Source organism: Artemia sp. Qi Xiang Cuo, chromosome 11, assembly GCF_049724085.1.
Source record: "Artemia sp. Qi Xiang Cuo chromosome 11, ASM4972408v1, whole genome shotgun sequence".
Lineage (NCBI taxonomy): Eukaryota > Metazoa > Arthropoda > Branchiopoda > Anostraca > Artemiidae > Artemia > Artemia sp. Qi Xiang Cuo.
In genome coordinates this window covers 13,561,446-13,705,624 of record NC_142804.1, presented here as the reverse complement: position 1 = coordinate 13,705,624, position 144,179 = coordinate 13,561,446, and the positions used below count along the sequence as shown (strand labels likewise).

At 34.8% G+C, this 144,179-nt stretch overlaps 4 protein-coding genes across 5 annotated transcripts in view; 2 read left to right on the top strand and 2 right to left on the bottom strand.

Moving 5' to 3' along the window:
* Positions 1–997, top strand: part of LOC148946659 (carboxy-terminal domain RNA polymerase II polypeptide A small phosphatase 1-like) — a 46,547-nt gene extending 45,550 nt beyond the window's left edge. The window contains exon 7 of the mRNA XM_089097078.1: positions 661–997. The gene's annotated coding sequence lies outside the window, so the exon portion shown is untranslated. The remainder of the gene's footprint in view (positions 1–660) is intronic.
* Positions 998–20,386: 19,389 nt separating this feature from the next.
* LOC148946658 (uncharacterized) lies at positions 20,387–57,493 on the bottom strand. Of its 2 annotated transcripts, none has more exons than XM_089097077.1 (4): positions 57,464–57,487; positions 51,603–51,792; positions 27,888–28,262; positions 20,387–20,939 (listed from the first exon to the last, which is right to left on the bottom strand). In XM_089097077.1, exons 2-4 carry the CDS (start codon positions 51,778–51,780, stop codon positions 20,503–20,505), a joined length of 990 nt encoding a protein of 329 aa, XP_088953203.1. In that variant the 5' UTR covers positions 51,781–51,792; positions 57,464–57,487; the 3' UTR covers positions 20,387–20,502. The 2 variants fall into 2 exon arrangements, with proteins under 2 accessions (XP_088953203.1, XP_088953202.1); XM_089097076.1 differs by having other exon boundaries at positions 20,388–20,939; positions 57,406–57,493.
* Positions 57,494–67,673: 10,180 nt separating this feature from the next.
* Dsor1 (mitogen-activated protein kinase kinase 1) lies at positions 67,674–107,405 on the bottom strand. The gene is made up of 8 exons (XM_089096311.1): positions 107,182–107,405; positions 97,704–97,917; positions 95,100–95,212; positions 92,367–92,478; positions 90,641–90,817; positions 85,658–85,850; positions 76,555–76,736; positions 67,674–71,254 (listed from the first exon to the last, which is right to left on the bottom strand). The coding sequence occupies exons 1-8, from the start codon at positions 107,388–107,390 to the stop codon at positions 71,171–71,173; spliced, it is 1,284 nt and encodes a 427-aa protein (XP_088952437.1). The 5' UTR covers positions 107,391–107,405; the 3' UTR covers positions 67,674–71,170.
* Positions 107,406–109,192: 1,787 nt separating this feature from the next.
* Positions 109,193–133,420, top strand: RpL17 (ribosomal protein L17). Its single transcript, XM_089097075.1, has 5 exons — positions 109,193–109,228; positions 117,311–117,391; positions 121,802–121,936; positions 125,247–125,442; positions 133,231–133,420. Exons 2-5 carry the CDS (start codon positions 117,311–117,313, stop codon positions 133,374–133,376), a joined length of 558 nt encoding a protein of 185 aa, XP_088953201.1. The 5' UTR covers positions 109,193–109,228; the 3' UTR covers positions 133,377–133,420.
* The last annotated feature ends 10,759 nt before the right edge of the window (positions 133,421–144,179 follow it).

Below are 144,179 nucleotides of genomic sequence, written 5' to 3'. Positions count from 1 at the left end.
TCCATAAAACAGCTCAAAAACATTTAACTATATCTAATTATATAAAATAACTAAAATTATATATATATATATTTTTTTTTTTCCGAAAGAGGCTGATCTTCTTTCGTTGATTTTACGTCATATATTTCCATCTGCCCATTCTCCTAAGAAACAAAAATTGGTGGTTTACGCATTTATTTTACTGGCTTGTTTTACTAACTGGCTGAAAACATCGAGGGGCGTCCCCTACTCTAAACGTGACGCCCCTTCGTTGGATAGTTTTGGGACCATAAAAATGCGATGTGGCTATAGAAGTCTAAGAATGTAAACTTCAAAACAACTGGAAATTTAACCTCGTGATATTAAGCATATGAGAACCAGAGCCTCGAAGTCGTTATTTGTCACGCTTGGAGGACCGAGCTGCGATCCGCAGCAAATTAAGCGAGTGGATAGAGATAACAGATAGCTCACTCCGTGTGATGTTTTCCAAAGATAGACAATGCAACTGGTTCTTTTGACTGTATATATGTATTTGATAAATTGTTTAACAGTAAAAAAAAAACTGAATGAATGACTGAATGTGTGTGTGTAAAAAAAAATTCTCCGAAAACCCCCTCGGATTATCCGTTTTTGTTTTGTTTTTCCTTTCTCGTAAGCTAATTTATATTCTCTTTGTTTCAGGTTCCGCTATTCGTACCACTTACATATAAATATATGTAATATCGCGTACATCTGTTAACCTCAATATAGTGCATTAAGAATAAATTGGGAATCATTACCTGACCATGTTTCTCGAAATTGCCAGTGCCTGACTTCATATTCGACTTCGTTTAAGAATCCGGAATATCGATTAAGAAGGACCTATAAATTAAAGTTGTTCGACATTAATCTACCGCTAGACGGTGACTCGTGCCGAGAAACTCAAGTGCCTTGGTCAAATAGAATTTGTTTTTAATTGATTCTGTCTTGGTCCGTACATGTTCTCTGTGCCAATTTTATTCATTAATTGAAAGCCTTGAATGGAACATTTGTGTGTGTTTTTTTTTTTTTTTTTTTTTGTTTGTTTTTTTTTTTTTTGGGAAAATTTGAATTCAAAACTAATTCCCGTTGATGATCGGAGTAAATTCTGCATCAAGTTGAACTTGAAGTGAAGTTGCATGCCTTTGTAGTGACAATCACTTAACATTTATTAGTTTTTTGCATGTTGTTTTGATTTCTTTCTTTTTTCAGTTTTTTCTACTTTTTTGGATTGGTTGTGAGTATTGATTTTTAGGATGTTCCCAAGTCTTTTAATTACAGCCATTATTTTGTTGGTAAATTGTTGATTTTTTATGTGCAAACTAATTTTAGCTTTGGATTTGTTTTTTTTCTTTTATCACAGAACAGTTGCAGTTTTAACATTTTTAACAAAATTTTATTTTTTATAAATTTGTCTATGGCTTTTAGCATAGAGCTCTGTATAAGGTTAATGTATGTAGTTAATACATACATTAAAAAATTAGTGTATGTATATGAATTTTTGCTTACTCAGAACTGTTTTTCAGGTACATGTCTACGCATATATTTAATACAAGAACACTTTACTCCGCCTAAAAACCTTATATATGTAGGCATATACGTGTCATTCTTACTACTTTCTTTCAATTAATACCCGCGTTTACTTTGTCTCTGTCTTGGCTATTAAATACTAACTGAAGTGTCGCCATTTGTGATTTCGCTTTTGGCTATCTATCTTTATTTACTCCTGCGAGTCAGTGGCATCGATTCACGAAAATTTAGGGGGGAAGGGCAAAATGTATTTTTCAGAATCTAGGGCGAATGTGTCGCTTTTCATATTTTTCAATAAAGATAGAAAAACAATTATCAGGGGGAGGGGGAATATAGGGTCTACAGGCCCCTCCACTCCGTAATTGACGCCACTGCTTCCAGTACATTTTGGGCTAGATTAGTGGTATAGCGTAACATTGGGCCTCGAATTAATTTGCGAAATTGGCTGTCCCCTGCCTGAAATATTTTTGTCTTTATTACGTTCAAGGTCATTATTCAATAACATATTCAATTTCCTTATAATAATCAGTGATCAACTTCGCTATGTTGAAGTCAAATAAACGAGCCAGCCAAAATTAAAAGTAAAAAAAAAATAGATCTACAGAAGCCTATAAGTCCTAAGACAAATAAATACACTGGTTTGCCGAATTGAATTCGTTTCCTTTTATGCGAATTATACCAAAATATGGGTAGCTGCTGACCCCCCCCCCCCCGCCCTCCCCAATAAAAAAAACTTGCAGATGAACTATATGGAAAACAAAAGACTAAAGGACAAATTTTGACATTTTTGAGTGACTTAGGTGGTAGACTTTCCCGTCCCCCACTCCAAAAAATCTAATTATGTCGGAAACATTCACCACCCCAAATTAGTTTTAAAGATTCCTCGGATGAATACTCCACCCCGAAAAATCTCTCCATTTCTTTTTTATATCTGCTGAATTTTACTCCCCTCCTCTCGCGGAACAACACTTCGGACAATTGAGGATCTCTCTGAAGGGGGGGGGGTAAAAACAAAGAAACGAGGTTATTCTTATGTCACTAGATTTCATTCCAAATAGCATGATGATGGATGTTTTTTTTTAAATAGCTTACGTTTAACTTTAAACTGATTTCCGTTTTTGAATTGAACGCATTCATAAAAATCTAAAGTTGCTTAATGCCGCGACGAGGTGGTAGTAGTGGTATTAATATATTAACATTTATATGAATTATTATTATATTGACGTTAATATTAAATAAGTTGTGGATATAGGATCCACTGGAGTGATACATGACGCTGCATCTGAAGTGTAAAACTATTGAATTATAAAACTATTTTGGTATTTCAAAATAAATTGAATATTAAAAAAAAACCTTAAAGTTTTAAATATGAACATAATAAAAAAGCTAAAAGATATTGTGTTGGATCTACACAAACTACATGCCTCATGTGAATGAATAAATAAATGGGGCCGGGTACTTATCTCCTTGGTTTAATATTTGACATATTGTTTATGATATTAGAAGTTCCCAGTGAGCGTTGAGTCTTCAGAACTCTATAATTGAGGTTCTTTTTTTATGAGAGTTGCTTTATGGGTAAAGTGTTCTTGTCATTATCAGCTATCTAAAGTCACAACACACGATACAAAAAAAAATGTTTCGAGCATTTGTAGTTTTAAGTTGCTTGCTTATCGATGACAAAAATGATAATTTTGAGCTTGTACTCAAGACAAGTTGAAACTCGGATATCTATGGCAGGAATATACACAGGGTTTTTCTGGGGGGGGGGGGATAAGAAAGCAAGTTTATTTGATAATTTGAATAAGGAGTGCCCAGAAATTAGAGAAATTTTTGGATTTGGGAGGAGGCTTAGGCTCTGAGCCCCCCCCCCCTCCCACCACGCGTATTTTCCTGGTCTAATGTCTCAGATGTTTTGCCAATTTAAGACAGTTAATTTGTAGTGATATGCATTACACCTATATAATGTTTTGTTAATTGGATGATCCATTTTCTTTGACATACAGGTACAAAATTAGGCTATAGCATATCCAAGTTACAGTCACCCAGCTTATCAGTTGCCCTGGATCTCTAGAACCACAAAACTTGGCGAAAAAATGTTTTTATTCTCTTATTTCGTAATTATTACATGATGTGATCAGCACTTCCACTTCAATTTTTTTCACAATAGTAAAAGGTTAAGAAAATAATCTTTGCGTAAATTTTGGAGATAGTCCTATATGTCTTCCTCCCTCGCCTCCGATAGCAAACATTTTGCTGAGTCAAGATTTACAGTGATCTTTCCGTTTAAATCAAGACTTAATCTTGCCTCTCCTTATTATAAGCATATCTATGCCCTATGCGAGTACGAACTAAATTTTAAAGGCATTTGACTCTGTATCAGGACTTTGGCATACTGCCAGCTAACATTAGCACACTGAAGGGGGAATGTAAAGGTTTTCATATTCAAAAAGGAATTGATATAAACGATGTATAGAAGTTGGGCTAATGCTACAATAACATGTAGAAAACCTATTCATATGAGTGGAAAGGCATTACCACATATTCCCATATCGCATATATTTCCCCCAACCACGCATTGCACTCCCGGCCGAAGGCAGAAGATCAGGAGGTCGGTACCTGCCCTATGTGGACCATTTGTGTGCATGCGAAAAAGTTAAGCATATAATTCCATATCGTAAAACTATTTGTGTTACCCTCCATGAATTTGAGGTAAATGATGTGAATGACATGGTTTTTTTGAAGTGGTCAATATTCAGTGGCGTCAATTGAGGGGAGGCTGTACCCCCCTTGATTTTTAAAAATATGTTTTTGGGGGTTATTTTCATTGAAATTGCCCTTTTTGGTATTTTCATTGAAAAAAAAATAGAAAACGACAAGTTTGCCTCCGTCCCCCGTAAATTTTCGTGAATTGACGCCTCTGCCGGGATTATATGGCGACTTATTGTAGTTAAGGCCACTTACAAGTGGCTAATATTTTGAAACTGACAATTGAAGTGGAAGCACTGAGTTTCTTATTATATACTACTGAATTTAAATTTGTGTAAATATAAATTATGGAGTTGGAAAAGTGATATTAGTTGACTTGGCAGAATATGGATTTCTTACTTTGCAAAATTGTTTGAGTCCTCTGTAGCGGGAAAGATAACTAGACAATTTTTTCTTCAGTAAATATTTTTCGGTTATATTGGAATGTGAGGGTTTTTCTTCTTCTTTTTACCATTGGAAGAAAAAATCGTGCATTTAGAATGTCGCTAATAATTGCAGATCCCCCAAAAAAGTTTAGAAAGGAAAGTATTTTCTAAAAATTTAACGTTTGTACAAATGAAAGGCTGAATCACTTATTCCAACTCCATATCTCTGTTGACAGGTTAATAATTGCTTGCTTGCTCAGAGGATCCCGCAGTTTTTTTTTGTTTTTTACCCAGTGACATTTTTTACCAAGTGCCTAAAAACTGAGGACAGACGCAGCTATTTAATTTTGTTTTGTACGTTTGTTAATTACAAAACTTATACAGAACGTTAAGGAAACTTAGCGTTGTTTGGTCTGGCCTCAGTTTAAATATTGTCGATTTTCATCTTATATATGTATGTGCAACATTAACAATGATTTTCTGGTTTCTAATCGGACAATAATAGGGATTTAAGTTATTTATAGTATTGCTTGATTAATTTGATTGACGAATAAGAATAATGAATAGCATTAGTAGTTTCAATTTGAGACAAAATAAGAATCGGTATCTAAACAAAAACAAATTTAGCTAGGGGGGTGGGGTTTAGTTGTTTTTACTACTTCTACTACTGGAAGCGTTGCGGTCATTAAGCTAGTTAAAACCAGAGCCGTTACTATGGTTGGTGGTGCCTGGGGAAGAATTAACTACAGCCCCCCCCCCTCCCGACTTAGATATAAGCAAAAAGCCGAATCAAAGTGGGAAACCCCCCAGTCGTGGCTCCCCCAGCCACTGTGTCCGTGGCAGCTTTCCCCCGCCCCCTTTGACCGGATCTTATTAAAATCTTATCAATTCGTCCTACGAGAACTGGTTCTTTGGCAATAGTGTTCCGGATAGCACCTAATGAATACTCTTCATTCTTTCTTTTGACTTTCTTCTCTTTCTTTTTACTCTCTTTGAAAAAAGAGAGCTTTTTTTCTCTCTTTGTTTCGAATAACTTTGCTCTTTGTTTCGAATAACTTTGTCATATCATACAGTGAAATTCGATTTGCATATCTTTTATAATGGGTGTTTGGAAACCTAGATAAGTTTTTTTTTTTTTTTTTTTTTTTTTTTTTTTTTTTTTTTTTTTTTTTGATGAAAATAATCCCAGGTTTGACCATTATACTATATGACTATATGGCTTTAAAAAAAACGTAGGGCTATTTGCTTGTCTAAGAATAATATGATTGGCTTGCGGAAATTCGTCACATAAATAAGCCAATTGAATTAAAGCACACTTTTTTTACCCGGAAATATAGGGCAGTTATTTCTCTTTTTCTCTGTTAAAAGTTTCAGCAAGGATTCAGATTTTCACATAAATTTTTTTTATTTGTAGGCTTGGCTAAGTTTGGTTTTTTGTGTATGTTTTTGGGGGTAAACTTGGAAATAAGTGGTTTTTTCTGCCTCGATGTCCTTGAGGTCCCCCTCCGTGTACCTCCTTGTTACGAACAATTAGAATAATTGTGCTTTTTAAAGGGCAAGTTGACCAGTCTCGTACTTTGAATCCTTTAGTTTCACTTAAAGAATGTTTTTTACTCTTGATTTTATATATTCACAAGAAAATATCCTGAGAATAAGAATTACTAAGCCAAAATGATAAAACAAATATTGGCCTTTAAATATAAAAACTATTTTCAATATAAAAATAGTAAGATGGTGATGAAAATAAGAAATTTATTTGAACTCATCCGGAAGTGGCGTTGGTCTCGTCTAGGGTCAACAACTCATTTGGGTCTATTCGGTTGAATGGTTAGCACTAACGAATAAGTGCAAATAATTCTCTGTCGCGTTGTAACTCCTTTTCAAATTTTGTGGAATTGCTGACCCTGGCTCTTCAGGAAAAATATTATCTGTGTGTATCTATTTCTGCAGTATCATGAAAAAGCAGTCTAGGTCACTGGCCTAGGTATAACCTCTTGCACTTGAGACGTGACATTTTAAGACGTGAGACGTGATTAATTAATCACGTGAGACGTGATTAATTACTAATCGATTGACATTACCGTTTCCTTCGAAAACCAAAATATTATGTAATATAAAATTTTAAAAAAATTTTAAAAATATTTTAATGTAACATAAAATTCTAATTGAAATCACCTTCAAACAAATAAAAATAAGGTGACGTCATGCGAGCATACGAGCAGCCAGGGGTTTATTCTTCCTAATTGTCACTCAAATATCCTGTTTTAATAGAATTTTGACTAAATGTACTTTTAGATTTTCACTGTCATACCTAAAGGACGTATTTGACATTTTCATATAATTTCGATTCTGATACAATTGCCAAAAATCTTGTTTTAAGCTGTTCTCAAAGGGGGGGGTCATTATGGCACTGTATTTTCAATCACGCTTCGATCTTCTGATTTGCACCACCGATCGTTAGGTCGGGAACACCTAAGCAGACGATTTTGGAAATTATCTCATAAATGTGGAAATGTCGGGACAAGGCCTTTTGGCGGAACAGCAATGAAATGCTACGCCCCAGAAATAGAAGCCAATTACAGTGGCATTATTTTCTCCTCGTCTAACCTCAATGATAGCAGTTTTAACCCTGCATAGCTTCTTTGTTCAATAGCATTGTGTGTAAGGGCGTATCCAGGATTTTTTTTTTGGGGGGGGGGGTACAAAAAACGCATCAAAAACATGTTCACATGCGTTTTTGTTGCTTTTTTGCTAGTCGGACGACAATTTCGGGGGCCGGGGTCAAACTTGGTTACCACTCCTCCCTAGATACGGCCTTGATTGTGTGTAAATTGACGACAGTTCAGGCTTATTTATTGAGACTAGTCCAGATCCTCTTAGCTAAAATGAATTACACAACATCTTCTTTTTTTTCATAAGAGGAACCAAAATTATGCATAAAAAAAAATGTACCATAATCGTTCAATAGCTGATGACAGTCCAGGCTTATTTGGTGAGACTAATCCTAAGTCTCTAAACTAAAATTAATTACACAACATTTTTTTCTTCATAACAATGACCAAAATTTTCAATACGTCAGTAGGGGTATTTAAAGTAATTTTAATTAGAAATTTGAATAATGTGTAGAGATTTTGGGTTGATCAAACTCAGTGGCATAGCTAGGGACGCCTGTCCTTGGGCGCAGCCTCAGGGGGGGGGGGGTAGATTGAAGTTTTTTCGTCAGTACCATGATCTTACTTATATTATAGTAGTAGTGACTTATAGTAGTGATGGGGGAGGGGGCTGAAAACCCTTGCTATGCCTCAGGTCCAGCTAAGCACTGGTTACACTATCTTTGTGTCACTTCACTAACAAATACGCAAAAAAAAGGTTAATCTCAGGCACTAAACAAAGCCTTGTTTTTTTTTTACAAAAATATAAAAAAAAATTCTTTTTGAAAAAGAAAAAAAAAATCAATGGTGAAAATCCTTTTCCTATATCTTTGTAGATTTTCACTCACATTTTATCCATGCTAAAAAATTCACTTAGAAAAAAATGGTATTCTTTCCGCTGAAATTCCCACTTATTTCCTATTCTATTGTTTTTCACTGTGTCTGTAAATTTTGTTTAATGTATTGTTTTCACTCAGAGTTGTTCTATGGTTTATTTTTAATTTAGACTTCTTTGATTTGTGCCATACAACTATGTTATGATCAGTTGATAAGTTGGTTCAGTTGATAAGTACTTGACATCAGTTCAAACTTGATTGTTTCACACCTATTTAGTTAGTACAATAGTTACAAATCATAATGAACTTTCAAAAAGTTAAGAAAGACAATAGGGCTAATATTATTCCTGGTTGGCCAGTAATAACAAATTCAAAAATTTGATTAATGGAATTTGTGTTGATTTCTTTTTTGTCTGAAGACAAAGGGAAATAGAGAAACACTGTTCAGGCTGGTGCGCTTCGATTTTTTTAGGGTTGGGGGAGATCTAATATGAAAAAACATATTCATTGACAATTTGAATAAGAAGTGTCCTGGCGCAGCCTCTGAGGGGGGGGGGGCAACCCATTTTTTTTTTTGTCTATACCATGATATGGTGGGGGGTAAGAACTGACATCGTCTCCGGGTGCTGAAAACGTTGGCTGCGCCTCTGTTTCCTTTGTGTATATTGTTACTATTGTCATGTATTCTTTTAGACATGAGAGAAATTGAGGTTTTGTTTTGAAGATCAGGATGAACACTATTTTTAGCTGTATTTAAAGCACTTTAAAAGAAGAAGTTGGAGGCAACCCTGCTTCTGATTCTCAAATTCATACCATTTTTAAAGAAAATTGAATTATTACTAGATGACTCAAATACTGTTTTCTTTAAAGCAATCAGTAGAACTAATAAATGTAAAGGGGGCGCAGATATGGTTAATGTTTTTAAAATCGTGTTTATTTTATTCTTTTCTAACTTTGGCTTATGATTTCTCTTAATTATTGCGTTTTTTCTGTTAGTGAAGCATAGGATTAATGTTTTGTTGTTGATTTTGAGAGTCAAATAAATCCCTGTTATGTACACCATTCTACTCAATCAACTCTAAACACTATAGCTTTCTTTTTCTTTTTTGCAAAATTTGTAATACCATCAGTAAACGGATATACTCGGCTATTCTTAGAAATCATTGTTACAGCACTGAAGAAATTTTGTTTTATTAAATAATTTTGAAGAAATTATTCAAGAAATTTTGAATTTAACTGAAAACAGATTGTTGATCAGCATTTTTGATCGACAATTTTTTCGCCAGTAAAGACCCATATGTGCTGCTGTCCAGAGTATTCCCTCTCCGGTTGGTCCCATTTACCCGTGCAGCCATTTAAACATTTGTCTCTCAATTACTTGGACTATCTGTCTTGGCTTTTCTCTTTCCACAATTAGCCATGCCTTGATGCACACCACTGCCAAATGCTTGATTTACAAGTCAAAATCGAAACCCGTCTTGTATGTGCCTCAAGATGGCCACCTGAGACTTAATTCACCCTGTGAAACTCGCTATCTTACCTGCAAAAAAGTACTGCAAGACGTAAAACCACCTTGTCTTCAGAAATATTTCATTTGTGTGATATTAAACTGACTAAGGACCACTAAATAGAGGTACGGAAATTATAATTTTTCTTTTAAAGTTACCTTTTTTTCTAATCTACAAACCCTTTAATTTTTTGTTTACAACTTTCCATATGATCTTTTTTACAAGTATCAGGTATTGTCAACTAGGTGCTCCAATTAGGGGGGTGAGGGAGGGCCCTTGGCCCCTTAGACTTTGAGAAATACCTTTATTTGCAATTTTTATCAAAAATACCTATTTTTGTTATTTTCAGTGGAAAAAAATCGAAAGAACGGCAAAATAATCCCCCATTTAAATTTTGAAAAATGTATTTCCTATGTATTTTTGTGAATTGGTGGTACTGCTATCAACTGAAAGTCAGATAGAGTTTTCGGCAGTAAATTCTTTAAGAAGATCTAATGTAGGTATTTTCGGAGACCGCACTGCCTTTCCATGACGTATGACTTACGGTTCAATAGACGGATCTTTTGATTCGACAGTGAAACAATAAAAAATCTCTGGAAGTTTAGGTCGCATATACAGATAGAGTTTATCTTCTGAAGACGGCCACTGTATTTGTAACCGTAATATCCAGAGTTTTTTTTTTTTTTAAGGCGGGGGGGGGTTCACTGTCGAATAAAAGGATTTCCGCTATTGAACTATTATTTATAATATCTTTTTTTTTCAAAAACATCTTTTAAAAAAACCTAGACTTTTTTAATCCTGGGTTGTATAGATTATGAACAGGCATGCTATTCAGCTATTAAAGGAGCTTTATTTTATATATGCTATATCTGATAATTACATTGAAGTATTTTGTGCTATTTATGAAAGAAATTTAGCGACGGTTAAAGTGGGAAGCAGGATTAGCAGTTCGTCTAGTGTGGAGTTGAGTAAAGTAGGTTTTTTAGTTTAATTTCTGAGCTTTTTCAAATCACGCCATGAACCCTCCCCCCCCCCCCGTGTAAAAGTTCCTTCTGGAAACTTTCTTCCCCGTGGAGCCCCCTCTCCTTTTTTGGGTTATTTTGATATATTTCGGCCTAAGAAACACAGCAACGCCTAAGATCAAAGACTTAGATCATACCTTATGTTTTGAGTATTCTATGTGAAAATGATGAAATGGAGGGTCTACAGAGCTTTAATAACGTGGGGTTGGAGAGTAGTCACTTATCAAGGCTAAGTCGCTGAAAATAGGAATAAATGAGGATGAAAGAGAGTTAACAGCTTCACCTAACTAAGTGGCTTTATTAGTAAGGAAGGCGAACAAGGACGCCGGCAGAAAATGTTCCGGGGGGGGGGGGGCAAACCCTAAATTATCAAGGGGGGGTAGGTGACAGGAAATATATTTAGTTAATTTTTTTTCAAATGAATAAGTTTATTTTTTAAAACTTTTAGGAAAAACTCGAACAAAAAGAGCAATTAAATTGCATGCAAAATGAAATAAAATACTGTAAATTTTAAACGGCAAGAATTCCTGGCAAAGGAATCAATTTATTTAATCAATAATATATGTAATTATTATACATTTAATCTTAAAAGAAAATAAAACTCGAAACAAAATCACAGAAATAGTTTTTGCTACCGTGGATTATAACAGATGATAAAAAAAAAACTGGAAGAAAAAGTGACTTGATCAAACCGAAGGTCCAAGATAATTGGGAGCTCATCCAAACGTAAATTTTAAGTGACCATACAGATTGGACCGGGGGAAAGTCTTGTTTTCTTGCTATTTTACGGCACCAAAATACGACTTTACCCCAAAGAGGACGAATTTGCAACCAATTTAAAATTCTGAGAAGCTAATTGATTTTTTAGGCTACCCAGTTGCAAAAGTAGTAATGCCACACGGTGGCAGTACTGGGTTCAACCAAGTTGATTCGCTTTATTTGTAATGAAATTAGGCTACGTTTGGTGATCTGTAATTGCCTATCAGCTATATGAGTGGGCGGGGGGGGGTGAATCATTGTTTAGGTTGAGGTAGGATAGATTCCTAAAAAAGTACATTTTAATAGACAAACTGATTACCCTTTGTGATGCTTCAGATAAATCTTAAAAGAGGTAGGAGGGAGTAGGAATGAATTAAATTGTTTCTCTATACAGGTAAAATGTTACATTTCCATATCTACCAGGACAGAGGTGGAAAAAGCAAGGCATGTCATCATCCGCCTCGCCAGGAACTTTCCTTGGGATGGCAAATGCTGCCAGGAACTTAGTTTTCAGCAATTTTAAATGATAATCTTTTTTTTTTCTATTTATAGGAAGTACTTCAATGTATTTAAACAAATGTATGTAATATATTTAACGATAAGAAAATGCTATTGTAGAAGTTGCGATGGCTTCAGTTATGTAGAAGATCAAAAGTTTCACAGAACTTCCATCCATGCAAACAATAATACTGCTTTTCATCAAACGGAAATTCCTTAGTAGTAATATTAACAATGACTTTTTACCAAAATTACTATTCATCCCCAATTTTTTAAGTATATTCAAATTATCCAAAATCAAAATTGCAAATTTATACATAGGCCGGTACTAATCAACATGAAATTATTGATTTACACATTTTAAAAGCAATTAACCAGGAATTTAAGAGACCGGTACCTCAAATAATATCTTGGTTAGGCCTGAGTATGATTTGGAAAACAATCAGAAATTAAAAAAAAAGAGCTTTTCAACTGAAAGCAAGGAACAGATTTGAAGTCTATTTGAACAGATTATTCTTTATAAGAAGGGGGCTGTCTCCTCCTTAGCTCCTTACTCTTTACTGTGAAGTTTGGCTTTTTTCTCAATTTATACCAAAAATTTGCTATTGGAAAGATAAGATTTTTCAAAGCAATAAATACTTTTGTTAAATGAGCAAGGTGTTGAGAAGGGGGGCAGTTTATATACAGAGTAATTTATATTTGACTTAAGTTTTAAACATGCTCCTTACTTTAGTTGAAAACCCTTTTCTATTTGTTTAATTACATTTCACAAAACTGTAAAGTTTTATGCATATAATACTTTTGGAAACGCAAAAAAAACTATTTCAATGTTTGCTGTTTGGATTTTGATGGGTAATCAAACAGTTTCTGGTAACGAACTATTAGTAAGGAGCGACCCGGCTCAATAGCAATCGAAACTCTAAAAAACGAAATTTTGATACCAATGGATATATCAAAAGAATTGACTGATTATGCTGATTCCAAATATATCACAGGCAGCGCAATAGCGCTGCCTAAGCAAAGAACGATGTTGGCACAATGTATTATTATTTTTTTTTTATTATTTTTTTTCTTTAGACCAGGGCACTTCGTATCGAAGGAGTTGACGTAGAAACTTCGAAAAGGGCTTATTCGATTGGAAATTAGAATGGCTAGTGCCCTTTTCAATAGTCGAAAGTGATTAGAGGGCGATTAGCACCCCTTCCACGCCCACCATGTCCCCAAACACATCCAATCAAAATGCTTTTATTCAACGTAGTTGATTTCCAGCTAGAAATTATGTTTTTGAGGACAATTCCCCCATAGACCTAAAAGAAAGGGTCGAAAGTTATGTGTTGGGGGCATATAAACTTCGCATAGAGTAGTTTTTCGTAGAAGTCTCGAGAATAGCTTATTTGGCTAGAATCTGAATAAATCTTTTCCCTTTTTAATAGTCAGAAGTGATTGGAGGGCAAGCAGCCCTTTTGTCATGCCCACCTTTTCCTCAAACCTGTCCAGTCAAAACTTTGAGATGGGCGGTTTGTTCAACACAATTTAAAGTTCCGGAATTAGGTCTTTGAGGATGACAACCCCCCTCCACCCACATCCCTCAGGGCAAGGGTTGTAAGCTATGCCGTGGGGGCATATAAGGTTTTTATAGAAAGCGTTATCGTAGAAACTTCAAAAAGGGCTCATTCGATTGGAAATGGGAATGGCTAGTGCCCTTTATAATAGTTTAAAGTGATTCAAGGGCAACTAACCTCCTCTCACGCTCATCATTTCCCCAAACACAACCATTTTGTTCAACGCAGTTGAAAGTTCTGGAAATCGTATCTTTGAGCAGGACGCCCCCCCCCCCCCACACACACAGTCTTCAGGGCAAGGGTTATAAGCTATACCCTGGGGGCATATAAGGTTTTAATTGAAAGTTTTGTTGTAGAAACTTGAAAAAGGGCTTATTCGATTTGAAATTCAAAGGGCTAGTGCCTTTTTTAATAGTTGAAAGTAATTGAAGGGCAACTAACCCCCCTCTCACACCCACCTTTTCCCCAACCACATCCAATCAAAATTTTTAGATAGCCATTTTGTTCAACGTAGTTGAAAGTTTTGGAAATTAGGTCTTTGAGGATCACGCCCCCCCCCTCACAGCCCTCAGGGCAAGGGTTGTAAGTTATGCCGTTGGGGCATATAAGGTTTTTGTAAACAGCGTTGTCGTAGAAACTTCAAAAAGGGCCCGTTCGACTGGAAATTGAAATGGCTAGTGTCCTTTTTAATAGTTTAAAATGATTCGAGGGCAACTAACCCCCTCTTACGCTCATCATCTCCCTAAACATATACAATTAAAGTTTTGAGATAGCCATCTTGTTCAACGTAGTTGAAAATTCTGGAAATTATGTATTTGAGTATGAAAAACCCCCCAAAGCCCCCGGGGCTAAGGTCGTAAGTTATGCCCTGGGGGCATATAAGGTTTTTATAGATAGCGTTGCCATAGAAACTTCAAAAGGGGCTAATTCCATTAGAAATTGAAAGGGTTATTGCCATTTCTAATAGTCAAAAGTGATTGGAGGGTAACTAACCCCTCTCTCACACTCACCATTTCCCCAAACACATCCCATCAAAATTTTGAGATAGCCATTTTGTTGAACGTAGTTGAAAGTTCTGGGAATTAGGTCTGAGGATGACAACCCCTCCCCCACAGCCCTCAGGGCTAAGGTTCTAAGCTGTGCCCTGGGGAGGCTCTTATAGAAAGTTTTGTCTTAAAAATTTCAGAAAGGGCTCATTTGATTGGAGATTTAAAGGGCTACTGCCCTTTTTAATAGTCGAAAGTATTTGCAGGGAGAGTCCCCCCTCCCGTGCCCGTCATTTTCCCAAACATTTCATATCAACACTTTGATATGGCCATTTTGTTCAACGTAGCTGATAGGTCTGGAAATTATGTCTTTGAGAATGACAATCCTTCCCCCATAGCCGTCAGGACAAGGGTTGTAAGTTATGCCCTTGAGGCATATAAGGTTTTTATAGAAGGTTTTGTCTTAAAAGCATAAAAAAGGGCTCATTTGATTGGAAATTTAGAGGGCCAGTGCCTTTTTTATTAGTAGAAAGTGATTAAAGGATAAATGCCTCCCCATGCCCATAATTTCCCCAAACACTTCCAATCAAAATTTTGAGATAGCCATTTTGTTCAGCGCATCAGAACGGTCTGGAAATTATGTCTTTGAGGATAACAAAATCCCCAGCCCTCAGAGTAAGGGTTGTAAGTTATGCCTTGGGAACTTATAAGGTTTTTATAGAAAGCATGGTCATATAAAACTTTGGAGGGGGCTCAATGGATTGGTAATCAGACGCTCTAGTGTTCTTTTTAAGAGTCAAAGTGATCGGAGGGCAGCAACCCCCCCCCACACACACACACACGTCGTAGTGCCCCGAAATGCATCTAATATAAATTTTGAGATAGCTATTCTATTCAAAATGGTCTAAATATCATATAACAATGCCTTTGGGGTTGAAACAATCCCCAGAGATTAGGGCCAAGGGTTGTAAGCTATGCCCAGGGGGTATTTAAGTTTTTTATGGAAGGTATGATTGTGTAACTTTAGAAGAGGCTCAGTCTTTCTCCCTGAAAAAGACTAGGTCAATATAAAACGAACAGAAATTAATTTAAAAAAAACTTTTTCAACAATACAAGTTCTTAAAAAAAAAAAGAACTCCATTAAACCAAAATGAACAAAAATAGAATCAAATAATCTACCAAGAATAGAACTACCACAAATCAGTATCAATAAATAAATGAAAACCAAAACAAACAGAAATTAAAATAAGTCAAACTCAAAACGAGCAGAAATTAATATGAGTTTGGTTCTAAACCGCAAGCTTTCCAAAAGCCAGAATATATCATTTGTACTTTACTGAGAAAAATTTCTAAAGGTTTTCACTTTTCTAACTTTATGAAATCAAAAATCAATTAAGATTTTAAGGAATAAATATCAGCATATGTATATTAAATTGACAATGCAGATTTTTTACAGTAAATTCATTTGAATTTTTTCAAAGTAAACTAATTACTAATAATCAAATACATATTTAGGATCACCATAAGAAGCTGATTCTTTGATTGCTTATCAATAATGCGAACAGAAATTACCACGAATGAATAGGCGAAACCCAAAACGAACAGTAACCAATATGGTTAATCGCGGAAAATATAAAAACAACAAATATTACTATGAATGAATAGATGAATTCTAAAACGAGCAGAAATTAAAACGAATGATCAAGTCAAACGTGAAACGAACAGAATTTACCATAAATAAGAAATTACCACAAGCAAAGACAAAATATACTCCTATGGGTGACTAGATGAATTCTAAAGCGAACAGATATGAAAGTCAATTTAAACGAACAGAAATTAATAAAATATGAATAGGACTACTGCCACTCTAAAAAAGACTTAAGGGAAATACGAACTTGCTGGAATGGAGTAAAGAGGGAGGTTTTGAATAGATTGGGATGGAGGAGGAGCGTGGGTTGTTGTTGGCCTCAGGTGGCTTGGTGCTGTGGTGAGTTTTTAGTAGTAGTAGTAATATATATATATATATATATATATATATATATATATATATATATATATATATATATATATATATATATATATATATATATATATATATATATATATATAATATATATATATATATATATATATATATATATATATATATATATATATATATATATATATATATATATATATATATATACCTACGATAAATGAACGAGAATGAAAATGAATAATTACATAAAGCTTGATGTAATTTTGTCAAATAACAAAGCTAATTTATATAATTACAATGATAATAGCTTAGCTTGATGTAATTAGCCTTTTCATCTATTTCATTCACAGTAATATCTGTTCGTTTTGAGTTTGAATTATTATATGACTTCATTTCTGCATGTTTTAGAACCTAATATGGCTCTTTACTTTTCTTTGATTCTTTGGAAAATATTTTTAAGTTAATGTTTATTCGTTTTATAAAGATTGGTAAAGTGTAGAAACCTTTACCAACTTTCTTTTTAGTTTTTCCTCTTATGAACAAATAACATTGGATTGCGATTGGAATATTGGGCAAAATTTTAATATTCAGTCAAAATGGTCAATCAACCGTACAATCTCTTAAAAATGTGTTTTCCAAAAAATCTGGACTAAGGTCGATGGGTATTTTTATGCATATGGATTGAACTCTACATAACTTCGACCTTCTATTTGGCCATCTGTCCAGCATTGCCAGCACCGTGCAATTGTACCGTTTTGGTATAATATAGAGGTCGTGGCACAATGCGTTACCCTTTTAATTTTTTTGGTACAATACAAATTTTCGTGTACATTTTGGTTTTAATTGCTCCTTTCTTACTCAGATAGCTGTTCAAGTTTTAGTTTATCGAAATTTTTCTTCTTATTATGGCAAATTTTTAACCTGATGTTCAGATGGCACAAATTATCCTATGACGGTACAATTTTAATTGGAAAACTAGTACAGTCTACTTTAAAACGTTGGCAACGCTGCATCTGTTTGAGGCCAAACGAAAAGCAGGCTCTCCTGCGAAAATGTATTTAAACTAAATAAAAACTTTATGGGACAAGTTCAAGAGTAAATCTTGGGGCAGACTAGAGTGGACAAGGAGGCTGCTGTATTGGCCTCAGACTGCTTTGTGTGACAGTGGCTTGTTTGTAATTGCAGCATATACGCGTAGTTTTAGCTACTATCTTATTAAAAGATACTTTTCATGTTCTATTTTGTCGTAACTGCTTATGTCAAGTTCGTGTATAATAAAGACTCCTTTTTTGTTATCCTAAAAAAACGGTCGTCATCAACCAACACAACCAGATTTGTTTCCTTAATTTTTGTCTTAATGGAGGCTCACGTGGCCTTATCAACATGCCCTAATATTATCAAGCAGATCGGCAAAAATAATATCGAATTTTTCACAATGAGAATCGGTACGACCAAATTTTTTTTCCCCAAATTGATTGTCGTGAGTAAGGTCCACTTGGTCTCGTCTACTTCCAAGAGCTTCATTATGATCAGCGAAACAATGGGGAGCCCATTTTGGGGGCTTACTTGGGAGCCCATTTTTTAATTTGAGCTTACTCTGGGAGAAACTGATCGATACAACAAATTCTTTTTAAGTTTTATCTTCATTGAGATCCTTTTCCTCTTTTACATGACTTGTAGGTTTATGCCAACCGGAGGCATCCAAATTGTTCGGTCAACTTTCAGGTACCCCATATCAATACAATCTAACTTCAAAATGCTTTATCTTCATTAACGCCCTGACAGATTCAATCCTGTCAGAGACGAAATAAGTTTTTGACCTATTTTTGGGCGTCACAAATCGATAGAGCCAAAATTATTTTCAAATTGTTGGGGTAAAAATCCATACTTTTAGTTCTTGGAACAACCCAATTTTAATGAATAAGAAAAATCCATTTTGGAATTCGATCATTCACAGCAAAAACCTTCTACCGCTTAGCTCGATCAACCCACTTTACAAGTCTTGCATCAGACTCTTCGCCGAGTATGGGTGTCCCGTGTATGCTCTTGTTCCGAAAATCTTGTTGGCACCGCTCCAAAACATCCAGAATAGGGTAGATTCAGTAGTTCCCATGACTCTCTTCAGTCTGTTAGCTAGAGGTTTGATATAGCGTCAACAGCTGTTTTCTACAAGTACATAAATTCACACCTTCTCTAGAGCTTTCTCGTATTGCTTCCCCCCCTTCCAGCCGACAAGACAGACACAACGGCACACAGCTTGGTCCAATTATCTTAAGGTTCACACGCCAAGAATAAAGTATTTGAAGAACAGCTTAATTCGACCTCCCACTTCAATTTGGAACGATCCTCCTTAGAACTTTATCCCTAAACACTTCTCTTTCGACTCTTTCAAAAGAAGGTTCAACAGTCGTCTATAACCTCGCTAGAAAACTAGCGGCAAATTTAATATATAATCATAATCGGGGCCGCGAATTTAGGAATACAAAAAAAAGAAAATCTCGCTTAAATACTTAAACTAATTTTCAGGTATGCTCAATAGCAAAAGAATGTGAAACACTGTTGTCTTTACCAAAAACATCGGATGGATTAGAAAGGTAATCGGGATAATGTTTTGGCGTTAGAAAGTAGGACAGATTCTCACAAATAAAAGCATTTCTCTTGAAACTTCTTTTGTCTGATGAGCCTATAACCCTGTAAGAGATCACTCATGTTCGCGAATCGGTCTGAGCAGCTCCCCAACTTTCCTCCCATCATTGTTCCTTTTTGCAGGCCCCTACCCAAGATTTGGTTCGGGATAGTTAGGAAGGGGTCTAACTATAAAAAATTTAGAGTCCGTCAACGAAAAGCACTTTCTCCAGTATACAAACAAGTCCGCATTGTTATGCAATTTCCACATTTCTTGGTGGGGAATTGAAATCGAGTAAAACTCCCCGGTTAGGATTGGAGGATTTGTACATATTTTGAATCAGAGGAAACCGATAAGTCTATCAAAAACAGTTCGTGGCGTGACACTCATTGGATTCTATCTAATTCAGTTGATCATACTAAGGGTCCAATCCCGGGCTTTTTATAAAAAGAAAGACAACATCTCAGAAGGTTGCCAATTTCAATAATGAACATGAGGAAGAACAAACCAGTTCCAAGGATCTTCAAAAACACTTCAAACACTTCAAAAACACATCTTCAAAAACACTTTTCATCCCGACTTTTTATAAGCAAAATAATGTTTGTCATAAATACAAGTCATTCATTCAACACTTCTTTTGTCCAATGACCATATACAGAATTTTGTGAGAATAAAACGGATGCGTTTTTCAATGGTTCCGTTAAAATATCTTAACGCAAACGATGAACTGTCATGACGAAAAAGGAATGTGACACAAACCACAGAAAAGTCGATTTGAGTGCGAATGCGTACCTGTGTGACCTCAAGGCTAGAGAATAAGCGTCACGATACTTGTGGTATTTTCTTTTTTTTAAGGGACCAGATGAACCAAGGGTGATAAAACGATAAGGATTTTGAGGACGCTCTTAAGGGATGAACAGACATAGCATTTTTCAAGTTAAAAACGGCCATATTTATTCAATACGGGCGCATTTTACTTAAGGAATTCTTTCTAGATGATCGCTCATTTTAAGTTTTTTCTATACTATTGAAGTTTGATTCAATAAAACTGAAACGTTTCATTACTGCATTTGTCGAAATACTTACTATGCATAGTAAGTCGAAATACTGACTATAGAGTAATCAGTCACCCATTCTCACTTAATTTGCTGAATGATGGTTAGTCCAAACGAATTTCTTTCTCTGAATGTCGCTGTTTTCAAAAACTTAAAATATTTATCAAGAAAGCCTATCTTTTCTGTTAAAAAAAAACAGCCTATCTTTCGCACGTGTACACTCTTAAAGCGGCAGAATAAAAGATTACGCCTGTCTGATTTTTCAGCGTCGAATAGTATAAAATAAAAACAAATTATTCATTTTTTATAATAAAACAATACTGGTTAGAGCCACAATTTTTATACAAATATACATGGACTTCAGTTCTTGGCAGTAAAAACGGAGGAAATAAAATACTGTTCTTTTGGGTAGAACATGAAACCATCCTCGCCAAAAAACCGCAACCATCCATTAGAAAGTTCATAGGTAACCCAATTACAATTATTTTCCAAAGCATTCTGCTCGCAACTCACAAGTTCAGCAAGGTCAAAACCAGTTACAACAGGGGGTATATCTTGGGCACATCCAAGGGTAACATGTGCACGGCTTCCTTTACCCTTTAGAGGGGCAAAATTTCCCAGCATATCCTGATCTTGCGGTTGTATTTGAATATGTTCAATAAGTAACTCATCTTCTGGATCAGGGAAATCTTTATATCTATCAATATCTATCGTTTGACTGGATACTAGAATATCACTAGCAGCTGTTGTTGCATCCCCTCTTATTTCTGTCATCATAATCTCTTCCACAGCTGTTTCTGGAAATAAATTATTTCAAGTTAGTGTCTTCTAACGAAGGGTTGAATAAAAGCTGGCGTTCCATACGTAGTCCTGATCTCGATATATAATGTAAAAAAAAAAAAAAAAAAAAAAAACTACAATTCCTACCAGCGGGCTGACCTCCGTATCATTGCCCACCAGGAAGTGCAATGAGGAGTTGGGGGCCAACCATCCTGTGCTTTCACACACCTTTCCTGTTTACCTTCCCCAGATCTCTACCGGTGCGAAAAAACCAGCGACACAAGGACTCGAACCCCTGTCCTCACGGACAAGGGATTTCAAGTCTAGCGTGCCAATCCTTTGGCTAGGACGGCTCTATATATAATGTGTAGTTTCAAATTGGCACAAACGTTCAAAAACAGTATATTTCTTGTTTTTTCTTCTTAAAAAAAAAAAAAAAAAAGCCAGCCCCGGAAAACGTTTTAGAGGGCTCGAAAAATAGCAAGATTAAAGCGTAAATGATTCTGTTACCTATTTTTAGAAGATCTTTGTATTATATGCCCGATAAGCGCGTACATTTATTTTCCAGCAGAGAGCAGAGCTTGAGTGGTTGAGGAAAAAACGACACTGACAATAAATAAAATCATTCTGAATGATTAAACACCATCATAGACAAAGAAAACGGAAACAAAGGAAACTAGAGGCAAAAATAAACAAGATAAAATGCGAGAAAAGGGAAAAAGAATCAAAATACACAGAAAATTAAATATTTTCCAGCAGAGAGTAGAGCTTGAGAGGAAGGGGAAAAAACAAAACTGACAATAAATAGGATCATTCTGGACGATTGAACACCATTATTAATAAAGAAAAATGAAAACGAAGGAAACTAGAGACTAAAATAAATAATAGAAATTGCGAGAAAAGTGAAAAAGAATTAAAATACACAGAAAATCAAATATTCTCCCAGTATAGAGTAGAGCTTGAGAAGCTGAAAAAACACTGAATATAAACAAAACTACTCTCGAGGATTAAACACCAATATAAACAAAGAAATGAAAAAGAAGGAAACTAGAGACAAAAATAAACAAGAGAGTACAATGAAAGGTAAAAAAGAGAAATTAAACACCAAATTTTTGGAAATAAATTTTTTAGAAGTTTTTTTTTTTTTGAATTTAGAACCCTCGGCTCGAGAATGTCTCCATAAGCAAGAAAATTAATGTAAGGCTTCTTTCCCGCAGATGGTCAGGGTCTGTAAATGTCTGGGATAAAAAAATTAGTCAAATTTTAATTTGATTACTAAAAATATAGTCATAAGATATGTTGAGAGAAGTGTACAAAATACAGCTTTATTTCACAGTAAGATAAAGCAATTCTTACTTTCAAAGCAAAAAATATCTTTTCATCTATTAAATTATTAATTAAACAGAGTCAATATTTTTTTTCATATGGAATTTCAAAATATAAAATAATGAATATTATAAAAACAAAAATAATTAGGATATGTACTACAAAAAATCAATTATCGGATCGGATATTTTTAATCCTTTTTGTACGAGAGCAAAAATAAGGTTCGGCAGATAATTCACCGAAAAACTTTTTTAAGGGTTGAAAAAGAAAGAAAAAAGCAAAATTGTTGTGTTAATCCAAGTGATTTGGATTAACACAACAATTTGGATTAACTTGATGAATTGAATTTATCAAGTATTTTGGGCAATAGGTTGCATCAAGACTGGGCTGGCAATGCGTGTCGAACAGGGAATTTTCAGACATATCTTCAAAAAAGTAGTGAGAACTTCTCCAATGCGTGTCGAACAGGGAATTTTCAGACATATCTTCAAAAAAGTAGTGAGAACTGGTTCTTTATCTGGTTCTTTATCAAACAGACTTTGAACTAGAAACGTTAAAGCATTTTTGTTCACTCATCTCTTATGTTCCCTAGCTTTTATTTAGTTTCTAAATGGTCCCAGTGGAGGAGTGTAAGGAGCGCAATAGCCCATTTCAGGAAAGAGTTTATATAGGCAATAGCTCTGAAATGGGCAATAGCCCATTTCAGAGATACATTCTTAGGCTGAGGGCACGACGATGCTGTTACTTTTCAATACAGTAGTTACAAATAGAAATACTGATCAAATATAGAACTTTTATCGCACCTAAATTGCAATTTTGTGGCTGTGCTTGCTACAGGACCTGGCATTTTCCACCTCACCGGGCACCGGAAGTTCAGACGTTTTGTAGCCAAAAGGTAAGCGAGTATTTCTTATTGTAGAGATTTTATACAGTCAGTAAGTTTCTTTAAAAGGTGATAAATTTTATAAATGCTTTGGCACGTATACCCTGTTTTGTCCCTCGGCTGGGGGATTGAGTGACGACTTTTAGGAAAAGTTTTTCTTCATGAGAGGGGGATAAAGACTTACATGCCTGTCGCCAAAAACCTCTTGCTCTCTTCTTCTTCTTGTACTTGCTGCAGAACAAGGCATTTTCTGCCTCACCTGGCACCTGAAGTTCAGACGTTTTGTAGCCAAAAGGTAAGCGAGTATTTTTTATTGTAGAGATTTTATACAGTCAGCAAGTTTCCTTAAAAGGTGATAAATTTTATAAAATGCTTTGGCATGTATACCCTGTTTTGTCCCTCGGCTGGGGGATTGAGTGACGACTTTCAGGAAAAGTGTTTCTTCATGAGAGGGGGATAAAGACTTACATGTCTGTCGTCAAAAACTTCTTGCTCTCTTCTTCTTCTTGTACTTGCTGCAGAACAAGGCATTTCCTGCCTCACCTGGCACCGGAAGTTCAGACTTTTTGTAGCCAAAAGGTAAGCCAGTATTTCTTATTGTAGAGATTGTATAAAGTCAGTAAGTTTCCTTAAAGGTGATTACTTTTATAAATGCTTCGGTACGTATGTAATTTATTGTCTCTTGACAGAAGGACTGAGTTAAGACTTTCAGGAAAAGTTTTCTTCGGGAGGGGGGGGGGGGGAATAAAGAGACTTAAAATATTGTTTTTGGGAGAAGAAGAAATTTATTTTTCTTCGGTCACAGAAAAGAGCATACGCCACGTGTTTTCCTTTTTCATGCCCGGAAAGGTCGTTTTGGAAGGGCACCGTTGTCACCTTATGCACCAGCCAGTGCGGGAAGACCAGCCTAAGTCTAAGTCCATGCTTTTCGCCAAACAGCCTATTGTTCTCTTGTTCTTCTTGTGCTTGCAGCAAGACCGGGTGCTTTTCCGCCTCACCTGGCATCTGAAATTCAGATGTTACTTGGGAATTTGTTGAACCGTCAATTCCCAAGACTCACTAATTGTAATCAAACCTCTAATAGCGTTAGTAATCGCATGACAGGGATTTACAATTTTTTCTCATAAGTTTCGTTCATGTCCATATTTTTAGCGAGGACTGAGGCTTTCTCTTAAGGTGGGTTAAGACTTGTCTTCTCCGGTTCATTTAGCCTTATACGTAGCCATATTGAGCCCATTTCTACCAATTGGGCTAAGCAAATCCCAATTTAGTAACTACAATTTCCTAAATTCACTTGGCAGAAACGTTCTTTTATATTTGCAGCTTCAGCTAAGCCAATTTTTGAGAACTTTCGCGGCGTAAATAGAATTTTGCCCGCCAACTTAGCAGAAATTGGTCGATATACCATCAATGAAAGCAAACAAATTCTTTCCAATAAAACTACTAATAAATTCGAACCATTGATGCTTTATAGACAAAACAAGTGGGTGGGTTAATGTTATTGGAGGTTTTTGTTTGCAGCATTTGTTTTGTTTTTTTGTACATTCTTTTATTTTTGTTTTACCTCACGGTGCGTTATAATTATATGTTCTTCTTATGGGTCACAAATACATCAAATAATAGGGATTTTTACAGGGTGGAGACCCTCCCACCCTAGACAAGGACGATCTGCTTTCCGTTTAGCCCTAGACGGTTGGCCGAAAAGGACAATCTTCGGCAATCCGTCGTCCTTCATCTGTACAACGTGCCCTAGCCATCTCAACGTGTCTTCCATTATAGTCTAGAAAGCGGGATTCAACCACATTTTTCGTACAGCCTACTGTTTGAAATACAGTCAGTCAGCCGGGTACCCAGAACTATCCGTAGACAATTTCTCTGGAAAAGATCTAGTAAATCTTCACCCGCTTTTCGGAGCGCCCATGCTTCAGAGCCATATTTAACCACTGTCATCACTGTAGCTTCTAATATTCTAATCTTGGTTTGCAGACTTATCTTCCTTATTCTTCCAAACTTTTTTTAACTGTGAAAAAAATACCCTGAGCCTTGGCTATTCTACTCTTAACATCTTCACTACTCCCATCGTCTTTACTACTAACACTACCAAGGTGAGTGAAGTTGTCCACCTGATCAATCTTTTCGTTACCCAGCGTCACTTTTTCATATTTACTTAGTCTTCTTAGCATTAATTTTCAAACCTATTCTAGCACCCTGAACTCACAAAACCTCTAAAAATTCATTCATCTTGCTCACACTTTCATCTAAGATGCTTAAATCATCAGCATAATCAAAGTCCTGGAGACCATTACTAATTGGCCAAGGATTTGGCCAACAATAGCCCAAGGATTACTTATTCGGCTCCATTCGAGAATTGTTTATCCGAATAAGCACACATCAAAACAACAACAGAATACATTGTATTTTAGCAGCGACGCTCATGATAACCAACAGAATCACACAGAGGGACGCTGAGATTCTCCCATTTTCGAGGAAAATTGAAGTACCATGGACATCAGAATAAAAACAATTTTGCCTTCTGAACCCACCTCAAGTCAATTCGTACCTCAAAACAGCTATTTCCTAAGATTTTTCTTTCGGCTGTTTTAAAACTATGAAGTCTTTAGGTCAGTACCACATTTTCGTCATTGTTGCCACGTTCAACCATGAAAGCAAATAGGCAGAACTAATTAGTTAAATTTGACAACACTTTTTGTCCTTATAAACTCAATAGCAATAAGTTGATTCTTAAAAGACAACTACACCTTCACATGATAGCTACGCCTTCTTAAGCCGTTTGATGTCATATTTATTTATTTATTACCCGTCAAAAAAAGGTACAAAAGACGGAGTATCACTAAAAAAGAAAAAACACACACAAAAAACAAATTACAACACATTACACACAATCGAACAAATTACAAAGACGAGAAATAAAAACTCTATTATGCACTGCACTGCAGGTACGTAAGAAATTTTACTTTTTAAACTCCCAAGTACTAAAGAAACATAAGCAATATGATTGATAACTTCAATTCAACTAACCTATCCTACACCAAAATACTTGATAACTTCAATTCAAAATCAACGGACTCAATCAACTAGTCTAAATATGACAAGAGATGGTAAAAAGACTAAATATGACAAGATATGTGCAAATAAAATTAAATGGACAGCGATTTACTGCCTTAGCAAACGGTACCAAGGGTGGTAAGAGATTTTATTGTTCTACTGTTTAGTTTTTTCAGCTATAGCTTCTGTCGGGTCCACAATTTTTAAAGTATTAGCAAGGTGAACATGTTTTGTCTATGGTAGGAACCAAAGCAACGATTTTATATACTTAAAAAATATGGATCTGAGCTTCCTTTTCTCTGGCTCGGGAAAAATTATCCGAAACGGGCTTAAATACAGGAAATGGGGAAGGGATACTGCGTCATAAAGTTGAGCCAAAATTAAACGGTTGAAACGGATTTTAGATGTGACTACTCTACTGTAAGCAAAAGCCAGGCGTTTACACAGATGATCAATAAGAAGGGAGCGAGTAGTTTTTAGATCCTTTCCAATTGGTAAACCAAGGTAAATATTTTCCAAGACAGGGGCTACAGAAAGTTCTCCCAGCCTTAGAGACGAGACCTCTTCTTGGCGCCAGTTGAACAGAAGAATAAGAGAAGAATATGCTTATAATATAATTTTTGCCCATTTTTCTCCCACGTTTTTTTCTTTTTGAATTTGGCACCGGCTATAACCAAAAACTATAACTGCATACGGAGGTTTTTTTCCTTTAGAGATTGAATTTCCCAGTTTGTACAACTTTTTAAAGTATATAGGGCAGTGGCGTAATTTCACCAAATCCTGGGGGGTGGCAAAGTTGGACCCAATTTTCCCAAATCAAATGACAATGACAGTGAAAACTGAAAAATGAGTAATATATTACCATAAAGGCAAAGATATACAAAAGAAAACCGACCTGTTTCTCTGGATACTTGAGTTATGCAGGCTTGGCTTATCTCAGTTTTGACAAGATTTTTTGCAGACACTAAATTTCAGCTGGGGGGGGGCAAACTTGGGTCTGGAGGAGGCAGTTGCCCCCCTGCCCCATAAAAAATTACGCCCCTGATATAGGGTTGTGTAAGTTTCCACATAAAGCGACGTTCTTGGTAGCACCCCCCCCCCCTGAGAAATTTTTTAGCCTCGCTCATGATATCCCCCCCACCTCTCTACCTTTGTGCCTGTATGCATGTGAATGTAGTTTTTTATGTTAAATTGAAAAAGATTGCCTGTAATAGGAGAGGCGATAACGCCTCTTAGCACCAATATCACAGGCGTAGTCCAAAAATATTCCCGGAAATCAAGGGGGATTAGAGACTAATTCCAGTATTCCAATCCCCAGATTCTAATATTTTCTCAATTCAACTTCCTTGAAACATTAATGTCTTGTCACTAAAAAAAACTCACTTGAGGCCGGACTTATCTTCAGAAACACGTCCGAGTATATTGAGTGTGAACTCCTGTCATTTAGCTCAATTGCCTTTAACAGCCGCATACAGTAAAGCCACAAATTTTAAAACCTTAATAAACAATTATTAAAATCAAATAGATCTGGCTAACGTGTCTTATCAACTGCCATTTTAACATTTTTTTAGTATAAAGAGACTTTGAGCATACGCTCCAGATTAATCTCCATAGTTAGAGCAGTGAGAATGTGTACCTAGATAAGCTGGATAACTAGATAACTGGTTCTGAAAACGCAGTCTATATTTACCTTGCTTTAGACTTTGTTTGAATTTCTCCTCCAGCTTATCAAGAATAACCAGGAACGGATCTGCCTTGTTGTCTTTCTCTTCTTTCTTCTTCCGTCTATCTTGCCATCTTCCTGGGCTATCGTCCTGGTCATATATATTCAGCTGATTGTCTGTCAATCTAACTCTTGCACCAAAAGTACGGGAGGTAAAGAAGAAACCGATTACATTTATGATGGCAGCTTTACCTAGGCTTCCTTGAACATCTGGCCGATTATGGTAAGCTTTAGCGTCGTCTTCGTCTACTTTTTTCCCATTGTATTTAGCAGTTACATGCAACATTTCACGGTCTGGAAGTTGTGCATATGATCTGCTATACAAACTGTTAATGTCCAGTTCTAATAAAAGAGAAAAAAACTTGACAGAAAAAAAATTGATAGAAGATAGGACTACTCCTTTAATAATGTAACTCTGCAATCTATTCTTACCAAAGCTTACAAATTTTTGTTTATTGTCCAGACACTTGCTCCTCATCATTTCAGAGAAGTAGGGTTTATATTAGGTTATATTAGGTATTTGGGTTTATATTAGGTTTATTAGGTTCATATTATTTATTAGGTATATCAGGTTTATTAGGTATATTAGGTTTATTAGGTATATTAGGTATATTAGGTTTATTAGGTATATTCGGTATTAGGTTTATTAGGTATATTAGGTTCATATTAGGTTTATGAGTCGTAAACCAATTAAATTTAAATTTGAAAGCATTAGATTCTTCAGGCTGCTGAAATCTGAAGAACAAATACTTTAAATACTTTGACCGGGGCTATCCCAGTTGAAAAAAAATTCAAATGAATTTACTGAAAAAAATGTGCATTGTCAGTTTAATATAAATAATACTGATATTAATTCCTTAAAATATTAATTAATTTTTTATTTCTTAACGTTATAAAAGTGAAAACATTTAAAGGATTTTTTTAAAGTACAAATTTTATTCTGACTTTCAGAAAGCATAGGGTTTAGAATCCTACTCAGATTAATTTCTGCTCGTTTTGATTTTGACTTATTTTAATTTCTGTTTGTTTTAGGTTTCATCTATTTATTAATAATAATTTATGGTAGTTGTATGCTTGGTAGATTATTTGATTTTTTTTTTTTTTATTTTTGATTTAATGGAGTTCTTTAATTTTTTTTGAATAACTTATTTTGTGCAAAGTTTTGTTGATTAATTTCTGTTCGTTTTATATTGACATAGTCTTTTCAGGGAGAAAGACTGAGCCTCTCCTGAAGTTAAACAACCATCCCTTCCATAAAAACCTTTAATGCCCCCTGGGTATAACTTACAACCCTTGTCCATAGTCTCTGGGGTTTTTTCAACCCCAAAAGCCTTTTTATATGATATTTCGACTATTTTGAACAGAATGACTATCTCAAAATTTCTATTAGACTCATTTTGGGACAATAGGACGTGTGTGTTGGGGGGAGAGGGTAGCTGCCCTCTGATCACTTTGACTCTAATAAGGGCACTAGAACGTCTGATTACCAATCCAATGAGCCCCCTTTGAAGTTTATATGACCACACTTTCTGTAAAAAAAAATCTAAATGTCCCCAGGGCACAACTTATAACCCTTGCCCTGAGGGCTGGGGGGATATCTTATCCTCAAAGACACAATTTCCAGACCTTTCTGATAGGCTTAACAAAATGGCTATATTGAAATTTTGATTGGAAGTGTTTGAGGAAATGATAGGAGTGGAGGGAGACATTTTGTCCTCTGATCACTTTCGACTAATAAAAAAGGCAATAGTCCTCTCAATTTCCGATCAAATGAGCCCTTTTTGAAGCTTTTACGACCAAACTTTCTAAAAATAATGTTAAATGCCCCAAGGACATAACTTACGACCCTTGTCCTGGGGGCTATGGGGGGAGGGTTATCATCCTCAAAGACATAATTTCCAGACCTTTCAACTACATTGAACAAAATGGCCATATCAAAATTGGATCGGAAATGTTTGGGGAAGTGATGGGCGCTTGGGGGGGAGGATCTGATTACTTTCGACTATTAAAAAGGGCAATAGCCCTCTCAATTTCCAATCGAAAGAGCCCTTTTTAATTTTTTATGACCACACTTTCTATATGACATTAAATACCCCCAGGGCATAATTTACAACCTTAGCCCTGAGGGCTGTTGGGGGTTGTCATAATGAAAAACATAATTTTTGGACCCTTCAACTATGTTCAACAAAATTGCTAAATAAAATGTTGATCGGAAGTGTTTGGGGAAATGATGGGTATGGGGGGGGGGGGCATTCGCCTTCCGATCGCTTTTGACTATTAATAAGGACACTAGCCCTCTCAATTCCCAATAATAAAAACCTTATATGCCCCCAAGGCATAACTTACAACCCTTGCGCTGAAGGTTGTGGGGGGGGGGAGGGGTTGTCATTCTCAAAGACCTAATTTCCAGAACATGAAACTACGTTAAACAAAATGGCCATCTCAAAACTTTGATTTAATGTGTTTGGGGAAATGGTGGGTGTGAGAGGGGGATTAGTTGCCCTTCAACCATTTTCGACTATTGAAAAGGGTACTAGCCCTATCAATTTCCAATCGAATCAGCCCTTTTTGAAGTTTCTACAACAACTCTTTCTATAAAAACCGTATATGCCCCCATTGTCTAACTTACAACCCTTACCCTGAGGGCTGGGGGGGGGGGTTGTATTCTTCAAAGACCTAATTTCCAGAACTTTCAACTACGTTGAAAAAAATGGTTATCTCAAAATTTTGATTGGATGTGTTTGAGGAAATGGTGGGCGTGAGAGGGGGGTTAGTTGCCCTCCAATCACTTTCGACTATTTAAAAGAACACTGGCCCTTCGAATTTCCAATCAACTGATCCCTTTTTCAAGTTTCTATGACAAAGTTTTCAATAGAAACCTTATGTGCTGCCAGGGCATAACTTACAACCTTAGCTCTGAGGGGAGTGTCATCCTCAAAGACCTAATTTTCAGAACTGCAAACTACATTGAACAAAATGGCTATCTGAAAATGGATGTGTCTGGGGAAATGGTGAGCATGAGAGGGGGGTTATTTACTGTCCAATCGCTTTTGACTATTAAAAAGGGCACTACTCCTCTCAATATGCAATTGAATGAGTACCTATGGCAGTTTTAGAGACAGTGCTATCTATAAAAACCTTATTTACCACAAGGCCACGATTTACAATTAGTGCCACGACGCTTTTGGGGGGTTTTGTCATCCTTAGTATCCTAGAGTACGAAAGTTTCAACAATAGTAATTGTATTGCCCGTATCAAGGCTTTGATTGATTGTGTTAGAGAAAATGGTGGGCATGAGAGGGGCGTTAGTTGTCCTACATTCACTTTCGACTATTAAAAACAGCACTAGCCCTTTCAATTTCCTATCAAATGAGCTCTTTTGAAGTTTCTATGACAAAAATTTCTGTAAAACCTTATCTGCCCCCAGGGCAAAACGTAAAACCCTGTCCCTGAGGGTTGGGGGGGTCATCCTCAAAGACCGAATATCCAGAACTTTCAACTCCCTTGAACAAAATGGATATCTCAAAATTTTGATTGGATGTGTTTGTTGAAATGATGGGCGTGAGAGGGGGTTAGTTGTTCTTCAATCACTTTCGACTAATAAAAAGGGCCCTAGCCCTTTCAATTTTCAATCGAATGAGTCCTTTTTGAAGTTTCTACGACAACTCCTTCTATTCAATCACTTTCGACTATTAAAAAAGGCTCTAGCCCTTTCAATTTCCAATCGAATGAGCCCATTCAAATCTTTGAAATTGTTATGTGAATTCAACAATTATATTATTCGAAAAGAAAGTGTGTGTAGTCAAACACTCTACCTATTTCTTCAGATTTTAGGGGCATACCCGCCCTTCAAGGGGCGACAGAGGGGCTTCTTAAAAATATCAAATGACATCCCCAGTACCACGTTGCATACTTGGAATCTGCGAGTTGAAAAACAAGTTGTAGTTGAGACTTATTTCTTTTAAAAAATATCCCCCTAAAATTTACAAGGGCAAAGATAAAGGAGAAACAATATAACAGACTTCAAATGCCATGCCTATTTTTTCTCAAAAATTGAGTTATTTTTCACCTACCTACCCTAAAAACAAATCTATACTCAAAGACACCCACTCCCTCAAAATTGTTTTGTTACATTAGCTTTGGTGTATAACCCCCAGGAACATTATCAAAAGTCTGATTTGTACAGAGGTTAAGGAGCTTTATTAAGAAAAAAAAGTTAAAATAAACTTAACAAAAAGAATATCAAGGAGCCCAATAAATGCACGGCAACAGAACACATTAAATTCCTATTCGAATATTAAATTCATATGAATAACTAAATTCAGTTTCGAAATATTTCAACCCAAAAATGTCCTCAGAAGTTAAAGCTAGTTATAGCTTTTGACAAATGAAACAATCAAGCGACATTATGCCACCTAGAACAGAGTTTTCCTATATAGCCTGAGCATTTGTAAGTCAGTTCATTTTAACTCAAATGCCCACTAGCACAGGCATGCTGAGGCTTTTCCTGCGAAGACAAGTAAAACTATTATTCAATTTTAGATAGAGAAAGCAGATGTATAAGGAGGAGGACTCTTTGTATAAGCCAATAAAATCCATCAGTACAGATGTGTATGTATCAGATTAACGACACTTCTTGATTACAAAGGTTCTTCCGCCGGCCCTGCAGTGTACTGTTACAACCAGGACATCAATATATATAGTTTCAATATTCTAGGTGTTTTAAATCTTTTGCCTAGAATGGACTAGCCAATAATAACTATTTATGTGCTTGTACTACGTAAGACAGAGTGCACACCTGGCTATACAGGTCTGTTGAACGAAAAAAAGCCTTTAAAATTTAAGCCTCCGAATCTACCGAACAAAAGAAAGGAAGAAAAACAAGATAGAAATACCATCAAAATTCTAGCAAGCAAAGATTTTACAATTACAACATTTTTCTTTAGTCGCGGTTTACAGACAAATTGCTGAATGATTTCTTCTTCATTCTTCTTCTTCTTCTTCTATTTCAGCAGGCGGGATTTCCAGTCGAGACTATTCAGCCCTTTTCCTTTTGCTTCACTCTGTGAGCTGAACAGAGCTACTGACTTGGTTGCCTCTTATTTACTAGATATCCTCAGATATCTTTCAGTAAATCTTTTGACTCTAGGAGTTGAAATATAAGAAGATAGATATTGACTTCTATGCTCTGTGGGCAGGTATAGTCAGCCAGAGTCTTGGCTGATAGTGAGATATTGTGGTGTTTAAAGCACTGTAACAGTTTACAATGCAAGGGTATACTGTGCAGACGTCAGCATATTACATTCAAATAGGCAATGGTCAATTGTTTCATTATTAATATTGCAATACCTAAAAAGAGGGGAAGAGGGAACTGAGCCACTTGAATTAGGGAACTGATAAGAGAATGCCAGGAAATTTAGCCCGTTTGAGCCAGAACAAATTCTATGATAAATTTAAAAAAAATCCTTGTTGGGAAAGGGAGATAGAATTGGATTGTTCTTATTAAACGGAACATCTGATAGTCTCCAATAGTAGATATCTCTAATAGGGATTGGTCTCCCACTTGGCTGGTCAATATTTATAGCATTTTTTCTATTTCATTTGCCTGATGGTTACCACTCATACCTGAGTGGCTTGGAACATACTGAAGGTAAGTTCTTATGCCTTTTGTAGCTGAATTATCAATAATGCTAAGACAATGATAAGTGTCAATATCCAACCTATACTGAGGAGCTGATTTAGCATATGTGGCTACACAAATCTTCTTCTTCTTCTTTGGTTTGTATTGCGATATTTTTGGTTGAAGCTACTTAGTCCTCTTTTATTCCTGAAGTCTATAAATGGGTTAAGAAGTATGAAAATTGATAAGAGAGGAAGCTTTCGCACTTCTTCTTCTTCTTTGGTTTATTAAGATGTTTTATTTGAAACAATTCAGTCCTCTTCTTCTTTTTTCCTGATGTCAATAAGTGGGTTAAGCAGTATGAAAATTCATAATAGAGGAAAATTTTACACTTCTTCTTTGGTTTATATTACGATCTTCTGGTTAAAACTACTCCTTCTTCTTCTATTTAACAGCAGGCGGGCTTTTCAGTGATACTATTTAGCCCTTTTCCTTTTGCTTCACTCTGTGGGCTACAGAGCTACTGGCTTGATTGCCTCATGATTATTAGGTATTTTCAGATATCTTTCAGTAGATCTTTCGACTCTAGGAGTTCAATTATGAGTTGATAGATGTCGATTTCTATGCTCTGTGTGCAGGTATAGTTGGCTAGGCTCTTGGCTGATAGTGAGATTTTGTGGTATTTCAAGCATTTTAACCGTTTGCAAAGCAAGGTATGTTGTGCACACGTCAGTATATTACATTCAAATAGGTAATAGTCAATTGTTTCATTATTCATATTACAATGCCTGCAAAGAGGGGACAGGGGAATTGAACCACTTGAATTAGAAAACTTATACGAGAATGCAAGAAAATTTAGTCCATTTGTTCCAGAACGAATTCTATGATAAATTTTAAAAAGATACTTATTGGAAAAGGGGGAAAGGAAAGGATTAATCTTATTAAAATTAATATCTGATAGCCTCCATCGGTAAATATCTCTAATCGGGATTGGTCTCCCACTTGGCTGGTCAATATTTATAGCATTTTTTGCTATTTCATCAACCTAATGATTACCACTTATGCCAAAGTGGTTAGGAATATACTGAAAATAAGTTTATATGCCACTAGAAACAAGATTATCTATAATACTGAGACAATGATAATCGTCAATATCCAGCTTATACTGAGGAGCTGAGGCCAGCAACTCAAGGCTGGATAAAGATTCGGAATATACAATAATATTATTTGAATTTGCAACCAAAGGTTGGTTTTCCTTAATGTGTTCTAATACCATGATTATGGCATTTAACTCAGCAGACACTATAGATAAATTATTATATAATCTTTCGCCCATTGCAATTTTCAGGTGAGGAAGGAAAGCACCACTTGCTACCTTCTCATTCATTTTTGACCCATCAACAAATATTTGGAAGTGATTTTTATAGGTAGGCTAATTGTATTAAGTTCAGCAAATTTTTTATGGACAAAAGCGATGGAGGTTAAATCTTTAGTCCAATTTGAGAAATCAGTATTTATTATGGGACTTGACCAATTCCATGGAGGGGATTGGGGGAAAGTGGGTGCAATAGACTTTGCTGGTACAAGGAACTTCTTCTGAATGTTGGCATACTCATCTGCAATGTCTCTATACATGGCTGGATTTCTTAGCCAATTATGTAGGGTGTGTGAGCTCTTTAATACAATTTTTGTAAGATATTTTGTCAAGAGAAAACTACGTCTCTCCCTTATTGTTGTTAATCCACTCTCCATAAGCAGAAACTTGCTGCTTGTGGATTTCCTAAGACCAAATATGAGACGTATTTTATCATTTTGTGTTGTTTCAATTTTTTTCATCTGCGTCTTTGCACATGCAACATATACGATGAGCCCATAGTCAATATGGGGTCTTATTTGTGATTTATAAAACTGGAATAATTTTTTGTCTTGACAGCCCCCTGGTGTTGGAAGAAGTCTTTTTAGTATATTTGTTTTTCTATAGCATTTTTTTATTGTGTTTGAAATGTGGAGGTGGAAATTAAGTTTTTGGTCAAGCATGAGACCTAGGTAATTAATATGATTATCTTCTGGAATAGTTTTTTTATTTAGAGTTTGTTTTGAACTAACATTGTTTCGCTTCCGGTGAAATTGGATTATTTTTGACTTGGTAGGTGCAATGGGTAAATCTGAATGTTGAGAGAATTTTTCAAATTGGAAAAGTGACTTTTGCAGATTTGACTGTGCTATCTCAAAGGTGTTGCCAGATGACTATAGCACCAGATCGTCAGCATATTGTAGGTTCGTGTGGGGTAGGTTCATGTCCCAGAGATATAGGGCAAACAGGAGGCAACTGAGGACTGCTCCCTGAGGTAGGCCTTTGGTTGTTGTCTTTTGGGGTGAAGAGGCTGAACCAACACAAACAATGAAACTTCGCACCTGTATGAAGGATTTAATAAAAGATACTAGCTTGGGGGGTAGTCCAAGGTTTGCAAGTTTGTTTAAAAGGATTTGGTGGTTCACATTGTCATATGCCCCTTCAAAATCTAGGAAAGCTGCAACTAGGACATTATTTTCTGAGAATGATTCATTTATTGCATTTGTTAGCAAAATGAAAGCATCTGTTGAGGAGTGGTGTTTCCTGAATCCAGTTTGAGGGTGAGGGATCATATTGTTTTTTCAACAGAAAAGAAAGGTTTGTGATGGATCATTTCCCCCATTATTTTCCCCGTCAGAGGTGTAATCATTTCGGAACTTTAGGACTCTGGGTTACATGCTTATTAATTTTTCTTTAGAAGTAATGAGAGGGAGATAAACCAACACTGATCATTAACAATAAATTCTGCCCAAGTGGAAATAAAACAATTTAGCAGTTTTTGTTTGTGTGATGTTGTGAGATTCTTTATCCATGTAGGGTGTATATTGTCATGGCTGCAGCTGGTTTTGGTCCTAATATGATGTATTGCATTATTCATATCCTGTAGTGAAAATGGACTAATTACATCCGTGGATCCTGGGTGTAGCTGGTAACTTGGGTTCATAGGAATTGAAGACATTTTGCTTCAAATATTTGTTGTTATCTTATTAACAAAAAGAGTTGCAAATAGCTTAGCTTTTTCATTATCCTTGTCATAATGGGTATTATTATGTATAAGCTCATACTGGAGTGGGTTGGGGGAAATCTTTTTCCCAAAGATGTGGCTTATGACTTTATGTATGACTGGCTCATGTGTTTCTCTGGACAGATTATTTGCAAAGTTATTCCAGTAATTATATATAGCATCTATTATAGTCCTTTTTAGATTACACTCTGCTTGTAATTTTTTTAAATATGTAGTAGGTGATGTTTTTTTTTATGAATTCTGTCCTAACTACCTTTTTTATTCTCCATTCATTTTGGCACTCATTTGTCCACCATGCTTTAGGAATGTGTTTAGGGTAGGTTTTCTTAGGTGTTGTCCTGGGGATATCATGATTAGCTGTATTTATTAGTAAAGATGTCAATACTTCATCATGTGTGTCAACTGTTGTTTTTGTAATGTATGAATTTTGGGTGAAACTTGTGATTTCATCATTTAGCTTATTTTAGAACATAGACCAATTTGCTTTAGTGTTGATATATTTAGAGGTATGTGGTAGAGTTTCAGCAGGTTCATTTAGGGAGCACACTATAGCAAAGTGGTCAGTACATAGACTATCAATTTTATTTATATAAATTTTATTCAAAATATTTAATGACACAATTTGTAGGTCAGTTGTGGAGAATCTGCCACTAATAGGGTTGAAATAAGTATTCAGGTTTGGAGGGGTAGCAACAGCTAATTCATTATTATTTGAAGTCATATACTCAAACAATTTACCAGTTTTATTTGCTGGTTTATTCCCCCACAAAAGGCTGTGGGCATTGAAATCTCCACAAATAATGATATTTTTTAACATATTAGAATTATTTATATAATTAAAGAAATCCATGATGTATGTTCATGGCCTGAACTGCATTACTGTTTAGAATGAATAAGCATATATTTGGGGATTGCATGTTTGGTTGTGCATCCTGTTTGTCAGTTAAGGAAATAATTCCTGGTAGTGTTTCTGGTTTGTTTCTTCTTGGGAGGGGGGCCAGGCTGACCTCATCTCACCGGACAAGGAGGCTTGTTGACTTGGTGATTCCTTCTGATAGGGATGTGAGCTAGGGGGTTCAGAAGATGGTGTTTTATATGGGGTACTGGATGCATTGGGGGCAATTGACTTGGGGGTTTTTGTTGGTTTCATTACGGGCTTTATGTGGTATTGTTGGGCAACATTTGCTTCCATTGCTGCAAAGGGGTATAGGATGGCTTTCTCTGTTACTATTTGGAGTGTTAGAGCTCTTTTCTTATATGCAGGGCATAGTGATTTATTTCTAGATTCATGTGGGCCTTTGCAATTGATACATGTAGGCTGAGTGTTGTTGCAAGTTGTCAACTCTTTAAGATGGTATGCTTTACAATTACTACACTCTAGGAGAATTTCATTGCATTTGTTTGTTGTGTGTCCCAGTTTGAGACACTTCTGACAATGGATAGGCTTAGGTTTGTATTCCATGTGTGGTTTGATTTGCCCAAATAGGAATAACTTTTCTGGGATACTAATTTTTTCCTCCAGTGTGAATAAGAAGGATCTACTAGTTTTTAGGCCATTAAAGTTAGGTTTGCCGAGTTGGGTAACATCTTCAACTGGGATTGAGTTGCCAGCCCTATCTGAGAGCCCTTCTTTTTACTCCTGAATGGATATCTCTGGGGGAATATTATAAACTACTATTTTTGTTGGTGATTGTTTTGGGTTCCATTTAGATGCATTAATTGGGATATTCAGAAGGGATTTTAGGTTAATTATTCTGTCTGCTGATTTCTGATCTTGGACAGCTATTAACAGAGATCCATCACAGTTAATATTAAGAGAGAACATTGATTTTATCAATTTGAAAATTGCAACTCTTATTGCAGTAATCTTTTTTTATTTCAAAGGAGGTAGTAGGAGTAATGTTAAGGTAAATTCCTAAGTTTTTGGAGGGAGGATCTTGGGCATGGAGAGGGGAAATGCATTTGGTTAGGGATATTTTTTACCTTTTTTTAGAGCTTCTAGAAAGGACCTCTTGAGACCCATTATCATCATTTATGGTGACATTATTCCCTACACTTATCATTGTCCTATTCTCAGAATTGGAGCTATCATTTGAACTTTGAGATAGTGTGCTTCACCAGCCAAGATGGGTATCACTTTCACTGGTATTTGAGGTGGGATCTGGGGGGACTTTTTTTTGGGAGGACTTCTAATCATTGCCTATTGGAAAAAGCTTTAAACAAAAACAAAACTAAAACAAGAAGGGATATAGAATGATATCAAACCGTCTGCACTATACTATTGGGAGGAGAAACGATAATATTTCACAAAAAAATTTATTTTAAATTTCTTATAAAGTTGCGGCTGTTGTCTACTCTTCTTCTTCTTCTAATTCACAGCAGGCGGGCTATTCAGTTGGTACTATTTAGCCCTCTTCTTATTGCTTCACTCTGTGGGCTACAGAGCTACTGTCTTGGTTGTCTCATATTTATTAGATATTCTCAGATATCTTTCAGTAGATCTTTTGATTCAAGGAGTTCAAATATAAGATGATAGATATCGATTTCTGTGCTATGTTTGCAGGTATAGTTGGCTAGGCTATTGGCTGATAGTTAGATTTTGTGGTGTTTGAAGCATTTTAGCAGTTTGCAAAGCAAAGTATGTTGTACAGACGCCAGCATATTACATTCAAATAGGCAATGGTCAATTGTTTCATTATTCATATTACAATGCCTGCAAAGAGGGGACAGGGGAATTGAACCACTTGAATTAAAAAGCTTATATGAGAATGCAAGGAAATTTAGTCCATTTGTTCCAGAACGAATTCTATGATAAATTTTAGAAAGATACTTATTGGGAAAGGGGGAAAGAATAGGATTAATCTTATTAAAATTAATGTCTGATAGCCTCCATCCGTACATATCTCTAATTGGGATTGGTCTCCCACTTGGCTGGTCAATATTTATAGCATTTTTTGCTATTTCATCAACCTGATGATTACCACTTATGCCAGAGTGGCTAGGAATGTACTGAAAATAAGTTTTTATGCCACTTGAAGCAAGATTATCAATAATACTGAGACAATGATAAGTTTCAATGTCCAACTTATATTGAGGAGCTGAGGCCAGCAACTCAAGGCTTGATAGAGAGTCGGAATATATGATAATATTATTTGAATTTGCAATCAAAGATTGGTTTTGCTTAAGGTGATCTAATGCCATGATAATTGCATTAAACTCAGAAGACATTATAGATAAATTATTATATATTCTGTCACCCAGTGTAATGTTCAGGTGAGGAAGGAAAACACCACTTGCAACCTTCTCATTCATTTTTGACCAATCAACACATATTTCGAAGAGGTTTTTATTTGTAATTGTTTTAAGTTTACCACATTTTTTCTTGACAAAAGAAGTGGGGTTTAAATCTTTATTCCACTTTGATACTTCAATATTTATTATGGAACCTGCCAACTACCAGGGAGAGGGGCTCGGGGTAAAGTGGGTGTAATAGACTTTGCTGGTATGGGGAACTTCTTTTTAATATTGGCATACTCATCTGCAATGCCTCTATACATGGCTGGATTTCTTAACCAATTATGTAATGTGTGTGAGCTATTTGATTCAATTTTTGTAAGATGTTTCGTCAAGAGAAACCTACGTCTCTCCCTTATTGTTGTTAATCCACTCTCCCTAAGCAGAAAATAGGTGCTTGTGGTTTTCCTAAGACCAAACATGAGACATATTTCATCGTTTTGTGGCGTTTCAATTTTTTGCATCTACGTCTTTGCTCATGCACCATAGGTGATGAGCACATAGCCAAGATTGGGTCTTAGATGTGACTTATAAAACTGGAGTAAGGTTTTCTCCTTACAGCCCCACGGTGTGGAAAGAAGTCTTTTCAGTATATTTGTTTTTCTATAGCATTTTTTTATTGTGTTTGAAATGTGGAGGTGGAAATTAAGTTTTTGGTCAAGCATGAGACCTAGGTAATTAATATGATTATCTTCTGGAATAGTTGTTTTACTTAGAGTTAGTTTTGCATTAACATGGTTTCGCTTCCGGTGAAATTGGATTATTTTTGACTTGGTGGGTGCAATGGGTAAATCTGAATGTTGAGAGAATTTTTCAAACAGGAAAAGTGACTTTTGCAGATTTGACTGTGCTATCTGAAAGGTGTTGCCAGATGACCATAGCACCAGATCATCAGCATATTGTAGATTCGTGTGGGGTAGGTTCATGTCCAAGAGATATAGGGCAAATAGGAGGCAACTGAGGACTGCTCCCTGAGGTAGGCCTTTGGTTATTGTCTTTTGGGGTGAAGAGGCTGAACCAACACAAACGATGAAACTTCGCACTTCTATGAAGGATTTAATAAAAGATACTAGCTTAGGGGGTACTCCAAGGTTTGCAAGTTTGTTTAAAAGGATTTGGTGGTTCACATTGTCATATACCCCTTCAAAATCTAGGAAAGCTGCAACTAGGACATTATTTTTTTAGAAAGATTCATTTATTGCATTTGTTAACAAAATGAAAGCATCTGTTGAGGAGTGGTGTTTCCTGAATCCAGTTTGAGTGTGAGGGATCATATTATTTTTTTCAACAAACCAGAGGAGTCTGTGATAGATCATTTTCTCCATTATTTTCCTAATCACAGGTGTAATCATTATGGGCCTATAAGACTCAAGGTTATCTTTTGGTTTATTTTTCTTTAGGATTGGTAGGAGGGACGAACATTTCCATATATTGGGGAACCTAGAAGATGCTCAAGCGTGATTATAACAATTTAGCAGTTCTTGTTTGTATGAAGGTGTAAGATTCTTTATCCATGTAGGGTGCATATTGTCATAGCTGCAACTAGTTTTAAATCTAATATGATGTATAACATTATTAAATTCCTAGATTGAAAACGGATTAATTCCGTAATTGGCTCCTACCCACGGTTTAAAACGTTGACTAATAGGAGTGGGGGATAGTTTGCTTCGATTGATTGATATTCGCTTATTAAAGCAAAGATCTTAATATATCTTAACTTTTCCTATATCAATGTCATAACGGGTATTATTATGTATATGCTCATACAGGAGTGGGTGGGGGAAGTCTTTTTCCCACAGATGTGGCTTATGACTTTATGTATAATTGGCTCATGTGTTTCTCTGGAGAGATTATTTGCAAAATTATTCCAGTATTTATATTTACCATCTATTATAGTCCTTTTTAGATTAGATTCTGCTTGTAATTTTTTTAAATATGTAGTAGGTGATGTTTTTTTATGAATTCTGTCCTAGCTGTCTTTTTTATCCTCCATTTATTTAGGCACTCATTTGTCCACCATGCTTTAGGAATTTGTTTAGGGAATGTTTTCTTAGGTATTGTCCTGGGGATAGCATGATTAGCTGTATTTATTAGTAAAGAAGTCAAGGCTTCAGCATGTGTGTCAACTGTTGTGTTAGAAATGCATGAACTTTGGGTGAAACTTGTAATTTCATCATTTAGCTTATTTTGGAACATAGACCAATTTGCTTTAGTGTTGATATATTTGGAGGTATGAGATAAAGTTTCAGCAGGTTCATTTAGGGAGCAAACTATAACAAAGTGGTCAGTACATAGACTATCAATTTTATTTATGTAAATTCTGTTCAAAAAATTTAATGGCACAATTTGTAGGTCAATTGTGGAGAATCTGCCACTTTTGGGGTTGAAATATGTATTCAGGTTTGGAGGGGTAGCAACAGCTAATTCATTATTATTTGAAGTCATATGCTCAATGAATATACCAGCTTTATTTGCTGGTTTATTCCTCCACAAAGGGCTGTAGGAATTGAAATCTCCACAAATAATGATATTTTTTAACATATTAGAATTATTTATATAATAAAAGAAATCCTTGGCATCTGTAGTTTGGCCATTAGGGTTATAAAAGCTTATTATGTAGGTTTTTAAATTATTCAGCCAAACACTAATACCAATTACATCAACATCATTTGCAAAATCTGGAAAATTGATGCCACAAAATTTAATATTATTTTTAACTAATAAAGCTACACCACCTCCTTTTCTCTCTGAATATCTATCCTTTCTGAGGATAGTATATCCCAGAGACTTAATTTGTTGATTTTGGGTTAAATGAGTTTCCTGGAGGCAAGCAATATTCATGGGATTATTTTTCATAAAAGATATTAGTTCATTTAGCTTATTTTCTGTGAGTGATCTTACATTCCATTGGAGTATTGATATATGTTGTGTTGTTGATTTATTCTTCATATGACTGTGTATCGATATTCAGCTTTGTTAAAAGTAAAGCAAGATCTTTTTTTGCTTGAATGAGCATATCATCTGGGATGTAGATTTTTGCCAATTCTGCAATGATTTTTGTTTTCTGTAGTTGATGTATGTTCATGGCCTGAATTGCATTACAGTTTAGAATGAATAAGCATATATTTGGGGATTGCATTTTTAGTTGTGCATCCTGTTTGTCGGTTAGGGGATTGATTCCTGGTAGTGTTTCTGGTTTGTTTCTTCTTGGGAGGGGGGGCCAGGCTGATCTCATCTCACCGGACAAGGAGGCTTGTTGGGTTGGTGATTCCTTCTGATAGGGATTTGAGCTAGGGGGCTTAGAAGATGGTGTTTTATATGGGGTGCTTGATGCATTGGGGGTGTTTGACTTGGATGTTTTGGTTGGTTTCATTACAGGCTTTATTTGGTATTGTTGGGCAGCATTTGCTTCCATTGCTGCAAAGGGGTATGGTATGGCCTTCTCTGTTGATATTTGGAGTGTTAGAGCTCTTTTCTTGTATACAGGACATAATGATTAATTTGTAGATTAATGTGGGCCTATGCAATTGATGCATGTAGGCTGAGTGTTGTTGCAAGTTGTCAGCTCTTTAGGATGGAAAGCTTTACAATCACTACACTCTCGGAGAATTTTATTGCATTTGTTTGTCGTGTGTCCCAGTTTGTGACACTTCTGACATTGGATAGGCTTAGGATCGCACTCCTTTTGTGGTTTGATTTGCCCAAATAGGAATAATTTTTCTGGGATATTAATTTTTTCCTTCAGTTTGAATAAGAATGATCTACTAGTATTTAGGCCATTAGAGTTAGGTTTGCCAAGTTGAATAACATCCTCAACTGGGATTGTGTTTCCAGCCCTATCTGGAAGGCCTTCTTTTAACTCCTGAGTGGATATCTCTGGGGGAACATTATAAACTACAATTTTTATTGGTGATTGTTTGGAGTTCCAATTGTATGCAATAATTTGGGTATTCATAAAAGATTTTAGTCTAAGTATCTCATCTGCTTATTTCTGATCTTCTTCAGCTGTTAGCAGAGATACATCATGGTTAATATTATGAGAGAACAATCATTTAAGCACTTTAAAAATTGAAGCTCTTACTGTAGTGCTCATTTTTATTTCAAATGGGGTAGTAGGAGTGATTTTATGGTAAATTCCTAAGTTTTTGGAGGGAGGATCTTGGGCAGGGAGAGGGAAAATGCTTTTGATTGGGGAGATTTTTTTCCTTTTTTTAGAGCTTCTAGAGAGCACCTCTTGAAACCCATTATAATCATTTACGGTTACATTAGCCCCTACACTTATCATTGTCCTATTCTTCGAATTGGAGCTATCATTTGAACTTTGAGATAGTGTGCTTGACCAGCCAAGATGGGTATCTTTCACTATGGCACTTTCACTGGAACTTGATATGGGATCTGGGGGGACTTTTTTTTTGGAAGACTTCTAAACATTGTCTATTGGAAAAAGCTTTAAACAAAAAAAAACTAAAACAAGAAGGGAAGATAGAATGATATCAAACCGTCTGCACTATACTATGGGGAGGAGAAACATCACGTATAGCCCTGAGGATAAGTTGAGCAGGATTGGTTTGGTACAACTGCTGATTAGAAGCGATAATAATTCACAAGAAAATATATTTTAATTTTCTTATAAGGTTGCTGTTGTTGCCTCCCAAACAAATCTACTCTTTCTTCTTCTTCTATTTAACAGCAGGCGGGCTTTTCAGTAACACTATTTAGCCCTTTTCCTTTTGCTTCACTCTGTGGGCTACAGAGCTACTGGCTTGATTGCCTCATATTTATTATATATATTCAGATATCTTTCAGCAGATCTTTCGACTCTAGGAGTTCAAATATAAGATGATAGATGTCGATTTCTATACTCTGTGTGCAGGTATAGTTGGCTAGGCTCTTGACTGATAGTGGGATTTTGTGGTGTTTGAAGTATTTTAACAGTTTAGAAAGCAAGGTATGTTGTGCAGACGTCAGCATATTACATTCAAATAGGCAATTGTTTCATTATTCATATTACAATGCTTGCAAACAGGGGACAGGGGAATTGAACCACTTGAATTAGAAAACTTATATGAGAATGCAAGGAAATTTAGTCCATTTGTTCCAGAACGAATTCTATGATAAATTTTAGAAAGATACTTATTGGGAAAGGGGGAAAGGATAGGATTAATCTTATTAAAATTAATATGTGATAGTCTCCATCGGTAAATATCTCTAATTGGGATTGGTCTCCCACTTGGCTGGTCAATATTTATTGTATATTTGGCTATTTCATCAACCTGATGATTACCACTTATGCCAGAGTGGCTAGGAATGTACTGAAAGTAAGTTTTTACGCCACTTGAAGCAAGAGTATCAATAATACTGAGACAATGATAAGTGTCAATGTCCAACTTATATTGAGGAGCTGAGGCCAGCAACTCAAGGCTTGATAAAGAGTCGGAATAAATGATAATATTATTCGAATTTTCAATCAAAGATTGGTTTTGCTTAAGGTGTTCTAATGCCATGATTATGGCATTTAACTCAGCAGACATTATAGATAAATTATTAAATAATCTCTCGCCCATTGCAATTCTCAGGTGAGGAAGGAAAACACCACTTGCAACCTTCTCATTCGTTTTTGACCCATCAACAAATATTTGGAAGTGATTTTTATAGGTAATTGTATTAAGTTCTGCAAATTTTTTCTGAACAAAAGCAATGGGGATTAAATCTTTATTCCATTTTGAAAATTCAGTATTTATTATGGGAAATGACCAATTCCATGGAGGGGATTGGGGGAAAGTAGGTGCAATAGACTTTGCTGGTACAGGGAACGTCTTTTGAATATTGGCATACTCATCTGCAATACCTCTATACATGGCTGGATTTCTTAACCAATTATGTAATGTGTGTGAGCTATTTGATTCAATTTTTGTAAGATGTTTTATCAAGAGAAAGCTACGTCTCTCCCTTATTGTTGTTAATCCACTCTCCAGAAGCAGAAACTTGGTGCTTGTGGGTTTCCTAAGACCAACTATGAGACGTATTATATCATTTTGGGTTGTTTCAATTTTTTGCATCTGGCTCTTTGCACAAGCACCATAGACAAAGAGCCCTCAGTCAATATGGGGTCTTATATGGGATTTATAAAACTGGAGTAAGGTTTTCTCCTCACAACCCCAGGGTGTGGAAAGAAGTCTTTTTAGTATATTTGCTTTTCTATAACATTTTTTTATTGTGTTTGAAATGTGGAGGTGGAAATTAAGTTTTTGGTCAAGCATGAGACCTAGGTAATTAATATTATTATCTTCTGGAATAGTTGTTTTATTTAGAGTTAGTTTTGCATTAACATGGTTTCGCTTCCTGTGAAATTGGATTATTTTTGACTTGGTGGGTGCAATGGGTAAATCTGAATGTTGAGAGAATTTTTCAAACTGGAAAAGTGACTTTTGCAGATTTGACTGTGCTATCTGAAAGGTGTTGCCAGATGACCATAGCACCAGATCATCAGCATATTGTAGATTCGTGTGGGGTAGGTTCATGTCCCAGAGATATAGGGCAAATAGGAGGCAACTGAGGACTGCTCCCTGAGGTAGGCCTTTGGATATTGTCTTTTGGGGTGAAGAGGCTGAACCAACACAAACAATGAAACTTCGCACTTCTATGAAGGATTTAATAAAGGATACTAGCTTGGGAGGTACTCCAAGGTTTGCAAGTTTATTTAAAAGGATTTGGTGGTTCACATTGTCATATGCTCCTTCAAAATCAAGGAAAGCTGCCACTAGGATATTATTTTTTGAGAAAGATTCATTTATTGCATTTGTTAGCAAAATGAAAGCATCTGTTGAGGAGTGGTATTTCCTGAATCCAGTTTGAGTGTGTGGGATCATGTTATTTTTCTCAACAAACCAGAGGAGTCTGTGATAAATCATTTTCTCCATTATTTTCCCCATCACAGGTGTAATCATTATGGGCCTATAAGACTCAGGGTTATCTTTTGGTTTATTTTTCTTTAGGATTGGTAGGAGGGACGAACATTTCCATATATTGGGGAACCTAGAGGATGCCCAAGCGTGATTATAACAATTTAGCAGTTCTTGTTTGTATGAAGGTGTGAGATTCTTTATCCATGTAGGGTGTATATTGTCATAGCTGCTGCTAGTTTTGGACCTAATATGATGTATTGCATTATTCAATTCCTGGATTGACAATGGATTAGTTATTTACTCGGATCCGGGGCGTGGTTGGTAACTGGGGTTCATAGGAATTGTGGACAGATTGCTTTGATTGTTTGATGTTAGCTTATTAACAAAAAGAGTTGCAAATAGGTTAGCCTTTTCAATATCATTGTCATAATGGGTATTATTATGTATAAGCTCATACAGGAGTGGGTTGGGAGAAGTCTTTTTCCCACATATGTGGCTTATGACTTTATGTATAATTGGCTCATGCGTTTCTCTGGAGAGATTATTTGCAAAATTATTCCAGTATTTATATTTAGCATCTATTATAGTCCTTTTTAGATTAGATTCTGCTTGTAATTTTTTTAAATATGTAGTAGCTGCCTTTTTTATCTTCCATTTATTTAGGCACTCATTTGTCCACCATGCTTTAGGAATTTGTTTAGGGAATGTTTTCTTAAGTGTTGTCCTGGGGATAGTATGATTAGCTGTATTTATTAGTAAAGATGTCAAGGCTTCAGCATGTGTGTCAACTGTTGTGTTAGAAATGCATGAACTTTGGGTGAAACTTGTAATTTCATCATTTAGCTTATTTTGGAAAATAGACCAATTTACTTTAGTGTTGATATATTTGGAAGTATGAGAAGAAGTTTCAGCAGGTTCATTTAGGGAGCAAACTATAGCAAAGTGGTCTGTACACAGACTATCAGTTTTATTTATGTAAATTTTGTTCAAAAAATTTAAAGACACAATTTGTAGGTCAATTGTGGAGAATTTGGCACTTTTGGGGTTAAAATATATATTTAGGTTTGGAGGGGTAGCAACAGCTAATTCATTATTATTTGAAATCATATGCTCAATAAATTTACCAGCTTTATTTGCTGGTTTATTCCCCCACAAAAGGCTGTGGGCATTGAAATCACCACAAATAATGATGTTTTTTAACATATTAGAATTATTTATATAATTAAAGAAATCCTTGGCATCTGAAGTTTGGCCATTAGGGTTATAAAAGCTTATTATGTAGGTTTTTAAATTATTCAGCCAAACACTTATACCAATTACATCAACATCATTTTCAAAATCTGGAAAATTGATGCCACAAAATTTTATATTATTATTAACTAATAAAGCTACACCACCTCCTTTTCTCTCTGAAGATCTATCCTTTCTCAGGATAGTGTATCCCAGAGACTTAATTTGTTGATTTTGGGTTAAATGAGTTTCCTGGAGGCAAGCAATATTAATGGAATTATTATTCATAAATGATATTAGTTCATTTAGCTTATTTTCTGTGAGAGATCTTACATTCCATTGAAGTATTGATAAATGTTGTGTTGTTGATTTATTCTTCATATGACTGTGTATCAATGTTCAGCTTTGTTAAAAGTAAAGCAAGATCTTTCTTTGCTTGAATGAGCATATCATCTGGGATGTAGATTTTTGCCAATTCTGCAATAATTTTTGTTTTCTGTAGTTGATGTATGTTCATGGCCTGAACTACATTACAGTTTAGAATGAATAAGCATATATTTGGGGATTGCATTTTTGGTAGTGCATCCTGTGTGTTGGTTAAGGGATTGATTCCAGGTAGTGTTTCTGGTTTGTTTCTTCTTGGGAGGGAGGGCCAGGCTGGCCTCATCTCACCGGAAAACAAGTCTTGCTGGCTTGGTGATTCCTTCTGATAGGGATTTGAGCTAGGGGCTTAGAAGATGTTGTTTTATATGGGGTGCTTGATGCATTTGGGGCATTTGACTTGGGGGTTTTGGTTGGTTTCATTACAGGCTTTATTTGGTATTGTTGGGCAGCATTTGCTTCCATTGCTGCAAAGGGGATGGCCTTCTCTGTTGATATTTGGAGTGTTAGAGCTCTTTTCTTGTATGCAGGGCATAATGATTTATTTGTAGATTCATGTGGACCTTTGCAATTGATGCATGTAGGCTGGGTGTTTTTGCAAGTTGTCAGCTCTTTAGGATGGAAAGATTTACAATTACTACACTCTTGGAGAATTTCATTGCATTTGTTTGTCGTGTGTCCCAGTTTTAAACACTTCTGACACTGAATAGGCTTAGGTTTGTATTCCTTGTGTGGTTTGATTTGCCCAAATAGGAATAATTTTTCTGGGATATCAATTTTATCCTTAAGTGTGAATAAGAAGGATCTACTAGTTTTTAGGCCATTAGAGTTAGGTTTTCCAAGTTGGGTAACATCCTCAACTGGGATTGTGTTTCCAGCCCTATCTGAGAGGCCTTCTTTTAACTCCTGAGTAGATATCTCTGGGGGAACATTATAAACTACAATTTTTGTTGGTGATTGTTTTGGGTTCCAATTAGATGCAATAATTGGGATATTCAGAAGGGATTTAAGGTTAATTATTGTATCTGCTGATTTCTGATCTTCTACAGCTATAAGCAGAGATCCATCACGGTTAATGTTAAGAGAGAACATTGATTTTAGCAATTTAAAAATTGCAACTCTTATTGCAGTGATCAGTTTTATTTCAAAGGGGGTAGTGGGAGTAATTTTAAGGTAAATTCGTAAGTTTTTGGAGGGAGGATCTTGGGCAGGGAGAGGGGAAATGCTTTTAAATGGGGAGATTTTTTTCCTTTTTTTAGAGCTTCTAGAGAGGACCTCTTGAAACCCATTATCATCATTTATGGTTGCATTAGGACCTACAGTTATCATTGTCCTATTCTCCGAATCGGAGCCATCATTAGAACTTTCAGATAATGTGCTTGACCAGCCAGGATGGGTATCTTTCACTATGGAATTTGATTTGGGATCTGGGGGGACGTTTTTTTGGAGGACTTCTGAACATTGCCTATTGGAAAAAGCTTTAAACACAAATATAAAACTAAAATAAGAAGGGAAAATAGATGATATCAAACCGTCTGCACTATACTATGGGAAGGATAAACACCACAGTATAGCCCTGAGGATGACTTGAGCAGGATAGGTTTGGTACAACTACTGGTTAGAAGCGATAATAATCAAGAAAATATATTTCGATTTTCTTGTACGGTTGCTGTTGTTGTTGTGACTATCCTATCCTATCCTGTCTGTAGGACTATCCTATCTAGTCTCTGATTCTTCTCCCTAAGAAAGGAAACTTTTCGCTTCTTCTTCTTCTTTAGTCATAAACATATAAATGCTAGCCGCTTTAGGCCTTTTCTGGCTCCAAAAAAATGTACAAATGTAATTTGCGGCATCCTCGTCATGTTTCTCAGTATCACATCCACTTAGGGTAAGATAGTTACAGAAATAAGGGATAAAAGATTGGATGAATGACCAAAAAAAAAAAAATAAATAAAATCTAGATTTTGGTATTAATGATTGTCTTTGCCTTTAATTTTTTGCCTTTTACCTTTATTTTGTAAATTTTTTTGAATTGAAAATCAAGTATTTTGCAGTAGACATCAAGACATGGGTAATTGTAGAAAACACCAAGACAGATAGTCCGAGTAATTGAGAGGGAAATCTGGGATAAGCCCTTTTTAGGATTGTATAAAAACGATGCTATTTCATCACCCTAATTTAACTTAAAAAAATATATATATTTAGATTTTGGTATTAACGATTGTCTTTGCCTTTTGCCTTTAATTTGATTTTTTTTTTCTTTTTTTTTTATTTTTGTGTTTGGTTGATGGATTGAGAAGGACAAGGTTAAACATGATGAATGCTGAGAATTGATGAGTTGAAAACGAGTAGGGGTGGTATAGTCGCTTATTAGTGATTTTTATTATTAATTATTTTAGGTTTTGTAAATTTTTGTTGTTTCTTCCACCCTGGACTAAAAACTGGGTCTTATTAAGAAATTTCTTGTTCCTGATATTACTGTAAAACTGGAAGTACTACACAGAAAGCTTTCAAATACCACTTGTATCCGTTTTTCTCCACACCACCACCTTATCAGTTTTTTTTTTAGTTGTGTTATTTTTCCTTTATTTGTTTGTTTTTCTCTCTTTGGTTACTCCACACAGTATTGTAAAGAGTGAGTAAAAACCAATTAATGATAACAATAAAGACAGCTTGCATCCATATTTCTCTTGGTTACTGCTTTATTGACTGCAAGTTGTGAGTTTTTTTTCTCTTCTTCTTTTCCCCCTCCTTTTATGTTATTTTTCTTTTGTTTTAGTGTCTTTTATATTTTATGAGCTACTCTGTAACTGGTTCCCTTTGATTTCTATATTGATTTGCATTGTTTTTTATGTGTTTTTCTTTGTGTTACTCCATGTATTATACCTTTGTATAGTGTGGGTCAAAAATAAATAATAATAATAAAATAAGTATTTTCAATTTAAAATTAAGATGATTTTCTTAGATTCCATAAATGCAAAGCTATTGCTAGGAAAGTTCAAACAGAACACAAATATCCCAGCAAAACACCAAACAGGTGATAATGGAACAGGTTTTTGCTTAGAAATTTTCTCATAAAAAGTATAAATGGAAAACAGCTCAGATTGCCCCAAGTTAAAATTTAAGGTATTTTTGAGGTGATATATTTATTTACCTTCATCTCCATTGAATGTTTCTTTCAACCATGCAGCAAAATCAGAACATTCTTTCTTCAAACAAGAAAAGATGCAGCTAGCAAGCAAACACAAACTTGATGACTCCAATTGATGAATGTTCCACCAATATACATAAGGGATCTGTTCAACCAATGCAACAGTTTTGTCCTCTTCCATATTAATTTTGTTCTACACAGAAAACAAATTAGTAATAGGATTGCGTATTTGTTTCAATTTTATAATAAAACTGAACTAAAAAAAAGCCTGGACTTGACAATAGAAACTTATGAAAAAGCGGCAAGTCTTTATAAAGAAAATCAGCACAAACATACAAAGTACAGGTGATATTATCAAACAAAGCCAATTTTGTCTAGCAACAATACCTTGTTCACATTTAGCACTAGCCTTCATAAAGAAAAGAACAATATCTTTGAGAATGTTCACAAAACTTATTCTCTTTAATTCATTTCAGTGATCAGCTGCCTCTACAGCCATGCTTAGAAGAGAAAATGGGTTCAAAATAACCCCCTTCCAACTAAAGAAATCCTAAGAAAATCTTTGGTTTTAGTTCTTAAGCCCAGTGGCTTAACAATACATGCTCCAAACCAAAGGAAAAATACATCAGCCCATGTTTGGGTAGCTAAACTAATTTATTTCAACCTAATTTTCTGGCGCATTAGGGTTCTCTTGGTTTAGGCAGGGGCATCATGTACAAAGGAGAGGGGGAATAAACCCACCCTCAGTGATTTTAGCCAGTTGGTAAAATAGTGGTGCAAAGCATCACTATTTTACTGGCCTAATTGTTTTTATTAGGTAAATGGGCTGATGGAAATGCATGATCTAAAATCAATAAGAGAAGATCAGTCTCACCTGGTATAAAACAAAAAATCAAGTAATTTTAATAGCAATATTATTTAAATCAGTCAGTAAAATCCATTGCCCCCCCCTCCCCACCACTAATCATTTTGGTTAGTGACGCCTCTGGGTTCTGGACCTTTATAAGGAAATTTCAAGCCAAATGGCGACAAAAGTCTTCATCAGCTATTTTGGCTTTGCTAATGAGCATACCAATTTTTTTTTTTTGCTGCCTAGGAGTCTTCCTGGCTTCATGAACAATCTCTAGAACAGTAGACTTTGAGTTTTTTTTCTATTACTTGGCTAGTTAGAATGAGAACATGCAATTCAAAGCATGATTTCAAATCTGCCAGTGCCTTTTATTTGCAAATTTATTTTGAGACCTTAAAGTGGCAACTAATTCCTTATTATTTGCCAATAGAAAATAGTCAAATAGTAGTTTTCACCTGGAAACTACTTTAAAAAGTCATAAAAACTTACTTATATCAGGAATAAAAGGATATTGCTTCACTTAACCTCCACCCCCTTCCACCTAATGGATAAATATATAGCATACTATAAATGTTTACACTATTTTTTAGAATAGGGTAACTCTTCCTTTTTGTGGCTGATTGATTAGTGTTTGCATAAATAGAAAGAAGAGAAGAGTTATACTGCTGAAAAGCAAATTTTGAGTACATAGATTAGGTTGTGTGTTTATCCATCCGGGGGGGGGGGGTAAAGTGAAAAAAACAATTTTGGAAATAAAAAAGTACTTATGGTAAAATACTAGATTAGGGACTTTGGTTGATTATAGACAACAGTAAAGTTTGGTCAATGAAACTCTCAGGAATGGGTCCAGAGTTTTCAGGATTTCCCAAGAAGGTTTTTTAGGTGCCCTTGTCCACTTCTTTCCCCTCCAAGATGGCTGTGTATTTTTGTTGGCAATATTTTCAGCACTAAAGTATGCCACCAGGCAGGTGCGCTGTTTTGTGACATTTATTTATGTATGTGTTGTAAATAAAAATATTCTACTCTACTACTCTACTCTGTATTTTACAAACCAGAGCCAATCAAAAAGAGATTGAAAACCTAAAATTAACATAAAATGTTTCTTGTCAAAATTTAGATACATGTAGATTTATCATGTGTAGCCTACTATTTTCTAAGCCTAGAAATAAGGAAAGGGTAAAGATAGTAGCTTGGCAATACCTTCAGTGGTTATACTTTAGGCCCTGAATTCATTCCTGAAAGTTTCATTCACCCAACTGAACTACTTTCCAAGGTAGCAAGAAGTTCCCTTAACTATAACTTAACTGTATTTGTAATTGTTTGAAGATAGTTCTCAGAATTTCCAGTAACCATTTTCTAATAGAGAACAAGTTCTCACTCTAAGGGACCCTTTAAGCACCTAAATTAAGTTTAAAGTGAAGCAATTTGTATATTAAAAAAAACATACAAATATGCACTCAGTGGTGTGTTTGACTTCAACCTAGCTAAGTGATTAAAAAAAAAACTCCAAATTTACCCTAAAGCTTTCAAACCAATTGATGACCAGGCCTATTTCCAAGCTATTGATTTTTTTTTTTTTTTGTCCTTATTCTTATATGTATTACAGCAAATCAGTAGCTAAAAACTTTTGTTAGCTGACAGTTCTGCTAGCCTAACACTTTCCTAACCAAAACTATTGTCTAGAAGTTTGATGGCAGAAAATTCTTATATCTGGCCCATTAAGGGAGAGTCTGGTACAAAATTGCTATAGTAGAGAGTTACAGCTCTTCTTAAGGAAATGCTTTAATAAAATAAAAGTAGTACCACTAGATTCCTTATTTTACATTATTTCCCAACATCATGATTGCTGTTCTGACAATGCATGGTTCTGGTTTAGTGGTTGGTGTCCATCACTTTATTTTGTCACCTACCCCCTAACAATCAAACATATGGCCAAAATTATACATTGTGAATGAATTTTTCCATTGCTTGATGCAGTTGATGTTGATTATTTATTGTCAAATTAATTTGAAGTAAAGAGTCACTTATGGAAAATTTGTTGTAGCCTATATATACCATTCAGGGTGTATATTTAGCAATTAGAGGGAGGGGGTAAAATACAGGGATGTACTTTTTTACATGATCTAATTAAGCATTTTCTAATCTTCTAAAGTAGTTTTCTGTATTTTATAATATTTCCTTCAAAAGGGGCCAACATCTAAACTAGTACACAATATACAACACTGCTCCCCTGCCTCAATAGTTCCATATATAGCATTAGGATAATATCAAACTAAAAGAAAACACAAAAACAATGAAATCCTTACTTTATGATATGCAGCATATTCATAATAATCAGATTATCATGTCTTTTTCTTTTATTATTCATAACTTTAACTCCTTTGAGAACAGTATAGGCTTATAGGTTATATCTTTTTTTTTATCTAATGTTCAATCAGTCACTTAGGCTAAATTTGGGTAAATATCTAGGTGGTGCTATAATTTAGCTAGGGTGAAAGTAAAAACATCATTTGATACCACTTTTTATGCTCTTTCATAATTCAGTAATTGCTTCTGGGGCTAATTGCATTTTGAGTCCTTAAGGGGGCCCCAAAGGTATTTTATATGAATTATAAAAGAGCATAAAAAACACCAAATGATGTTTCCCTTTCATCCTAGCTAAGTTATATGGCCCACTGCAAATTTACCATGAACTTCACCCCCCCCCCCCTAACATGCAAATATATACCCTGAATTGGAACACACCTTGAACTGTTGATGACAAAGTTTCAAATTGCAAAGTTCAGTGTTATTTTTGTTAACACCTAATAAATGGGGTTTGAATTATTATAAATAAGTATTTCTGGAATATATTACTCTTGAACAACTTATTTATAAACTAGTGATATGTTTTTAAGGTATAAATTTAGGTCTGGTCCCCATCATAAAGAGACATGTTAAGAAAACAATTCTCACTTCATAGTATGCATAATAATCCTAGTTAACATATTTTCCCCTGGGAGCACCTTTATCATAGCTATTTTCACTGTTTTATAATTATTCTTAACAAAATTGTGAAAAACAAATATATTTCATTGCATTTTTCTGTTTTCAATTATTCTATATAGGGAACATAAACATCATCACTGACATCTACCAAAACAATACAAACAGGCTAATATTAATAAATATTAGAATAATTATTAGGTTAGGTTAGCTAGATGGCTCTTGGGTGTTTGTTTTATAAACAATTTTCAAGACTTGAAGAAAGGACAAAATATTGAAAAATGTAATTGAAAAAATGGAAAACCAAGGAAAATAGTGAGGATAAAGGTGCTCCTGCAGGAAAATATGTTAACTAGGATAATTTTGCACATTATGAAGTAAGAATTGTTCTTTTTAACATGTCTCCTTATAATGTGGACTGGACCTAAACTTATACCATTTTTAACCACTTTTCAATAACTTAACTAGTGTTCATAACTTCTTTGTATGGCTACAAAACTGAAATACCTTTGGGGCCCCTTTAAGGGCTCAAGATGCAGTTAGCCCCAGAAGCAATTATTGAATTATGAAAGAGCATGACAAAAGGCGGTAAATGACGTTTCTACTTTTATCTAAGCTAAATTATAGCACCACCTAGAAATTTACCTAAATTTGATTTTGTATAGTCTATACAACAGATGAGAACATGGAAACAACAGCAAAGATATATATTATTAGTGCTATGGGCCCATCAGGGGGGGGGGGTATTTTCAGGGTAATGATTATGATCTTGAAAAGAAGCATAAAGGAATCTAATGGTAATGTCTATTTTATTATGATAGTTCCTTCATAAGAGTCATAAGTCTTTATAATTAGGCCTATCAACTTCTAGTTGATGGACTTCTTGCTATCTTGGAATATAGCTTAGTTAGGTCTAGGAGAATGAAACTTATAAGAATGAATCTATGACCAAAATTACACCCAGGAAAGTTTTAGCAAGCTACTTCATCTGTTCTCTCAAATTTAGGGCTCAAAACATTGCATTGATGACTGGTTTATATTTAAATAAATTTGAACATGAAACACTTAACCTTAATTTTGGGTTTTCAGTCTCTTTTTCAGTAACTCTAGTTTTGAAATACAAATTTGATTGCTTCAACAGGATTTTAAACCATATCAATGCTTTTTCAGGTAAAATTCTACTTTAGCTACTTTTGGATATCTTGGAAAGGGGTTAGGTTAGGAAAATGAAACTTTCAAGGATGGGTCTACAGGCTAAAGTATGTCCCAAGAAGGTATTTTGAAGTACCTACCTCCACTCCTTCTTCCTCTAAAGGGTTCTGAAATTTGCCTGCATTATAGGTCTATTGCCTATTGAAATTTTGACAAAACAACATTTTACCTTAATTTTTAGTTATCACTTTCTTTTTCTCTGGTTTTAGTTCTGAAAATACAATTCCTGTTAGCCTATTTGAGTAGAATTTTAAGCCATGTCACATGTTTTTTTTCCAAACTTATGAAATGTATTTGAACATCTTTAAAATCTTATAAATTGGGATTGAGCAAAGTTGTGAAGCTGAAAACAATTTTGTTGTACTTCATTAAAGCAGATCTATTTTGCAAGGTTTCACTTTTATAAAATACATATTTTTAAAGGTCATCAAAGGTCAGGACCCTCTAGAAAGAGAAGGGGTGGAGGTGGGTACTTCAAAATACCTTCCCTGGACATACTTTAGCATAACCTGTAGACACATCCCTGAAAGTTTCATTTTCCTAACCCAACCCATTTTCAAGATAGACAAAAGTAGCTAAAGTAGAATTTTACCCTTTTTCCTTACATTTAAGCGACCAATTTAAAAATCTTTAAAACCAGGCCATTTAAATCAGGATTAAGCAAACGTATTTGGCTCAAAATACTTTCCCTCTGCCTCATTTGAGTAGAATTAATTTTCAATTTTATAATGCAAAGATTATAAAATTTTATTAAAATACCTTCCGAGAGGATCATTCAGGCTCTAGATTCATTCCTCTGAGTTTCTTTCTAGCCTACCTGTCCCTTGTCGTCTACTTTCAAATTTCGTCGCCATGATATTTGGAACCAAATCCTTGAATCGACACGGTAGAGCTTTTTCCGCTGTCCAATTGTAGCTAAGCAGTGTTCAAACCCAAAATGAACAGAACAAACATACAACAGGTACTAATATAAATGAATAAACAAATCTTAAAACGACTAAAACTTAATTTGAATATTCAAATCAAAGATGAAATGAACACAAATTGCTACAAACAAGAGTTTGGCTACTGTGCTCTTTCCTTCCCCTAAACGTAAAAGTCTAGAGCCTACTGTGTCTTTTGCGTTTTATCGAAAACTATATGTCTTGAAAAGTCCTAGGAAAGAACTAATAAAATTAGTCGTTTTAACATTTATTTATTGTTTTATATTAGTACTTGTTGTAAATTTGTTTGCTATGATTGTTTATTAAATTTCTGTTCGTTTTGGGTTTCATTTATTCTTTGATAGTAATTTCTGGTCGCTTTGATTTTGAATTATTATAATAATTTATTTCTGCTCGTCTTTAATTTAATATGGCTTTCTTTGAAAAACAGCTTTTTTGGAATTTATTTTAACTAGTTTCTGTTCATTTTTGATTGCCAAAGTTTTAAGTTTTTCAACACTCCCTATTTGAACTTCAATTTTTTTTTCAACATCAAAGTTTCATCAAAGTATCAAATCATCAAACTAATGTTTTTTTCAATATTAAAGCTTCAAAGTTACAAATCTCCCTCAAAATTCTCTGAAAATAATTACATGTGGATATAGTAGCAGTTCCAAGCAGTCGCAGTAACAGTTGCAAATTGTCGCAGTTGGATATAGTCACTTTTGCAATCGCTACCAGACTCGTTTTCAGCCCCGGTAGTAGCAGCAGTAGTAGTGATCCTGAAATTTTCAAGTTAATGCCCTTACCCGTTCCTAAAATATTGCAGATATGCCTTTTTGTATAATTTGGATATAGATAGTTTCTTTTGATTTAGCTGAAAATATCCTTTAATATATCTCGAATTTTGCCTTAATACCCATAGCTTTTTTGGAAGCGTCCCAGTTTAAACATTCCCCCTTTCTTAATGATAATCCTCTATGTAAAAATGGAACAATTCCACAATTGTATTCCTTGCCCCGGGGACTGTGAGTGCATGGCATCCCCAGGGGCATAGCTATCAGACTTTGTGTCTATTTTGAATAAAATGGCTTTTTAAATCTCAATCAGTGTTATGACGAGCATCTAAAAGGACAAGAGGAAGGGTTGCCCTTCGTTCCTCTTTTCAATATCCCTCTCGACATACCTTTAAAGTTCAACTCAAGTTTCAACTTTCAACTTAATACGTTTCATAGATAATGCTACTGTTTCCTTTTAAAAACTCTCCTGCACATAGTGCGCTTTGATTTTGTTTGACATCCCCCTCAAAATTATATAAAACTTTTACCTTAATAACCTGTCCCCTTTTCAAAATAACCAGTCTTGTATATAAATAATGGGCAATTTATATAACTTACAACACTTACCCCAGGGAATGTTTGGGTTAAGTCATCCCTGGAGGTATAGTAATTTGACTTTTCGATTATTTTGAACAAGACGGCTATTCCAAAATTTTGATCAGATATCTTTTGAGGGAGGGTAGCTAAAAAGGGAATAGGAGGGGGACTGGTTCCCCTCCGACTACTTTTTAACGTTTTCCTCAACATGCCTTGAGAGTTGAAACTTAGTACCCTCAGTTGTTCTTGTGATATTGTAAATACACCTTTTTGATAAACAGGATGCACATAGTACCTTAGATTTAGTTTGAAATGCCCCTCAACATTTCTTAAGGCATCATCTTAAAACCCCTTAGGTTTTTTGAACACACCTAGAATCAAACATCCCCCTTTTTCCTAATAATAAATCCTGCACGTAAAAAAAGCAAATTGTATAATTTACAATCCTTACCCTGGGGGCTGTGAGGGGCATTGTATACCCGGAGGCATAGCTACTAGACTTTTTGACTTTTTTGAACAAAATTACTTGTTGAAAATTTTGATCAGTGATGAGGGAAGGGAGCACCTACAAAAGGAAAGGTGGACTGTTTGCCCTCCGATAGCTCTCCTGAAGTTTTTTAATTGAATACCCTCAGCAGTTCTTTAAATATTGATGTTACGTGCTTCTGACAATCAGCACGCACAAAATTTGTTTCAATGTGTTTGGTATCCCTCTCCGAAGCTTTTTGGGGCTATGTCATTCCGATAGGTATAGTTATTTGAGCTTTCTACTATTTTGAACAAGATATCTATTTCAAAATTTTTATCAAATCTTTTTAAAGGGAGAACAACTAAAAAGGAAATGGAAGGGGCTGGCGGCCTTCCAAGCGCTTTTTGGCTTCCCCCTCAACATGTCCCGAAAGTTTCAACTGAATACCGTCAGCCGTTCTTAAAGAAAATTGCATACCGTCCTTTATGATGAACTGTATGCACATTGTGCCTTTTGATTCAGCTTAACATATCCCTCAACATTCTCCAATGTTTCACAGTAATGCCCCTTGTCTTTTCGGCTGCATACATAATCAAACGTTTCCCCTTTTCCTAATGATAAATCTTGCGTGTAAACAACAGGCAAATTGTATAATTTACAATCCATGCCCCGGGGCAATGGGGGCTTGGCATCCCTGGAAGTATAAGCATCAGACCTTTTGATTAGTTTGAACAAAATGACAACTCTAAAATTTTGATCAGTGTAGAGCAGAGAGGGCACATAAAGAGAGCAAAGAGGGGGAGGGGGGGGGTTGCCTTCAAATCTCTCTTCAATATCTCACCAACACACCTTGAAATTTTCAACTTAATACCCTCAGTCGTTCTTTAAATGTCACTGATGTTCCCTTTTAACAACCAGCAAGCACATGGTGCGCTTTGATTGTGTTCGGTATTCCTCTGAACATTTCCTTAAAGTTTCACCTTAATAACTTAAGTCTGTTTGAAGATCCAGGGTCTAACATGCCCTCTTTTCCAATAAAAATCCTTGTATATTAACAATGGGCAAAATACATAACTTATAGCCATTGCCCTGGAGGTGGGGGGGGAGTATGTCAACCCCAGAAGCATAATTATTTGACCTTTGAACGATTTTGAAAAAGATATCTGTCGCAAAATTTTACTCTGATACATTTAAGAAAAAAAAGGGCATGAGGGGGGGGGGGGCTGGTTGCCCTCCGATCACTTTTAACTCATAAAAACTGGGCACTTTCGACTTTTAATCGAGTGAGCCTCCGCCAAAGTTTCTCCAATAACCCTTTCCATAAAAAGCTTATATGTTAACAATAAGCAACTTCCACAATTTACAGCTTTTGTCTCAGGGGCTGAGTGGGGGGGGGGTTCACCCCAGAATCATAGTTATTTGACCTTATGAATATTTTGAAGAAAATTACTATCTCAATATTTTGATCATATGTATTTGAGGGGAAAAGGGCACAGAGAGGGGGGGGTGTGGCTGCCCTCTGATCACTATTGACTCTTAAAAAAGGAACTAGAACTTTTGTTTCCCAATTGAATGAGCCTCCTCCAAAGTTTATGCGACCACCCCTTCCATAAAACCTATGTGTTGACAATGGACGGCTTGAATAACGTAGAGCTGTTGCCCCGCGGGCTTAGGAGGGGCGTTGTCGAACCTGGAAGCATAATTATTAGACATTTGGACTATTTTGAACAGAATGATTATCTTAAAATTTTGAATGGATGTATTTAAGGAAAAGGGACGTGGGATGGGGGGTCGTTGCCCTTTGATCACTTTGGACTCTTAAAAAGTAACTTGAACTTTCTTTTTCCAATGGAATAAGTTTATACGACCACCCCTTCCTCAAAAACTTATATGTTAACAATAAGCAACTTGAATAATATACAGCCCTTACCTTGGGGGTTGTGGAAAGGCTTTGTCAACCCTGGCTATCTCAAAATTTTGATCCTATGCCTTTAGGAAAAAAGGACGTTAGGAGGGGGGGGCTGGTTGCCCTCTGATCACTTTTGACTTTTATAAAGGGCATTAGAATTACTGATTTCCAATAGAATGAGCTTCCTCCGAATTTTATGAGACCACCCCTTCCATAAAAACTTTATATGTTAACATTGAGCAACTTGAATAACTTACAGCCCCTGCCCCGGGAGCTGGAGGGAAGCTTTCAAGACCGGAACCATAGTTATTTGACCTTCAGACTATTTTGAACAAAATGGTTATCTCAAATTTTTATCGGAAGTATTTGTGAAAAAAAGGCGTGGGTGGGGCTGATTGCTGTCGGGTCACTTTTGACTCATAAAATACTCAAGATTGAGCAACATAAGTCTGACCTAGTTGCTCACTTGGAGTCTGATAATTGCTAGTTGCTCGCTAGTGGACTCTCTTAGTACGCTACCGGAGGTAAAAGTAAGCTACAGAAAAGAAAAATTCAGTGTGATTGCTAAATTCGTTCCTTTAAGAACTTCGGAGGACGAAAATAAAGCTGCTTGTAGCTAGATTGCGGAAGCTCAGCGTCAGGGTTCACCCGGAATAGTTAAATTTACTTTCAGCGATGCTGAGTCTTGCAATCGTGCCATCAAGAAAGGGCTTTCCGTAGGATATACTCATATCCGTATCGTAGAATTTAAACAAATACCCAAAAGATGTTTCAAATGTTAATCCTTTGAGCACCTCGCGAAAGATTGCCAGACTAATGCTAAATGTGCACGTTGTGCAGGCTGGCTATGATGGTCTCGGTCTTGGAGCGAATGCGTAAAAAACTGATATTTTAGTATATTACTGACAGACTTCATCTGACGTTGTTGTTGCGTTGTATTTTGATTGAGGAAACTAAGATTTACCCAGGTGCCTCATTAAATTATTCAGGTTTAGTATAGGGTTCGGACTTTAAAAAACATACGGGTATTCTTTACAGATCAAGTTGTGTGTAATCTACGTAAAGCGTATGCAAACCTTGTGGCACTAAAATAGAGTTATCACAGGGTGTACTGGCCAAACTATATACAGAAGTTGCTTTACCACATGTGCTCTACAAATCTCCCCGATGGTCCTGGTTGAGAGAGACAGATAAATAGAAAGTTAGATCGTTTTTTTTTGCAAATACCTAAAGTTTTTTTTTGTGTTTACCTCCGTATGACAGAAATACAGCACTTTTGTCTCAATTAGATCTCCCTGATCCTACAGATGCTGCACTTACGCAGGAATCATCTGCGCGAAAGAAATCGATTGAAAATTAGCTTCCTTCCTACACATTTTATATACGAGTGTTGAATGTTTTATTTGCGTGTAAGTCATTTAGTTGTTTATATATATATATATATATATATATATATATATATATATATATATATATATATATATATATATATATATATATATATATATATATATATATATATATATACCTAACCTGGTTAAATACAGTGCCGTTCGATTTACATTACTACTTCACTCTGAGCACATTCTAGTCCGATAGCGGCTTCAAAGGCCAAAACTTTTTAGCAGACTTAATATCAAGTGTGTTTAGTCCTTCTCTGCCTCCACCTTCAACTTAAAATTCGAGTTATAGATACTTCTCCCCCATTCATGGCGGTAATTCACGAAGATGTAGGAGGGGGGAGGAGCAAAATGTATTTTTCAAAATATAAGGGAGAGAGCAATTTTCCCATAAAAAGTAGCAAAATAAAGCATTTTGGAATATCCCCCCCCCCCTAAAGGTATTTTTTAATCTAGGAAGAGGGACAATACATATAGAAGGGGCACTCCTCATCCCCACCAAGAAAACTCCCTGAAACTTTCAACTTCATCTCCCAAGTCGTTCCCAAAGATAGTGTAGATATGTCCTTTTGATAGCCTGACATCCCATAGTGTCTTTTGATTTACCTTGCTACTTAGCTATGAACTGATTTTAAGTCCTATATCAACTTAAAATGCGAAAGCATTTAGATTGACTGGAGACAAAATACATATAACCGCTCCCCCCTCCCCCCCGTACAAAATTCGAAGTAATCCTGTCTTTTCTTAAACTATCTGAATGTTTCAACTGAAATCCCAACGCAAAATTGTGACTGATTTGGAGAACTTCTCTGTGATGTGGTAAAGGTAGGGAGAGGGGGAGGGGGTCAGATAGATATTCGACTTGACCCACACTGTATCTTTGCCCTCTGAATCTGGCCCATTTGAGCAAGTACATCGGACATGGCTCTGTCGGTAACGACCCCTGCATGATAAATAGGACCGTCTCGTCACTTCCTGTATCCCGGTATGGGTAATCTTACTGTCCAGTATTTCGTGTTTGAGATCAGTCTCTGTAAGGCATATCTCTGGTTGGCTCGATCGTATAAACCAAATGAAGGTACTATTCAAACTTGGAGCAGAGAAGTCAGTCCGATCCGATCCTTATTTATTTTTTATTTTGGAACTATATAAAAAGATAGTTTTGTATGGTGGTTCGTATAGAAAAGCTATTGACGAGGTAAACAGGTTGACTTTCACCGAGAGTGTAGAAGAGTATGAAACCTTTACCAATTAATTGAAGGACTTAGATTGGTTTTAGCTGGGACGCCACGAGCAGGTTGCCCACCCCCCTCGAATGGGCAGAAGACAAAAACTCATTTGACTCAAATAGAAAGACGTTTTTTGCGGTTTCACCTCTTTTTTGCTTAGCTTTCATAACAACCTGATTCTTAACAAATTTAAATTAAACCAAAAAGTAACAACAGCAAGAGTTAATCCTCCCTATCTTTGTAATATGGTCATTTACTAACCACAAATTTACCTTGCTTTTAATTTGTATTTACTAGAAAGATTTACAAGTAGCAAAAATATTCTGCTACCACAATTTATTTATAAACACTCAGTGACACAGACGCTACGACCACAACAACATTGCTCAAACCGAGTTAAATAAATTTTCTTATGGAAATGATTGCTAAAAGTCAAAGAGAATGATAATAACCATAGGGCGAGTCTTTCCAAACATTTTACATATCATGATCGTGGCAGCAATCGGAACCTAGGAAACTAGGCCCATAATAACCGAGAATAAAATAAGATTGAAAAAAGCAGTTTAGAGCCAGAAAAGTTGTCAATTAACATTGAATCGAAAGTAGTACCTATTACTCCAGTTCAAATTAATAATAACGAAAATAAAATTTTGACAAATTTTGAAAAAGAGCTTGAAGCCTCTTAAATCATGAGACATCAAATAAAAAGTACACCATAAGAATCGTTTTGGTCAAAACCCTTAACCGGAGGCTTGCGACCCCTAATTTTGAAAAACAAGGAAACTCATTTTTTTCTGGTAGCAGTAAAATATTCCTTTTTTTTCAAGGGGTGATCGTTTAGAGCGATTGGTCGTAGAGATATGGATAAGGAATCAATTGAATTGAAATTCGTGACATCTAGTATTTTGTATGTAGGAGAAGAGATTGCATAACACCGTTTTAATCATTTCGTGCAAATAAAATATTGCCCAATAAGGGCTATAATATTGTCGCGCAGGGCGCCGTATCAAGAGGGAATCACCCGGTCTGAAGGCCCCCCCCCCATCGAAATTTTTGTCTGACTTGTAAAAAATTAGCAAAAAGGCCTGTAAACAAATTTTTGTTGCGTTTTGTAAAGCTTTTTTGGTACCCCCCCCCCCCCCCAAAAAAAAAATCCTGGATCCGGCCCTGTTGTCAAGCAGACTTTCTGAGACAGCCAATAGACTGAACAATTATATGGACAGGTACCATCTAGAAAGAATTAAAATGCACAACTTTAAGATGATTCTCTAACAAAACCCCCTTATTTTTAAGTTTTGTCAACCAGGCAAACTTTCGTCAGGTGCTTCTGGCACGGTCATGCCTACACACTAGAACGATACCTCTGTAAGAAATCAACTCGAATCCATATATTTTAAACATATGATGTATACATTTATTCTCAAAATCTAAACAATCATTATAATTTAATATCAAATTGACACGATGTAATCAGTAGCACGAAAATTACATTTACAAACAATCGCCGTCATGCCTCAAAATGACACCTTTTACACTTCTCACAAAGTGTGACAATTTCACACTTACATTCCCCTACAGACCATCCCTTTGAGAACAGCTTAGCAAAGGGTTTTTGCCATTTTTTTCAGAAATGTGGGATGTCATATGCAATGTTTAGGCGTGACAGCGACATTATGCTGATTGGAATCCAAATAGCTATACGGCGATAAAATACACTACAAAATCACAGATAAAAAATTGAATACTCTGTTACGGTTAATCCATCTAAAACTTTATTCCACTAAAGCAAATGTTTCAAGGCAAATAGAAATGAAAATTTATATATAATTCTTTTACGGATTATGTATTTGACATAAGACACTATTTTCATAAAGCATTTGTGGAATGAAAAGCTAGCAAATCAGCCAATAAATGAAGTTTCGTGGAATTATGAGAAAACTAGTTTTCCTATTGGTCAATTTATTCAGTTGTTAGGTTACTTGAAGTATACTTGTTACTTGAGGCAACCAATGGAAACAGGTACCCATGGGCGCCCATATGGGGGCAGAGGGGGGCTCCAACCCCTCCTGGCTGAATGATGCTGCCTTATATTTTATATTTTTGTTTTGAGATTTCTTTTATACACCATTGGAAGTGCCGATAAGACCAGGTAACCCCCCCCCCTAAAAATTCTATTTATGGGCACCCATGCAGGTACCTCAGAAATTTGCATACAGAATGGACTCTACTGAATCGGTTCCAAGGAGCTCAAAATGATCTATTCTTAAAATTAAATTACGCAGAAAAAAGAAAAACATGACGTTAGAAATTTGAAAAAGTTCCCAAGAATTCTAGGAAATAAAGATTTCAGCACTATAACTATTAACTTACACCAGTATAATGCTTTTCTTTATAATAAAAGAGTATTGCGCTTTGTTATTAGGTTAGGTGAAATGCGGAAAACTTAAAAGTTGCAACTCTCATTACGATATATTAGTATAAAGATGCCGATATTCGACAACTATCAGCTAACCCCCCCCCCCCCCCTTACGCATAAAGGCTGGACTCTTTTGCACTTTTGTTACTTCTTTTGAGCCAGTTAGTACTCCTGAAGCTGTTCTTTCAAGACTGATTGCATAGTTGTCAAAGCTTTGGCTACCATCCAAAGAGGTATAAAGACAACTTCAAGCCTCACTGCCTTCCAGACGTGCTAAATAGAGAATATAATCTTGTGGGCTACAGAAACGCTATCCACGCAGCGATGAAGAAAACAGCCCATATCAAGGACACCCAAAACTTCAATGGAGCAAGTCAAGCCATTATTGTAGTGAACAGGATTAAGAATTAAATTAAGATATTTTCTTTAAAGCTTCAGCTTCAACGATTGAAAAACACCGAGAAAAGGTTTTCAATAAGCAACATTAATAGAGACACAACGACAAGATAAACTCAAAAAGAATTGATAAAGCAAAAAGCTTAAATGGGAAAATTGAAAACTAAAGTGAAAACTAAAAAGAAAGAGCCCTGTGAACAGCCAGGGAAAAATCATGAAATTCACTTCAACCTCGGTACTATTTTCAAAATGTTTTCGTTATTATTCAGTGGCGCAGCTAAGGAAAGGATCCACTAGAATGTCACCCCAATTTCTGATCTATAAACCTGATCATACTCTACAGAAATGGAGACAGTTGAAAGACTTGAGCTATTAAGTCACAAATTTCGACTATGTGAACAATAAACACAATTAGTCCACCATTTAAAAAGATTAAAAGAAATTTAAAAGAGAACTTCGAGTTGACTGCAACCACAGGGGGGGGGGGGGATCTGAGTTCCTCCTAAATGAACCACTGCGTCGCAGTGGCTAATTTTACATATTGTAGGGGAAACAAGTTTAATATTTTTATATCTGCTGCGATTCCTTCTCTTGTCAGAACAACTGAATGTGCTGTGATGAAATTCAACAGTTTATCGGATACAAATCAATTCAAATAGAGGAACAAAGTTCCCCTCAGCTAACTGGGTTTCTGGGTGTAACCTTAAAATATATATATATATATATATATATATATATATATATATATATATATATATATATATATATATATATATATATATATATATATATATATATATATATATATATATATATATATATATATATATATATATATATATATATATATATATATATATATATATATATACATATATATATATATAAAACGTAATATAATCACGTAGTGCATTTAATACTATTCATGCTAAATTGACGACTGAAGAAAGATCTGTCATTCACAGTTATTCAAACTGAGGGAACAGAAGATTATATCAGCATCAAAGTGTTGAACACAAAACATACACAGAAGATGGGTTTAGCCAGATAAAGAAGATCACCGTTCGCTACAAACTTAGAGCTTCATATAAGTGATTTCTTTTCTAATTTAGAAATTAACTCTATATATATATAGCAGTAAAGAAGGTACTGAAGGTTTATATCCTCTCTACAAGTTTTATATATATATATAACTAAATAATAATTGATACATTAACTATTCAATATAAATGATGCATTAAATAATCAAGGTTTGTGTCTCTGTGCAAATCATTTTTATCATTTCAACAATAATAATTTTGTTATCATTCCATAGATTCAGGTTTATGAATCTGAAATATCTTTGCCTGAAATTTTCCTTTTTTTTTTTTTTATTGTAAGATTTTGCAAGACCGACAAAATAGGACAATTTTCCTGCTTTTAAGCAAAGCAAGTTCAGATCATTCTCTAAGAAAGGATCTAAGTTTAACGTTGAAACGCTTTAACGTTTCAACGATAATACTTTTTCTATCATTCCATAAATTCAGCTTTAGGAATCTGAAATTTCCTTTGTCTGAAATTCCTCTTAAGATTTTTTTATTGTAAGATTTCGTAATATCGTGAAAATAGGACGAATTTCCTACTTTTAACCAAAGCAAGTTTAGACCATTCTCTAAGAAAGGATCTAACTTTTTTCGTCTTAATGTTTCAACGATAATAATTTTGCTATCATTCCATAAATTCAACTTTAGGAATCTGAAATTTCCTTTGCCTGAAATTCCTCTTAAAAGTTTTTTTATTATAAGAATTCACAATACCGAGAAATAGGACGATTTTCCTACTTTTAAGCAAAGCAAGTTTAGACCATTCTCTAAGAAAGTATTGAACGTTTAATGTTTCAACGTTTCAACGATAACAATTTTGCTATCATTCCATAAATCTCAATTAACTATAATAAGTCTGGTCCGGTGAATAGATTCAAGGAACAAATGAGTCCAATGATCAGAGACGTCAACGAAAGGGGGGAACTTACCCCCCCCTCACTCCCTAGATCTTGAAAAATATCATCATTGCATTTTCTTTAAGTGTTTTCGTTGGAAACTTGAAGAACAATACAATTACCCTCGTTTCTCCATATTTTGAAAAATACATTTTGCCTCCTCCCTATATGTTTGTGAATTGACGTCATTACCAATGATATAAGAATATTGTTCTTCGGTGCAAGTTACACCTGGAGGCTTGTCGCAAAATTGTATGTTTGCAAGGGAACATAAACATTAAGGCAATACGAACCACACTTGCTCTTCCTGCCTCATTGGAATTATTCTACTTTTATTAACAACAGTAATGGGAATCGATAAAAATTAGAATCATAATAATAAACAAAGCATGACTGATAAACGAATCTGACACTAATGAATCTAATCGTAATTTGGTACAAATTATAGTTGTGGAATTACTAGAAAATCACATATTTCAGGGTGAATGTAAATCTTAATAGTCAAAGTCATAGATAAAAATTAAGATGATGCTTTGATAATTTTTCACAAGGGCTGTGCTCAACGCTATCGTTATAGGAAAATTATTTCCAATTACTGATGTACTTATTTTATCATGTCGTTTAAGAAGCTATTTGATAAATTGTATAAATATGCCTGAATGGCAAAATTTGTTAAAATTTAGCCAAATATGACGTTATCGAAAGATATGACGCTAAATATAACGTTATCATAATAAGAAAATGATTGCCAATTGATCTACAGATATTATCATGTCGTATGAGAGGCTATTTGACAAACCAAGCAAATATGTCTTGACTGGCCAAATTTGTCCAAAAATAGCCAAACATGACGTTATTGTAAGATATAACTTCAAATATGACGTTGTCGTAATAGGGAAATTATTGACAATTACTCATCTACTGATATTAACATTATGTATGAAAATCTATTTAATAAACTATACAAATTTGTCTGACTGGCCAGATCTATCCATATTTAGTCAAATATGGCGAAAAACCGGCCAAAACTATTTCATAAACTGAAAAAATACGTCTGACTGGTAAATTTATCAAAAATTAGCCAAATATGACGCTATTGAACGATATTACGCCAAATATGAAGTTATCGTAATAGGAAAATTCCTGACAATTACTGATCTACTTATATTATAATTATGTATTTAGCCAAATTTGTCCGAATTTAGCCAAACATGGCCAGAACAGTACAAACGGCCTTTCTGCAGTCTAATCACACTTATTCCACAATGAAGCTTTTTTTTTCGTTTTGATTTTCCCTTCCCGTTTGTCTTTCTTTTTGCCGCCATTTTCGCAATGTTGCTTCTTTTGTTGATGCTGCTTTGCTGGTCTATTTGTTTCCTTTTTTCTTGATATTCCGCTATAGTAGGGTCCGCTATAGTTTGGTATAGTGGGTAAAAGAAAAGGTCCTGTTATAGTTAGCTCTTGGTTATTTTCAACTATTCCAGAAGCGCAAATGAATTCAAGAGATAAGAATTAGCACTTTACAACGAAAAAGGTAAGCAATCAAGTAAACTTACCAACTCTATTGTTTTAGGCATACAGCTAGAGTAAGTAGCTTATTGACATAGAATATTTTTCAAGCAGTCCACATCTACGAAGATTACTCGAAAATGACGCAAAGAAAGTGGGACACAGAGACGATGAATGTGACATATTAGTTTAAACATTATCTTTTATATTATCGTTACATTATCGCTTTGTATTTCTAATTCCACCAAAGGAATGTGTTGTCTCATTTCGATAGCAACTATTATTAGCAATCAAATAATTTACACTAAGTTTCATATATAGGACTCCGTGAACCCTCAGAGTATCAAAATTAAAGTATACCTTCTTCTTTTTGTTTGGAATAATATAATGATGCTTTCGCATTATCTCATCACCGGAATTAAATTCCAAACCCTCCAATGTGTTGTTACACCAAGGTTCGAACTCAAATCCAGATTTTCAGGCTGAGATCAAACACACTGCACCATTACAGGACTTAAAGCATGGCACCCAGCCTGCTTAAAATATTCTATGTCAATAAGTCACTTACTCTGACTAAATCTCTAAAAGAATTGAGTTGGTCAGTTAACATGATTACTTACCTTTTGTTGTACCCAAAGGAATTTTTGGTTGCTATCCAAAATTTCTTCCGCCGCCAAGCCAGATGGGAGACAATATTGCTTTTTGAACTGCTTAAAATCTTTGGTACCCAATAGGATAGTAAGACCCTTTTACGGGGATAACCAATTTTATTACACTTTTACGGGGATAAAGTTAAAGTAAATTGAAAGAAAAAAAAAACCAGACACCACAAATGATGTATATGCAAAAACCAGATTATTACCAGGTGAAAAGTGATAGGGATAGTTATAGTTATAGGATAGTAAGGGATAGTTATAAACTAATCTTGAAATTCAAGGGTTTTAGAAACCCATCCAGCAATATCGACTTGTTCACATTCAGATTTTGTAATCCATGGATGCACCTGAAAAAATTTAGAATTATATTTTACTATTTATTCAAAACTAATATCCAATAGCCAAAAAAGAAGAAGCAAAAAATAAAAGAAAAAAACATAATTTACATTTACAAAACAACGGCAACAATATTTACAACAGCAACAACAGTATGAGATCAAAAACAGTCTCCAACTTGTTCGACAAAAGACCTGCTGTTTTTTTTTTTGTCTTTTTTTTTTTACAAAGTTTTGAAACTGTGACTTTTTTTTCATCTATGTGGCATGTGGAGCAAATATCTGGCGAAATAGAAGAAAAAAATAGAACCGACTTTTGCTTTATCAGTTTCAGTGAATATATTCCAGAAATACAAAGCATAAAGAATATAAGCCAGTGCTGCAGCGTTGTAACATTTGCACGTTATATCTGGTGATATAACGTAGGGTAGCAAATACCTAGCGAAAAGAAAAAGATAGAACCGATTTTTGCTTTATCAGTTTCAGTGAATATTTTCCAGAGATACAAAGCATGAAGAATATGAGGCAGTGCCGCAGCGTTGTAACATTTGCGCTTTATATCTGGTGATATATCGTTGTGTAGCAAATACCTGGCGAAATAGAAGAAAAAAATAGAACCGATTTTGCTTTATCAGTTTCAGTGAATATTTTCCAGAAATACAAAGCATAAGGAACATGAGGCGGTGCCGCAGCGTTGTAACATTTGCGTGTTATATCTGGTGATATAACGTTGTGTAGCAAATACCTGGCGAAATGGAAGAAAAAACAAAATAGAACAGATTTTTGCTTTATCAGTTTCAGTGAATATTTTCCAGAAATACAAAGCATAAAGAATATGAGGCAGTACCGCAGTGTTGAAACATTTGCGCTTTATATCTGGTGATACAACGATGGTTAGCAAATATCTTGCAAAAAGAAAAAAATAGAACCGATTTTTTGCTTTATCAGTTTCAGTGAATATTTTCCAGAAATAAAAAGCATAAAGAATATGAGGCAGTGCCACAGCGTTGTAACATTTGCGCTTTATATCTGGTGATACAACGATGGTTAGCAAATATCTTGCAAAAAGAAAAAAATAGAACCGATTTTTTGCTTTATCAGTTTCAGTGAATATTTTCCAGAAATAAAAAGCATAAAGAATATGAGGCAGTGCCTCAGCGTTGTAACATTTGCGCTTTATATCTGGTGATACAACGATGGTTAGCAAATACCTTGCAAAAAGAAAAAAATAGAACCGATTTTTTGCTTTATCAGTTTCAGTGAATATTTTTCAGAAATAAAAAGCATAAAGAATATGAGGCAGTACCGCAGCGTTGTAACATTTGCGCTTTATATCTGGTGATATAACGATGGTTAGCAAATACCTTGCAAAAAGAAAAAAATAGAACCGATTTTTTGCTTTATCAGTTTCAGTGAATATTTTCCAGAAATAAGAAGCATAAAGAATATGTGGCAGTACCGCAGCGTTGTAACATTTGCACGTTATATCTGGTGATACAACGATGGCTAGCAAATACCTTGCAAAAAGAAAAAAATAGAACCGATTTTTTGCTTTATCAGTTTCAGGAAATATTTTCCAGAAATACAAAGCATAAAGAATATGAGGCAGTACCGCAGTGTTGTAATATTTGCGCGTTATATCTGGTGATATAACGTTGTGTAGCAAATATCTGGCGAAATAGAAGAAAAAATAGAACCAATTTTCGCTTTATCAGTTTCAGTGAATATTTTCCAGAAATACAAAGCATAAAGAACATGAGGCGATTCCGCAGCGTTGTAGCATTTGCGTGTTATATCTGGTGATATAACGTTGTGTAGCAAATACCTGGCGAAATAGAAGAAAAAAATAGAACCAATTTTCGCTTTATCAGTTTCAGTGAATATTTTTCAGAAATACAAAGCATAAAGAACATGAGGCGATGCCGCAGTGTTGTAATATTTGCGCGTTATATCTGGTGATATAACGATGTGTAGCAAATATCTGGCGAAATGGAAGAAAAAATAGAACCAATTTTCGCTTTATCAGTTTCAGTGAATATTTTCCAGAAATACAAAGCATAAAGAACATGAGGCGATGCCGCAGCGTTGTAGCATTTGCGTGTTATATCTGGTGATAGAACGTTGTGTAGCAAATACCTGGCGAAATAGAAGAAAAAAATAGAACCGACTTTTGCTTTATCAGTTTCAGTGAATATTTTCAAGAAATACAAAGCATAAAGAACATGAAGCGATTCCGCAGCGTTGTAACATTTGCGTGTTATATCTGGTGATATAACGTTGTGTAGCAAATACCTGGCGAAATAGAAGAAAAAAATAGAACCGACTTTTGCTTTATCAGTTTCAGTGAATATTTTTCATAAATACAAAGCATAAAGAACATGAGGCGATTCCGCAGCGTTGTAACATTTGCGTGTTATATCTGGTGATATAACGATGTGTAGGAAATATCTGGCGAAATCGAAGAAAAAAATAGAACCGACTTTTGCTTTATCAGTTTCAGTGAATATTTTCCAGAAATACAAAGCATAAAGAACATGAGGCGATGCCGCAGTGTTGTAATATTTGCGTGTTATATCTGGTGATATAACGTTGTGTAGCAAATATCTGGCGAAATAGAAGAAAAAAATAGAACCGACTTTTGCTTTATCAGTTTCAGTGAATATTTTCCAGAAATACAAAGCATAAAGAATATGAGGCAGTACCGCAGTGTTGTAATATTTGCGCGTTATATCTGGTGATATAACGTTGTGTAGCAAATATCTGGCGAAATAGAAGAAAAAATAGAACCGACTTTTGCTTTATCAGTTTCAGTGAATATTTTTCAGAAATACAAAGCATAAAGAACATTAGGCGATTCCGCAGCGTTGTAGCATTTGCGTGTTATATCTGGTGATATAACGTTGTGTAGCAAATACCTGGCGAAATAGAAGAAAAAAATAGAACCGACTTTTGCTTTATCAGTTTCAGTGAATATTTTCCAGAAATACAAAGCATAAAGAACATTAGGCGATGCCGCAGCGTTGTAGCATTTGCGTGTTATATCTGGTGATATAAAGTTGTGTAGGAAATACCTGGCGAAATAGAAGAAAAAAATAGAACCGACTTTTGCTTTATCAGTTTCAGTGAATATTTTCCAGAAATACAAAGCATAAAGAACATGAGGCGATTCCGCAGTGTTGTAACATTTGCGCGTTATATCTGGTGATAGAACGTTGTGTAGGAAATACCTGGCGAAATAGAATAAAAAAATAGAAACGACTTTTGCTTTATCAGTTTCAGTGAATATTTTCAAGAAATACAAAGAATAAAGAACATGAAGCGATTCCGCAGCGTTGTAACATTTGCGTGTTATATCTGGTGATATAACGTTGTGTAGCAAATATCTGGCGAAATGGAAGAAAAAATAGAACCAATTTTCGCTTTATCAGTTTCAGTGAATATTTTCCAGAAATACAAAGCATAAAGAACATGAGGCGATGCCGCAGCGTTGTAACATTTGCGTGTTATATCTGGTGATATAACGATGTGTAGCAAATACCTTGCAAAAAGAAAAAAATAGAACCGATTTTTTGCTTTATCAGTTTCAGTGAATATTTTCCAGAAATACAAAGCATAAAGAACATGAAGCGATGCCGCAGCGTTGTAGCATTTGCGTGTTATATCTGGTGATATAACGTTGTGTAGCAAATACCTGGCGAAATGGAAGAAAAAAAATAGAACGAATTTTTGCTTTTTCAGTTTTAGTGAATATCTTCCAGAAATACATAGCATAAAGCCTATGAGGCAGTGGGATAGCGTTGTAATATTTGCGCGTTCTCTTAATTCTTTATTAATTTCACAGAGTTTACAACGACTCACGTGAATTACGCTACTAACAATAAACTTTTCCACGAACCAAGTCCAAGAAATCATGGAGTCCATGGTTTGAGTCCAAAGAAGTCCACAAAACTAAGGACACTAAGGTAAAGCCTCCAGGAAATGTTGAGATGAGTGAACTAAATTAAAATACACTATGTGTACGAAGGTTGGAAAAAAAGCGTATCTCATGAACGGCTAAGGGTATCAAGTTGAAACTTTTAGGACATAATTAGGGGGATGTTCAATTGACCAAAAGGTAATATATGCACGCTACTACAACTACTACTATTCTTCAGGGAATGTTGAAGGCTAAGGACATAATGTGGAACTTTTAGCGAAAGTGGAACTAAACCAAAACACACTAATGTGTAAGTAGGCTGTCAAAAGGGCGCATCAGCAATCATGGCTGTGGCGGTAGCTGCAACCCAGCTAAGGACGAACCACAGCCCAAAATAACCAAAAATTAAAAAACGCGTTTTAGAAAAACTGGATAGTGAGAAAAAATTGCCATTTGTAGCTTATTCAGGAATTGTTTTCAGTAAATTGAACATTAAATTCTGGGTTTTTAGAAAGAACAGGTGGCGTCAGCCATACTCCTCTATGTGGTAGTTTCTACTCGTTTTAGGTTTCAGCTGGCTATTTATCTTAATTTCTGTTTGTTTTGGGTTTCATATATTTATTAGTAGTTCTTTATGGTCGTTTTAAACTTGAAAAACTATTTGAGTTTATTCCGCTCACCTTTGATTTAAATTAGCTCTTTACTTTTCTTTTTAAAACTTCGTTTGTGGAATTTTTTATTCTTTAACTAATCTAAAAAAGAAGAAAACTGTTTTTCTACTTAGGATGCGTTTTTGACATAATTTGACCTCAATAGTCTTTGAGACAGCAAAAGTATGAATTTTTATTTTACCACAAGAGCTCATACGGACGTACTTTTTTTCTTATTATAATTTTCACCCGTAGCGAGTGTAATGATTTATGCTCAAAATTAATTTTTGTTGCCTACTTGAATAACTGGACGATTTTTATTAGCCATGATCAGTAAAAATATTTACTAAGATGGAGTACCTATTAAAAAAAAGAAACACACGCAAAACAAGAAACACAGGCACAACCCCGGTATTAAAAGAAAAAAAACAACTCAAAAATCGTTTTAACTCCCCTATTGAAACACTATGGCGCATACTTGCCCACAGCAAAAATGACATATTTGACATACATAATAAAATGACATATACATATAAGTGTACACTCTTCCTGAGCAATGAAAAAATACTTCTGAAAACTTATCATTTGGAACTGTGAGGGGGGGGGAACCAAATTTTGTTAACAGAAGAGGTTATACAAACTTGTATACAGTCTTATAATTTGCCATAGAAATAACAACGTGCATTAGAGTTATTTTGAATTATTATTGACTAATATTCAAATAAAAATACCTAAATTGAACTTACCATCAACGACTTTAAATCCGCCCTTTCAGCTGGATTCTTCTTTAAACATCGGTCGACAAAATCTTTGAATTGACTGGTAAACACACCCGATGGTAATTTCGGAGGCGGTTCATTGACAATGTAATCGAGAAGCTCAAAAATGGCCATCGGACGAGGAGTACTTCCACCTGTTACATATTGACCTAAAAGTAAGATATGCAAATATATATATATATTTACGTAAATGTGGTAAACATATTACGTAAATTACGTAAATATATTACGTAAATTACGTAATATATTTACGTTGATATATTGTATGTAAATGTAGTAAACATTCAATTTTTATTCTTCCCCTCGTCAAGTACTTCTTATCGACATTACACATACTTCGCAACAAACTGTTGCGAGACGTTCCTTTACACTGTAATCGAGAAGGTCAAAAACAATGATTGGACGAAAAGTACTTGTTACATAGTGACCTAGAAATAATATTTGCAAAAATATTTTAATATATGTATTTGTTAGCGTGAATGTCCAAAATCTGGTTAATGTCAACATTTACTGGTGAATGTCCGAAATACCCTATTTCTCCTTGGATTTAGTCACCATTGCTAGTCAACTTTTTCAGTTTCATGCAAGATTTGATGATGACAAGTTAGATAATCGTAGGTTAGGTTTTTAACTCATTTCTGATATTTATAATCAAGTTTAACCTAACTTTTACAATCATAGCTTGCATAAGACTGAAAAAGCTAACTCGCAAAGCAAATTGAATCACAAAGCTACATATATATATATATATATATATATATATATATATATATATATATATATATATATATATATATATATATATATATATATATATATATATATATATATATATATATATATATATATATATATATATATATATATATATATATATATATATATATATATATATATATATATATATATATATATATATATATATATATATATATATATATATATATATATATATATGCACATGCACAATATGAAAACTGCACAATTGGAATAATCAGAGCCAAAAACCCCATCAAGAAGAATTACTGTCCCCCTTCTTGAGCACCGAGAAAAATCCCTTTTTTACTTGGGATGTAGTGATTTGTCTCCCTTTTTTCTGTCGCAGCTAATGGGATGCTGAAACATTATAGAGCTGTATTTGATAGGAAATTGCTATATCTACGTGCTTTTAGTAAGGAAAAAAACAACAACATAACTTGAATACTTTTTTTTATTTAAACGAGTTAACGAGTTGATTACAAACTCTTAACTCGTTAACGATTTTAAATTACTTGGCGCTAGTGTTATTATTGCTGTTAAAAGTAAAGATCACCGTCTAGGTCAATCTTAAACAGAAATGTAGGAAAGATAGCTACTATCCGGGAAGCTATAATAATAATAATAATTCAATTATTACCCGCTATGAACAAAAAGAAGTGGAGTACAACAAGAAAAGAAAAAAAAAAGCAAACTTGCACACTTAACAATTAATTACATAAAACGACGCAAATTATGGTCCGCACTAAGACCTGCAAATTCCGACAGCTTTCCCGCAAGCAGTCACTTTTTACCGTAAATGAGGGAGGCCGAATCGCGATATTAGATGCCGGTTCCGGAACCACGGAGGGAGGCACAAAAGGTACCGAGAAAATTTAAAATAATAAGTCCGCAGAGATTTGAGATCTTAAGGCTTCAGAATTGGAAGAAAACCAGATAAAAAGAGAATAGAATGATCACAAAATGAAGAATAAAATTTCCCAAGCGCTTTTCTATTGTGCCTCCCTCTATTTGCAACAATTTTTGAATATCCAATCTCAATTTTTTTGTTATTAGCATTAAAAACTGTCAGAGCCCGAAGTGTTTCGAGATTATTAGTAATGTGAAGACCAAGCCACCGAAAAGAAGAGACAAAGGGAATAGAGGAAAAACCACAATTAAGAGGGAGACTCGCACTCGAATTAGACGAAATATATTCGCACTTATCAACGTTCAGCATAAGCCCAATCTGTCTGAACTGGTCTGAGATCCAGCTGACAGAATGTGAGAACCCAGCCCTAGAACGACTAACAAGGAGAACATCGTCCGCATAAGCGAGATATGAGACATCAATTCCAGCAGAAATGAAAGTCGAAGGCAAAGATGAATGGATAGGAGCAATACATTAGACGGTTATAGCCATAGCCCTAGACGGTTGACCGATAAGGACAATCTTTGGCAATCTGTGATTCTCTCATTTGCTGAACGTGTCCTAGCCATTTCATCCTATCTTGCCATAATCCTTAGGTTGTTTCTCTGGAAAACATCTAATAACATCTAGTTCAGTACTGAACTAGCGCTCGTTAAGGCAAGACATAATTTTTACTTCGTGATAGTTCTCAACTGTGATATCCTGTTTTATTTCAATTATTGCACTGTTGATTCTGGGGCCCCTTCTATTTGGATTTTAGAAGAAAGGGGCCCACGCTCGTAAGTTTTCTTGAAATGTCATTTTGATGAGTTGAGGAAAGAAGCGAGCGTACTGTATATTTAGCGATATATTAATTACCGATACAATATAATTAGCGATGTCTCTCACGAAAAAGTATTTTGATGAACGTATGGACAACTTAAAACAACTGGTAGAAAATCTTCGTACGGAGAATGCAGCGTTGAAACAAGAGAACACTGGCTTGAAATCTGCTCTTGTGGCAGTTAAAAACCAGGTTTTAAGAACTGAATTGTATGTTAAACGCAAGAATCTTCTTATCCATGGAATTCCTAACAAGGAAAATGAAAACATTGAAGAAACCGTTAATGATTTTTTGTCAGAAATGTCGGTACGGAACTACAGGGATATTAAGTTCACGGCCATATATAGACTTAGAAGCAAGGCTAAAAGTCCCAGGAAACAAAAGTCACATCCGGCATCGGACCCTACTTTTGTATCGGTTCTAAATCTTCAACGTAAGGAAAATATTATGGCTTGGGTCGGTAATCTAAGAAATACGGGGAAAAGTGTCAGTATTGACCTTCTATTCGAGCTTGCTGAACGTCGGAAAAAACTTTTGAGTACGGCTTATAATTTAAGAAATTGTAAAGTTGCCTCCGATAAAGTGTCTCATACCAAAGTGGTTCAAAAGGGGACTAGGTTGTGGCTAGAATCTAAAAAGACTTCTAGTTCTAACTGGATCAAGGTTGATGACGCATGCTACGACCCGCTTACCCTAGTTTTCCCCTCGGCCAATTCTGATTTCGATTCTGACGCATGATTATTAGTGAGTGCTCGCTTCCGCTCAATATATTATATCTTAAAAAAATGTGCTGTTAGTTAATGTTATTTGTCTTTTTGTATTTTTCCCTTTTATTTTTGTTTCTTTACCCTCAGTATTTACACCTTCCTGTGCGATTTTACTCGTTATTTTTTTTTTTTTCAGAGCAAAATAATCAAGTTCATGTAATAGCCATTTTAATTCAGATTAAAAGGTTGACGTCACTGGTGTTCACGCGACTACAGCATGGGTCTCTGTCACCTGCATTGGTAAGTAATTATGGTTGAAACTAATTCTCTATTGGGGATTAACGCTAACATAACACTAGGGAAATTAAATGATTATGAATGTGGGAGAGTTAATTTTAATGAAATTATAAATAATCCGGTTGGTAAAGCCCCCAATATGAATTTTTATGAAAATTTTGAGAATATTATTGATAGTGTGTTTGTGGAGGAGCTGAGATTTTGGGACTCCGGAGCTCGGTGGGTTGATGCACTCCCGGTTGTGCATCTAAACGTTCAGGGCCTAAATTGCTCGTTTGATGATATTCAATTATTATGTAGGAATTCGTGCCCTGCAATTATCGGTCTCTGTGAAACATTTTTGAGCGAAAAAAATCAGGTGCTTTTGGATATTCCCGGTTATATGTCGATATTTCTTAACCGCAAGACGGCCCAAAAAGGTGGACTCGGATTTTACATCCGAAATAATTTTCATGCTGTACTAAGACAGGATTTATGTACAAATAATGAAAAGGTATTTGAGTCACTTTTTATAGAAGTCCCAATCAACGCTAAGGAAAGGATAATAATAGGCGAAGTATATCGTTCTCCAAGTGGGTCCATAACCCAATTTATGGAAACATTAGAAGATGTTGTTGGAAAAGTTTTTTCTGAAAAATCCGAAGTTGTATTAATGGGCGACTTTAACCTCGACCTTGCGGATCCGACATCTAGACAGGCTTCTGATCTTTTGTCTTTACTAATTTCGTATGGATTAGCTCCTTGTATAAACATACCGACAAGGATTTCTAACCAGTCAGCAACATTAATTGACAATATTTTTTCATCACTACACTCCATTAAGAACGAAGTACTGCTTTCTGATACTTCCGACCATTTGCCAGTTGCAGCCTTGTTTCCAATCCTCCAAAATCCACAAAGATTAGTCCCCCAAGATACACCGAGATTATGTTGCTCACCAGTGGAGCTGGATAAACTGAAAGAAGATCTGAGTTCATCTTCATGGGACTTTTCATTACCAGAAAATATTAATTTGGGCAATTATAACGATATATTTGGCCAGTTTTATGACACTGTTAAGGAAAAATTCGCGGCTTATTGTCTAAAAGCTCCTTTAAGGAATCCTCGATCAAGAAGATCAACACCCATAGCTCCCTGGCTAACACCGGGAGTCCTCAAGTCAATAAATAGAAAGCAGAACCTTTGGAAAGAGTACAAAAACAGACCAAGTGATGCTAAATTAGAAGCATTTAAGTTGTACCGTAATATGCTGAAATCAATTATTCGGAGAACAAAAACAGTGTATTATACTAAGAGATTTGATGATTGCGGTAGAAATATAAAGAAGACGTGGGACGTAATTAAGGAATTTAGTCGGCCATCGAAAAATCTAGAAGGTCTCCCTAAGTCTCTTATGGTAGACGATCAACTTATCACAGAAAAAGGCCAAGTACGACATCATATGAACAAATTCTTCGCGGAAATAGGGAAATCAACTGCTAATAGTGTTTCTCACTGCTCGGTGTCTCAGACTTGGAAGCAGTTCCTAGGCCCCCCGTGCTTGAAATCAATGGCTCTTGAGGACGTTACAGTGCAGGAAATTACAAATATTGTTTTGTCCTTAAAGAATTCTTCAACAGGTTTTGACAAAATTTCTGCTAAAGTAATTAAACATATCCTTCCATCGATTATCACCCCACTTTGCCATTTGATTAATAGGTCATTTCAACTAGGAGTATTTCCTCAACGTCTTAAATTGTCGCGTGTGATAGCTCTCTTTAAAGGAGGTGACCGTGAGGATCCTGGGAATTATAGGCCGATCTCTCTTTTGTCAGTGTTCTCTAAGATATTTGAAAGGCCAATGCTCAAACGTCTGGTAAGGTTTCTTGAAGCTAAATCTTTTTTCCATAAGCATCAGTTTGGGTTTCGCGCAAAGTACTCTACAGAACATGCTTGTAATAAACTTCTTCAGTTTATACGACAATCTTTAGACTCTAATCTTATTCCTGCAGCCATTTTTCTCGATGTAAAGAAAGCTTTTGACAGCCTTACACACAATATTCTCATTGGTAAACTTTCTCATCATGGTGTGCGTGGGGAAGCATTGTCTTGGCTCTCTTCATACCTTACTGACAGATCTATTGCCATGGAAGATACAGACAAGGAAGTTCCAATTGAATACGGAGTACCCCAAGGTTCTATTCTTGGGCCAACCCTATTCCTGATATATGTGAACGACCTCTACCGACTTCTAAACACCCCAAGTCCCAATGTCTGCTGTGGATTGTGTCACAAATGTTACTCTCAGACTATGTCGGCGTCCACATCTGATAGTCGAGAAGAACTGGTATCATTTGCAGATGACACTACTCTAGGTGCTGCAGCTCCGGATGAGTCATCCCTTATTCTAAAGCTTCAAGCAATGACTGAAAAGATACTCAATTGGTTTGACATAAATCAACTAGCTTTAAATGTAAAAACATCGTACCTTCTTATTTTTTCCCGTACAGGTGTGAGCTGCCCCACAATTACTGAGCGTCCTACACCAAGAGGCTCCATAAGTCGCCCCCCAGATCGATATGTGCGATTCCTGGGAGTTCTTTTGGATGAAAATTTATCGTTTAAGTTGCACGTTCAAGTAATAAGAGTGAAAATTTCCCGTGGACTTGGAATCATCCGTAAACTAAAGCGTTTATTTCCTTTTCCTATACTCCGTCTTTTATATTTCTCTCTCATTTTCCCTTATATATGTTACTGTTCGTCTGTGTGGATGTCTACATTTTCTTCTGTACTTGCTCCTGTTCATATTCTTCATGAGAAAGCGGTAACAGTTCTCCAGTCGACTACTCACTCTCCTGTTAATCTCCTTAAGATTAGAGATATTTATGTTATATCTCTAGCTTCGTTGGCATATCAATTCCTCCACGGAGATCTCCCAGTTTGTTTTTCTGGACTACTTAAGCCAGTAGGGGAAGTAAATTTTTACTCAGTTCGAAACAGGGAGGATGTTATGATTCCGGCTACTCCCTCGGTTCGTTCAGACTTTGGTCTGGTCGTGACTGTGGGACGTGCTTGGAACTTGGTTCCTGCTGAGATTCGTCAGTCACAAACACTTGGCTCCTTTAAAAGACAGATGAAAAGTTTCTTATTAAAGCTAAATATTAAATAGTTTATAGTTGTTGTATATTTTTTTTGTTGGCGTTGGATCCTCGATGATGTAGAGAATTTTTCATTTTTGATTTATTTTTTTATTGTCGGGTGATAGGAGGGTCGCTGTTTCGTGTGGACTGTCGGTGAGTTGACTTCTTTTCCTTATAGATTTATAAGTTAAAAACTGTTTAGTATTGTTTATGCCAAGTTTTAATATTAGTCATTTATTCTGTGTCGTTTCCCAAATAAAGGGCCATTGAGCCCTTTGGGATATTGTTTTTGTTATTGTTATTTATGGAAATAAATGGAACTTGAACTTGAACTTGAAATCCATATCCGTTGTTCGGAGCTACCATGCTTCAAAATCATGCTTGACCACTGTCATCACTGTAGCTTCCAATATTCTAATCTTTGTTCACAGAGTGATCTTCCTATTCTTTCTAAACCTTATCAAGTGTAAAAAAAAAAACACCCTGGGCCATGGCTATTCTACTTTTAACATCTTGACTGCACCCACCGTCTTTACTAAAAATACTACTTAGGCAAGTCAAGCTGTCTACTTCTCATTCCCAAACATTACCTCTTCACCTTCACTATTCCTAGGCTTAGCGACTTAGTCTTATTAACATTAATTTTCAAATCTATTCTTTTACCCTGAACTCGCAAAACCTCCAAAAGTTCATTCATTTTGCTAACTTTCCATCTAGAATTCTTCAATCAACGGCGTAATCTAAATCTAGGAGAGTTTTACATCCCCATTTGATTCCATGTTCTCCCATTGCCTTTGCTGTGCTCCTTAGGACAAAGTCCATCAAAATGATCCATATAAATGAGGAAGGAAGGAAGGAAACCCTGATGAACTCCTAATTTTATGCGAAACCAGCTACTAACCTCATTTCCTACCTTCACCGCAGCAATGTAATTCTCGTACATTGAACTAATCACTTTAAAGTATTTATCTGGAATTTATCATAGTATAGCTACTCGTATGCATAATACGAAAGGGCAAACATTTAACAAATATTACAAATTTTTCATGAATACATCGTATTAACTACTCTATTATACGTATAATACCAAAACATAGTATAACTACTCGTATATATAATAGGGAAAGGCAAAAAAATATTACAGACTTCTCTTGAAAGCATCCTATTCTTGTGAATTCATAACAAATAGTAAATCATAAACTGAGCATTTTTCTAAAGTGAAACTTCTCCAGAAACATAACAGACTAATTAATGGGCATTTCAAGAAGGACAAACCTAAAATGAGCCTTTAACTATCCAATTTTCGAGAGTGTTCCACAGAGGTGAGATGGAAAGCGTGCGGGTTAGAGCTATGACGCTGCACAGTTTAGAAAGTACATACTTTAGAGTCTACAACTCTATTTCTAGATTAGCTTGTGGGGTAGCTAGTTGCCACGTGCTACCAGCAGCAATGCCGAATCATTACGCTAATCTTGGTGATATTGTGTCCTAGTTGACTCTTTTGTCGCTATACTTACCACAATGAGAGAGAGAACTATAGATGGCGTTGCGCTGTTGAGATTTGCATACCACGCTACTTCAGTTTAGTTTGCTAGCGTTCGTGATATTCGTCTTTTTGAGTGATGGTTGTTTTAAATATTTATGCAGTGGTTATATTAATAGAAATATTCCTGAATATGACTGCAGAAGAAGCCAACGTTAGTCCGGTAAGCTTTCTGTAAAGCACGTGTTCCATTTCAGGACGGCTAGCGCCACTTATTATTGAAACTTACCACGATTAAAGAAAGAAAACCTGTATCTCTCTGGTGTATGTTATAAACACGGAGGTCTGTTTTTTCAGCGTTAAAGGCAAGCTCCAGAAGCTTGTATAATCAAAATATGGCAAATAAAACAATAAAATACTTAATGGAGAACATAAGATAAACAATAAAACTGATTTATAGTTCCCTTTTGAAAAAGCAGTTTTTTCGCCTTTGAACAATGTCAAAGTAAAATACAAAAGGGGGAAGGAGAAAAAGTTCCCTTTAATAGGTTTGCAGAATAAACTTATATTTTACCGAGTAACACAAGATGACATTTGTTATTTGTGTCTATCATCGACAAATAAAATACTTAAAATAATAAAATCCTTAATGTTAATAAATAATAAAATGCTTAATACTTAATCAAAATACCACAAGTAAATCAATAAAATACTTAATGGAGAACATAAGATAGTCAATAAAAACTTATTTATTGTTCCCTTTTGGAAAAAGCAGTTTTTCGCCTTTGAATAATTTCAAAGCAAAATAAAAAAGGGGGAAGGGGAAAAAAGTTTTCTTCAACAGGTTTGCATAATTAACTTATATTTTGCCGAGTAGCGCAAGACGGCGTTGGTTATTTTTTGTACATCAAAACTGAGTTTCATCTCTTATTAGATCCCTATTCTTCTTGGGCTGAGTAGTTAATAATTATTTACCAGATCGTGGAGAACGAACGGGCAGTGATAAATTTTCTGGGTCATCACTAACTTTTGACCCAAATACGGCAGCTAGAGACTGGGCATCTGGAGGTGGAATTGGGTACACTCCAATTGCCATTTCCACAAGAGACAATCCTAGTGACCATATATCACTCTGTACTGAATAGTTTGTCCCCTGTAAACGCTCCGGCTAAAAGAGAAAAATTTAACTACTAACGAATTTAGATTATTTAAATTAAACACACAATTAAATACAATTAAATCAATTAAATACAATTAAATACAATTAAATCAATTAAATCCAATTAAATACAATTAAATCAATTAAATCCAATTAAATACAATTAAATCAATTAAATCCAATTAAATCCAATTAAATACAATTAAATCCAATTAAATACAATTAAATACAATTAAATCAATTAAATCCAATTAAATACAATTAAATCCAATTAAATACAATTAAATCAATTAAATCCAATTAAATACAATTAAATCAATTAAATCCAATTAAATCAATTAAATCCAATTAAATACAATCACGTAACAAGATAAGACTCAAGTCAGGATGTCTGGCGCAGCCTATCTTATTGTAACGTATATGTGAATTAATCTTTTGAATGAAACTCAAGCAAAATGAAATAGGGTCATCGAATTGATTTATGATCGTTTGGTATGTTTTCCACCATCTTTGTAAGCCCATTTCTTGTGCCAAAAATAAGAATTACGTATCACTTCAGGGAAAGAGTGCATCCAGGATTTTCGTTCGGAGGGGGAGGCTGGGACAAAAAAAACACATAAAAACGTAATGAAAATTTGTTTATATGTATCTTTGTTACGTTTCTACGATTCAGACGAACATTGCAGGGGAGAAGGAGGGTTCAAACCCGGTAGATTTTCCTATTAACTCACTAATGACATAGCTAAGAAATAGACGTACCTTTAGAATCAGAATTATTTAAATACTAGCATATTTAAAAGAGGATCAAATTAACAGGTTTCGTTTATTATTAATTTTTGACAGGGCAATATGAAAATGAATAAAGAGAAAAATCACGATATATTGGACGGAATGAAGGGGTGATGAGGGCTAGTCCAGTTTTGCACCTACCTTCACCGCAGCAATGTAATTCTCGTACATAGAACTAATCACTTCAATGTATTTATCTGGAATTTATAATAGTATAACTACTCATAAATATAATACGGAAAGGCAAAAATTTAACAAGTGTTACAAATTTTTCATGAATACATCGTATTAACTACTCTATTATAGACTAAAAGATTTCATTTAAAAAAGTGCTCAGTTTATGATTTACTATTTGTTATGAATTCACAAGAATAGGATGCTTTTAAGAGAAGTTTGTAATATTTGTTCAACTTTTGCCTTTCCCTATTATATATACGAGCAGTTATACGATGTTTTGGTAATATACGTATAATAGTACTATTACGTGTAACATTAGTAGTTAATACGATATATTCATGAAAAATTTGTAATATTTGTTAGATTTTTGCCTTTCCGTATTATATATACGAGTAGTTATGCTATGATAAATTCCAGATAGATACATTAAAGTGATTAGTTCTATGTACGAGAATTACATTGCTGCGGTGAAGGTAGGAAATGAGGTTAGTAGCTGGTTTCGTATAAAATCAGGAGTTCATCAGGGTTTCCTTCCTTCCTCATTTATATGGATCATTTTGATGGACTTTGTCCTAAGGAGCACAGCAAAGGCAATGGGAGAACATGGAATCAAATGGGGATGTAAAACTCTCCCAGATTTAGATTATGCTAATGATTTATGCATCTTAGATGAAATGTTAGCAAATGGAATAACTTTTAGAGGTTTTGCGAGTTCATGGTAAAAGAATAGATTTGAAAATTAATGTTAAAAAGACTTAAGTCGCTAAGACTAGGAATAAGTAAAGGTGAAGAGGTAATGTTCGGCAGTGAAAAGATCGATCAAGTAGACAGCTTCACTTGCCTAAGTAGTATTTTTAGCAGACGGTGGGTGCAGTGAAAAACCCAGGGTGTTTTTTTCACAGTTGAAAAGGTTAAGAAAGAATAGGAAGATAAATCTGTGAACAAAGATTAGAATACTGGAAGCTACAGTGATGACAGTGGTCAAGCATGATTTTGAAGTGTGGTAGCTCCGAAGGACGGAGATGGATTTATTATGATGATGATGTTTTTATGTTTATGTGGATGGACTTATGTTTACCAGAGAAATGGCCTACGGATTGTTTTGGGTACCCGAAGACTGACAGTATCTCAAACAGTAAGATGTACGAAAAATATGGCTCAATCCCACTTTATAGGGCTACAATGCGAGAAAGGATGAAATGACTAGGACATGTTCAGCAGATGAGAGGATCACAGATTGCCAAAGATTGTCCTTATCGGCCAACCGTCTAGGGCTACACGAAAAGCAAGTTGTCCCCGAATAGGGGGTTAAGATGTCGCAAGAAAAGATTTCAGGGAAATGGGAACTTCTTGGGAGGCTGTAAGGAGGGAGGCTTTGAATAGATTGGGATGGTAGGGAGCGTGTGTAACTGTGTTGACACAGGTGGCTTGGCGCTGCAGTGAATTAGTAGTAGTATACGATGTTTTCATATAATTCGAATAATAGAGTAATTAATACGATCTTTTCAAGAGAAATATCTAATATTTGTTTAATTTTTGGCTATCCGTTTTATATATACGAGCAGTTCGAGCAATTTGGTACCTTGTATTTTGGTTGTAAGACCTTTCAATATTTCTTTGTGGGCTTTTCTTTTTCACTTATTCACTCCACTTTTGCTTTACGTTTGTAAGTGGCAGAAACAAGCTTATTTTATTCCACCTCTAGTTACAAGTTTTTTTCTCATTGAGGAAAAACGCACTCAACAAAAACAATAGAAATAAAGAGAAATTCAATCATTTAATCGCTAGTAAATCAAAAAAGGAGAGTTCACATACTCTATTGTTTTTCATTTTCATTATAACAGTATGAAAACATAACAATAGGCTGTACGAAAAATGTGGTTCAATACCACTCTCTAGGAACATAATGAAAGAAAGGTTGAGATGGCTAGGGTACGTTGTGCGGATGAAGGATGACAGATTGCCGAAGATTGTTATTTTCGGCTAACCGTCTAGGGCTAAACGGAAAGCAGATCGTCCTCGTCTGGGGTGGGAGGATGTCATAAAGAAAATGGGAACTTCATGGGAGGATGTAAAAAGAGAGGCTTTGAATAGATTCGAATGGAGGAGGAGAGTGCGTAGCTGTGTTGGCCTCAGGCGGCTTGGTGCTGCAGTGATTTGTTAGTAGTAGTAGTAGTATATCAGTATGAAATTAAAATGATTTTATGAGATGAATTCAGACTTAAACTGGTTTTATCTCTAGGAGGTCATTTTTTTTTTGCATATTGTGTAGTCAAAATTTGCCTTGAAATTAACAAACTTAATATTTTTTGGGGGCATTTTCGCAAACAATCTTACGATATAAATAAAGCATTTGTTTTTGGATTAAAAAGACCATGTTAATTGGCCAGGATGAAGGTTTGTAGTTTGCATTGGCAATACTAAAGTTGGCAATACTAAACAAAGAATTACTGCTGCTATTACTAATAACATTATTCTTCATGAATTTACATAAAGAATTGCCACTCCACTACAATAAAACTTACTATTTTATCAGCATAAAAGTAGGATCAGAGAATTAAATCCTTGATTAAAAAAAAGAGAAAGAACGTGAATATTACAGTTTACATTGGTAATTTATAGTTTACATTTATTTACATAGAGTCCAATTATATTTCTAGTTTAATTGGCACTCTCTTGTTTTTTTTTTCTGCAGCATAAAGATAATCACCGTAGAACAGCGAAATCAAAAAGCAAAATCAAAATCAGCAAAAAGCAAAATCAACATGACCGGAAAAGGAAACTTTTCTTTCTCATTTCTTTCTGCATTTTGACTTCCTTCAAGACAGCGTTAGATATAGGTTAATGAATATATAGATTGGCAGTTCGCATCTGAGAACCTATTTAGTCTCTTCCTCAATAGGGGCCTCCCCCGGGCCCATCAGCGTATTCCTAGGTGGCAGATAGGGGAAAGTCCTGCAGATATGCAGGGTACCTCCTGGTTAGGGAGCGCAAACCAAGAGGAGACAAAGTTCCTGGAGGTGCTTAAAAATAACTGGGATCCCTAACTATGGGGCTGAAATACAGTTATTCAGTGATTATGTACTGGGTCCAAAACTGTGTGGATATGTCCCGCCATAATCAAATCCTAGTCCCAGTTATGGGTTAACTAGTCAGCTAGCAGGAAGCTGAGAGGCCGGAGAACTCCCAAGATGGAGGAAAATGGTCAGCTGCAATAGACAGAGGTGGAGTGGCTTGCCGCTGTCCTTAAAGAGCCATGGAATTACCTTATTTTGTTATCAACTGTAAACAGCTGAATGGCCCCAACGCGACCCACGGGGACGTCCGGGCAGTAAGTCAAAGTCAGTGGTAATTTTGAAGTTGGTAATGTTAAATTAAAGGATTATTGCTGCTACCGCTAATAAAACAATTCTACGTCAGTTTAAGCAAAAGGTTACCACTCTACCACAATATAACCCACTGTTTTATCTAAAGTTGTACTACTAAAGTTACTACTAAAGTTGGCAATACTAATCAGAGTATAATTGCTACTATCGCTAATAAACCTATTTCACGTCAATTTATACAATGGATTATAGCTTCAATATGGAGCAAACTCACTAGCTATTTACGTCACATAGGCCGTCGAGAGATCAAGAGAGAGAGAGAATGAGATAGAGAGAGAGAGAGAGAGAGAGAGAGAGAGAGAGAGAGAGAGAGAGAGAGAGAGAGAGAAGGAGAGAGAGAGAGAGAGGGAGAGGGAGAGAGAGAGAGAGAGAGAGAGGGAGAGGGAGAGAGAGAGAAAGACTGAGTAAGTGTGAGAGAGAGAGGGGTCAAAGCACTTAGATACTTACAGACATGTAACTTCTAGTTCCAACAAACGAATTGGCCATGGAGTCAATTAGTTGACCTGATACACCGAAGTCACAGATTTTGATCTCCCCTCTTGTATTTACTAAAATATTTGAAGGTTTGACATCTCTATGCATGATTTTATGTTTTTCTCTAAGATAGATTAAGCCTTTCAACACCTAGAAAGAAAAACAGAACAGATAAAATACTAATAATGTACTAATAATGTAATAATGTACTAATAATAAAATAAAACTTGTACGTCGCAATTGAGAGAGGACAGTTAGTAGCAATGCTAACAAGCAGTAGGACGCTCGATCAATTAATAAAGAAAGCGTTATGAAGACTAACTAATTTACAATTAACTTGGCGAGTATCAATGTGAGCACAGGGGCAGCAACAAATAGGGGGAGGGAGCTAGGGTTTTGTTGTATTTAAACATTAAAAAGCTATATATGCGTTCGGTAATTTTGGTATTGTATCTCAAAATTAACGTAGCATGGGGATGGGGGGATTACCTCCATACTTTCCCGCTCCTATACAAACATGTTTCCTGTGTTCCTAACAAAAGGTTGGCAGAGGTGGCATTTTAAGGGTGTACGCTTACCGCGTACGAACGATGAGCTGACATTTTCACAGACAAGGCAGCGTTTTCTATGGAAATATTCTACACTTCATTTGAAAGCTGATATTGGAAATTTTGTGGAGCCAAGTCATCAAGAAGCATTTCAAGTTACATTGGACGAATTTCAATCTCTACAGCAGGTATTTCTACATAACCAGTATTAAGAAAAATTAAATTTTGCTGAATCAAGTTCTCAAACTTCATGAAGTCAGAGCCAAAGAAAAGAGAAAAAAAGAGCAAGCTTATACCGACGAAAAATACAAACTAATTGCTTAAACACCTTCTTCTTCTTCTTCTATTTAACAGCAGGATGACCTTATACATATCGTCAGCAATGACGGCTTCTTCTTCAATGGGGGCTCCTTCTTCTCCACTAATGAGATATAGGCTTTTCAGTTTGTAAATTTAGCATTTTTCCTTTTTCTTCCCTTACTCAGTGAATAGCTGATAAGGCATTTAATGCCTGATTAAATGGATCAGGTTAAACCCTTTCTCTCAAAACACTTAAAGATGAGTTGAGTATTGACATCTATGTGTATTTTAGCATCTTTGGTTCCAATAGACTTTAGCTAGATGGCGGTGGCTTATGAGAATTACGGGACAGCCAAAACTCTTAAAGGGCTGTGAAAACACTGAAACAGATACTAGAAAATCAAGACTCGTTTGGGGTTCAGAGCATATGACCAACCTTTGGAGTTTTGACCCTTTTATAGATGATATTTTTTTAATATTGTTAAGAGTCGCGTTAATCCTATTAATTTCAGCAATCATAGCATGTCAATCATGAAATAGCTTTTCAGGTGGGGCTGTATACATAGTGTACAAAGTAGGAGAAGTGCTCCAGATGAGGCCAGCTTCCCCATTTTTCGACAATTAACAACCAGTATCTTGCAACACATAACACACGCAAGCTCTGCTAACTCCATGTAGCTGACTTAGACTAACTATAGCAGCAAATAGCACTTTACAGGGAAATCTAAGACAGCTTCGGAAAGGGGAATCAGTTATTTCAAATGAAGTTCGTTTTTCGGCCAAGCCATCTGAATGGGTATATTTTAAAATTTGTGTGACAATAAAGAAAAACTAAGAAGAATGAAACTCACAGAGCTAGTAATTTTCCCCAGAATTTGCTCTGGTATCCTTCCAACTTTTTTTAGAATAAGATCCAAAGAACCACCATCCATGTACTCCATGCATATGTTAATCTCGCCTTCACTGTAAACATGACATGTTATTAGTAAAAAAAGAAGAAAAAAAGAAGTAAAAGAAGAAAAGAAGAAAAACAAAAAGAAGAAGCAAAGAAGAAAAGAAAAGAGTAAAAAGAAGATGAATAAAAAGAGGTAAAAAAAGAATAAGAAAATGAAAAATCACTCCTAGGCATGACGAAGCGGAGAATAACTTAGCAGAAAATAAAATGTCTTTACACTAAGTCCAAATAACTCACATTTCCTTGGGAGGACTGTGGGGGCGATTTCTAACCGATTTGCTTTTGCTCCAAATCGTTCAACTTTAATACTAAAAGTTTTTATTTCCAATTTGTCTGAGGAAGCTCGTCCAATGTCCTTCCTTCTGGTGAGGGGGAGAATCCAATTCAACATTTGGCAATATTTTCTTTAGGCAGTCTTGAGGAAGTATATATTATAATTAAACAATTGTAAATCATTTTAACTGAAATTAATGTCTATTTTTGTCTTTGTTTGTTTCAACAAAAATAAAAATAAAAATAATAATTTATTTTTAACTCATTTCAGATACAAAAATGACACTTATGCAGTATAACAAAAAAAGAAAGAGAAAACACTACAAACATGAATACGAGAGACTATATTACAACAATAAAACAATGAAATTTATAAAAAATGGACTAAGGGATGATGGGGAGAAAATGGGCAAAAACTGGATCTAATAGCTCTCCATGCAGCACGTCAGCTTTACTATTACATCAGGTACTACAAACTTACGAGCTATTTTACTATTATACCAAGGGGGGAGATAAAGTAAATATTTATATCTAAAATGAAAAGACTAGATTTGTTTAAAAGGGGGTAAAGACCAGAAAGGCAAAGGATCGAATGATCCACCCAGTCACTGAAAAGAAGGAACGCAAGATATAGAAAAACCACGAAAGGTTATGGGAAAATGAGAAGAAGTCAGACAATTAAAACTAGAAACTGCAATTATTAACATTAAGAGTCAATCTTCATTATTATAATTATTAACTTTATTATTATAATATTAAAATTATTATATTAACTGATATTATTATATACACTATTATTTACATTTATTATTATATACATTATTTTAATATTAACATATATAACATTAACATTAAGAGTAATTATAAGTATTGTAATTATTAACTTTAATATTATAATATTAACATTATTATATTAACTTATATTATTACATACATTATTATTTACATATATTATATACATAATTATATTAATATTAACATTAACATTATTATAATGATCATATATTTATAATTATATAATTATTAACACTAAGGTCTATCTTTGAAAACAAACAGGAAACTTTTGCAACCATAACCGGCAGTGGCGATTCTAAGCCTGGGCAGAGGGAGCAGTAGCTACACCCGTTTTTTCGACATCTGACATTAAACTCCTTTTAATTTACATTTTTACACTCCTGTGGTATACCTTACCTCCCCAGATTATGAGGCCTACAACCACTAAATAGCCGAAAGACCTTGCTTGTTTTTACAAAGTGGTAAATGATCATCTGCATAAGCAAAATATAAACGTCTGTAAGCCCAATAAAACAGATTGATTTAATTTCATCTAATATACCAGAAATACACACTCTGAATATCTTAGGTGATAGAAAGTCTCCCTGTTTCACGGCACAACATACACTGAGGCCTGGATTTATTAATATGGAGGTGAATTCTCATACAAGAAACGAAGAACAAGAATAACTGAAAGATTTACACCATTATTAAAAAGAAAAAAAAAAGTTGAATATGAACCACACTGTCAGAATCAATCTTTCGAGTGGAATATATATTTTTGAGGACACTAAAAACAATCTTGCAATTGCTCTTTACTATGCCAAGTGTCACCAAACGCTAGATAGCGTTAATGCTTTTTTTGCTGACACTAGCGCCAGTTTCCACTCTTATGAGTTACCCATGCTCTTTGGTAAGACTCATATTATGTCAAAGTCAGCGGTAATTTTGAATATTAACTTAAAGGATTATTGCTACTACCGCTAATAAAACAATTCTACGTCGGTTTAAGCAAAAGTTTGAACAGTTATGAGGCTAGGAATTTTTTCTAGTTTCATATAGTACCCTTCCGTTTTTCACTTGTCGTCAAGCAAAAATGCAAAAAGCATTTTTGAAATTGGAAAGCATGTTAACTGTTGAGCATGCGAAAATTCGAGATTTAGTGATTCCTATCCAGAACCATCAGTTTTTATCCAGCATAAGTAATGCTTTGTACAAAACTAACATTGAAGACGAAGGTACTTGGCAAAAAAATACACTTGGTTTAGAGACTTGGCGTGTACAAGTGCATATTATCTGTGCTTTTTAGAAAAAATTTTACACCCATCGTTTGAGTACTTTTCCTCTCGTGCCGATTGGTTTTCTCATGCGTCTGAACGGACTACCACTAAATAGGACTTTTCCAGCCCGTGTCTTTCAAAAAGACAGATTATACGATAAACCTTAGAGTAAAGTGACAAAGGAGTCTTTACCCATAGGGTTTGACAGGTTATAACAGAAGAAAGAATGTTTTTGAATGAAGAAAAAGAATAGTTTGTCTAACAGAACAAAGAATAGATTGCAACAAAGCTTCAATACTAACCTATAGAATGCTCCAAAAAAGCCGACAATAAAGGGGGAGTTGCACTGATGCAGAACTTTTAATTCACGTAAAATCTGTTTCTTTATCGCAGGCTTCACTTCAAGATGAATTAGCTAGAAAACGAATAGTGGATGAAAAAAAAACTAAACATGAAAAGTAGCCTAATAAATAGGAATATTACACAGGCTTGTATAGGAGACGTTTTTAGCAATTACCCCAACATATATAGAAAATTCCAATTAGGGCATAACAAGTCTAAATTTCAAACATCATACCACAGATTAACAGAGATTTTTCTTGAAAGAAAAAATTGGTATTTAAAAACTTATCATTGTTTTTACTCACTTACCATTTCTCCAAATCGAATCAATAAGTTCTATTATTATGATGAGTGGACTTACCATACCGAGGAAACAGCTCAGAACACAAAGGCCCATTCAATTCAAGAGTAACTGGTAGCCACTTAGGTTTTAGAAGGCGGAATTATTTGTCTCAGAACAGCATGGAGTGGAGGAGTAGGAGCTGTGTTGGCCTCAGATAGGCCTGGTGCTGATGAACTGTTTGCGGATCTATCCCACAGCCGTAACTTCATTTGGACTAAGTATATTATATTGGCCCTGAGGGGTAACAACCCACAGGTCTCTTATTAGTAGTTTCTAAAAGTGGAAGTGCTAAAATAAAATTTCAAACTTTAGCATAAAAAAGTACCCCCCCCCACTCCTATTTTGGCGTTTAAAATTAAGACAACTAAATAGGTCCTTTCATTCTTGGAGCATTGTTATACATAAGTTTAACTGTGATTGACGAATGAAAAACATGGTTGACACATGGCTTTGGTGTTCACATTGAAGCAACTTTATTAAATTCTGTGACCTATATGGATCAGCTGCTACAACTGTAGATATTAACAGGGGTTGTTTTTATTCCTTGGTTTTGGTTTTTATTTGTTTTTAGGATATTTTAGCTTTTATCTTTGTTTCATCAGTGTCAAAGATGTCTCGTTTTTATACAGGCGAAATATCCACGTCGTTTTGGTTTTTATCTCTTTGTTGTTTGTTAACTGTGGTTGATAACCACCAAGACAACACTGCCATACTTATTGTTTGTATGTAAAAACTTTGCTATACATAAAAAGGGGGCAGCCTCCCCCATATTTAGAATAGCCTTGATAAAAAAAAAATTAAATAAAAACAAATCTATCTTGTGTCATTCCCATTACTATCACCATGATATAATTGTTGTTAATATACTATTAACATTTCAAAATATGTAGTTGCCCACAATGCTACGTCCATCAATATCCCTCACAAAATCTTTGGCCATTCACCTATCATTCTGTCATGACAAATTTTTCACCCTGATTTATTGTTTCCGTGAGATTGATGAATTGAACTTTCTGCAGGTTGAATTTTCGTGTTTGAAGTTTTGTGTTGGTTTCTCCTTAGCTGAATTTTGTGTTGTGTTGGTTCAAGGTTTGTGTTGGTTTGTTGTGAAGTGGGTTTGAATTGGTTGGTGGTGAAGCTAGTTGAAGGTTTGTGTTCGTTTCTCCTTAGTTGAATTTTGTGTTGTGTTGGTTGAAGATTTGTGCTGGTTTGTTTTGAAGTGGTTGGTTATGAAGCTAAGTTGAAGGTTTGTGTTGGTTTCTCCCTAGTTGAATTTTGTGTTGTGTTGGTTGAAGGTTTGTGTTGGTTTGTTGTGAATGTGAAGTGGTTGGTTGTGAAGCTTAGTTAAAGGTTTGTGTTGGTTTCTCCTTAGTTGAATTTTATGTTGTTTTGGTTGAAGGTTTGTGTTGGTTTCTCCTTAGTTGAATTTTGCAGACACCTAGAAGTGGTTATGCTAGAAACAACCATTAAGCAGTTTTCCCTCCAAATAAGGTTTTTTCTTAACAGTAAATTTTTACAAAAAGATACTTATTTTAACATTTAGATACTTATTTTAACTGCTAATTTAATTACCAAAATAACAAAAATCTACAATTTTAATACCATTAAAATATGATTTCAAAAAATCAAAGCTTGTTTCAGAACTTGTTAATACAATAATTACTAAAATCACTCCACAGAAGGGGAAAAATTCCAAGCAAGAGTCAATTTTTGAAGGATTCTGCCTCAACAGTGGCATCTATGAAAATGTCTTTCAATCTTCTGTTATTAAAAGTTTGGCCTCTTTGTACTTATGATTACAAAAAATAGTTTTGGTGCACAAATTATTAATTGGCTTTTAATATGCTGCTAATATATTTACAACAATAACAAAAATCAACAATTTCAATACCATTAAAATATGATTTCAATTTGCTTTTATTTATAAACATATTTTAGTTGATTTAACTTCTTTTATGTCTTGAAATTTCATTAATGACTTCTGGAATATGAAAAAGAGGAGAAGAAAAAGAAAAACACCAAAGTGAAATTCTAGAGCCCTCTTTACTCTATAGGCCTTAAGACTTCACTGAGTCCCAAAGACTTCACTTATCTAAATTAGGCTGGTGCATGCTGGAAATATTTGGAAAACAATGGAACTAATGTTGGAATCAAGAAGAATTGTACAAACAGGTATACAGTTATTTCCAATTTGAGGGCTATGGAATCTCCAAATTCTTACTTTTCTAGCTAAGATGAGTCCAGTAGTCTTGTGTCTAACTTTGGTGACAACCCCTCCATTCCCAGCTCCAAGCTCTTTTAGTTTTTCTAGGGATTCTTCAGTTAGGTCACCCAAGTTCTGCTTTTGCATAAGGAACGAAACAAGTCTTTGTCTCTGCACATCGTCCAACTCCAACTCTTTGAGGCAATTTTGCACTGTTTCCAATGTGAGGGCACTAAGGGCAAAAGAAGAGAATATGTTACAGAGAGACAAATATATTTACTAGGTAAATGTAGCCCCAAGCTCAGTGGACCCAATAAAACATAGGAGCAAGCAAAATGTATTTTTTAAATAGGGGGGGGGGCAAATGCACACCCCCCTCCCAATTGGCACTGCTACCAAAGCTAAGAAAAGTGTAAGATGATAAAACTAACACTTGATAAGCCTGCTTGAAGTCAGGGTGGAAGTAGAGAATAGAAGACCTCAAGTAACAAGGGGCCTAGCTGAATCCAGAATTTCAGGAATGAAACCATGAACATTTTAGGATGTTAAAGCATATTTTAGGTTTTTTTTATTTTGGAGGGGGCAAGGGATTATACTGACTGGCTGGTCATTTTTGCCAACTGATTTGTATGACCTTGCCATTAAGATTACTTCTTTTTTTTTGCTCTTTTTCACCAGCTGACTGATCTTTTTCCACACTGATCTTATATCATTACTTCCATCAGCTGGAAAAATAGCAGTGCTTTGTATGGCTATTTTACCTCATCATATTTCACGTTTGCCCCTCCCCCCCCCCATACCAAATGAGACAGCCCTGTCCTTTTGACCCATAGCTAGATGTGGGCTTGAGAGTTGTAAGGATTCAATTAAGCTTTTCAGCAACAAGAGATTACAAAACTGGGCTATACAATTGATACAGGAGACAGAGGAAAACATTTTAAACAGAAGAAAAATCCTTGGTGAATACAAACAAAATACTACTACAATAGAGCTGAAAAAATTGTGTTTCTGTAGAGCCCAATATTTTAAGATAACATTAGTAAGTAACAAGCCACCCTTATAAATAATAACTGATAGAGGAAGAAAAAAAAATATTTATATAAGAAGAATTCACATTTTTGTTGATTTTAAATATAGAACCCCCCCCCCCCATACCAAATGAGACAGCCCTGTCCTTTTTACCCTTCATACCCATAGATTCAATTAAGCTTTTCAGCAACAAGAGATTCCAAAACTGGGCTATACTATGGATACAAGAGACAGAGGAAAACATTTTAAACAGAAGAAAAATCCTTGGTGAATACAGACAAAATACTACTACAATAGCACTGAAAAAAATTGTGTTTCCGTAGAGCCAAATATTTTATGATAACAAATAGTAAGTAACAAGCCACCCTTATAAATAATAACTGATAGAGAAAGGAAAAAAATATTTATATAAGAAGAATTCACATTTTTGTTGATTTTAAATATAGAAAACTGAATAAATTTCATTTTTTGGAAGAAAATTTCTCATGTGAGAGAGTGAGAGAAAGAGAGAGAGAGAGGGGGGGAGGGTAAGAAAGTTGTAGCAACACATTTTGAAATTACTTCTTATAAATAGTCACATATGATAATCAACTACTGAGGATTATACCTTTGAAATTTTTCCTTCAGAAAAATTTTCTTGAATTGGATTTTAATTGAGCTGATTTTTAGTTGGATTTCCTAGAAAAATGAGAAGAGAGAGAGGAAAAAAGAGAAAGAGAGGGGCAGGGAGAGAAATTTGTAGCAACAGGGTTGCAACTTAAATTTTCATTTTAAAATTAGTTATTTTAAATTATAATTAGTCACATAATAATCAACTACTGAGTATTATACTTTTTTGACATTTTTCCTTCAGAAAAGTTTGCTTGAATTGAACTTTAATTGTGCTAATTTTTAGCTGGGTTTCCTAACTAAAATTGAACAAGTTTCATTCAGTGGGAGAAAATTTCTCAGGGGTGAGAAAGTGAGAGAGAACAAGAAAGAAAGAGAGGGAGGAAGGGAGGGTGTATACCTAAACAATTCATCAAATATGATATAACCAAAATCCTGATGAGGCTATTATTGTCACAAGAAAGACTTCATAATTTAAGAAAAATGGGGAATTATCCAACAAAAGCAGTGTAATCTTAGTAAGAATTGTACCTCCAAATTCAATATATCTAAGAATCTTGCAACAGTCAATTGGTTTAGAAACAATAAAAGTATATTTTGTGCTTTTTCTCAGAATGACAGCCATAAAAGGATGCTTCTCATAATTATTATTTTTTCCACCAGGGATGTTAGTATTCAGCCAGTGGTTTTAGTTTTGGAAAAGACCTCATCCAAATTAAAATTTAAAAGTTCTAATTATCTTTTTGAGCAAGGATTTCTGCCATTTTATACTCTAAAACAACAATTTTAACCTGAATAAGACCATAATACTATCCAGTGGAAAATGCATGACCTAAAAATGCAACAGATTTGCTTTTAATTGAAAATTTATATAAATAGCATTTTGACAGTTCCAAGCCAAATGATTGTTAGACTGTCTAACAGTCAATTGGTTTACTATCAAAAAGCTACTTTACATAAATTACCCTTTAATAATAAACAAAACCCATTTTGGGTGATGTTTTTTTCTTTCAGGAGATAAAAATTCTGGAAGTTTGCAAGTTGTGGAAAAACTATATGAGATATGCTCACAGCATGGCTTTTGTTCTGGAAGATCTGTTGACCATAATCTCCTTGAATTTTATGACCAGTTTACTAAGTTACTTGATATGGGGGTGCTTGCTGACAATATTTTTCTTGACTTTTCTAAAGCTTTTAACAAAAATTGTCACAAGCCACTTACAATCAAATTACATTAAGTCAAGCTTGAAGAGAAGTGCCTGCTCTTGATCCATGATTTTCTTTATATGCAATCTCAATGTGTTCAGTTATTTGATTACTCTGGTAGCCATATCCTGTCTTAAGCATGTTTTGGTGGAGTTCCTCAGGGAAGTGTTTTGGGTCCTACACTTTTTAATATCTTCATCAATGATGCTCCTTCTATTATCAGCAGTAAACTAATGCTCTATGTTGATGGCCTGAAGCTTGTTGGACAAGCCTTGTCCTGTGAAGATCATGCCCTTCAACAGAATAATCTTGGACTGCTTGATCAATGGGCTGAGCCTCGACTTCTTAAGTTTAATGTTGTCAAGTGCCATGTCCACTTTGGCAAATGAACCCTTGTCACTCTTATTTTTTCTCAGGTCACCTGCTTTCCTCTGTAAATACTGAACAAGATCTTGGAATCACTATTGACCCTATCCAGAACCTGCTCTCAATTCTTTTCCTCAAGAATTGCCAACAGTTGGAATAAACTCTCAGAAGGAACTGTTACTGTTGAATCTGTGGACATCTTCATACAAATACTGGATGCTGAGTGGTCCTCCATGTAGTGTAAACTCCAACTGGGAAGCTATGGATCAGCAAAAAGCACCTGGTCACTAAAGAATCCTGAAGACAACTCAAATTGTCAACTCTAGAGCTCTACAAAGAGAAAGCCTTAGATTGCTCCAAGCTGCAATTTAAGGTAATTTAATTTAAGGATATGGAAAATTTGTAGACAACTGTTTTTTTTTTTGTAAATGTGAGTAGAAGTTCAAAAAGCATCATACTATATACATGCCTGACTTATTCAAAGTTTAAAGAAAATGTGATTGCCTTTAATAAGGAAATTACAAGAAATGCCTCATAATAATTCATCAGTCATCCATTATCTATTATCCAAGGAACTTCAAAAATACCATGAGCAAACCACAGAACAGACAGCACAAAAAATATAAGATAAACCTCATTTCCTTTGGTCAATGCTCCATCCAAAAATCCCCAAAACTGCTCTTTCTGCAGCTGATGTTCCTTTATCTTATTGGTAGTCTTTCTGAGGTCAAATTCTCTCTACCAGACTCCCCAACTTGAACACAAATAAGCTGAAGAGCTTGACCAATTTTTGCATGCATTCTCTGATTCTGATTTTACTGTATCTGTAACGTCTGTGACTGATGCTATTATGCACCTTAAGCCAAAGTTGTCATGAGGCATGGAATGAGTGCATGGAAAGAGTTGTGATTATCTTATGTTACTACTGCAGATGATTCTTACACAAAGTTTGGCTCCATCAACATTTTGTGTGGGAGATCTTTCTCCAATTCTGAAAAAAGAAGAAGAAAAACATCCAATCAATACATATCCTTCGCGCCCGTAACTATACCGACCAGTTTATGCAAGCTTTATGAACTACAGTTCATGAAAGAGCTTGAAGAAAAATCTTACATGCCTCCACATCAATTTGGCTTTCAACAAGGCATTGGATGTTCAGATGCTCTTGCAGTTTTGCTAATACTGGGCTTGATTCTTTTTGTACAGGTAGTTCACTTGCCTTGGCAAGTCATGATGTTTGCCATGTCTTTGGCTCCCTGCTCTACCCTCTTATGTTTTTAAGGGCTGCTAAAAGAGGAGTAAATCTGTCTATCATGAGATCTCAAAGGCCTATGTATGCTAAACTATGAGTCCAACTTAAAATTCCTCTTAGGCAACATGAAATGGCAGGGCCACTAGATAGAACTGTACCAGTTAAGAGAGGAGCCAGGCAAGGTGCCACTGCCTCACCTTGTTATTTCAATAATTATGCCCTCAAAGCTCAGGACCAGAGTAAGATGTCTTGTATTCTTTCTGGCCTCAATATCTCCTTAGTCACTTTTGCTGATGACATTTTTATATTCAGCTGAACTTTAGGCAAAATTTCTGAAACTTTCCATAAACTGCAAACAGAATACTTAGAACCTGGTCTTGAATTTAATGCTGAAGGCTGATGCAATGCTATTTAACTGAAAAGGCCCACTTCCTGATGAAATTGTATTTGAAAATTCAAAGATTTGCCCCATCTGACCAAACTGTCTATCTTGGTATTCCTATTGGAAATACAATTTCTCACACTTGTCATCTCTTAAACAGATGGCATCAAATGCTGCATATCAGCTTCATATACTTCCATAGTCTCTGCTAAGCTTTGTTTCAATAGCCATTGTCTGGCAATGCTGTACAACCCTGTTGCTCTCCCCCACATCTTCTACATTGCACCCTTCTGCAAGAATCTTACAAATGCTCATAAACTGAAAATCCACTCTATTCTCTTCCATTTTGCAATATACCTACTGAGTTATCAAATTTGGACATGCAGTTCAAGGCTCAGCAATAGTCTTCATATGGCACAAACTAATAAAACTGTTGCTAAACTTATGGAGAAACAAAACCAAAATATTTCAAAACATGCTTGGATCCAACTTCTTCTATACTAGTTACATATTCATAGCTGTATAGTGCTCTTTTTTTGTAGTGCTCCATCATTTTCTTTTTGTATGAAGATTGGTTTTCAATAAATAATAATAATAATTCAGAAAATTATACCCATATTTCTTATTCATTTTCTAGTTTTCACAAGACATTGCTTTCAAAATGTGGAAATACTTCTGAAAAGTATATTGAACATCAGTTGTGAGGTACCAATAGCCAAGCCAGATTTAAGGGCAAAAAGTTTTCATTACTATTGCTTATTCAGCTTAGCACAAATTGTAGATAGTAACCAGAATTATTATATTTCTCAGTAGCATCCAAACTTTACTACTTTCCTTTTGACCACTTTGTCAAAACCAAGGAGCATTTCAAGACCAATTAAGTTCATCTTTGCATATGAAACTGAATTTTTTTATTAACAAGAACACAACTGTTTTTTGTTTTTTTTTGACAACATGGATGTTTCTTGAAACTGAAGGAGCTTCTGTAGTATGTTTTGTTAATTGTGGTGTAATGAAAACACAGCTATTTTTGAAATATTGGAAAAATCTTGTAATTAATTTTTCCTAGGCCACTATCAACCCTAGGAATGGCTCCATCTATATATGATGTCAATGAGCATTGTGTAAAGTGAAACAGTGAAGTTGAAGATATTTCCAATACTGAGCTACAAGTTTCCAAATATAATAGTTGTTTGCTCTTTCTAAATATAATAGTTGTTTTGCTATGAAATTCAACTTTAAGCCTTTTATGGACCCATAAAGATAATACCTTTGTCTCTTATGTTTAGCAATTGAAAAAGGCTGAAATATTGGTTAAAAACTTACTATTTGATTACAATTATATACCATTAAAGTTCCATAATCTACATGGACTGATTCATCTTGATCCAATTAAATAAGCAATTTATAATTTTTTTAACAATGGCTGCATTTACATTAAGCAATTAGCATAACTATTGTTTAAACCTGTGTAACAATAAGTTGAATGAAATCAAGAACCAGAAAGCGCATAGCAAACATGTAATTTGGGCTATATATTTTCACATTAGGAGGGGGAGGTGAAGCATAGTAGACCTTAAGTCAAAACATGTTAAGTACAATTATTGTGCATATTATCAAGTAAGGATTGTTGCTTTTAACCCTTTTCTAAAGCCAAAAATAAGAAGAAAATGTATCATCTTTAAGGGTCCATGAAAATTGAATTTTAGAGTAAAATGAATATTATATTCAGAAAGAGCATAAAAAAGACATTGAGTGGTATGCTCACCTAATTCATAGCTCAGTAATGAAAATATCTCCAGAATTTGCAATTGAAATTGATTCATAATACATAATAGGCTAATAAAAACAAAAACCAAAAAAATTTAGGTCTATCTTTGTTAATAACAATATAATCTACAGACTAGTTACATAGGATGTCAATGACCACTATTTAATATGACATTGTCTGATCATCATAAATATAATTTCTAGGCTAAATATCCCATAACAAATTAACCCTGTTCTAATGAGCAAAATGTTATATATCTTATTTAAAAATGTACATATTAACTACAATTAGAAATCATGATTGAGTGTGTTGTATATGTTAAAGACTTAAAAAGACAAAATAAGAATTTGTAAATGGAGAGAGAACAAAGGTTAAACACAAGGACATCTGGCAGTAAATTTCCTGATTATCTAACTAATGATATAGCTAAGATATAGACACACCAGAATTAGAATTCCACCCTTAATTTAATTATAACATTCATTTGTGTCAGAAATGAACCTTAAAAACCCTAGCTAAATTATGTTCTAAACTGTAAATTTACCTTGAATTCTCTGTAATTCACTCTTTTTTTCAAATTGATTTAAAAGTTTGTAAAAATAATTGAAATTTTAGTATAAATTTAAGACCAGTACTGGTCATAAGGAGACATGTTAAGAAAACAATTCTTACTTCATAGTATGCAAAATTATCCTAGTTAACATATTATCCAAGGGGGGGGGGCACCTTTATCTTCACTATTTTCCTTGTTTTTTTTTTCAGTTTTACAATCACATTTACCAATATTTTGTCTATACTACAAGTCTTGAAAATTGTTTTAAAACAAACACACAGAGCCATCTAGCTAATCTAACCTAACCTAAATTTATTAATATTAGCCTATTTATATCTTTTTGGTAGATGGCAGTGATGGTGTTTAAATTTCCTATATAGAATATTAGAAAAATGCAATCAAATATGTTTATTTTTCACAATTTTGCTAAAAATATTTGTACAACAGTGAAAATAATAATAAAGAATGTGCTCCCCCTGGAAAATATGCTAACTAGGATCATTATACATATTCTTAACATGTCTCCTTATGACCAGTACCAGTCCTAAATTTATACTGAAAATTCATTGCATATAGGCTTTGCTACTAAGGGTATATATTTGGGTAAATTTCTAGGTGGCCCAGTAATTTAGCTAAGATGAAAGTGAAAACATCATTTGATGCCCTTTTCTATGCTCTTTCATAATACAATAACTGCTTCTGCTGCAAATTGCATCTTGAGCCCTTAAAGGGGCCCCAAAGGTATTTTATATGAATTACAAAAAAGCAACAAATGAAGTTTTCACTTTCATCCTAGCTAGATTATATGGCCCATTGCAAATTTACCATGAACTTTACCACCCCTCCCCTTAATGTGCAAAATATAGACACTGAATTGTCAACAGCAAAGTTTCAAATCACAAAATTCAGTGCTACTTTTGTCAATGGCATTTGAAAAAACTTAAAACAGTAGGAAAATGGTTTGAATTGAAAATCAAGTATTTTACAGGTTAGGTTATAACTTATTTGGGTACTTGTGCATTATACCTACTCTTTTATTTATGTCAAATGAGATGTGGCAGTTTCCAGGACAGATGTGGGAGAGATATGCAGGAGAGATACCCAATCATAACAGTTGTTAGAGTTGTGTGAAATGGGTGACCTAAAATGAATGATAAAATTATAATTTGGAATTTGTGAAAAACAGAAACAGAGGCAGTTGAATTTTTTCAGGATAAGGGGTTATTGCTGTAGACAAAAGAGTGTAAAAATGGACACGCCATGACTTTTTACTTGAATGAGAAGAAATGTAATCCATTTTGGAGGTGTTATAAATTGCAATGTAAGATAATGGTCAGTTTGCATGTCAATACATGGTTTGCTAATAGTAGAATACCATTTCTTACTGCAGTTTGTGTCATGTATTTCTGGACCAAAGAATGGTTGTCTATTGCCATTTGTGAAGAAGAACATGGAATTAGTCTATGATAGTCAATTGGAATAATTATCTCTGTGAAGTGTACATTTTCTCTGTGCAACAGAAAAACTGTGGAAAAATTGGAGGAGTTTTTAGCATTCTGGGCACATACTTGAAACATGTAATTATGTTAATAAACCATTATAATTGGATATCTGTTTTTTTTTCTTTCTTTACCCAACACCCCCCCCCCCTCCTACTGTGTAAATATATAGCCCAAATTTGTTTCTAAACTATTCTATATTCATCCTATTTTATTTCATCAGCATTACCCAAACTAGCAGTATATAAAAGAGTGGGTATAATGCAGAAGTACCCTTCTTTGTGTGGTTACAAAAATGAAATACCTTTGGGGCCCCTTTAAGGACTCAAGATGTAGTTTGCAACATAAGCAATTATTTTATTATGAAAGAGCATAAAAAAAGGCATCAAATGACATTTTAACTTTGATCCTAGCCTAGCTAAATTATATCACTACCTAGAAATTTACCTATATTTGCACCTCACGGGCAGAGGAGTTCCTAGGGTTGGTGGTGCCCAGGGAAAAATTTATTATAGCCATCCCCCTCTCAACTCAAATAGGCTATAATCAAAATAAGCCAAAAAAAATGAAAATTTTGACCTAAGTGGGCAATCCCCTAACTTTTGCAGCTCCCAGCTGCATCACCAAGGAAAGCTGACTAGGTTACCCCCTCCCTCCCCCAAGGAACAGATCTGATCATGAGGGAGAGCAAAGTTCACTTCTGACAGAAATAAATTTTTATATTTGGATTCAGGATGGAATTCTGATTGACTGAATCTCCCTAAATTGATTCCACTGCTAAGCTAATAATATTGAAGTGTCTATACATCTGCTTAATATAAAACCATACTCAATGCTGCCATTTGAGGAATTCTGACTAACTGAAGAAACAACACTGTTGAATGTAGCACCACTATGAAAGGACCCAGCTGAAGAGGGTTTGATTATAGGCTCACTTTGCAAGCTTAACGCTTTAGAGCATTCAACTGGAGTTCCAGCAGCGGATCCAGATTCAGGTTCTAAGGGTGGTAATGTTAAATTGAATTTGTTTTTGTACATTACTGCTGCTCACTCCACAACTTATGAAAATACAGAAGTGAAAAATGAACAAACAGGTGGTGTGTTTATACTAAAAATATATAATCGTATTTATTTTCCACACGGTAATATCTTTATTCCCTTCTTTAATGCTTTCTAAAGGCAGAAATTATAATGTAAATACGTATTTGATCGTAATCATTTGAACTCCTTAATATAAGATTTTTTTGACGTCGATCGATTAATAAATGACAACAAATCTCGTCATCTCGATTTAGTGCCTTTTCAAAAAAAAAGCATAAATCGCTGCGAAATTGAGCTAGGAAATGCTTGGGAAGTTCAAACCGATGCTGGATTTTAATTGAACTGAATACTTTTAACGAAATGTATTAACTCTTTGAAAAAACAGTCAAATTAATGAATAAGAGGTGTCTTTAAATTTAAAGATTTAGATATCACATTTCTTCAAGCACAATGTTTCTGCTTCACATTTTTTTTTATTTTTAACAATTTTTTTTTTTAATTCAACATTTCAAAATCCCCTTTCTTCAAGTAAAGCCTTTCTACTTTGTATTTTTTCCTTTCCTTGATCGATTTTCACTTCTTTCAGATTTTAATAGCAAAACACCTTTTCATGGCAAATCCATATTTCTGGAATATTTAACGATTTAAATACCAAGTTTATTCAAGTACAGCCTTTTCTTTCATATATTTTTTCTTTTTTTTAACTATTTTTGCTTTTTTCAAAAGTTAATGGCAGAAAACATTTTCATGTATAAAGTTCCAACTTTTAAGGATTTTGGCATTTAAAAATTACATTTCTTCCAGTGATACCTTTCTACTCAAGGGCACAATAAGGGGGGGGGGGCAAATGGATTGCCAGCCCCCCTGGCTGAGCTGCCTTATGTTTTTGTTTTGGATTTTCTATTATACAGCATTGACAGTGCTAATTAGATCAGATCCAATTAAGCCCCCCCCTAAAATTCAGCCTATGGGTGCCCATGTTTCTGCTTCACATTTTTTTTTTTTTTTTTACAATTGACGGTTTTGCTTTTTGAATTTCAATAACAGAAACCAATATGTATGTCAAAATTTGCATTTTTCTAAAAAATGTCATCACTTAAATTTCGATGTTTTTTTTTCAAGTAAGGCATTCCTTGGCTTCATCAGCAACTTTAAATTCAAAGCTTGTGTACAGGTCGTATGTCAAATTTGTCAGTTTGTTCCAGCTTGTTATATTTCTCTACGTTATTAAGGGTGTTTTGCTTTTTACATTTTTTCCTATTGTCAATATTTACAGTTATATTCTCAATTTTGTCATTATTGGAATTGTTCTTATTTTAGGGACAAGCTTGCTAAAGGCTGTACTGGTGTAATTTGCTTCGCAGTAATTATTTAAAGTGCTGCCACTGCTGTATCAGAGAACCAAATTATGTTGCGCTGCCAGGATCCATTTCAATCTTTTCACTATGCGTCTTTTCCACATTTTTATTTTACGGCTTTCATTGTCAATATGACTAAAACTGTATGAGCCTCATGATTAAACTTTCTCTGCATTTTGCTTGTTTTTAGTTTGTTGTTTTTGGCTTGCTTTGTCTTTTTAGTTATTCGGTGGGTCCTTGGAATCCGAAGATGGAACGCATTCGTATTAGGGATTTCTCTTTTTTTCTTACCGTCGAAACATCGAATCATTTCACTAGGAAAACGGATAAAATAAACTAATCTAAATAGGGTATAATTTAGTATATTTATCTGACGTAATCCACCGAGTCCTAAGTTTTAGGATACTATTCAGATTTATTTTGTAGCTAAGGTATTCTAAGGCCCATTCTTGATGAAGCAGGAAGTCTAAAGACGCTGTATGTCTTGGTTCACGTTCATTGTGTTGTATTTAGTAATAATAGCTGCTTTGAACCACCACAGTATAAATATATACGAAAAGTCCTTGAGCCTCCATTGAAGATTGTTGAAACACTCTTAAACCTCATAAACTAGGCCACTTTTGTTGACCCTGCCTTAGTGCACAAGCAATGACAAATGTTCAGTGAATCACAACAAGAAACTTGCTCTTACAGTCTGGACACTTCACAAATGGTAAATATTTACCAAATCATATTGTTGAGTAACAACTAAAGTGAATACACCATTCGATGCCTTTTTTTATGCTGATTACAAATATAATAATCATTTCTATCAGAAATGAATATTAGCCCCCCGCCCCCTCCCTATATATGCCAATTCAGGGTTTATATTTCTACATTAGGGGGGGGGGGGTAAAGTTTAAACACACTTCTCATTTACATAAAATAAAATTTGCCCCCACCCCCCTAATGTAGAAATATATATTTATATATATATATATTTAAATAGGCCTATATATATTTAAATATATATTGGGGGGGGGGGGCTAAAATTCATTTCTGATAGAAATGATTATTATATTTGTAATCAGCATAAAAAAAGGCATCAAATGGTATATTCACTTTAGTTGTAACTCAATAATATGATTTGGTAAATATTTACCTCACAAACAGCTTGCTATGAATGTGTGTCATGTTTACAGAAACTTTTGGTAAAATTCTACTTTAGTTACTTTTACCTATCTTGGAAAGGGGTGAGGTTAGCAAAATGAAACTTTCAGGGATAGGTCTACAGGCTAAAATATGTCCTGGGAAGGTATTTTGAAGTACTTATCTCCTTCCCTTCTCCCTCTAGAGGATCCTGAAATTTGCCTACATGACAGGTCAATACCTATTGAAATTTTGACAAAACAACATTTTACCTTAATTTTCAGTTATAAGATTCTTTTTCTCAAGCTTTAGTTTTGAAAATGCAATTCCTGTTATTTGAGTAGTATTTTAAGCCATATCAATGTTAATTTTCAAAATTTAGGAAATGTATTTGTATATCTTTAAAACTCTATAAATCAGGATTGAGCAAAGTTGCGAGGCTGAAAACAATTTGTTGGACTTCATTTTAAGCAGAAAATCTATCTTAGAAGGTATCACTTCTATAACACACAGATTTTCAAAGGTCATCAAAGGTCAGGACCCTCTAAAGGGAGAAGGAGTGGAGGTAGATACTTCAAAATACCTTCCCTGGGCATACCTTAGCCTTTAGATCTATCCCTGAAAGTTTCATTTTCCTAACCAAACTCCTTTCCAAGATAGCCAAAAGTAGCTAAAGTAGAATTTTACCAAACTTTTTGCTAATGGTTGTATATATTTATAATGTGAACCATGAACTGTCTAAAGTCCTACTTATTTGGGAGATGGCTACTTTCAAGCAGTGTTCACATGCATGTCTAGGTAGAATCCCCTGTCTAGCCAGACTTCAGTGTCTAGGCAATGACTGTTCACAAGTAAAATTTGGTGATTAGCTAAAACTACAAATTTAGTTTCAAATAGATTACAGTCAGGGGTGTTGTTTGGCGGTGGCAATTGTGCCCCCCCCCAATAATGTGAATAAAAAAATTATTATACATCCTATGTCCTTTAACTATCTGGATGTGGACCCCTCCCCCCCCCCCCCATTAAAAATGCTGGAGATTTGCCCCTGATCACAGTTGTCATTTCTTGCCAATCAAGAGAGCTTATGCAGGAAAAATTTTCAAAATTGTAGGCCTAATCTTTATTATTACTGTGACAAGATAATGGATAACATATGCAAAACAATTGCCTTAGTGTTCTTCACTATTATGTCTGGTGTTGCATATTTGCCTAAAATGAAAAAAAAACACAATGAGAAAAAAAAAAATGAAATTCCAGTGGTGGAACTTGACAAATTCTGATTGGCATTTCTATTGTTTTGCATTTCTTATCCAACTCAATCATGACAAATCAATGCTTGTTGATTATATAACTTTAAAAAATGGATATATAATCAAATAGCAAGTTTGAAACCAATGTTAAGCTTTTTTGTAACCAAAAACTAGAAATTTTTTGGTCATTTTTAAAGGTTGAAAAAGGGCTGAAATTTGAATTTGCAAGAGAAGCTATTAATGTTTTTTTGTAAAGAGCATAAAAAAGGCAGTACTCTCCCATTATATAGGGCTTTCTAAAAAGTCAAGTTTGGTTGATGCTAATGAAATAAAATAGGATGAATATATAATTGTTTATAAACAAATTTGGGCTATATATTTGCACATTTAGGGGGTGGGGGTAAAGCATAGCATATATTAAATATGTAACCTAACCTAGGTACCCCCCCCTTAAACCCCAAAAAATAACAGTTTAAATATCGTATATGCAATGAAAACCACGCTATGCATTCCATTATTCTATAGCAGTGTCTTGAATTAACCCATCAAAAATGGGTTTTTGTGACTGGTTTCCTTGTAAAGGTCCATATGATGGGAAAGTACCAAGGAGGCATTGAGTGGTATGTTTGCCTTATTCATAAGTCAATAATACAAACAATAATATATTTCCCCAGAAATGCATCCTGAATCCAAATTTAACATTCATATGTATTGGAAATGATCTTTACTCCCACTCCTATATATACCAATTCAAAGTATATATTTGCACATTAAGGGGGATGGTGATAAAGTTCAAACTCACCACTATAGTCAGACTTGCATTCTGAATCCAAATTAGAACATACCCTGAATTGCTATATATAGGGGTTGGGGTAAAGTTAATTTCCAATGCATATGAATGTGAAATTTGGACTCAGGATGCAATTCTAACTATGGAGGTAAGTTTATTTCTTAGCCACCTGAGTAGTTCATTAATATAAACATTACCCCCTTTATCTTCACTTCTTTCACTGTTGCACATTTTTTTAAACAAAATAAAAAAAAACATGGATCCAAATGCATTTTCTGCTTTCAAATAATCTGTATAGGTAATTAAACATCATCAATGCCATCTAATAGTTTGTCACATAAACATATTCCAAGACAAATGCTGATGAATTAGGTTAAGTTAGGTTTGGTTAGATTTGTTTGATGGTGGTTAGGTGTTTGTTTATAAATGATTTTCAAGACTTTGAGAATAGACACAAATATTTAAAAATGTGATAGAAAAACTGGAAATACAGGGAAAATAGTGAAGATAAAGGTTCTGCCCTGCAAAATATGTTAACTAGGATTATTCTGCATATTATGAAGTAAGCATTGTTTTCTTAAAATGTTTCCTTGTGTACTGTTAAAACCCTAGGCTTATACCATTTTCATAATTAAAAAGTCTTTTTGATGCAATGCTTTGTTACTAGTAGGACATTTGTTCTGATGGTTATTGTGACCTAGTTACCCTTTCCAATTAGAAATCTGCCTATGTATGAAATGAGAGGAGAGCCTCTGGTCTCTTTAGGAATACCAGGTCTAGGACAGTTGGTTGGTCAACTATTTTTTAAAGCAGGGTAGCTTATTGTTAATATCAATGATTAGGCTTATAGTACCTAATGTGACATATGGAAACTGGTCTTTCCATATGATATTTGGCTGGTTTAAGTTGCTGCAGTTAATAGGTCACCTTGTTGGGTGTCAATAATCATGTGAATGAGATCTGATAGTTTGCTATCTGTTTCCTCTGGTGACACTGCTGATGTATTTCTATATACATGCCCCAATTTTGTCAGGAGGATAGTATTAGCTTTCTGGCACTAAGATACCAAAGAATGTAGTTTCAGCCTAGAGTTATCTAAAGAGATAGTCAATACAGGTGACAGTATAAGATGATTTGGTAAAATTCTAGACAAGCTACTTTTGGTTATTGTGGAAAGGGGTTAAGTTAGGAAAATGGAACTTTCAGGGATGCATATATGGACTAAAATATGTTCTGGGAATGTATTTTGAAGTACCTACCTCTACTCCTTCTCTCTTAAGAGGTAGTCTGGGCATCAGGTGTTGAAATTGTGAAACATACCCATATGTTGATATGTTAATGGAATGGAGCAGGTTCAAGAATTAGCCTACCCCCACCCTTCTAAATTGACCATGCTGATTTGAAAAATACCAACAGCACTTTCTTACAAGGAATGGAAGACTCTGAAACTCATAAACTCATATTATGTGTCATAATAAACCCATTCTGTTGTACCCCCTTCTTGAAATAAGCAAGATAGCCAAGCATGGCACCTTGACAATATTTGGAAACAGTCTTGAATATGGAATTGAATGGCACTGGTCTTTTGTTCAGAGTAGGAGCATTTGTGAAACTTGAATTACCTTAAATTCCATTGTGCTAGCATGAAAGGATGGTTGCTTGCAATATGCCTGCCAGTGATGACTTCAAACTTTTTTTGAAGACTCTGGGGTGTCCCAGTGTAGATGCTACCCTCTATGCTCCCAGTCCCCTGCCACACCATGCTTGAATAACTCTAGGTTCTGAGATTGGATGGTTTGATTGCTTAAGGAGTTCCAAAGGAGCAGCATGCTTGGAACATAAGTGGTAATGTTCTCTGCAGTTGGTAGTTTGTTGTGTATTTTTCCTTAAGTTTCTCTGTGTTCTCTGGTGGGGTTTGATGGGAAGAAGGCTTGAGCTAGAGTTGGCTTGAAGATGTTTAAAAGCTGTGATGACATCACCCCTTTTTTGGTAAACATAGGTTGGAATTTCCAATGTTGCAAGCCATTTCATGGTAAGGGAGGGTCTTCAAGTTGCATGGCATTTTGGTCACACACCACTGGACACTTTCAAGGAGCTGTTTTTCACCCCTTAATTGAGGGGAGGCAAGGGTCATACCAAACTCCAGTGCTGGCCTTACCATAGAGGTGTATAGCTTTTTGATAGCATGGTGGTAGCAGCTGACAAATGCTCTTTTGATAATGCTAAGTTGTCTCCCTGTATTTGCAGCAACTAAGATGGAACTTGCAACTAAGATTCAGAACCATTTCTGGGGTTGATGATGCCTGGGGAAAAATTAATTATACTCCCCCTCCCAATTCAAATATAAGCAAAAAAGCTGAATCAATGAGAAAAACTTGATAAAAGTGGGCAATTCCACAGCCCCTCCTAGCTGCAGTGCCTAGGGCAGCTGACCAGGTTTTGACAGAGATGCAAATCCAAATATGGCTCTGTTATATCCATAGTGTTAAAGTAAATAATAATAATAATAAAAAAAAATCAATTTGGGATTAAAATAAAATCAGTGGTTTTTCTATTAACTTACTACCTGAAAGATATACATATGCTTGAAATATATACTCATGTCAAATATGCTAATTGTTGCTGTTGCAAATATTATTTCAACCTTTAAAGGAGTTTCAAACTTTATTGTGACACACAGTTTTTTTTTATATTATTTTGTGATAAAACTAAAATAAGAACATTTAATTCCAATGCTTGCTTAGTAGATGACAGCCATCTGTTAAAAATGCATGAATTTCTGATGATGAAATTCATTCCACATATCTGTTTTCACAGCTACATTCATTCCATTTAGTTTAACATCCCATCAATTTTGTCAAACAAAAGTAGTTGGGTTGTTCGCATCTCAATGAATTTTTAAAGGGTTAGAAATGGTAAAATTAAAGATTTATGAATCATGAAATTTACTGTATTTTATGGAAAAATATTTATTTGATATTAATGACTATGAAATATCAACTTAGCATTAAATTCTGGATTAAATGGCACATTTTCTTATAAGCTCTAATACTAAAATACAAAGGGAACCAAGTAACACTTTCAAGGTTCAAAATGGATTTGTAATTTGGAAAGTTCTTTGAAAGTTACATAAAATGGGATGTTTTATCTTATAGGTAGCAAATTGCTTGAACAAGCTTGCAAATTTACTGAAGATTTCTGGTACATTAGGAAGCTGCTTAGCTAGCCAAATAAAACTTTCAAAAAGAAATCAGAAAATCAACCAAGACTTAGGTGGGGAGGGGGGGCTAGTTGACAATTTTGCAATAACCAATTAGCTTCTAGCCTGGTAAGTTTAGTTCTAAAGGCAAAAAATTATAATATTAACAATTTATACAGCTTCCACGTCATTTTTGTTGGTATAACTTCATTAAATGTTCTTTCATAGGCACTTAATTTTGGCTTAGTTTTGATTAAATTCTGAAAATACCATGGGTTGTCAAAATGAAATTTGATAGTTTAGATGAGTTAAGAGGGAACTTAAACAATTATATATAAGTGAGAGAATAGGAAAAACTTGTAAATTTAATATTAATTTAAAAGACCTTCCATGATAGTTTTGCAGTTTTTGGTATTATTGGGGAAAAAACATGATTGAAACATGGTACAGCAAAAAGAAACAAAAAATATTTAGAACCACAAGCTTAGAAGTTACAGTTACCTTTGGGAATCAACAAACTGTTAGTGTTCAAATTTTTGCTAAAGAAGGCATTATCAAATTTGACAAATTAGTTTTGTTTATTAATTTTCATGGTTCAACATGGCAACATTGGTGAAAAAGTTGTACTGCCCTAAAACTTCATAATGTGAATCATTCAAAAGAAAAATCCTTAGAAAATCATGGTGTATAGGTATGAATGGACGAAAGATGAGTTAAGGAAGCAAAAACTTTTTATTCTGATGTCCTTTATGTGTAAAGGACTACACATTCTTAAATTCATTTTTCCCATGGGGTTTGCTAAGTATTTTTTTTACAGATATGAATATTTATTAACAAACAAGAATGTGTAATATAGTGAGCTTCATCTGCAAGGAAAGTCTTATAAATAGAATGTCTTTTACCATGAGGCTAAACAGTTTAGCAGAATCCAACTTGCAAAGCTTCTGGGACCAGCAAACTATTAGAAATGCTTGTTAAGAAAAAAATATATTATAAGTAGTGTGAATCAACTTTAAAAACAAGGCAAGTGGAAAATGAACAAAAAATGTAACTTTAAAACTAATTTTGCACTACCAACTAAAAAAAGGTCAAATTTACAAGGGCTTTTACAGCAATTTTGAATGTATTTGTGTTAACAATGAAAGGTGAGAACCTTGTTGGTGTTGTAGCTAGTTTAAAAGGTGATGTCTTCAATAAGATTACCTCATTTATAAGTAAAAATGACACTCTTGATCATAAAAGCTGTGTTGCATAGCCTAAGATTAGGAGCATACCTGCTAGCATAGGAGGCCAAAGCCCTTTTCCTCCCTAGAGTACCTAATGTTACACAAGTGTCATATATGCTAGTACACTAAAGGACAATTTTGGAAATGTTAAGAAACTGCAGATTTGCTAGATTAAAAATGTCTATTTGTGTAATTAGAACTCTTCAGAAAATCAGAAATTACAATTTCAATGACAAAAATTTTGTTTCATTCAACAAAGAGTGTACATGTTGGCATGGGAAAGGGTTGAAGCCCTTTTCTTCCATGAAAAATCCAATTTTATGAAAAATGACTAATGCTACAGGAAAGTTCTAGGAAACCTAAACAACTGCAAATTTTGTTGCATAAAAGGGCATTTATGCAGAATTGTAAGAGTTTTTTGCTAATAAATAATTGTATACAGAATAAAAAGCCAAATTAAAGTAAACAAAAGTTTCTCTCCCCTCCTCTCATTCCCTGAGTAATTTTCTGGATTTCCAGTTTATAGGGTTATTTGTGTTAATTAAATACTCTGGTGAGGATTAACAAAAACCTCAGGGTTTTTTGAAAAGGGAATTGGCAATCTAAATTGTTAAATTGGTTTGTTTATGTATCTTCCCTCAGTTTTAGTGTCTTACTGATATTCCTGTTGCTAGGCTCTGTTGAATCATGATGTTGTAGTTGGAGAATATCCCCTTTTATATGATTTTTACTAAAAAGAGTTGAACATTTTCTATTCTAGTTGTCTTGTTAAAAGTAGGTAAAAACAGCTGCAATTTCAGGGATTTAGTGTCAAATCTTCCTATATGAATGGGGGGGGGTCTGAAGAGTTTTAAATGATGTTGCATTCAAACTTTCATTTTGAACAATGTTCAAATTTTTATTATTCCAAAGGAGGTTATTTGTAGCTTTAATTAAACTATAATAATGACCTATTTATCTTTTCAGATGGGGAAGTATTCTTTAGAACCAGACAATCCAGTCAAATCATGCAAAGCAAGAGGATCAAACCTCAGGGTCCACTTCAAGGTAAGAATCCCTTAATTTCATTATCTGATTGTTTGGTTCACCCTTCCTTCAGGTTTTGGCTGATTTGGTCCTTTGTTCCTAACTCTTATAGTCTTATTTTTAGTCTTCTTAAAGTCTTAACTCTTATTTTTGGCAATGCCTAATTTTGTAGGATTTTAAGACAGTATGGTTATATTTAGACATGTTCTCATGTAGTATTAGGACAGGCAATACGTTTATGCTGAAGAACATGTGCCTTAAAACAGGCTAAGGAAAGATAAAACAAGAGGTATAACATATCAAAATAATGTTTGTGCTTCTAAACAAGCTGATAATTAAGATTCAGGCCAAAAACAGATAGTCTTTCTCTGTAAAATACATTAGTCCATGTGAGGTGGATTCTGTATCTCTTCACAGTGGTATAATTAGGGAGGCCTGGCCCTCCCCCAAAATTTCATTTTTAGCTTAATATCTGGCTCAATGTCACAAGTTTTTTTTCTATTCTTTTGAAAGCTCCTTTAAATTGCCTCACAACAATATAATGTTTCTTTACAAGTTTATTTTTCATTTTGTACATCTATCTAGGTTCAATACTTTTGAGATCTGTCTCACACACTAAGCCAGAAGGTGTCATTCCCACATTCACTCTGTGTTCAAAGTTACAGCCTTGCAAGAGTTGAACAAAAGTCACTTCCAAGTTTCTCTTGACAACCTTGTGGCACAAGCAACCAATATCAGGTGTATTACATCCTTGCAAACCTCAAAAATGCAAGTTGGGATTCTGTCTTGTAGTTTCAAACAGGCAAAAATATTATTAAAACAGACAAGGCACTATTACAAAAAGGCTTATTTTCTGCTGTGCATAATTGGTAACAAAGGAAACTTATGCAAATCCACAATGTAGACCTTTGTCTCTGTTTCAGGTTTGTCTTTTACAGTTTATTGCCTTGAAGCCCCAACAACAGATCTGTATCTCATGTAGTCTTCCTTTTCAAGATTCTGCTCTACCTTCCTCTTGTAAATAACACAAATATACAAGGCATGTTTTTTAAGTAAGTACTGTTTTGGAATTAAAAAAAGACGTACAAAGATATAACTTACAGGACCCTCAGTGCCTTTGGGGAAACATCCCTGTTATGGCACTCTCTAGATGGCTGTCAGTTGGTTCGTCAAGTCTTGCTTCTCTGGTACTTAGATATTGCAATAATTTTATTTTTACATGAAAGCCTGTACCTTAATCTACTTTTCTACATAATTTCCGTGAATATTGACGCACTTGTCATAATGTGGTACCAGTTTTTGAATACCCTCCTCATAAAATTCTGCCGCCTGACTTGTTAACCACTGTATCACAACTGTTTTGACTTCGTTATTGTCTTGAAGATGCTGACCACCCAGGTGTTTCTTCATGTGCAGGAACAAATGGTAGTTGCTGGACGCCAGATCAGGGCTGTATGGGCATTTAAAAGGCATCAGGATCAGGGAATTTAAAAGATTTGATGAGATCTTTGGTCTGATTAGCCACATGTGGATAGGCATTGTCATACCCTTACTCCACTTGTCATGTCTTTTGTTCTGGATTGCACGATGCAGATCATTCAATGTCTCACGATAAGACGCTGCATTGATTGTCTCATTACGAGGCAGAAACTCCATTAGCAATACTCCTTTTTTGTCCCAAAAAACTGTGCACATGATTTTCCGGGCAGAAATTGTTTGCAAAACTTCACTTTTTGGGTGGTGATGAATGTTGCCATTCCATTAATTGTTGTTTTGATTTTGGTGTGACGTAGGCCACCCATGGTTCATCACCAGTAACAATTTGGTCTAAAAAATCTTCACCTTCATTGTGGTACCGCCCAAGGAAAGTCAATGCATTGCCTAAACGTTGGGTTTTGTGCAAATCCATCAACATTTTTGGAACCCAACGTGAACACAATTTCCGGTAATTCACGTTCTCAGTCACAATGTGATTCAAAACACTACAAGAATATTGAGGAAACCAGTCGCACATTGATGAAATTGTAAAGCATCTGTTTTCTCTCACCTTTTCTTCCACTCTGCACCAAACTTTCATTAAAGACCAAAGGACACCCACTCCATTCTTCATCTTGCACATTTGTGTGGCCATCTTTAAATGCTCTCACCCATTTCCTTACCATGCCATCACTCATAATATTTTGTCCGTAAAATTCACAGATCTCACAATGAATATCAATTGGTTTTACGCCTTTAGCACTAAGAAATTGTATAATAGGCTGTACTTCACAATTGGCAGGACTCACGATTGTCGGAGGCAGCTTAAACACTCAGTAAACATCGTATACAATGACGAATCAGACTGTAATGGCGTCAGTGCGAAGACAAGAGATGTAGGTAACCAGCGTGCATGCGCAGAACGCCAACCATAGCGCTGCGGCGGCAGAATCGCAAAATGGTACTTACTTAAAAAACATGCCTTGTATATATATATATATATATATATATATATATATATATATATATATATATATATATATATATATATATATATATATATATATATATATATATATATTCCGTATATGTAAGCCAGCAAGGTGACTAGTCACCTTGCTGGGCTGACTGTTGCACACAGCTCAGCATGAGTTCCGTAAACGGCATTCATGCACCATGCAACTCCTGGAAGTGATTGGTGATATTCAAGGTGTTTTGTTTGATTGTATTTTTGTTTATTTTTCCAAAGCATTTGACAAAATTTGCATCCAACTTCTTGTTAAGAAAGGTCATCTATATGGCATTGGCCGGTGATCTAAAGCTTGGATAACAGATTACCTTGCAAATGGACCCAAGAGGTGACAGTAGGAGATGCTTTGTCATCACATATGCCTGTGATAAGGGGATTTCTGCAAGGTATTTGTCTTTGGCCAGGACCCTTATGCCTTTTTGTCAACATTTTGCTACATATTATTAGAGACTCCACTATGAAAATAGGTACTTATTAAGAATCCAGTAGTCAAGCGAGAAAGACTGCATCGAGAAAAACCGAGATGTTACATGAAAAACAGGTTTCCGCTGGCTTGTGAGGTGTTGCTCACTCCGTGACAAAGATTTAAACTTTAGTTTTTTGGGGCTGAAGGGGCAAAAAAGGTACCTAGGTTAGGTTACGTATTTAATATATGCTATGCTTTACCCTTCCTCCTCCCCCCCCCTAATGTGCAAATATATAGCCCAAATTTGTTTCTGAACTATTATATTTTCATCATATTTTGTTATATTTCATCCTATTTTGTTATATTTCATCAGCATTAAGGAAACTTCACTTATCGCGTGACTACTGGATTCTTAATAAGTACCTGACATGTTAGTGGATGATGTAAAGATATGCTGGTCATTTATGAATGAGCGTAGGATTTTGCTACTTCAGGATTATTTGAACATTCTGCAATAGATGGTGTACTGCGAACTATATACTTATCAGCGAAATTAGTGAAGTACTGCATTAGTTGTGCAGACTCCCTCAAGTCAATCTCGAGAGTGAAGTATGTTCAAGAGCTTGGGGTTTACTTGGACTTCAGTCTGAAGTTTGATAAATCTGAAGTACAGATGCTACCTTTTGGTCAAATTTACCAGTTATTATGTTTAAGACGCTCATTCTTCAAGTTTATCCTTCTATCATTAATTTCACTTTATTTGTCTATAGCACTTCCAATACTCGAGCATTGCTTATCAGTGTGGTATCCTTATGATAATCAAGATTCAGCGAGGAGGGATGCCTGAGATATCTACCATACCATCAGAGAGCACAGAGACTGAAGTTGCCTAGTTTCCAGTTCTAGTATGACAGAGTGGACCTAATAAGTATATTCCGCATTGTAGGGAACATTGTTAATACCACTTATACCAACTTCTTTGCTTCCTAGCTTTCCAGAAAAATATCCTGATTTTCCCCATACATAGGTGCACATGGGTCCATCCTTAGGGGGAAGAAAGTATCAACATTTTTCTTGAAAGGAGGTTGCTGAACATCATTAGTTGGACAACAACATTAGGAAAGGTTAAAGCCTAGAATATTTGAAATCAATGTGCTAATTGCTTTAGTTTTTAACCAGCATAAGTGTTGAATTTTTATGTATACATGACTAAATTATGATTGATGTTCATAACTTGTTGAAACATATGGCTTTCCCTTTATTGGTTGTGATCAGGGTTACCACCCCTAGTGATTTATCACTATTTCTAATGATTTTTATTTTGCCTAAACAAAAAAATCACTAAATGAGCACGTAAATGACTATATTACTGAATAAAATCACTAAATCAACCATAAGATTACTATAACCATAAGATTATTATAAGATTTTTTTCACTTGGTGGCAACCCTGGTTGTGATGTATAAAATATTCTTTTTTTTATTTACTATGAAATAATTGCCATGTATTTATTTTGTAGAATACAAGAGAAACAGCTACAGCCATTAGAAAGATGCCATTGAGAAGGGCAATGAGATTCCTCAAAAATGTAACTGAAAAACAGGAATGTGTTCCCTTCAGAAGATTTAAGGGAGGAGTAGGCAGATGTGCTCAGGTAAAGTCCCTCCCTTCCTTCTTTGGCCCTTCGCTTCTTTAGATATCAAAAATATTTGTTGCAATAAACTGTAAGTGAATAGACCTGTTCCAGTAGTAACTAAAAAAATAGTTTGGAAATAATGTGCAAATCAAGAGCCATACACATTCCAGATATTAAAATTTTTTTAAGCCTATATGCACTCATTATATTGTAAGTAAAATTATATAATTCCATAAAAAGGGGATACCTTCCCGTCCAAAAGTAACCCAGTATTGATGAAAATTGTCCCTCCAAACAAGAGCATATCCAGGATTTTTTTTTTGGGGGGGGGGGACAAATTTTTTAGGCTTCAAAAATTCGTTTATCTACATTTTTGCTACGTTTCTACGAGTTGGGGAGTTTTTTGGGACGCGGGGGAGGGAGGGGGGTAAACTGGTAACCCTCCTTGCATGGATATGGCCTTGCCTTCAAATTCTGGATGCCCAAAAATCTTCTATCTGTATTTTATAGCCCCTCTAACTACGAAAATACAATATTTTATAATTACAGAAATCATGATTTGTAGCAAACATTTTAAGAGCACAGAGTCACTGGAGGATAATTAGGCATACAACAGTCTTTGGCCATTGCATCGAAATGTGGGGGTGTGTTAAAATTTTAAGGTAGCTATTTTAATTAGAAAGGGTGAAAATAAAGACAAGAATATGTGTTTGAAGGCAGTGCAATCTGTTTTATGAGAAAAACAAGGAAAAAATAAGTTCTGAAAAGAAGTTTAATGATAAGTCATGACCCATAAAAAAATGGATCATTTGAGACAAAAAGTTTTGCAAGTAAATAAAGGCACAAGAGCTTTGGTCCCAAAATTATTTTTTTATATGCTTGGAAATAGTCATTTTGGTATGATGTTGGTATGTTTTATCATGCGAATTTCGTAGATCATTTTTATAAGAATGAAAATATTTTGAAGAAACTTAAATAAACATCACTGCCATCTATTAAATTTGTCAACGTCCCTGTGACATCCTATTGATTCTCAAGTTTGATCTCGTCATTCACTTTAGGATTGTTCTTTTGTTTCCTTGAGAGATTTCTTTTTAAAATGGTTTTTATGTAATTATCGTATTGATTGTGACAAAAATTGATATTGAAAAGAAGAATGCCTGGGAGTTCAAGCAGTATTTAGTCTATATTATAATAAGAAAAATTGTGTACAAATATATTGTGCTTTCAATAGAGCGCAAATGCTGTCCTGGTTGTTTGTGGGAGAGGTAAAAGGCAAGATAAAGAATACAGCACAAGACTTCTTAAAGTCCAAACCGGCGGTGCTGATCTCCATCTTAAGGCCGTTCAGTCAAGAAGTGAAATGAGGGGATGGGGGTCAGCCATCCTGTGCTTTCGCACGCCCTTCCTGCTTACCTTCCCCAGACTTCTCCAGGTACCCATCTAGAGCTGAGTCGACTGGCTGAGCTTACAGAGTCATGTTAGAGGAGAGGAGTGACATGCATTTCATGAAACGTTATTGTACATAGAAATATTGTAGAAAAACTTCCTAAACAAAATTCACCACCTTTCGTCTTTTTACAAAAGAAGCAGTGATGATATAACAGTTGCTCTATAAAGCAAAAAAAAACTTTATCATTGTAGTGAACATGAAACAGCTATACGAATATTTATTATATTAAATTATTAAATCATATTAAATTATAATATGAGAATAAATCGCAGCAGAGCTCTGAGAGTATATATTAAATATTATTCCGAATATATAAAATTATTCCAGCAAAGCCACTTGGTGTGTCACCAATATTTCTGTGTTAATAAACAGAAGCATTACGAAGATTTGAAGAATCACTCCTTATAGTGTTGATTAATGTCTTGTTTTGCAACTTTTGTGGTTTTTTGGTCCTTCCCCCTTCCATTAGAGCTCTGACCCTTCCCTCGTCTCCAACTAAAGAACCCAATACTAATTTAATAGTCACCTAGAAAAGAAAAACATTGTTCAAGGACTGACTAAACACAGTAATGTAATGAAAACAAGACAACCAGCCCAGGTCAAACCCCGTTAGTCCCCCATTGGCATCACAAACCTTCATCCTAGCAAACTCTAAATACATTATTGTAATTATTCCCTGTGGGCTGATCCAATAGCTAGAACCAATAGCTAGAAAAAAGAAATAAAAGTATTTATTTAACAATGGAGAAAGAATTAATTTATTTAATTAATGTCTAGTTTTTTGAAAAATTCTCGGAAACATCAGATCTTATTTTTATATTTTGTTCAGGACAGCGCCAACCTGTGAGTTGAGGTTGGTACAAACTCTGATCATTGCCAACCTCTGATGATTCCCACCCCCCTCCCCCTATTAAACAGAGAAAACATTAACAGGGTCAAAACAACCAAAGGGTTATCAATGATGTGACAAAAACTTTAACTATTTTTCAAAAAACTGTAATCTATTTTTATTCAAATGTTAGCATATCGTATTTATTAAGGTAATGTGCCTTTTGCTGGTATATGATACTTTTTCATGGGTAATTTTATCGCCACTGCCTTAATTTCGTTTCGAATGTTATTTGTATTCTTTTTTACAATATTGATAATAATTACAAGGCTTTGGTTGACACATTACCTAATCAAGTTGGTATGAGACATATTTCTGATGGAACTGTTGTCCATAAATCGTTCAATATTTCTGAATTTTAAATTTAAAAATAATTGTTTAAAACATGCCTGAAATTAAGAATACCATAGGGATGGAAAAAAACACCTGAAATATGAAAAATTTGCAGAATAGTTTTTTAAAACTATGTTAAGTGATCTATAAGTGATGTATATCTGTGTCGGTCAATTAATAAAAGACTTAGTCGAGAAACCCTAGCTGTAAGTTCAGGGAGTTCAGTTGTAAAAGACAGTTTTTTCACGAACAGCTGTAAGTCACGCTGTGGCATCATACCATGAATCGGGAAGATTTGCTCTGTTCCTGATTCGAATCTGATTCCTCGAAAACCCTGTAACTATATAACTACTTATCCATTATTCTATTATTATGACAAAATCACATTTGCTTGAATAAAAAGAGGGTTTATGTCCGTTTTAAGGTAGAATTGAATATATACAACATCCCCCCCCTCGTGTTTTTAGGCGTTTATTGCAGCATGATTATAATTAGTTTTCTTTGCAATAAAATCCAAGCTGTTGGAGAGCCACCCAAGGAGGCGGCTACAGAAATCAGCAGAATTTCTTATTCTGCAGATTTATGGATATAAATCCTTCCAAGGATTTCAGTGTATTACAGCATGATGTTAATTAGTTTTTTATGTAATACAGGCTAAGCAGTGGAAAGCCACTCAAGGACGGTGGCCAAAGAAGTCAGCTGAATTTCTCCTTCAGTTGTTGAAGAATGCTGAATCGAATGCTGATTTCAAAGGTTTGGATGTAGACCACTTGATTATCGATCATATCCAAGTTAACAGAGCCCCCTACATGAGAAGGAGGACATACAGAGCCCATGGCAGAATTAACCGTAGGTTTCCCTTTATTTTTAAGAATAATTCTTGTGTCCCTTAAATGGGCACTAAGCATATGCGTTTATATAGAGATAGTAATGTTTGAGACGTTCCCACAAAAAGGAAGATGTCTTTAAAAAAAACTGCCCCCCCCCCCCCCTTAGAACAGTGGAAAACTGCGCAAAAAATACATTTTTGGCATTTCAGATCACTATCCAGATTTTTTTTTTCTTCTTTTTTTAGAGATGCAATTTGAGCGATTGTACTGAACACTTGGTTTTAGAAAGCATAGTCAGCTAATTTGAACAATTTTATTTTAATTTTAGTCTTTCATTAAGTAAAAAAAGGGTAAAAAAAATCGTCTGTTATAATGCAATAGTAATGTCTATGGAATAGTATTGATAAGACAATTAATGACACAACAAGATTTGAAGAATTTAGAAATAAAATTAATGAAAAAAAGTATTCTAATTATGAGTTTTAAGTTATTATTTGTCATTTTTATTTGTGTTTTATTTATAAATTTATGGAAAGGTAATAATATGATAATTAATGATATAAAATGGTTTAAAAAAAATTAGAAATAAAGTCAAGGAAAAAATGTATCCTATTAATGAGTCATTTCTTTTTCTTTTGTTGATTGAGGTGTGTGAAGGAGTGAAGGGGATTATTTGGATAGTTTTTTTTTGTTTTTCTTTTTTTGGCCGTTACAGTGACTCCAGTAGCAACTCAGCAAGGAATTATGTATTTTTATTTATACACATATTTATATATATTTTTTTTATATTATCAGTATTTCTGGTATATTTAATTTGTGCTATTAACTAGTACTAAAATTTTCTATGTTTTCTTCTATTCCTGACACGCCCCTAGAACAACTTGCCTTTGCAAGTTAATGGGCAGGCTAGAAGATTTAGTTGAAAGACTTTGTTTTTTCATGTATTATATGTATGCATTTTTTAAGTTCTATTTTTTATTCATAAACTTTTATTAATGAACTTAAAAAAAATGATGACATTCAGTATTGAAATGTAATAGAAAACTGAAACCTCAATGGAAGAGTTGAGGGGGCAGTAGGCATCGAATTTATAGAAAAAATGCAAAGGAATCAACTGAAATAAATTTATATCTTTAATTAAAGAAATTCGTTAAAACTTAAACTAAACAAAAATTATTCTATATATGAGGAGCTTACCTCCCCGTCAGAATTGTCTACATTATGATAAAGTTTAAGTATGTTATTAAGGCAATGCTTAGAGGATGAAAAATGCTAATTTAGTTGAATTTGTTTTTAGCAATACTATTTTCTGTTCAGATGTTTTGAAAGGTGATCGGTAAGCCAAACATGCCAAAAAGGAATGCTCAATTTAAGTATTAGTGTAAAATTTTTCTTTTTTTTGTGGGGGGGGGGGTCGCACATAATAAATTATAAAATTATTTTTATTTTAAATTTTATTATCCTCTTTGTTTTCATTTGAAAGCAATTGTTCTTTTTTTAATTTCTCATTTACTCACCATATCAGAGAAGATACTAGAATACGTCGAGGGGATCGTTTTCCCCTCAAACTCTCGTAATTTACGCTAGATTTAACAATTTTGCTAAATATATTATATAAGCAGTGGATATGATATATATATATATATATATATATATATATATATATATATATATTAAAATATTAAATAATAATATTAAATATATATTAAAATATATATATATTAAAATATCATATCCACTGCTTATATAATATATTTAGCAAAATTGTTAAATCTAGCGTAAATTACGAGAGTATATATTTGAAATCAGCATTAAAATATTATTCTTTGGATGTATCTATTGGTATCAAAACTCCGTTTTTTAGAGTTTCGGTTTCTATTGAGCCGGGTCGCTCCTTACTTACACTTCGTTACCACGAACTGTTTGAAATATGTGGACTATAGTAATTTTTGCCGGAGTAAGATCACATATGCACGTTTATATGTTTTTATTTGTATGTTTTCCCAGAGGTGAACTTATTGAGCTAATGGTCCTATAATGTCTGGAGAGGGATCACTCGAACGGAAATTAAAAGTTCTAGTGCCCTTTTTAAGTGACCACAAACATTAGAGGGCAGATAGCCCCTTCCCATGCTTCTTTTCCCCAAAAAATCGTCTGATTAAAATTTTGAGATAGCCATTTTGTTTCCAGTTGAAACAATCACGCGACAGTATGCAATGGGTAACGGAAGCGAGCATTGGTTGGTTTATTATTCTCGCAAGAGAGCATATGTTTTTTTGCCTTTTATCCGATAGACTCTCCTCTTAAGTTTAGTATTTTCAATAGTTTTTTGTCTTAAACAACCTTGCACTGAACTGAACAACCTCTCTCACTGAACTGGGTCTGGTACATGAAATAAGTTCCTCCATGCGGGGGCGTAAATATCAAGTGATTCTCGCAAGGTAACTTTTGGGATATAGGCTCCAGTTCATGCTTCTGAAATCAAGCTTCGGTTGTAAATTTCTGTTCTTCTGTTGTTAACTTCTACAGAATTGTAAGACCAATTATTAGTGAGGTTTAAAGACCAGTGAGGTAACTACTACCCTTAAGTTGGAAAACTAATACCCCGTAAAGAGACATAAATAATAAAAAAAGTTTTGCTTAAAAATAATAAGAATTGAGATCTTCAGCATAATTGTTCCCTCACCCAACTCCAGCACTAATAGAGATATGCTGATAGTTTATCTACTAACCGTGAATCATTATTTTGGGAAAGATTAATTCCACTTCTATCAAATGCTGATACCAGGATAAGATTAATGTTGAGGATGGAAAAAATCTCAGAGCAAATGATTAGCAGAAAGATTATAATTGGTTTTAACTCTGTTGGGCGGAGGCAGTCCTTCTGAATTTCGCCGAATTTAAACAAGGGTTGTTAAATCTTCCTAAAATTTAGTATTTGTAAATAAACAACGTCAGCGCAAAATAAAAATAGTTAATTTTTGGGCGGTGCATGCTGCTTGGATCCCCTCTATCACCTCAAAATACTTGCCTTTCATCGGCCTTTTCAGGCGAGGAAACACAAAAAAAATCCGGGGGCCAATTCTGGGCTGTAGGGTGGCTGCGGAAGCGTTGGGATGCCAGCCTTGGTCAGGTAGCTGTTCACGAGAAAGGCGGTGTGATCTGGGGCGTTGTCGCGTTTCAACTTCCAGTTGGCTGCGATGTCTTGTCGGACCCGATTGACCAGTCGTTTGAGTCTCTTGAGCACTTCCACATAAAACATGGCGTTGACGGTTTGTCCAGGAGGAACAAATTCATGGTGGACGATGCCTTTGACGTCAAAAAAGACAATGATCATCGTTTTCACTTTGGATTGGCTCATTCTTGCCTTTTTTGGGCTAGGAGACGCCGACGTGTGCCACTCGGAAGATTGCCTGTTTGTCTCGGACTGAGAACTGTGGAACGACTAAATTTGTAAGCCCACAGTTTTGCTTATTATCAATGATTAAATTCTGTCACTGCGTGTTACCGCAATGTTTTCCCATGAAGTTCTGGACGGCAGTAGAGTTATTATTTAGTTACCACTAAAATTGTATGTTAAACTTGACTGTTTCATGACAAGTTTTATTTGATGAGCAAGTTGAGGTAAGAAAAAAAAGAATTATCTACATAGTTTCATTTTGATTATGAAGGTTTCTGGTAACACGATTTGATAATAAAATTTTACGGCTTGGATATGATTAATCCAAAAATTGCCCCAAAAAATTTGACTTTAATTATGATAGTATAAGTTAAACATAAGTGAGCCGAACAAAAAATATAGCCATATACCAACTATGGAGAAGGCAGTTTTGTTCATTTTATGTTTCAGTTTTTACATTTACTTCCATCATAAACTATTTTTTATTTATTAGACTGACATCTTAATCTTGTGCAGCATCTCTTAAAAACTGTACTAGAATCTGAAATTGCTGCATATGCATTTGGGTAAACACTTGAAAATTGGTAAGAGGGATGGGTTTGAAATCTCTTCCCTCCTAAATAAAGAAGTTTTAACCTTAAATTTTCCTAAGGCTATATTGCTGATCTTAAAGGAGGTTCAGGGAGGTAATAATTTTCATGCTTCTGAAATCAAGCTTCGGTTGTAAATTTCTGTTCTTCTGTTGTTAACTTCTACAGCATTGTAAGACCAATTATTAGTGAGGTTTAAAGACCAGTGAGGTAACTACTACCCTTAAGTTGGAAAACTAATACCCCGTAAAGACACATAAATAAAAAAAAAAGATTTGCTTAAAAATAATAAGAATTGAGATCTTCAGCATAATTGTTTATTATGATTTATTAGACTGACATCTAAATCTTGTGCAACATCTCTTAAAAACTGTACTAGAATCTGAACTTGCTGCATATGCATTTGGAAATTATGTTTATTCTATACTAGTTTGTATGGAAATCAATGCAGCTTAAACCGCTATGTATGCTGCTACTACTGCCTCAGTCTCAGTTATATAAACGTATTGAATTCAAATCAAGTATTTTGCAGTAGCCATCAAGACATGGCTAATTGTAGAAAAAGCCAAGACAGATAATCTGAGTAATTGAGAGGTGAATCTGGGATAACCCCTTTTTAAGATTGTATAAAATTTGATGTCATTTGTTAATAGATAAGTCTATCTATCATTTATCCATAGATCATTCCTAGGGCAGAACTAAGGTAGATAGTCATAGAATTAAGGGATGAAAGATTGGATTGATTTTGGGTTGTCGCGTGACGGACAATGTCCTCTGGACTTGTATACAAAATCTGGGACTGAATTTGGTTGGACTTACAGACCTAAGCCTCTCAGGCCGCTTGTGGTTTAAACGTGGAATACCATGTCATAAATATTGACATATGACCAACAACTCCCTCACAATAAATTGAATAGGTTAGTAAACATCAGAAAAAGTCATACATTCAGCAGCTGTTTGGATTACTAATACTATTAGCTGCTAACACTAAAATTATTAGAACTATTATCTGTACCCACACCTTAAAATGAGAGGTTTTTGGAACAAAATAATTGTTTTTTTTTTCTAATAGTATAGATGGAAATAAAATTTAAGCTATGTAAAACCTATGTAACAAATTTAGTAAAAAATTACGGTTTCTAAATTTTCAAAGCCGCAGGAGAATAACAGTCAAAAATCTCGCTTTTATCTTTTTTTTTTATTCCCAAGTAAATCTCTAGCAATTTTCATTTGGAGGGATCGGTCTTCATCTCCTTCCTCTTCTTCTTCATAACATAAGAAGGCCATAAACGCTGAGTGTGGGCTTGTGACACTCGTTTGTTTTCAAAATATTTGCCAAATTGACGCACAAATCTTTCATCTTCATTGGGCAGTCTTCTACTAAGACTATTAGGACTATTTGCTGTGCATACACGTTAAAATGATAGGTTTTTTTAATCTATTGGAGCCAACAATTTCACTTTTATTACTTCTGTTTCTATTCCGCAATAATTCTCTAGCAATTTTCTTTCGGAAGTTCTGGTCTCCATCCCCTTCCCCTTCTTCTTCATGAAGTAACTTCTTCTTTGGTCGATAAACACCAAGTGCAGGCTCGTGAAAATCTCTTATTTTCAAAATGTTTGCCAAATTGACGGACAGTTTTTTCATCTTCACTGAACAGCCAACAAGAACCTGTTTCTGTTTCAACAGTTCTCTTCCTAAAAGACAAATTCTGAAACATGATATTTTATGCTCATGATTTCAAATATAGTTTGACATCAAATAACTTACAAAATCAAATGTGATTTTAATAACAAACTATTAATTTATTAAACCCAGTCAAGGGTCGATCTAAGATAAGGAAATGAACCTTTTTTTTCTTTTTTTTTCTTTACAGCCATTAATCCAATGCAAATTTAGGGGGGATATAGTTTTATCCCCCGGCAACTTCTTTTCCCTTTGTTTTATAGTTGGCTGCATTATTTTGCGTATGCTATTTTGGAAATGTGCTTTTACGTGTAGAAAGAAGAAAAAAAGACACTAGAGCAGTGACGGATCCAGGGGAGGGGGAGGAGGCGCCCCCCTAACGTTGTCTAAAGTAGTGCTAATTTACTTAATTAACGCAAGTTTGCGCTAATTAAACTTGCTCCTAAAGCAAGTTTATCAGATCAACCTATTTCACCCGCCCCTCAGTCTCAGTTATATAAACGTATTGAATTCAAATCAAGTATTTTGCAGTAGCCATCAAGACATGGCTAATTGTAGAAAAAGCCAAGACAGATAATCTGAGTAATTGAGAGGTGAATCTGGGATAAGCCCTACTGCGATTGAGTAGCAAGATAAAGGATTGATGGAACTGGAGCCTATATCCCAAAAGTTACCTTGTGAGAATCACAAGTACAGTCTAATAATGTTGTTTGAAGTGCATTTACTATTGCACTTCAGCGCCATTAAAATGTAAAACTGAAAATAGGTGTGATTTTGCAGTCGTAAAACTGGCTAAATCAATGTAAATTGCACTAAGTATATGATTTGAATTGACTTAAGGAGAGAAAATTATTATACCATGCCCCTTGACTATCCGGATATGGACCTATTTTTTTGCCCCCCCCCCCAAAAAAAATGCTGGAGATTTGTCCCTGTTTGATTGTTCAAAGAAATCTCACAATGTACATGATCATTACACCCATTTAGGTGCATTTTCGAAAACTTTGGGGGCGGGGATCTTCAGAAACATCAAGGTCCAAAGTCCAAAGTCTTACCCAAATAATCTAATCAAGGATTCCGATTCCAAACGGTCTTTACAAAATTGTCACTGTGTTTCAGCTCTGACGCTCTGACAATAATGAAAAAAAAAAAAAAAAAAAAAAGTAACAGACTATTAGTCACTATTAGACACACACACACACACAAACACACACACACACGTCCGCTTCTGGATATTATAATATATATATATATATATATATATATATATATATATATATATATATATATATATATATATATATATATATATATATTAATATTATAACATAAATATCAAATGGATATAATTCTATGTGAAGTTGACCTAAAATCCGTTAGTGAGCTAATTTTCTTCACTGCTGTTTTCAGTATGTTATGTATTTATATTTGCTTTCTTTCTATAAAATGTTAAAATCCCTCACTGCTTAGGGCCATTAATATATTCTATTTTATTTCCTTTTTCAAGCATTTTCTTCTGGCTGTTGTATGATAATATGTTGTTATAACAGCCAATAGAGTTTATTTGTTTTTCCAATTCATTTACTTTTACTATTCTACAATTTTATTTACTTTTTTGAAGTGCAGGTTCAGTTCTTGTTGTTCTAGTCTTTGAGGAACATTATACTGATGGTTTTGTATAAGGGCTTATATTTTAATTCAAGATTGCATGCTTCGGGTGGGAAAGAATTGAATGTCCCCTCACAAATCCACCTGTAACGCAGAATTATGTTCAAACTTTTTTTGTGAGTAATTTACACTTCTGTTTTAGTAATTGATGCTTGGTAATGGGATGAGATGTAACTAATTTATAAAAATAGACAGAGCCTCTGTTTTATGGTTTATAAATAAGATTCTCAGTCAAGACACGGTCGGGTTGTCTAAAGATACAGTAAATAATGTTTCAATTTTTGTATTGTTATTATAAGTTTTTCTGTGCAATAGTTTTATACAAGCTAATTTTTACCGAATTTATCTGATTGTTTGTTTAGTCTTACCCCTTGTTTAAGTGATCTATTGTTAACTAGTTAAAAAGTATAATAATTAGTTGAGAAGTTTGATAATAATAAGCTGAAAGCATATTTTATTTTAGCTTACATGAGTAGCCCTTGTCATATTGAAGTAATTCTCTCTGAAAAGGAAAACGTTGTATCAAAGGCAAGTGATGAGGAGCAGACAAAGAAAAAGGTTTCCAAGAAAAAGTTGGCCCGTCAGAAGATTGCTCAACGTGGCGAGTAGAACTTTGTGGTTCTTCGAGAAAATAAATAAAGTTCTCTCGGCTTCGTGCGATTTTCACTTTGCTATCTAGACTTAACTAGGTCTTAAAATAAATCTAGTTTTAATTAGCCCACCCATACACAATTCCTGGAAAAACCTTGTCTTAAATATGTTTTAAGTAAAACCGAGAGAATAAATAAAGTTCTCTCGGCTTCGTGCGATTTTCACTTCACTATCTAGACTTAAATAGGTCTTAAATTAAATCTAGTTTTAAATAGCCCATTTATATACAATTTCTGGAAAAAAACTGGTGTTAAATAAGTTTTAAGCAAAACCGAGAGAATAAATAAAGTTCTCTCGGCTTCGTGCGATTTCACTTTGCTATATAGACTTAAATAGGTCTTAAATTAAATCTAGTTTTAATTAGCCCACTTATACACAATTCCTGGAAAAACCTGGTCTTAAATATGTTTTAAGTAAAACCGAGAGAATAAATAAAGTTCTCTCGGCTTCGTGCGATTTTCACTTTACTATCTAGACTTAAGTAGGTCTTAAATTAAATCTAGTTTTAAATAGCCCATTTATATACAATTCCAGGAAAAACTTGATCTTAAATAGGTTTTAAGTAAAACCGAGAGAATAAATAAAGTTCTCTCGGCTTCGTGCGATTTTCACTTTGCTATCTAGACTTAATAGGTCTTAAATTAAATCTAGTTTTCATTAGCCCACTTATACACAATTCCTGGAAAAACCTGGTCTTAAATAGGTTTTAAGTAAAGTTTCGGCCTTAAAGAAATCTAGTTTTGAATAGCTCGCTCGTACAAAATTCCTGAAAAGGAAAATTAGGAAGGTCATTATCATTAGTGACAATCAATGTCTTTTTTTTTACCCAAAAGGATATCTGTAACAATTTTTCACCCTCCCCTTTGGCTTACTTTCCAACAAAAATTAAGATTGTCGAATTTTCTGGAGAATATATAAGACTGTAGTAAACATTTCTAAAATATGCATTGAAGCAATATAATAAAGCAATAAAATAAATATATAATAGCAATAAGAATAAATAAATATAGCAATAAAAATAAATTTAATATGTATTTTTGCATAGAAGCAATAAAATAAATATGGATTGAAGCTTGATTATTATTAATACATGTATAGTATGCATAATGGAGTTAAAAGGGAGTAAAGGTAAGTGAACCAAAAAAAGAATACACCGAAAACAAGCTGTTTCGAATAACATGCAGATAATACAAGTAAAATAAAGATATTAACAAATAAATAATCCACTGGCACATAGCACGATAGAGGCTATCCGACTTATCCAGCTTACACAGAAAGCGGACACGACGTTAGTCCGCCGCTACGTGGAGGGCGTGTTTAACTAATTGAAAAGGCACCATTGGCGTCCAGGTCGCATAATTGATTGTCCACAATATTTCAGGAGCAGTTAAGAGTAATGAGTTGAAACTTCTAAACAGAACAGGAAGGTTAATAAGTCAAAATTTTCAGGGGATGTTAACGTATTTGAAATGTTAGGAATTATCCTTATTCGGATGCTAAGAAATATATTAGAATACATAAAAAGATACTATTTGTATCCAGGGTGTCCAAAGAGTGAAGGTGAAAATTTTCAAGAACAACAAGGAAATAAGTTTGAAATTTTCAAACTAATGCTGAACTCAATAAAAAGCTATTATGTACATCCAGACTGTCAGAATAATTACGATTATTAACAACACCAAAATAACGCTTATGTCAAAATCACAAATGAAAGGGTTTAAAAAGTCAGAAATACAAATAGCGAGCCAGCAGTGGCTCAGTTAACTCTTGAGATGATGAGACTAGACCTTTGTTTCTAGCCCATACTGTATACATAAGAGAAACTTCGCAAAACGAAAATCTACAGACCAGATAAATTTCTTATCAGTAGTTCGTGAACAGTCCAAAATCTATTCAATGCGAGGATATGAGGAATGGCAAAAGCGTTGTACACGCAGGCAGGAATACGCCTGCTATACCAGGCTTTACAACGGACAAGCATTCCAGACTGCACTTTTGACTTTTTCGGTTAGGTGAGTGATGAGGAGTGCCTCGTCGATTTCATTGCATCTCCTATTGAAAGATCTAGGTACTTAATGAAAGTAGATAATCAATAATCCAAATTCCTAGTTGAATGCAGTCGACTTGCATATATATTTACCACTCCCTCTTCGACGCCTTAGACTTGAGACCAATTTCGGCATAATTTCACCAAGCCTATGAAAATTCTTCTCAATAGACCACACGGTTTTACTCAAATTTTGAATTTATCGGTGTAGTTGAGTATGAAAAGATCCAATTCTTTAAAAATAAAACCAGTCTTAATCTTTTTGGGGTTCAGTGGTTATTTTATTATTTACTATTGTTCATGCTCTGAAAAGGTAGATACGAAAAAAAAAATCCAAAGATTATTAGTGCAGGAAGAACTAAAACGTAAACTCCTTTTCCTTACTAGCAGCATATAAGGGGTAGAATTTGCAATTCTGAGCCATTTTGGTTTGCACCCGTAGTTGATGTTCTATATAATTTGAAGAAGAACGAATAGTCTATGCCTACATTTATGGGACATAGTAGGGCGGTGTTCTTTGCTCTTTTGCTTGATCTTTTGATGAACTTAAAAAACTAGGATGCTCCAGGTTGTTTTTACTTACTTAGTTTGCTTATACTTACTGCAAGTATTAAGTACTATTATACAAGTATTACAGTAAGTTAATCACTGCCACCACAACCTCTACTTTGTTATAAAGATAAAATTTTAAAACTACAAAATGATGTTAGATTATTTATTTCAAATTTGCGCCCGAGGCGAGTGCCCCCTCAACCCCTTTCCTCTAAAACCACCTATGGGGAAAGGGGTGTTAAAAACCTTGTGAAAAATAAACTTAAATGTGTTTTAAAGATGTCTGAAAATTCTGATGGTTCTCTTCTGAATTTTCTCCCGTCAGTCAAAGGGAAAATCAAGTCTCTTTGTTGAAAGGGGCCATCACAAATTTGAGCCCAAGTTGAGGTTGAGCCATTAATTGGATCATGTTTCTTAATTAATTGGGTCAAAATTGAGCTGCTTTCATTGTTAAGATTGTCTTCACTTTCTGTTCTTGTGTTACTATAAGAAGACATAGTCCTTTTCAATACCTTTTCTTCTTGTTCTACTGTCCCTTCCTTTATAAAGTTAGTTCTGAGCCAAAGAAAGTAAGGAACGAGCTCTACCCCTTATCGATTTCATTAGCCTGTTTGAACCAATTAGAATTGATACAAATTATATTTTTAATAACGTTATAAAATACATCAAACTTGAGAGGTGGATAAAACTGTTTTTTACGGAACTGGTTAAGGAACCAAAAGTTCGGCCATTCTACATCGCTGAACCCAAGAACGCGCTTATTATGAATTATTAATTTAAAGAATACGTAGCAGCCCAGCTGTCTCCATCCTGGGGCCACACGAGAACTTTTCCACCTAGTGGGGGGGGGGGTGTACAAAGTGGTTAAAAAGTAAAGATAGCCCGTTCCTTCCCTAAGTCTTCAATAGGACATTTTTCTTCTAGCAATGACAAAGAAAAGTTACTATTTAGCAAAGACGATACTCGGTTAAATTAAAAACTATTACGGAATACATACATAAACAATGCAGATGCATCAAATAAACATAAATTAAGTAGTGGACTCAGCTTTTACTAAGGCTAAATGACAAGAAGACTAAATCGCTAACATGGGTGCCCATAAGCTGAATTCCAGGGGGGGGGGGCAAACCTGGTCTAATTGGCACTTTTAATGCTATATAATAGAAATCTCAGAACAAAAATATAAAACTAAGGCAGCATCATTCAGCCAGGGGGGGGGCAGGACGACAGTAGTGTACTGTAAACACTGGGTGGGTTATGGTAATTTTAATAAGCTCGGATTCTTTGCCAGTTTTACTAATAATATTAAAGTGCATATCCCCCTTCCACTTCCTTCAAATTCCCGCACTCATTATAGGAGCCAAAATCTCGCAGTTGAACTACACACTGTTCCAGCAGCCCCATGCATTGCGTAATTCAGTTGCATGTGATTTGAAATTGATGTCTTAGCAAATCAAAAAGTACACTCTTTAAATTACCATTGTTGAAACCTTATACAGGAAACTTGCACGATACTCATTGAACAATAAGAAAACATCACTTTTTTACATGGGCAGCAGTGATATGTCGTCTTATTTTTCTCCGTCGCTATTGAGGCGTTGGAACATCATAGAGAGCTGATAAGGACTCGTGTAAAAGATCAATCTTATCATTTGTTTTTTATATGCCTAGACTCAATAAGGCCGTCATAAAGTGCCACATGGTGCATTAAAAGCACAATTTGTTTTAAATTTCCGGAATGGAAAGGCTGGGCCGGAAACATGGACTTATTAGAGAGCTAAATATGGGTTCATTTATAAACTAATTTTTACGTTGTATTGCTCTTTATAAATTTGGCTTTATAAGGCAATCATAAAGTGACACATGACACCCAAAGAGTGCGCTTTGGGGTGTTCTTTTTTTTAAAATAACAAAAAAGGGTGTTGTAAAATGAAAAAAATCGGCGGATAAATTCCCCCCCCCCTCCCCGCGGAAATTCTCCTTTATGGAGAATCCCCCTGGATATTTTCTTTACATTTAAAATAGCGACAATATTTTTAGTTTAAAGTATTTGAAAAAGATGTGTGAATTATTAACTTATTCGTTCAGCATTTTTTGATTAAGAATATCCAAAAAATATTAACGACTCTTGGCAGCATTGTGGCAAAAGCCTTACATTAATTAAAACTTACCAGGGATGCTAATCGGATGGGAAAAATTTACACATAGAGTTTGAAAATTACCTTCCCCTTTGTATCTTTGCTAAAAAAAAAACGAAATCTTACACAAAAGTTTTTTTGTGTAAATCAGAGTTTGGAAGGTATTTATTTCCGGAAGGGGGAGGGGGGCCCTGAATATTTTTCTTCTAAAATTCCCTTCACCAAGCGAAGCTCGGTCTCCCAGTGCTGCATATTAAAACTGATAACAATAGATAAAAAGTATGGACTTGTACCGCTTATTTGTGACCATAAGATTTCTAATTTACGATTGAAATCAGATTAATATCTATAAGATTGCTACGGTACGAACATTATTATAAAAAGTACAAGTCTTATTTTCTTTTTCAATGATTTCTTATTTCACAGTGATTCCATATCTGTTCTATTTACAGATGTAGAGGGTGTATTCAAATCCATTTTTGAAAGTTTTAAAACAAGAAAATTTTATATTGAACCATTAGATTTTAGGAAGTAAAAGACCCTTACCTATCCTATCCTTACCTATTATCCTTACCTATCCTTACCTATTAGGAAGTAAAAGACCCTTACCTTACCCTTACCTATCAGGTGAAACAATTTGATCTGAGTAAACGTAGTAAAACAGGAAGTAAAGCACATTTTCACAATTTTGCCATTAAATAGGCTCACCTATTTACTTCATGACAAGGTTTCGAAGGCGGTATATTTGTCTAAATACTAATGTGGAGCATATTAGGAAGTGTAAAGGACCCCTGTTTTTCGCGTTTTTTATATTAGAAATGAGGATGGGCTAATTGAAAAAATTATCTGCTCAAAGTAAAGAACGAAGTTGAAACTTAAAGCGGTCGACAGTTTTATAGGTTACATAATAATTTATTTTCCTAATTATTGGGGGTGGGGCAGTTGACACCCCTCCCTTGCCCTCCTCAACGACGCAGCTGCTGGAGCCTCATTTTTTTAATATATCTCTGCTTTTAAAATTTTAGCTCCATTCCAGAAATTTATCTGAATGTAAAAAAGAAGAAATAGTCCCAATGTGTTCAATCAATGGGACATGGTAGGGTGGATTCTATTTCTTTGTTCTTAGTTGATCTTTTGATGCATCTAGTGTTTGTTTTCCTTCTGCGTTTGATAGGTGCTGTCTATCGTGAGGGCGATTTTAAGGAATTTTCTGGATGCAATTTATGCGGCGTTAGGACAAATTTAGGGTAAACCCACTTCCGAAAATTTTCCGGTAAATAAAGAAGAAAAAATAGTCTTTATGTCTTTGATCTACGGGACACGTAAGGGCAGATTCTATTTGATCCTCTGATGTAGAACCTGGAGCATCATAGTTTTTTTTGTCCTATCTTCGTTTAAAATTTAACTTCATTCCAAAAAGATCGAACCATGATGCAAAGGCTCTGTATTGTAAGCTAGAGTATCAACCCACTGTACTACCACAGTGTGAAAGATTTAAGTTATGGGGCAAATTTCTAACCAAGCTAGTGAAAAATATGCTCTGATATAGCTTGAAAGGATGTAGAAAATCCCTAAATATTTAATTTCAGCATGTTGGATCTGGTTTAAACTGAAATTACTAAGCCCTCCGTTTGCCCTCTCCGAAGAAAATAATCAAAACCTCGAGTATTTACACGGACATTTTGTATAGTGTATCTGTATAGAAATAGAATTGATGCTGTCCAAAAGAATGGACCGTAAGATAGGTGGTCAAATTTGTGGGGGGGGGGGGGTAGGCTTCTACCCGATCATGCGTTTCTGTCTAGAATGTGTATTAAGCCAAACTTCTGTTTAACATCCTCAAAAATCCCTAAATTTGACGCACCCATGATAAAAAATTTCCTATTTCCCAATAATAAATCCTGTCTGTAAATAATGGGTACATTGCATAATTTACGACATTTTCCCTGGGGGCTGAAATTTTTACCTGAATATCCCTTGCCGTTTTTGAGACATTGCTGATGCGCCCTTTTGACAATAAGCGTGCCCGTAGTGCGTTTTGATTTTGCTCGATATCCCCTCAAAATTTCTTTAGAATAATCGGAAGTAAAACTAGTCACAGTCAAAGTTGCGAATAGTCACAGGTAGTCAGAGTCACAAATAGTCGAAGTCGCAAGTAGTCATAGTCACATTTGAAAACAGTCGCAGTCTCAGCCGCAGCAGCAGTAGTTATAGTTGTATTGACCCTGAAAGTTTTAAGTTAATAAACTTGTTACGCAGTCGTAAGTAGTGCACTTAAACCCAACTTGACGTCATATAGTCAGTGTGGTCACTGTTGACCAGCAAGGGTGCAGAGCGCAGTTTAATTTTCTTTAGTCCTTCGGCCTAGAATAAACAGGTAGCTAGCAATGGCCAGGATTAAGCCAAAATCAAGTTCAAAATCACAAGCCGATACCACCATCTTACAGATAGTGTGCGAGGGCAGAAGGCCTGAACTGTCAACCGTAGTGAGCGAAGCTAGCACAGACAGATGATATAGTCGCTATTTACGTGATTTTGTTGGTTTTCTGCTAGCAAATTTGTTGGTTAATTCATTTGATACAAACTCGTAGTGACCCACATGTTAGTAAATTTGTTTGTTGTTCTTCCACAAATATCTTCAGAAATGGGCTAGCCGAGTGAGTTAGGCTTCTCTAACTAGGCTCATGTTGCTCAAGTTTTTTGAAAGTTAGCGAAACGCCCCCTTGTGCCCACTTTTGCCGAAAACAATGTCAAGCCGTTTTTCAGTCGTTTTTTTTCAAGGTAGCATTATTTTTTTTTCCTTTACCTGCAATTCTAAATTTCTGAGAATTTTTGCTAACGGTTGAACAGCGTCAAAACCCCTTATATCAGTGAATGTAGCTTTGTTAAGAATGGTCCTACCCTTGGAATGCTAATGTTTACCCAAAAGCTGAAAGTACCAAGAACAGTAAAAATTAAATGAATCTGGAATGAATGAAAATTAAAAGAATGTAATGAAATGGAATCTTAAAATGAAAATAAAAACCGCTTAAGTGGAAACTTACAAAGCCTTTTATATTTTAAACAATTAAGAACATTTGGGAAACATTTTCTCAAAGACAAAGTTATTATATTTTCCGACCATACTGAACAAAATGGCTATTTCAAAATTTTGATCGGGTGAATTTGGGGGAAAAAATGGGCATGAGACGGGGTCTAGTTGCCTTTCATTTCTTGGTCACTTAAAAAGGGCACTATAACTTTTAATTTCCGTTTGAATGAGCCCTCCCGCGATATTCTAGGACTACTGGGTCGATACGATCACCCCTCGGGAAAAAAAAACAAATAAACACGCATCCGTGATCTTTTTTCTGGCAAAAAATACAAAATTCCACACCTTTTTTCTAAAATAAGGCAAATTTTCTCAGGCACGTAACTTTTGATCAGTAAAACTAAATTTGATGAAACTGATATATTTGAAGTCAGCATAAAAATCTGATTCTTTTGATGTATCCATTGGTATCAAAATTTCGCTTTTTAGAATTCCGTTTGCTATTGAGCCGGGTCGCTCCTTACTTACAGTTCATTACCACGAATTGTTTGATAATCATGAAAAGCTAAGCTGAGGGCACATGCTACCAAAAAGATTAAAAAGCTTTTCTTCAAATGTCTAGCTATCAAAAAAAAAAAAAAAAAAAAAAAAAAAAAAAAAAAAAAAAAAATGCTCCATCTGCCTTCGTGGTATAGAAATTTGCTCACTATTGCGAAATTCAAGGTTGCTCACCAAGAGGTTGCCGTCACTAGGATAGCGGATAGCGAAGCATAATCCAAAAATTGATGGCAATTTAAATGATTGGTCCCACATTCTTAAGCAGGGATTTACTCTTTTTTTTCCTATGGTCCGTCGTGTTGTGTTTTAATTGTGACAGATTTTTCAATAATTTTTAATAATAATAATAATTTAATTCTTGCATGATTGGTTAACGTTACTGTTCTGCAGCATATATAGTAGGTCGCGCATTGTTCAAGATTTTTTCTTCTTTTTCGCACATATATTATATGAATTAGATGGCGCTGTTATCGTTTCTTAACTTATCCCCTTCGGCTCGTTTATTAACTTATTAGATAGTAAATGTTTGTGTTTATACTTGTTCGCTTAGAACCTTTTTATTCTGGTTTCTTTCGTATATTTGCTTGTCTTGTATTTTGCGAAGTGTCTAATTGCTGTCTTTATTATTTTATTATTGTGTTTTCTCTTACTGCTCCGTCTTGTTGCTTTTGTATGACGGGTTTTCAAATAAATCAATGGGAATCAACAGATTGCTAATGTTTGAATATTTACGGACGAAAAGCGTTGTCAAATTATTGATATTGTTGTTATTATTCTATCATATTATATTATTATTATTATTGTTATTATTATTATTATTCTTATTATTATTATTATTATTATTATTATCGTTACTTTTATTATTATGTTATTATTAAATGAGTTTTTGAATATTTACGGACGAAAGCGTTGTCAAATTAACTGAGTAGTAGTCAAATTATTATTATTGTTATTATTATATTATATTATTATATTTTTGTTGTTATTATATTATTATATTACTATTATATCATTATTATTATTATTAACTGATTATTGGAATATTTACGGACGAAAAGCGTTGTCAATTTATCTGAGTAGTAGTCAAGTTATTATTATTTTTATTGTTGTTATTATATTATCATTATTATTATTAACTGAGTGTTCGAATATTTAGGGACGAAAAACGTTGTCAAATTAACTGAGTAGTTGTCAAACTATTATTATTATTGTTGTTGTTATTATATTATTATATTATTACTATATCATTATTATTATTATTTACTGAGTGTTGGAATATTTACGGACGAAAAGCGTTGTCAAATTAACTAAGTAGTTGTCAAACTATTATTATTATTGTTGTTGTTATTATATTATTATATTATTACTATATCATTATTATTATTATTTACTGAGTGTTGGAATATTTACGGACGAAAAGCGTTGTCAAATTAACTGAGTAGTTGTCAAACTATTATTATTGTTATTATTATATTGCTATTATTATTATTATTAACTGAGTGTTTTAATGTTTACGGACGAAAAGCGTTGTCAAATAAACTGAGTACTGTCGCTCATTTTTTTTTTCATAGCTCCACAAGATATTAGTAACAAAAATGTAGTACTGCCCTAAAAAATTTAGAATTTGAAAGAACCAAACAAAAATACTGCCAAACGAATTTTTCAAGCATAAAAAGACCTAAGCTAGGTCCAGGGGCAAAACATATTTTGATGTCCTTGGTACTTTAATGGTTTTGTTCTTTTGGATTTACCAAAAATTTAAGAGATGTATTTAAAAATTATTATTAATGATTCAAAAGTGGTAAGTTAGGTAACATAGATTTCACAGAAGAGTGATAAATTAAAAAAATAATTGATTAATTTTTTTTAATAATTTAATTTATTTTTATTTTTTGTTTGTTGTTGTTAGTAAAGAAACAGGTGTTTGAACAATAAAGATTTTGCCCAACCTTCAGAAAACGAAAAACCAGGTCCTAAATAAAAAAAAATTCTTACCTGGTATTTCAGCCAGGTAAATAGGAAATCATATGCGCATTCTGGAAAATCGAAAAATTCAAACTTGTGATTGGCTTAAGGAAAGTAGATTGTACCGGTCGATTGTCGGGATGGGTTCTTCAGTCGGATTAGTTAAGATGTGTGTATGATAAAAAGTGTCACATAACTGTCTTTTGAATTACCTATGCGGAAATATGGCGTTAAATAGTACCTTACTGCAATAATGAACTGCTTTCAGCGGGCCTTTATAATAATCATTACATAGTTGTTTTTTTTCAAATGAAAGTAAAGAGAGATTACAACTGAAAACGAACATGATTTTTTCCGTATATGAGGGGTACTGTCCCCTAGTCATCCGTTCTTTGAGCTAAAGGTTTATAGTGCTTTGTTGAAAGCATTTAAGCTATGAGTGCAACACATATGCAAATGATTATCTTTTA

Bases quoted from the DNA above. Each gene is read 5' to 3' on its own strand.
- RpL17 (XM_089097075.1), top strand. From the start codon at position 117,311: ATGGGGAAGTATTCTTTAGAACCAGACAATCCAGTCAAATCATGCAAA. The intron at 117,392-121,801 runs GTAAGAATCCCT...TTTATTTTGTAG, and splicing joins ACCTCAGGGTCCACTTCAAG to AATACAAGAGAAACAGCTAC. The intron at 121,937-125,246 runs GTAAAGTCCCTC...TATGTAATACAG, and splicing joins GAGTAGGCAGATGTGCTCAG to GCTAAGCAGTGGAAAGCCAC.
- Dsor1 (XM_089096311.1), bottom strand. From the start codon at position 107,390: ATGTACAAAAACAAATTCAATTTAACATTACCACCCTTAGAACCTGAA. The intron at 97,918-107,181 runs GTATGGTTTTAT...TTTTGCCCTTAG, and splicing joins TCCTCAAATGGCAGCATTGA to TGCCCTCACATTGGAAACAG. The intron at 76,737-85,657 runs GTAAATAATTAT...TCTTACTTTTAG, and splicing joins CGTTCGTTCTCCACGATCTG to GTCAATATGTAACAGGTGGA.
- LOC148946658 (XM_089097076.1), bottom strand. From the start codon at position 51,780: ATGGAAGAGGACAAAACTGTTGCATTGGTTGAACAGATCCCTTATGTA. The intron at 28,263-51,602 runs GTAAATAAATAT...CTCTTTTATTAG, and splicing joins AACATTCAATGGAGATGAAG to AACTGGACATTAACAGTTTG. The intron at 20,940-27,887 runs GTAAATATAGAC...ATTTATTTCCAG, and splicing joins CAAACAAAGTCTAAAGCAAG to AAACAGCTGTGGAAGAGATT.